Source organism: Martes martes, assembly GCF_963455335.1.
Source record: "Martes martes genome assembly, chromosome: 12".
In the NCBI taxonomy this organism is placed as follows: Eukaryota; Metazoa; Chordata; class Mammalia; order Carnivora; family Mustelidae; genus Martes; species Martes martes.
This window is the reverse complement of record NC_137900.1, coordinates 68,862,019-69,006,197: the sequence shown is the minus strand read 5'-3', so window position 1 is coordinate 69,006,197 and position 144,179 is coordinate 68,862,019. Positions and strand designations below refer to the sequence as shown.

Here is a 144,179-nt window from a genome sequence, read left to right as displayed (position 1 = left end):
TGTTGAAGAGGAGTACTTGGTCATGCACCCCTACAAGTTCATGATAATTCTTTCTTCTTACCATGTTTGTCCTGGGAAGGGATTAACATTGTAGCTGTAATTGATATTTATGTCATGGCTGGGTACGTTTGAGATAACAGGTGTATGATCCTGTATCTACTAGAGTGGTTTAGAGAAATACACTAAATATTCTCTTTCTGCTCATTTGAAAGTTCTAAAAGTAGAACTGTCTCACAGAATTATTGTGAGTACTACTGCCCAGACAACTAAGTCCTGTATTCTCTCCAATGCCTGGGAATGGTGGTGGTGGGCAGTCCAGGTTTAGACTGGATTTCATGTAAATCCTGGTTAGGAAGTTAGGGTTGCCAGGTTAACAAATGAAAATAGATAGCACCAACTTAGATTTGAATTATTTCTGATTGCCTTTGCATATGTACACTGGGATAAAATAAAAATAATTTATAAGAAATAGTTGTATGAAAAATTATTATCTGAAATAAATTATAAGTATTCTACATGCCTCTCTAGTTGTAAGTATTTGGCTCCATTTAACATTGCTTTGTATAATTTACTTAAAACTCCTTGCAGTTACAGTCTATCTTCTATTTGTATTGTAACATAGTTTTTACTGTGCTCACATCAAAACTATTTAATTCCTTTGTCCACTGAACATTAATGAGAAAACATGCTAAATATTTACTGCATGAGCCAATATACTGAAAAAATACTTGCATAAGGTTAAGAACTCTGGGAATTGCTCTTTAAATTAGTTTTGTTGAAATAGATAATACCATCTTTCATGGCACAAATTGCTTTCCATTGCTCAGGATTATGTTGCATCTTTTACTCAATGACTTTTAAAAAATGTTGTTCACTGACAAGAGTTTTGTTGTCAAATTTTATTCTCTTTTTAAAAAGACTAATCATGGGCGCCTGGATGGCTCAGTGGGTTAAGCCTCTGCCTTTGGCTCGGGTCATGATCTCAGGGTCCTGGGCTCGAGTCCCGCGTCGGGCTCTCTGCTCTGTGGAGAGCCTGCTTCCTCCTTTCTCTCTCTCTCTGCCTGCCTCTCTGCCTACTTGTGATCTCTGTCTGTCAAATAGATAAATGAAAAAATATATATTAAAAAGACTAATCACAATGATTTCAGTTGTTTCCATGCTGGAAGAGTATTTTATAACATTCACGTAAAATGAGTGAATTCTTCAAATATTTATATTGATTTCAAAAGATAGTCATAGAAAATGTCATAATAATTATCTACTTCAAGTTGGAACTTCTTTTCCTGTTCATAAGTAAAGTGTGGTTTGCTCATATAATGGAAATTGTTGATATGGTCTCTTCCATGTTGTGTCATACCAGTATAGGTATGCTGAAAAACAGATTGGTTAAGTTTGGAGTATTGTGTATGTATTTGAATAGAGAGCATGAGTGAGCAAAATTAGAATGACTGTGCCTATTATTCTGGCTATTTGGAGAGGGCAGTGAGACCAGAATAATGTTTATCAACTCTGAGCATCTAGGATTTAGAGGTGAAAATAAAGGAATTGGTAGATTATTTATTAAGAACAAAATATCATTTTAACCTAAGTATCACAGATTACTGCCACATCTCTTTATCAGATATAGTCAATTCTAACGTCCATGTCTTGACCATTTTACCTGGGTAGCAGTTCTAAATTTGCTCTCAGTGGGGCGCCTGGGTGGCTCAGTGGGTTAAAGCCTCTGCCTTCTGCTCGGGTCATGAGCCCGGGGTCCTGGGATTGAGCCCTGCATGGGCTTTCTGCTCAGCAGGGAGCCTGCTTCCCCCCCACCCTCTCTGCCTGCCTCTCTGCCTACTTGTGATCTCTGTCTGTCAAATAAATAAATGTAATCTTAAAAAAAAATAAATTTGCTCTCAGAGAGTGTAAAGACAGAAGAATTGTTTTTTTATGTGTGAGTTACACTTAAGTTTAATGGTATTAGCAACTTTGTTTTAATTGCTTCTAGGGGACTTCATCCCAAAAGGACTAGAGAGTTCCTAAATTCTAAGCAATCCACATTGCCAATTTTAAATTACTTTTGGGATTAGAAAGATCCTCAAAGCAGCAAAGACTTTAAGTTCTCCATTGGCTGGTCTTTTTTTTTTTTTTTTTTTTTAAGATTTTATTTGTTAGAGAGAGAGAGGGCCCGAGCACAAGCATGGGGAGCGGCAGCCAGAAGGAGAGGGAAAAGCAGGCTCCCCACTGAGCAGGGAGCCCAAGGCAGGACTCAGGACCCTGGGATCATGACTTGAGCTGAAGGCAGATGCTTAACCGACTGAGCCACCAGGTGCCTCTTGGCTGGTCCTTTAAAGGCTCTTCTACTAGGGAAGTGACTGTAAAGAGCCCCAATTTTTATTTTTACTGGAAGTCAGTCCTATTTTTCTACTGGTTAATTGTTTTGTTTGTTTTTTGTTTCATTTTATTTTGTTTTGTTTTTTACTGTAGCAATGACAGCTACTTGGTATTAATGAAAACTGAGAAGCATATAGTTATTTTAGTTTTATTACTGAATTTATTAAGATGGAATTTATGAGATGAACAATCTCACAAAAAAGTAGGATTTCTGTTTCTGGCATTTTAATTTAAAAACATTGTACTTCTAGTCAAGTGGGGATAAAAATAATTATAACGTATTAGTAACGCTTAAGAATATTTTGAATGACCTATGCCTCTTTATTATGGGTGTTCTGAATATGCAGTGAGAAAAAAATTGGTAGAGCATCTGTTTGAGCAGAAGCTGATTTCTGTGCAGGAAAAAAATAGTATGTATTTTCTCATGCCTGCAAGTAAAAGAGTAAATCCCCCATCGCTTGAGTTTCTTAGGTTATATCTTTATTATGATTTGTAGATTGAGACATGTGCACTGGAGTTTTTCTGAGATCTACTTATAATTCGTTATATATATATATATATATATATATATATATATATATAAAAGGTAAGACAATAGACATCCCAATTTGTACTGAAAAAGACAATAATTTTATCTAAAAATGTTTCCTTTTTCTTTTACAACCATTAGTAATGTCTACAGTTAATATTCTTAGGATATTGCAGGTATACATTTCCTCCCAGATTTAAATTAACCCAAATTTCTTTTTCTAAAAATGTATCTTTTCAGCTTGTTTTTCTAGCCTCAGGATTCTGAAACTGAGATGAAACCATTAAAGCAGGACTTACATATGCCATTTTATTTTAGTAACTGAAGAACAGTAATTTTTGTTGATGCTAACATATTAGTTGTGTTCTGGATTGTTTGGTCGAAATGCTATGGTAACATTGCATTCAAAATAATTTCAAATTCATAATGTAAATGAGATACATAATTCTAACCCAGTTGTATGTGTTCTGAATCTCTTTTCTAACAAGGACTTTTTTTTTTTTTTTTGAGCTAAAGTCTCCATGAAATCTAAAATTCTAACTGAGCTTAGAGGATCTTAACTTATTCTTATGATATCTGTGTATCCATTTACAAGTCTATATTACCCATAAGGGAAGCCACTTAAGGATACAAACAACTTTTGCAAACACTGCTGTAACAGATCCACAGGTATTCTGGATGCTACAAATTCATTTTAGTGAAAGAAAATATTAACATGGGAAAGACCAATCAGTCTTCTGTGACAGAATTTGTCCTTTTGGGATTTTCTGGCTATCCAGAACTTGAGGCCATTTATTTTGTGCTGGTCCTATGTATGTACCTAGTGATCCTTCTGGGAAATGGAGTCATTATCATTGTAAGTGTCTGTGACACCCACCTGCACACCCCCATGTACTTTTTCCTCAGTAACTTATCATTCTTGGATATTTGCTATACCAGTTCTTCTATTCCCCTATTTCTCAGCAGCTTCTTAACGTCAAAGAAAACCATTTCCTTCTCTGGATGTGGGGTGCAAATGTTTCTCTCCTTCGCTATGGGAGCCACAGAGTGTGTCCTTCTAAGTATGATGGCATTTGACCGCTACGTGGCCATCTGTAACCCTCTGAGATACTCCATTATAATGAGCAAGACTTCATATGTGCCCATGGCTGCTGGGTCCTGGATTGCAGGGAGTGTCAATTCTATGTTGCAGACCTCTCTTGCAATGCGGCTTCCTTTCTGTGGGGATAATGTCATTAATCATTTTACTTGTGAAATCTTGGCTGTCTTAAAATTGGCCTGTGCTGATATCTCCATAAATGTTATTAGTATGGCTATTGCTAATATAATTTTTCTTGTGGTCCCAGTACTTTTCATTTTTGTTTCCTATGTTTTCATTCTCTCCACCATCCTGAAGATTCCTTCTGCAGAGGGGAAGCGCAAAGCCTTCTCCACTTGCTCTGCCCACTTAACAGTGGTGATTATATTCTATGGAACCATCCTCTTCATGTATGCAAAACCCAAGGCTAAAGACTCTTCTGGTGCAGACAAAGTACAAGTCACAGACAAAATCATCTCTCTCTTCTATGGAGTTGTGACACCTATGCTCAATCCCCTCATCTATAGTTTGAGGAACAAAGATATGAAGGAAGCTATGAAGAATGTTCTGTGTCAGAAATGCTCCTCAGAGAGAATGTGAATGTTTTTTAAAGAAATTCCTTTACTCTAAATGCAGGACTAGTTCTCACCTCGAGGTTCCAAAATAAATGTAAGGGTTGGTGATACCATTAATTCCTGAAATTCTCATTTTTCTGTTCCTGATGTTTAAATGTGAGAGAAATGTAGAGCCTGCCATTTTTCTTCATGACTGGATTAAGGAGATGGGACAGCAATTTATGGGTAAAAGGTTCTCATCCAAATCATCCTCCTTCTCATGGATAACCGAATTTAGTTTAACTCTGGAATAATGAGTTCTGTAATCTTATGTGAAATGAAATGTTGTTTTACTAGCTTAACTTCTTGTCTTCTATGTGCATTGGTTTTCTAGTCTCTTGTCTTTCTTAGGAAGATAAAGTAGAACTCAACAAAAGTAATTTCTAATGGATAGTCTTTGATCATAGAAATGAAGAGTAAGCATTTTAGGATGTTAGGTACCTAGCCTGTGTATATGCCAAAGAGAGACAAGAGTAGTAAAATGAAGCTATTTTTTTAGGGCTGATTTCCTTTTAGCTGCAAACTGGCAGCCACACTTCTGTGCAGAAGTGTCTCAGGCAATGTGAGTCATTGTGCCAACACCTCAGCTGATGGGGAAATTTGGCTTATCAGAGGTTTTGATAGATGAGCAGTGGCATCTTTGAGTGAAAACCATTGTTACTGTTAAATGACTCAAAAAATTAGTTTCTAAGGAACTTGTTCGCATAATTCTCTAAGAACATGGTAATAATGGGTTTAGAGTGTCACTAATTAGGTATTTTTGCATTTATATGAATTTCCTGTAGAATATGAGCTTTCTATTCATTCATTTATTCCTTCATTCCATTACTCAAGTGACCAATATTTACTGAATAGCAATTTTGTCTCAGGCATTATGCTAACTACTGGTAATATCAAAAAACTAAACACATTGAGACAAAACCCAAAACATGATCAAGGAGTGCACAGTCCTGTGACATACAGACTGACACTTAATTTGAGGACAAAATTATTAAAGACTATTCACAGCTTATCCCTTTCCCCTACTTTCTAAGCTGGATCCTTTGTTTTTTATTCATAGTGTGTTAGATATTATTGGGCTGAACAGAATAATGAGTGGACTTGGAGTAGTTTAAATGGGATAAACTGATCTTCATATAGAAGGACTTGGACCAGCTCTAGAAAAGAAATAAGAGAGGACAATGAGAAAGAGAGGATAATGCAATGAGGAAGAAAGTAGTGCATACTAGAGATATGGAAGATAAATATAGGAATGGAAAAGTAAAGACAAACAGGCTTTGCATCTTGTTTTGAGTAGTGTTCTGCAATGGCAGAAATGGGATAAAATGAAATAAAACAAGTATACATTGTGATTAAAATATAGGATGATACTAAAAACAATAAAGTCACAGAAAAACATTTTCCAGGTGTGAATTATAAACATTTTACCTGGCTCTGAAGGATAAGCAATCTTTTCCAAGTGGAAAGTGGGGAACAGACATTCCAGGTAAAGAGCATAACAGAACATTTTCAAAGGAAGACAGGGTTTGGGTGCCTTATTTAATAAGAGGATGTATTTTTACTATGAATAAAAATAAAAGGACTAGTAAGATGGACCCAATAGAAAGATGTCATGAATTCAGAACTGGCTTCTTTCTGCTCCCACTTCTTTCTGCTCCCACATTGTTAGATCCCTTAAAGTTCTGCTAGGCTCCAACACTTATTCATAGAAGAAAGCCGCACTACTATGGCTTTCCTGTAATTTTCTTTGGAAAAAAGCTTCCTAAGATGGTATGTCCAAGTGAAGGTTCTTCTTCCCATTTCAGCTCACAGCCACGCTCCTTCTGGTTTAAAAGTGTTAAGCTGGGGCAATGGTTATGGACCAATAGGACATAATTAGCCCCTTTTCCTTTGTCATATAAAAAGACACATCATATATTCACAAATGACATAAATTATTTTTTATAGATCCATACACATTCCTGCCCTTATTAGAGAGAAAATGTAGTGGTTTCAAATGAAGACAGAAATTTCCAGATTGTCCAGCTTTTTCTAAATTGATTTACAGTGTCCTGCCTAATAAGATGCCATCTGTATGGGATGGAACTGTGTCATTTCCCCACAGACTGGAATTTATAAAATGAGCCAGATATCAGCTCTTGGGTTTCAGGCTTCTTGGTGGAACACACATGATAGAGAAAGGTTCCTTAGTCTTCTAAAACATGGACTTCAATGATATCAAGGATCAAGGATCTGAGCTAGAAGGTATATTACATCCTTTTGTGGTTAAATATGCCAGTAACACCATAAGAATGTGTTATTTTAAATTGCATTGATGACATAATATGTGCGTAATCATATAACCTGATTTGCATGCAATAGTCCAAGCTATGTCTGTTGTCCCAGTATAATTGCTAATAACACCCTGTTTCAGCTTTGAAAGTTTGCTGGTTTGGATGATAAGTGATATTGTGGCCCTTGTCACAGGGTAGTGTTCCTCAGAAATACTGTTGCTCCATTTCTATCAGGCCGGGAAATTGGTGGATTCTAAGGGTTTCTTTCTTAGTGAGGTACTAGTGTAATATTTGTATTTTCTTAAATATGCATTGCTGTGGCTAGACCTTTTCATTGCTCCATCCTCCAAAAGGTTATCTTTTGATCAAAACAAATAGAATAAAACAAATATAATATCATAAAGAGGTTTGTGGGAAAGTCAATTCCTTTTATCATAAACTTTATGATCATCTGTCAATTTCTACAGAAAAAGCTACTGGAGTTATGATTAGGATTATGTTAATTTTAAAGATAAATTTGGGGAGAATTATTTCAACAATACTAAGTAAATTCATCAACATGGTTTATCCATTTATTTTGGTTTTCTTTAATTTCTCTTAAACAGTTTTGTAGTTTTGGTATATAAGTCTTATTTCTAAATAAATTCTGTTTATTCTTTTTTTTAATAATTATGTTATGTTAGTTCCCATACAGTACATCATTAGTTTTTGATGTAGTGTTCCATGATTCATTGTTTGTGTGTAACACCTAGTGCTCCATGCAATACTGTTTATTCTTTAATATTTTTGATGATTTTTTGAAATTTTTATTTTTTTTAAAGATTTGAGAGAGAGGGAGAGCGAGCGCATGGGGAGGGGAAGAGGGAGAAAGACAGACTCTCAAGCAGATCCCATGCTGTGTGTGGAGCCCCACACAGGGCTTGATCTCATTATTCTGAGATCATGACTGGAGCCAAAATCAAGAGTCAGACACAACCAATTGAGCCACCCAGGTGCCACTGATGGTATTTTAAAGGGACTTAAAAAAAACAAAAAACAGAAACCCTTCTCAGGATTGCTCTATTTGGGGTCTTCTGTGGTTCTGTATAAGTTTTTGGTATCTTTCCCTAATTCAATGAAAAATGCCATTGGGGTTTTGGTAGGGATTGCATTGAATTTGTAGATTTGGGTAGTATGGACATTTTAACATTAGTAATTTTTCCCGTCCATGAACACAGAATATTTTTCCATTTATTTGTGTCTTTAGTTTCTTTCATTGATGTCTTATAGTTTTCAGTGTGCTGGTCTCTCACCTCCTTGGTTAAGTTTATTCCTAGGTATTTTATTCTTTTTGACGTAATTGCAAGTGGAATTATATTCTTAATTTCTCTTTCTGTTAATTCATTACTAGTGTATAGAAACACAACTGATTTTTATATATGGATTTTGCATCCTTCAACTTCATTGATATCATTTATTAGTTTTAAACTTTTTTTGGGGGGGGGAAGAGCCTTTGGGATTTTCTATATATAATACCATGTCATCTGTAAATAGAGACAGTTTACTTCTCCTTTACAAGTTAGAAGGCTTTTATTTCTTTTTCTTGCTCGTTATTCTGACTATGACTTCCAATACTATGTTAAATAAAAGTGGGGTTATTGAACATCTTTGTCTTGCTTCTGATCTTAGAAGAAAAGCTCAGCTTTTCACCATTGATTTTGATATTGTCTGTGGGCTTGACATATGTGGACTTTATTATTTTGAGGTATGTTCCCTCTATACTCACTCAGTTGAGAGTTTTTATCAGGAATCAATGTTACTTTGTCAGTTTTTTTAATGGATCTGTTGAGATGGTTACATGAATTTGTCCTTCATTCTGTCAATGTGATGTATCATATGATTGATTTGTGAGTGTTAAACTGTACTTGCATCACCGGAATAAATCCCACTTGATCATGGTATATTATTCTTTCTTTTTTATATTTAATTTTACTTTTTCAGTGTTCCGAGATTAATTCTTTATTCACCGCACCCAGTGCTCCATGCAATATGCACCCTCCTTGATACCCACCACCAGGCTCACCCAATCCCTACCCTCCCTCCCCTCCAAAACCCTCAGTTTGTTTCTCAGAGTCTACAGTCTCTCATGGTTCGTCTCCCCTCTGACTTCCCCCAACTCCCTTCTCTTCTCCTTCTGATGTCCTCTATGCTATTCCTTACACTCCACAAGTAAGTTAAACCATATGATAATTGACTCTCTCTGCTTGACTTATTTCACTCAGCATAATCTCCTCCAGTCCTGTCCATGTTGATACAAAAGTTGGGTATTCATCCTTTCTGATGGAAGCATAATATTCCATTGTATATATGGTATATTATTCTTTTAGTGTATGGTTGAACTCAGTTTGCTAATATTTTGTTAAAGATTTTGCCTGTTTGATATTTAATTGATTTATTATTTCCTTTCTTTCTTTCTTGTATACCAGTTACATGTGTGTTTTTTTCTCCAGGTGTTGATTCTTTATCACTTTTATTCTATTGTTGAAACTTTTCAGTGGATTTTAAAATTTCTGCCATTATACTTTTCAGTTCTAGAATTTCCATTTTGTTCTTCTTATAGTTTTTATTTCTTAACTGAAATTTGGAATCTTTTCTTTCCTCATGAGCATATTCTCTTTTATTTCATTTAGGCAGTTATAAGTAGTTGCTTAATCACCCTTTCTGGTAATTTCAACCTTTAGGATATCTCAGGATTAGTTTCCATTGATTGCCTTTTTATCTTTTTTTTTTTTTTTATGATTTATTTATTTATTTATTTATTTATTTGATGGAGAGAGAGAGAGAGATCACAAGTAGGCAGAGAGGCAGGCAGAGAGAGAGGAAGGGAAGCAGGCTCCCTGCTGAGCAGAGAGCCTGATGCGGGTCTTGGTCCCAGCACGCTGGGATCAGGACCTGAGCCGAAGGCAGATGCTTAACCAGCTGAGCCACCCAGACTCCCAAGATTGCCTTTTCATCTTGAGAGTGGGTCACACATTCCTGCTTCTTCATTTTTTAAAAAGATTTTATTTATTTATTTGACACAGAGAGAGATCACAAGTAGGCAGAGAGGTAGGCAGAGAGGCAGGAAGGGAAGCAGGCTCCCTGCCGAGCAGAGAGCCCAATGCAGGATTCGATCCCAGGACCCTGAGGTCATGACCTGAGCCGAAGGCAGAGGCTTAATCCACTGAGCCACCCAGGCACCCTTCCTGATTCTTTATATGTTGAATAATTCTGGATTGTAGCCTGGACATTGTAAATGTGATAATGTGGAAGCTCTGAAACCCATTAAATTCCTCTGAATAGTTTTGATTTTTTGGTTTTAAAATAAACCTGGCTTGACTTAAACTGCTAATTTAGTCTTTTTGTTAATAGTTCACATCTTAGTTCAAGATTTTTGACTTTTCTCTTAGGTTGGGCTGTGCATACAAGGCACAGGGGTCAGTCAGAGAACTGGACCAAGATTTTTACAGAGAATCTGATGTTTCCTCTTTTGTATTTTCCCCTTTCTGGAGTTCCTCCTGACTTTACACTAGCTGTGTTTTCCCTGAACTCTGAGGTTTGTCCAGAAGGACTGCCAGTTTATTATCAGAGTTTATACCACTCCATGCAGTGCCTAGTTGAGCCAGTAGGCATAAAAAATTTGAAACTTACACTAAAACATCACTTCTCCAAAGTGATTTTTTTTTTTAGATTTTTATTTATTTGACAGAGATCACAAGTAGGTAGAGAAGCAGGCAGAGAGAGAGGGAGAAGCAGGCTCCCCCCTGAGAAGAGAGCCCAATGCAGGGCTCGATCCCAGGACCCTGGGGCCATGACCTGAGCCGAAGGCAGAGGCTTTAACCCACTGAGCCACCCAGGCGCCCCTCCAAATTGATTTTTTATAAAAAATTTGTACAAAATTTATCATCTCTGAGATGCTTGAGTTTGATAGGAGCTTATTCAGCCATAGTGAAAGCAGTAGAAATCAGAAGTTCCTCCTTCACATTTTATGACTAGATTGTTCATACCTCTTGTATTCTCTGATCATATTTATGTTTCTTTTTTTCCTTAAAATTTTATTTAAATTCTAGTTCATTAATGTATAGTGTAATATTGGTTTCAGGTATAGAATTTAGTGATTCATCACTTACATTTAACACCCAGTGCTCATCACAATGCCCTCCTTAATGACCATCACCCATTGAGCCCACCCCCACCCACCTCCCTCCACCAACCCTCAGTTTGTTTTCTATCATTAAGAGTCTCATACAAACTGAGGGTTACTGAAGTGGAGGGGGGTAGGAGGGATGGGATGGCTGGGTGATGGACATTGGTGGAGGGTATATGCTATGGTGAGCACTATGAATTGTGTAAGACTGATGAATCACTGACCTGTACCCCTGAAACAAATAACACATTCTATGTTTGAAAAAAGAGTCTCATATGGTTTATTTCCCTCTCTCTCTTCTCCCCTTCCCATATGTTCATCTTTTTTGTTTCTTAAATTCCATATATGAGTAAAATCATGTAGTATTTGTCTTTCTCTGACTGACCTGTTTCACATAGCACAATACACTTTAGCTCTATCCATGTCATTGCAAATGGCAAGATTTCATTCTTTTGATGGCCAAGTAATACTCCATTTTGTGTGTGTGTGTGTGTGTGTGTGTGTGTGTGTACCACTTCTTCTTTACCCATTCATTAGCTGATATTTGGGCTGTTTCCATAATTTGGCTGTTGTTGATAATGCAGCTATAAACACTGGGTGCAGGTGCCCTTTCGAAGTATCTATGTACCCTTTGGATAAATACCTGATAGTGCAATGGTTGGATGATAGGGTAGTTCTATTTTTAACTTCTTTGAGGAATCTCCATACTGTTTTCCACATTGGCTGCACCAGTTTGCATTCCCACCAACAGTGTAAGAGGGTTCTCCTTTCTTTACATTTTTGCCAACACCTGTTGTTTCTTGTGTTGTTGATTGTAGCCATTCTGACTGGTGTGAGATTTTATCTCGTCATGGTTTTGATTTGTATTTCCTTGAGGATGAGTGATGTTGTGTATCTTTTCATGTGTCTGTTAGCCATCTGGATGTCTTCTTTGGAAAAATGTCTATTCATGTCTTCTTCTCATTTATTAATTGGATTATTTGTGTTTTGGGTCTTGAGTTTGATAAGTTCTTCATATATTTTGGATACTAACCCTTTATCACGTCATTTGCAAATATCTTCTTCCATTCCATAGTTTGCCTTTCAGTTTTGTTGATTGTTTCCTTCACTGTACAGAAGCTTTTTATTTTGATGAAGCCCCAGTAGTTCATTTTTGCTTTTGTTTCCCTTGCCTCTGGAGATATGTCTAGTAAGAAGTTGTTATGGCTGAGGTCAAAGAGGTTTCTGCCTGTGTTCTCCTCTAGGATTTTGATGGTTTTCTGTCTCACATTTAGGTCTTTCATCTGTATTGAATTTATTTGTTCATATGATGTAAAAAAGTGGTCCAGCTTTCATTCTTCTACATGTTGCTCTCCAGGTTTTTCAACACCATTTGTTAAAGAGACTGTCATTTTTCCATTGGATATTCCTGTTTTTCGAAGATTGATTGACCATATAGTTGTGGGTCCATTTCTGGGTTTTTCTGTTATGTTCCATTGACCTACATATCTGTTCCAGTGCCAGTACCATGCAGTTTTGTTGATTACAACTTTGTAATATAACTTGAAGTCTGAAATTGTGATGCCTCCTGCTCTTCTTCTTCTTCGTCTTTTTTTTTTTTTTTTTTCAGGATTGCTTTGGCTATTCAAGGTCTTTTGTGGTTCCATACAAAATTTTAGGATTGTTTCTTCTAGCTCTGTGAAAATACTATTGATATATTGATAGGGATTGGATTAAATGTGTAGATTGTTTTTGGTCGTATAGATATTTTATCAATATTTGTTCTTCCAATCCATGAGCATGGAAAATTTTACCATTTCTTTGTGTCATCTTCAGTTTCTCTCACAAGTGTTCTATAGTTACCAGAGTACAACATTGTTTCTTAATTTACCTCAGAAACAAGTAATGCTGATATTTGGAATGGAGAATATGCTACAATGAATAAGGAATTTGTAATTCTCCAAGGTGAGAGATGAGCATACCATAGGGTTAAATAATATGGAATAACTCAGTAGTCTGATTTGATATGATTATCCTATTGAGGGTTAAATAGGGCTTTGTGTGAAGGTTCATGGAAGAGATTCACTAAATTTTGTTATCTTTTTTCTATTTGACTTTTAGTCTCTTTCTACCCTTAGTATAGCCCTAGTCCATTATTTCCTTGATTAGATAAAATGAAGGCTTACTTTCAGAGTTCCCTTCCTCTAGCTACATCATCCCCTTTGATCACTTTTTGCTAATGCTCCCTCCTTTTTGTACCTTATTCAAATATAACCATTTAGGACTCCATGATTAATTACCTTATTTTCCAGAACTCAGAAAACAAATGAAGAAGGTAAGTAATGGAATGAGAAGTAATATTTAAATAATACATACATATGTAAAATGTGCTAGGTAACTAGATAATTTATATATACTATTTTTAAGTTCCTTTTCATTAATGAATACTGGTGGAAAGTACAATATATGATTGTCCCTTACTGTCTCATTCAAATATAGACACCCAGAAATTCTTTCTTAATGTCCTATTTTCAAGAAAACAGAGAGCAAATGAGGAAGACAATAGATGGATAGACAGTGTTATTTAAGAACTGCATAATATATACTATGTGGTGTGCTAGGCATCATATAATATTCTAAAATTATTTTCATTAATTAATAACAATATTATTGATGTTAATGTTGCTTTCATTTTTGTATTGATTATGTCTCTTGTTTTTCGACAGTGTATGTGCGTGGTAGGGGCTGGGGATTCAGTGCTGCCTATTACATTGTTCCTACTTTCAAGGATTAGCTTCAGATGGCTTTGTTATGTAGATAAGAAAATTTAGGCCCATACATAGTTCTTAAATGGCAGCTAAAAGTTAAGTCCATTTTCGGCCTATATTTTCCATGTTAATTTTGAAATATGTTTGAGGATTAAATTAAATATGAAGTGATAGATCAAAAGGAAACAAAGAACTGTGAGAAGTTCTTAAAAAGTGAAGAAAAGATTGTCTACTACTGATGCTGCCATTGCTCTGAAGGAGAATTACCATTTTGATTCTGAATTTTGATTTTGAATCAGTGTCTTTCCATTTGTGCTGCAAACTGTGTGTGTGTGTGTGTGTGTGTGTGTGTGTGTTTAAAAAATAAAACAAAACAAATAATCTTCATCTTCCAAGGTATTTTGAAACATTCTTTAGAAATATCATCACTCTGTATGTGCAGTTAATTTAAAATTTGTTCTTAAAAATGAAATCTGAGTTTATAGTGCAGAATTGGAGTAGAATAAAACCTGAGACAATTATATCTTACAAAACACCACTGTGTATTACAACTCAATAGTCACACAGAGGAGACATTTTTTGGACCTTTTGAGCATATTTTACTCAGTTCTACTTTTATCATCTCCTATTTTCTCTTACGTTTAAAGATTAGCTGCTGTTTTACAAAAGTATTCAGAATTGTAGTTGGGGATGAAATAATATAATTAAAGCCCATTTCTCTTATTTCCCTAACTGGTATTTCAGATATTTGGACTTGTAATTTTACATTCTTTTTCCATTTCAACAGTTAATGATTGCCCACTATTTTTAATTAACTTGGCATTGTACTTAATATGGAGAAGAGTGAGCCATAGTTCTGCCATTGGGAGCATTTCAGAAGCTAACAAATGGTTATAACATAAAAGAAAAATTGTTGTAGCAGGTAAGGGTCAGGATAGCCTAGAAGAGGTAAGAACTAACTCAATAGAGTTATTGGAAGGCTTTACAGAGGACATAACACTTGACCTATTTCTTCTGTCATTGCTAAGACTTCTCTAGAGAAGGAGAAATCCGACAATGCAGAGGACATAGCATTTGCTATTGTTCTTAGGTGAGAAAGAACATGAAAGAATTGGGTAACTGCAGTGAGTGAAGTACAGTATGTGCAAAGGGAATGGGAGCAGTATAGGCAAGAAACAAGAAGGTGAAATGTGTAGTTGGAAATGTAGTTTGGGTCAAATAAGATCTCTGGGTAAAATGAAAAAGAAACAAGCACAAACAAACATATCAAAAGTATTTAAAAAAAACTACTAAAATATATATTCTATTTGTTGAGTAGCTATATATGTTAGATTTTCTTGGAAAGGCTTAGTTAGTTAATTTTGTTTTGTTTTGTTCCTGTAAGTTGCATTTCTTAGACTACTTAGCCCTACCTTTTAATGAGATCATTGTTATTTTCAGAAAGTGATATAAGTAGACTGGTAAGTTCTGTGATTCTATATATGACCGTCTTTTATTCTCTATATGTTGAAAACCCTTGCCTCAAAATATGTGAGTTTCTTCTTTTTTTTATGTTTATGTTATCTTCTTTTGTGCCTGAACTCAAGCATATCAGTTTCTCGTCGTTTTCTCCAGAACCAGTGTCTACTCATTAATTTTCCCATAGCACCAGGCACTTCCTTATTTCTCAGGTTATAGATGATAGGATTCAGCATGGGGTTAACTACCCCATAGGAAAGGGTAATAAGTTTGTCTGAAGTCACTGTCTTTGGACTTTAGCTTCATGTACATGAAGAGGACTGACTTATAAGATATAGTCACCTCTTATGTGGAAAAGATGTTTTTTCTTCCTTTAGCTGAAATAATTTTCAGTACAACATAGATGATGAAAATAGGGTAAATAGAGGGGTGCCTGTGTGGCTCAGTTGGTTAAGCAACTAGCCTTCGGCTCAGGTCATGATCCTGGAGTCCCAGAATGGAGTCCTGCATAGGTCTCCCTGCTCAGCAAGGAGTCTACTTCTCCCTCTGACCCTTTCCCTTCTCATGCTCTCTATCTCTCACACACACTCTCTGTCTCTCAAGTAAATAAATAAAATCTTTAAAAAAAAGAAAAAAATATGGTAAATAGAAATTAGAAGGAATGAAGCAAATGAAAATATTACATTGCCCAACATTATTATACTCTTATTCAAGAAAACACTGGTTCAGGCCAGTTTTATTCAAGTCAGTATTGCACACAAAATGATTAATGACATTTTTTCCATGAAGGAAAACTCTTTTTTTTTTTTTAAAGATTTTATTCATTTATTTGACAGACAGAGGTCACAAGCAGGCAGAGAGGCAGGCACAGAGAGAGAGAGGGGGAGGAAGCAGGCTCCCCGCTGAGCAGAGAGCCCGACGTGGGGCTCGATCCCAGAGCCCTGAGATCATGACCTGAGCCGAAGGCAGAGGCCTAACCCACTGAGCCACCCAGGTGCCCCGAAGGAAAATTCTTAATGTGAGTACATTTTGTGTCATTCCATTGAAAAAGCCTAATATCCAGGAGATAGCTGCCAGCTAAACACAAAGTGCCTTGTTTATGATGATGCGCAATTTCAGAGATTTGCTGATGACCATGTAGAAGCCATATGATTTCACTGCCAGGAACACACACTCTGTGGATAGACATTTATGTAATACAACCTGTGAATGAGAGTTTTGTTTTGTTTTGTTTTGTTTTGTTTTATGGTAGCAAGTTTGTCAGCATAGAGGGCACAAAAGAGGATGCATACCAGATACTCACAAGGAAGAGGCATATGGAGGCAGGCTTCTAGGAGGGTTAAGATGACCAAAGTACTGTTCTCTGGGAGGATCGTCAAATATACTCCTAACCAAATGACAAAAAGGAATTTTTTCAGTTCATTTGTACTCATCAGTACTCATAAAGATCTCTCAGAATGTACTCAATTTCAGTTGTCCAATTGGTCCTCTCCATTTTCCTTTTTCATACCTGAAATAAGCCAGAAAAAGAAACAGCATATAAGTTAAATATGTGGTCCCATATTATATAGAGTAAAAGGTAAGTGGGGTAGGACATCCAACAAATATGTGAGCGCCACCTAGCCTAGTGGTAACAGCAGTGGGATTAGCTCATGGGATTCCTCTTCTAGTTCAAAAAGCAGCTGACTCACTTGGGCAACTTATTAAAAATGCAGGCTTCTGTGTTCTATTTTCTGAGATTGTGATGCACAAGGTCTGAGGCAGGAAAGAGTGATTTGCATTTTAACAAACATCTGCTATTTCTAATGCAGTCAATCCATAAACTCCACTTAAAAATCAATATTTTAGAGAAAACATGCTTTATTTTTCTCAACAAAGATTTATTTGATTGTACAGTACAACAGTCACTAAAAATATCATTTGTTTAGAGTTTTATAGTTTGCAAATGTGTTCAAACATATTACTTATTTTATTATCACTATAATTCTCTGAGGAAAATGAAATCCAGAGAGAAGAAATTTATGTAAAATTGTTAAGTGAATAAGCTGTTATTGAAATCTGTTTTTTTCTGATCTTAAATCTCTATGTATTTCTTAACTACACTTTATTTTCATCCAAAAATTCTTTTTTTTTTGTCTGATTGCTATGACTAGAACTTCCAGTACTATATTAAATAACAGTGGTAAGAATGGACATCCTTGTCTTGTTCCTGACTGTAGAGGAAAAACTCTCAGTTTTTTCCCCATTTGAGGATGATATTAGCTGTGGGTTTTTCCTGGCATTTCTTATGTTGAAGTATGTTCCCTCTAAACCTACTTTGTTGAGGGTTTCTATCATGAATGAATGTTGTACTTTGTCAAATGTTTTTTCTCTGTCTATTGAAATGATCATATGGTTCTATCCTTTATTAATGTGGTGTGTCATGTTGATTGATCTGCAAATATTGAACTACCCTTGCATCTCAGGAATAAATCCCACATGATTGTGGTGAATGATTTTTTAATGTATTGTTGGATTTGGTTTTCTAGTATTTTTATTGAGAATTTTTGCATCCATGTTCATCAGGGATATTGGCCCGTAGTTCTCTTTTTTTTAGTGGAATGTTTATCTGGTTTTTGCAACATGGTAATGCTGGTCTCATTGAATGAATTTGGAACTTTTCCTTCCTTTTCTAATTTTTGGAATATTTGAGAAGAGTAGGTATTAAATGTCTGGTAGTGTGGTACCTGGATGGCTCAATTGGTTAAGCATCCAACTCTTGATTTTGGCTTGAGTCATGATCTCAGAGTTGTGGGATTGAGACTTCCTCAGGCTCTGTGCTCAGTGGGGAGTCCACTTGAGACTGTCTCTCCATCTCCTTCTACCTCTCCCTCTGCTCTCTCTCTTTCTAAAACAAATAAATAAAATCTTTTTTTATTATGTTCAGATAGCCCACATATAGTGCATCATTAGTTTTTGATGTAGTGTTCAGTGATTCTTTAGTTGCATATAACACCCAGTGCTTATCACAACACATGCCCTCCTTAATACCCATCACCCAGTTATCCCATCTCCCCCTTCTGTAACCCTCAGTTTGGTTCCTGGAGTCCAGAGTCTCTCATGGTTTTTCTCCCTCTCCGATTTCTTTCCCATTCAGTTTTCCCTCCCTTCCCTATGGCTCTCCATGTTATTCCTTATGTTCCACATGTTAGTGAAATCATATGATAATTATCTTTCTCTGCTTAACTTATTTCACTTAGCATAATCCACCCCCCCCCCAGTTCCATCCATGTTGATGGATATGGTAGGTATTCATCCTTCCTGATGGCTGAGTAATATTCCATTGTATATATGAACCACATCTTCTTTATCTATTCATCTGTTGAAAGACATCTCAGCTCCAAATCTTAAAAAATGGTAGAATTCCACTGGGAAGCCATTTGGCCTTGGACTTGTTTCTTGGGAGTCTTTTGATTACTGACTCTATTTCTTTGCTGGTTATCAGTATTTTCAAATTTTCTATTTCTTCTGTTTCAACTTTGGTAGTTTATGTTTCTAGGAATTTATTCATTTCTTCTAGGTTGTCCAATTTATTCACATGCCATTTTTCATAATATTCTCTTATAATTGTTTGAATTTCTGCAGTGTTGGTTATTATTTCTTCTCTCTTATTTATCATTCCATTTATTCAGATCCTTTCTCTTTTCTTTTTTTTAAATTTTTTAATTTTTTAAAATAAACATATAATGTATTATTAGCCCCAGGGGTACAGGTCTGTGAATCGCCAGGTTTACACACTTCACAGCATTCACAATACCGCGTACCCTCCCCAATGTTCATAACCCAACCACTCTCTCCCTACCCCCCTGCCCCGGACTACCCTCAGTTTGTTTTGTGACATTAAGAGTCTCTTATGGTTTGTCTCTCTCCTGATCCCATCTTGTTTCATTTATTCTTTTCCTACCCCCCAAACCCTCCATGTTGCATCTCCACTTCCTCAATCAGGGAGATCATATGATAGTTGTCTTTCTCCGATTGACTTATTTCACTAAGCATAATACCCTCTAGTTCCATCCACATCATCACAAATGGCAAGATTTCATTTCTTTTGATGGCTGCATAGTATTCCATTGTGTATATATATGCAACATCTTCTTTATCCATTCATCTGTTGATGGACATCTAGGTTCTTTCCATAGTTTGGCTATTGTGGACATTGCTGCTATAAACATTCGGGTGCACGTGCCCCGTCAGATCACTATGTTTGTATCTTTAGGGTAAACACCCAATAGTACAATTGCTGGGTTGTAAGGTAGCTCTATTTGCAACTTCTTGAGGAACCTCCATGCTGTTTTCCAGAGTGGTTGCACCAGCTTGCATGCCCACCAACAGTGTAGGAGGGTTCCCCTTTCTCTGCATCCTTGCCAGCATCTATAATTTCCTGACTTGTTAATTTTAGCTATTCTGACTGGTATGAGGTGGTTATCTCATTGTGGTTTTGATTTGTATTTCCCTGATGCCAAATGATGTGGAGCACTTTTTCATGTGTTTGTTGGCCATCTGGATGTCTTCTTTGCAGAAATCTCTGTTCTTTCCTCTGCCCATTTCTTGATTGGATTATTTGTTCTCTGGGTGTTGAGTTTGATAAGCTCTTTATAGATTTTGGATACTAGCCCTTTATCTGACATGTCATTTGCAAATATCTTCTCCCATTCTGTTGGTTGTCTCTTGGTTTTGTTGACTGTTTCCTTTGCTGTGCAAAAGCTTTTGATCTTGATGAAGTCCCAATAGTTCATTTTTGCCCTTGCTTCCCTTGCCTTTGGCGATGTTTCTAGGAAGAAGTTGCTGCAACTGAGGTCTAAGAGGTTGCTGCCTGTGTTTTCCTTAAGGATTTTGATGGATTCCTGTCTCACATGGAGGTCGTTCATCCATTTTGAGTCTATTTTGTATGTGATGTAAGGAAATGGTCCAGGTTCATTCATCTGCATGTGGCTGTCCAATTTTTTCAACACCATTTGTTGAAGAGACTGTCCTTTTTTCATTGAACATTCTTTCCAACTTTGTCGAAGATTACTTGACCATAGAGCTGAGGGTCCATTTCTGGGCTCTGTATTCTGTTCCATTGATCTATGTGTCTGTTTTTGTGCCATTACCATACTGTCTTGATGCTTAAAGCTTTGTCATAGAGCTTGAAGTCAGGAATTGTGATGCCACCAGCTTTACTTTTCTTTTTCAACACTCCTCTGGCTCTTCAGTGTCTTTTGTGGTTCCATACATATTTTAGGATTATTTGTTCCATTTCTTTGAAAAAAGTTGATGGTATTTTGATAGAGATTGTATTAAATGTGTAGATTGCACTAGGTAGCATAGCCATCTTCACAATATATGTTCTTCCAATCCATGAGCATGGAACATTTTTCCATTTCTTTGTGTCTTCCTCAATTTCTTTCATGAGTATTCTACACTTTTCTGAGTACAGATTCTTTGCCTTTTTGGTTACATTTGTTCCTAGGTATCTTATGGTTTTGGGTGCAATTGTAAAGGTGATCGACTCCTTAATTTCTCTTTCTTCTCTCTCATTGTTAGTTTATAGAAATGCCATTGATTTCTGTGCATTGATTTTATATCCTGCCACTTTACTGAATTCTTGTATGAGTTCTAGCAGTTTTAGGGTGGAGTCTTTTGGGTTTTCCACAAAAAGCATCATATCATGTGCAAAGAGTGAGTGTTTGACTTCTTTGCTGATTTCGATACCTTTAATTTCTTTTTGTTGTCTGATTGCTGAGGCTAGGACTTCTAGTACTATGTTGAATAGCAGTGGTGATAATAGACATCCCTGCTGTGTTCCTGACCTTAGCAGAAAACCTCTCAGTTTTTCTCCATTGAGAATGATATTTACGGTGTGTTTTTCATAGATGGCTTTGATGATATTGAGGTATGTGCCCTCTATCCCTACACTTTGAGGCGTTTTGATCAGGAAAGGATGCTGTACTTTGTCAAATGCTTTTTCAGCATCTATTGAGAGTATCATATTGTTTTTGTTCTTTCTTTTATTAATGTATTGTATCACATTGATTGATTTGTGGATATTGAACCAACCTTGCAGCCCTGGAATAAATCTCACTTGGTCATGGTGAATAATCCTTTTAATGTACTGTTAGATCCTATTGGCTAGTATTTTGGTGAGAATTTTTGCATCTGTGTTCACTGAGGATATTGGTCTGTAATCCTGGTTTTGGGATCAAGGTGATGCTGGCCTCATAAAATGAGTTTGGAAGTTTTCCTTCCATTTTTATTTTTTGGAACAGTTTCAGGAGAATAAGAATTAATTATTCTTTAAATGTTTGGTAGAATTCCCTGGGAAGCCGTCTGACCCTGGGCTTTTGTTTGTTTGGAGATTTTTGATGACTGTTTCAATCTCCTTACTGGTTATGGGTCTCTTCAGGTTTTCTATTTCTTCCTGGTTCAGTTGTGGTAGTTTTTATGTCTCTAGGAATGCATCCATTTCTTCCAGATTGTCAAATTTGTTGCCGTAGAGTTGCTCATAAGATGTCCTTATAATTGTTTGTATTTCTTTGGTGTTGGTTGTGATCTCTCCTCTTTCATTCATGATTTTATTTATTTGGGTCCTTTCTCTTTTCTTTTTGATAACTCTGGCCAGGGGTTTATCAATCTTATTAATTCTTTCAAAGAACCAGCTCCTAGTTTCGTTGACTTGTTCTATTGTTCTTTTGGTTTCTACTTCATTGATTTCTGCTCTGATCTTTATTATTTCTCTTCTCCTGCTGGGTTTAGACTTTCTTTGTTCTTTCTCCAGCTCCTTTAGGTGTAGGTTTAGGTAGTGTATTTGAGACCTTTCTTGTTTTTTTGAGAAAGGCTTGTATCGCTGTATATTTTCCTCTCAGGACTGCCTTTACTGTGTCCCACAGATTTTGAACCATTGTATTTTCATTATCTTTTTTTTCCATGAGTTTTTTTTTCAATTCTTCTTTAATTTCCTGGTTGACCCATTCATTCTTTAGAAGGATGCTGTTTAGTCTCCATATATTTGGGTTCTTTCCAGCTTTCCTCTTGTGGTTGAGTTCTAGCTTCAGAGCATTGTGGTCTGAAAATATGCAGGGAATGATCCCAATCTTTTGATACCAGTTGAGACCTGATTTATGACCCAGGATGTGGTCTATTCTGGAGAATGTTCCATGTGCACTAGAGAAGAATGTGTTTTCTGTTGCTTTGGGATGGAATGTTCTGAGTATATCTGTGGTGTCCATCTGGTCCAGTGTGTCATTTAAGGCCTTTATTTCCTTGTTGATCTTTTGCTTGGATGATCTGTCCACTTTCAGTGAGGGGAGTGTTCAAGTCCCCTACTATTATTGTATTATTGTTGATGTGTTTCTTTGATTTTATTATTAATTGGTTTATATAGTTGGCTGCTCCCATGTTAGGGGAATAGATATTTAAAATTGTTAGGTCTTCTTGTTGGACAAACCCTTTGATTATGATATAGTGTCCTTCCTCATCTCTTATTGTAGTCTTTAGCTTAAAATATAATTGCTCTGATATAAGGATTGCCACCCCAGCTTTCTTTTGATGTCCATTAGCATGGTAAATTGTTTTCCACCCCCTCACTTTAAATCTGGAGGTTTCTTTGGGTCTGTAATGAGTATCTTGTAGGCATATTGATGGGTTTTGTTTTTTTATCCATTCTGATACCCTGTGTCTTTTGATTGGGGCATTTAGCCCATTTACATTCAGGGTAACTATTGAGAGATATGAATTTAGTGCCATTGTATTGTCTGTAAGGCGACTGTTACTGTATATTGTCTCTGTTTCTTTCTGATCTACTACTTTTAGGGTCTCTCTTTGCTTAGAGGACCCCTTTCAATATTTTCTGTAGAACTGGTTTGGTGTTTACAAATTCTTTCAGCTTTTGTTTGTCCTGGAAGCTTTTTATCTCTCCTTCTATTTTCAATGACTGCCTAGCTGGATATAGTATTCTTGGCTGCATGCTTTTCTCATTTAGTGCTCTGAATATATCATGCCAGTTCTTTCTGGCCTGCCAGGTCTCTGTGGATAAGTCTGCTGCCAATCTAATATTTTTACCATTGTGTGTTACAGACTTCTTTTCCCGGGCTGCTTTCAGGATTTTCTCTTTGTTGCTAAGACTTGTAAATTTACTATTAGATGACGGGGTGTTGACCTATTCTTATTGATTTTGAGGGGGATTCTCTGCACCTCCTGGATTTTGATGCTTTTTCTCTTTGCCATATTAGGGTAATTCTGTACAATAATTCTCTCCAATATACCTTCTGTTCCCTTCTTTCTTTCTTCTTCTTCTGGAATCCCAATTATTCTAATGTTGTGTCATCTTATGGTGTCACTTATCTCTCAAATTCTCTCCTCATGGTCCAGTATTTGTTTGTCTCTCTTTTGCTTGGCTTCTTTATTCTCTTCCATTTGGTCTTCTATATCACTAATTCTCTCTTCTGCCTCATTTATCCTAGCAGTGGGAGCCTCCATTTCTTATTGCACCTCATTAATAGCTTTTTTGATTTCAACTTGGTTAGATTTTAGTTCTTTTATTTCTCCAGAAAGTGCTTTTATTTCTCCAGACAGGTTTCTCTAATATCTTCCATGCCTTTTTCGAGCCCGGCTAGAACCTTGAGAATCGTCATTCTGAACTCTAGATCTGACATATTACCAATGTCCATATTGATTAGGTCCCTAGCTTTTGGTACTGCCTCTTGTTCTTTTTTTTTTGTGGTAGAGTTTTTCCGTCTTGTCATTTTGTCCAGATGAGAATATATGAAGGAGCAAATAAAATACTAAAAGGGTGGCAAAGACCCCAGGAAAATGTGCTTTAGACAAATCAGAAGAGACCCAAATCATGGCGGGGGGGAGGGGTAAAAAGAAGTTCAGAAAAAAAAAATTAAAAAAGAAAACAAATAAAGAAAAAATATACAAATGAAATATATATATATATATATATATATATATATATATATATATGTATATTTTAGACTGGTGACTAGAACAGGGTCACCCACTTAATTTTGGGAGTATTTTGGTCTCTTAGAAGAAACTACCTCCCAACATTTTAAAGAATGAAAAACATATATAAGGGTAAACACAATGAAGGGATGGAATACTATAAATACTATACTATACTATACTATAAATACTACAAATATAAATACTATACTATACTATAAATATGAAAAAACATTTTTTTTAAATTTCTAAAATTTAAAATTTAAAATCTAAAATTCTAAATTTCTAAAAAAGGCGTTGATAAAAGTTGGTTGGGAGAATAAAGCAAAAGAAAGTGGAGAGAATTTGCTCAGGCTAGAGACTAGAACAAGCCCGGTGCTAGATTTAGGGTATATTTTGTTCTATTAGAAGAAGTAGTACCCCAGATTTTTTAGAAGAAAAAACCTTATGTTTATACAAAAAAATAAAGTTAGATACAATGAAGGAGAAAATATGACTATAATAATGATTATATAATAATAATAATAATAAAAGATTTTTTTTAATGAAAGGTATTGTTAAGATACTCTAGTTTAAAACCATTAAAAAACGGAAAGGGTAAAAGTTAAAAAAAATATAGCAGAAGAAAAGAAAATAAAATTTAAAAAAATTATTTAACTTTGCAAGACTAAAGAATCATCAGGAGAATGCCATGAATTCCATGCTTTGCTTTCTCCTCCTCTGGAATTCTGCTGTTCTCCTTGGTAATTGAACTTGGTCTTGGCTGGATTTCTTGTTGATCATCTGGGGGAGAGGCCTGTTATAGTGATTCTCACGTGTCTGCCCAAAGCGAAATTGCACTGCCCTTACCAGGGGCCAGGCTAAGTATTCCACTCGGGTTCACTTTTGGGAGCTTTTGTTTCCTGAATGCTTTCCGTAGAGTTCCGGAGGATGGGAATGAAAATTGTGGCCTCCCAATCTCTGCCCTGGAGGAGCCGAGAGCTTGGGGCCCCACTCATCAGTGCGCCCTCAGAGAAAAGTGCTCAGTCACTCCTGTCTCCATGGCCTCCGGCTGTGCTCCGAGCTCTGGACACAGCTCTCTGGAGTCTCTGAACCCTGCAGATCCCTGATCTCTTCTGGGGGATTCTCCCCGGATCTTGTGGGGACCCCACTCACAGAGCAGTGGTCTGTGCCACGGATTACGGTTCAAGGTAATCCCGAGCTGAGAGCTCACTCCTCGGCTCTGTCTCTGTAGCTGGCCTCCCCACTCTAATACCTTCGAGCTCTGTGACATTCAGACACCCCTGATCCTTCTGTGACCCTGTGGGACCCGAGGCCATGCTGTCCCCGCGTGGGCTTCACCCCGGTTTAGGCTCTGGAGTGATGTCCTTCAGTGGAGCAGACTTTTAAAAGTCCTGATTTTGTGCTCCATTGCTCTGCTGCTTGCCAGGAGCCGGCCCCTCCCCCCGCATTCTGTCTTCCCATTGCTTTGGATTCACTTCTCCGCCAGTCCTACCTTTCAGAAAGTGGTCGATTTTCTGTTTCTAGAATTGTTGCTCTACTTCTCTTTGATCTCCTTTTGGATTTGTAGGTGGTCAGAATGGTTTGATAAGCTATCTAGCTGATCTCCTGCTACCTGATGTCATCTCAGCCTGCTACTTCTCCGCCATCTTGACTCCTCCTCTCTCTTTTCTTTTTGATAAATCTGGTTATGGGTTACAATTTTATTAATTTATTCAAGGAACCAGCACCTGGTTTCATTGTTCTGGTCTATTTGTTTGTTTGTTTGTTTGTTTTTATATCATTTATTTCTACTCTAATATTTATTATTTCCTTCCTTCTGGCTTTATTTTTTTTTTGTTTGTTTTCCTTTTTCTAGCTCCTTTAGGTGTAAGGTTAGGTTGTTTGAGATTTTTCTTGCTTCTTTTGTAGGCCTGTATTACTGTAAACTTCCCTTTTAGGGTGGCTTTTGCTGCATCTCAGATGTTTTGGATTATTGTGTTTTCATTTTCATTTGTTTCCATTTTTAAAAAATTTTCTCTTTGATTTCTTGGTTCACCCATTCATTGATTAGTATCATGTTATTTAACCCCCATGTATTTGTGGTCTTTTCAAATTTTTTCTTGTGGTTGAATTCTAATTTCATAGCATTTTAGTCAGAATGTGTACACGGTATGACTTCTGTTTTTATGTGTTTGTTGAGGCCTGTTTTGTGACCTAATATGTGATCTATTCTGGAGAATGTTCTATGTGTACTTGAAAAGAATGTGTATTCTGCCGTTTCAGGATGGAATGTTTTGAATATATCTGTTAAGTCCATCTGGTCCGTTGTGTTATTCAAATCCATTGTTTCCTTGTTTATTTTCTGCTTAGTTATATCCACTGATGTGAATGAGGTGTTAAATTTTCAATTATTGTGTTATTATCAATTAATTCCTTTGTGTTTGTTATTGTTTAATATATTTGGGTGCTCCTACTTTGGGTGCATAAATATTTGTAATTGTTATATATTCTTTTTGGATTATCCCTTTTATGACTATATAATCATAATTTTTTGTCCTTTTTTACATTTTTTGTTTTAAATCCTAGTTTTGCTTTCTTTCTTTCTTTTTTTTTTTTTTTTAGATTTTATTTAATTGACAGACAGAAATCACAAGTAGGCAGGGAGGCAGGCAGAGAGAGAGGGGGAGGCAGGCTCCCCACTGAGCAGAGAGCCCAGTGCGGGGCTCAATCCCAGGACCCTGGGATCACGACCCTAGCTGAAGGCAGAGGCTTTAACCCACTCAGCCACCCAGATGTCCTAGTTTTTCTGATATATGTATTGCTACTCCCGCTTTCTTTTGACATATATTTCAGTGATAAATATTTCTCCACCCCCTCTCTTCCAGTCTGCAGGTATCTTTAGATCTAAAATGAGTCTCTTGTGGGCAGCATTATAGCTGGATCTTGTTTTTTATCTATTCTGACACCCTGTGTCTTTTGATGGATATGTTTAGTCTGTTTACGTTCAAAGTGATTATTGATAGATATGCATTTATTGCCATTTTATTACTTGTTTTATCATTGTTTCTAGAGATTTTCTCTGATCCTTTCTTGCCTTTGCCACTTTTGGTCTCTCCTTTGAATTCAAAGAGTGTCCTTTAATGTTTCTTGTAGGGCTGGTTTAATGGTCACAAATTCCTTTAGTTTTTGTTTGTCTGGGAAACTCCAGGTCTTTTCATGTCCTGAATAATAGCCTTGCTGGATAGAGTATTCTATCCAGATATTTTCCATTCAACACTTTTGAGTATATCATGCCACTCTCTTCTGGTTTGCCAAGTTTCTGTTGAGAAGTCTCCAGCTAGCTTTCTGAGTTTTCCCTTGTAAGTTAAGGATTTCTTTTGTTTTGCTGCTTTTTTTCTGTATCAGTCTATTTTGCAAATTTAATTATAACATATCATGGTATTGGCCTCCTTTTGATGATTTTGGTGGGAGTTTTCTGTGCCTCCTGGATCTCCATGTCTTTTTTCTTTCCCAGATTAGGGAAGTTTTCTGCTGTTATTTCTTGAAATAACTTTCTATCCCCTTTTCTCTCTCTTATTATGAATCTCCTATTATATGAATCTTTTCATGTTTGATGGGGTCACTGAATTCTTTAAGTCTATTCTCCTGTTGCATAATTCTTCTTTCTCTCTTTTGTTCGATTTTATTAAATCCAGTATTTTATCTTCTATATCACTAATTCCTTCTTCTGCTTCTTCCAGCCTTCTGTTCATTGCATCAAGCCTGTTTCCAATGTCATTGATTGCATTCTTCATCTCCGGTTGGTTTTTTTTTTTTAACTCTTATCTCTGTGGTAAGGGTCTCTCTGATGTTTTCTGTTCTTTTCTCAAGCCCACTGAATATCTTCATGAATGTTGCTTTAAATTACCCATCAGGCATGTTGCTTATATCTGTTTTGCTTAGATCACTGGATGCAGCCTTATTATTCTTTCAGTTGAGAGAAATTCCTCTTCTTTGGCACTTTGTCTGAGTCTCTGCCTTCTTCCCTGTGTTAGAAAAGCCAATTATGTCTCCTGTTCCTCAAAGGAGTGACCTTATTAAGAACAAGTCATGTAGTGCCCAGGACTGGGCACTTTAAGAAGTGTCTGTAGCATGTGTTGTATACACTCTACTGTTGTGTTTTGGCTGCTCTATCCCTCAGGCCAGTCATCTGCTGACGCTCTACTTGCCTACTCTGGGTAGTGTTTGGCTCTTGGCTTGAATTTGGTGTGTTTTAGCTAAGTGTGCTCTTGTCTGCTTGTGATATGAGTCCCAACACCACCTCCATGAGAACTGAGGCCCTTCAAGACTCTCTAGTGGGGACATGTGGTGTAGGCAGGGGTTTGTGCTGGTCTTCTTGGAGAGAGACCCACTATGCTGGGACTGAGCTGAGTGACTAAGAAGGGCAGTCCTGCCAAAGAGAAGGGGGCTTGGTGTAAGGCAGTTAGACAGCCAATGTCAGTGCTGCACTGCTTCCTGCATGTGACTCTGTGTTTATGTTGAGGGAAAGGGAGGGAAATGGTGCCAGCCAGCTCCTTTGTTCCTAGAGAGGTATCTCTGTGAATGTTGCATCTCAGGGACATGCTCCTAGAAGAGTGAATAATCTCCCCACTGTGCGCCCCAGATGTTCTTCATATCATTATTTCCATGCCATCTTCCCCTGGGCTGTTTTTGCCTGCCTTCTCTCCAGGAGCAGTGCCATCTGGGCTCTAGCCCAGCCAAGCTCAGTGACCTTTAAAACTCTAGGCTTTAAGCCCCACTGGTTGCAAGAACTCATGAAATTCAGGCCCTCTAGTTTTTCCAGTTGATGGGTTTGGGGAAATGTTCTCCTTGTACATTTCCCTATGTGTTCCTTTCTCTCTCATTCTTCTCCATGACCAAGGCTCCTGCCCCTCTGCAGGACCCCCTTATCCTTTTCTTCCCTAAACCACATCTCTGCACTTCCTACCTTCTTCAAGTTGGCCTCTTTTCCCCTTTAGTTGTGGAGTTTTTTCTGTCAGTCTTCAAGTTGATTCTTGGGTATTTAGGAAGATTTGATAGTTACCTAGTTGTGTTTATGGGAAGAAACAAACCCAGGATCCTCCTGTTCCAGTGCCATCTTCCTACCTGTTACCTTTTGAAGTAGTTTCTCATACTTTTCTATTTTGATGGAGGGGTATTATGAAATTATCATAGTACATCCTTGATGGACTGTTTTACAACCACTGAATGATATTTTTGAAGAATTTATTATATATTAATTATTAATTAATTAATTATATATTAATTATATATAAAATTATATATTATTATATATTAATTTATTATATATTAATACAAAAATACTTTTGTTAAAACAGTTACATGAAAGAAATACAAAAACTAGGCTTCAGCATTGTTTGCAAAGCCAAAATCTAACCAGGAAAAGTTGCCATGTGTGATAGATGCTGGAAAGATATATTTAAAGAAAATTAACCATAGTATTTTTTCTGAATTGTCCAAGTTTCTTGAATAAATATAAGTACTTATGGAAAACAGAAAATGTAATTTTAAAGAGAGGAAAAATTGAGATTAGTGCCCAATTATGTTAGAAAGGTTAATTTATAGTAAAAAAATACAAAATCTAAATTTAAAAATTTAAGCAGTGTCTTTAGGTCTGGAGATTACACAGTGAGGCCGAGTTGCACTGCACGCCCATGTTTTGTACATCCTAGGTGATAACAGAAAAGGTAACTATATTTAAAAATATTTTTTTGGTGGGGGGCACTTTAATGATCCATTTGGTTTTATAAAATTATGACCTTTAATGAGATAGTTAAAAAAATAGTAACTAAAACTTTTTTGTCAAAAAATGTAAAAGAATAATTTTATTTTCTTGAAACATTATTCTGATATGATTTACTTCGGTGCTTCACTTAAGTAATGTTGGACATTGGATTTTGAGAATCCCTTATGATTTGATAAGAAAGGAAAAAATGGGTAAAGAACTCTGTTCTTGAGAAGGAAGCTTAGTCACATATTGACAGACCAGGACCTAAGATGTATAGGAAGCAATTCCTTGTGATCAGATCAGTGAACTTCAGAAACAAAGATGTTGGATATCCAGTTTTAACTTGTTTCTGTTCAGTTCTATGATTTTTCCCTATTGTCTTCAGAGCCATAGTCAAAGTCTGTTTTACCTGGGTTAGTGGTATCATGGTAAACAAATTATATTAATTGTTTGGGTGAAGCAGTTCAAGGAAGGGAGAGCACAGCCTTACGAAGTAGAAGTTGGCTGACAATACCTGGGATTTTATACATATATTCACCTTTACGTCCTATTTGTATTAGGTGGTAATTTTATGTCAGTTAAGTTGGGTGATAGGTATATATGTTTAGGTGAATTCTTTTTAAAAAAGTATTTGTTTATTTGAGAGAGAAAGAGAGAGAGGGTGTGTGCATGTGCACACGCAAACGTGAGCAGGCACGCGGCAGGGTTGACCCTAGGACCTGAGCGGTAACTAAGAGTCAGAGGCTCAATTGACTGAGCCACCTGGGTGTCCCTGTTTAGATGAATTCTTTGGAGATGCTTTCAGTATGAAGTGGGGTTGAGTTACAAATTAAGTTGTAGAGTTGCAGTAAGAAAACTGAATAGCTCAGTGGCTTCTAGGTTTCTTTGAATGGTTGCAAAATTTCTAAATTCGTGAATTTCAAAATGCCACTCATATTCACATAAGTTTAGAAAATTCTGATTTTCAACTTCAGTAATTTTTTTATTATTTTGTACAATAAAACACTTTCCCCCTTCACTCATTAATTAAAGAAGTAAGAATCAAATGACTTAATATATATATAAATCTTAAAATAATGCCTGGAGGGGTGCCTGGATGGCTCAGTGGGTTAAAGCTTCTGCCTTCAGCTCAGGTTATGATCCCAGGGTCCTGGGATTGAGCCTGTGTTGGGCTTTCTCTGCTCAGCGGGGAGCCTGCTTCCCTTCCTCTCTCTCTCTGCCTGTCTCTCTGCCTACTTGTGATCTCTGTCTATCAAATAAATAAATAAAATCTTTAAAAAAAAACAATGCCTGGAAATTTATAAGTTTTTACTCTTACTATTAATAATGAAGAGCTAATGTAGCTAAATGAAGTGTTTCTGATATATATCAATAAGACATTGTAGGATGAACAAAGGTATAGACAAAGCCACTGGAATATATTTGGGTTAAGGATTTCAGCAGTATATGATAATACAGAAGGGGTTAAGACACATCCTGATTGGTTATTTGAAATACAGTATGAATCTAATATAATTAAGTCTTTAGGGAATTCTTGAAGTTTTCAAAAGTTTTGAACATCTTTCCCCTGAAGCAATTTAAAGCTATAGCTTAGAAAAATGCACAAGTCCCTTAGAGCATGAAATATTTAAATTGCCTTCCTGAGCCCAGAGAAAATTCTTTAGAGGAATTCCTGAGTCTTCACAATAGGGCAAAGTGGGCTTGAAGGACAAATGAAATCTTCCATATTCTCGGACAAATGAAATCTTCCATATTCTCAAACACTGATTTTTATCTTACTTTTGAGCTAGCACAGCCAAAATGCACTACCTTTGTAATCAATCACGTTTGGCTGTAATGTATAGTTTTTTTAAAGCAGTTTTCAGTAGTACCCTTTCCATCAATGTTTTCCATCAATAAGGCCTGTGACATTATGATTCTCAGTTGCAGTACCTTCAGACATTCTTCAACCTCATGGAAAATTTTGACAACAGGCTGCAAAGAGAAGATCAAGGCAAAACAATCTGCTGTGTGTTACAACCTAGGTGGTTGCATTCGATCTTCCATTTAGAGGTAATTGCTGAAAACATTCTAATAAAACAAATTCAAGGGGATGTCAGTCCAATGAACTGTGTTGAAATAGCCATGTGTTTGTAAGAATATTTCTTACTATAAAGAGTCTAGAGAATAGGAATAAAAAAAAATCCAAGAGGATTTTCTTTGATATAGTGAGAAAATGGAGGCAAAATTTAAAAATACAACCAAAAGAATAATTTGAATATCAAAAACGGTAGATATTTAGGTCTAGAATTCATTTTCCTTGAAATAAGAATTCATTTACTCAGAAAATAGTTTCCGGGTCTTTGGTTCAATAGTACCTACATATCTAATGGTGTCATTTCCCACTGGTCCAGTGAGCTTGCTGTACAATAGGCAGCAGATTTGTACTCTTGCTCCTGAATGTAAATAAGCTGTGTCACCAGCGTTCAGATTCTGGAACAGTTTACCTCATAGCAGCAATTCAGTTCTCTTTGGTCCTGTTTAGCTTTGTCCAGTGCTAATCATGAACAGACAGACAGTCCCTGTCCTGGAGCCTTTCACTGGTGGTGCTATTTGGAAAACTTACTTCTTCCTGAATATATACTTTGATTTGTGTAAAAAGTAAATGAAGAGGAGCTAAAGTTCTTTAGATAACAGGGAAGAGTTTTGATTTTCATTTTTATAGGAGTATTTGGGGAATTGTTTTAAGTACTTTTAATTTTTTGTTGTTGTTGGTAATGCATTCCTGTGGTAACTTGAGACATCATATTTGTCACACACACACACAAGCTCCTTTAACTTTTTAATGAATGAATTGAAATAGCCTTTTTAAAAACATGTCAACCTGAGTTTCTTACTTTAAGTGGTGCTGGCCTTTGCTATGGGGGCATAACACTCTTCATTACAATGTGACTAGCATTTGATATAACATCCATCTGTGTCATGAAAATTTTCATTTGTGTGATGAAAATTAATAGGTTCACTTCTATTGTTTATAGAACTTTTTTTGTAGAAACATTAACTCTAGTGCACATATGCATGTCAGTAAAAGTCTCAATTTCATTAAAAAAAAGTACATGTTTGCTTCAATAGACAAAGTGAACTTGCAGAGTGAAATTGCTTCTTAGTCATCATTTACCAAGGAATTGGGATTTGGCTGGCTAGCATTAAAGAAGGTGAATCTGGGACTCAGAATAAAAGAAGCATGCATCATTAGGGTATAAAAGAATCCATAAAAGATGAAGTTGATTGAAATAAGGGCAAACATAGGATGAAAGAAGTACCCTAATAATGACCAAAGGCAAATATAAGTAGTTAGATGCCAGTTAAAATAGATCCAAAGAATTCAAACCTAAAATCCACACTAAGTTTCCGAATAGGGAAAGATCTTCTACATGTTACATGCCTTTTTGTTTGAGTGAATTAGAGCCTTTGCAATGGATTCTATGTCCACAAGAAAGGAAATTTGTATGTGCGTATGGGAGGGGTGCTATTTGTAAGGAAAATATAAAGGAAATATACTGAGACTTTGTGAGGCAGAGTCTTTGGATGCAAAACGTACTGTTTCTGATCCCTGAGTGATGGCAGTGAATATTTGCCTGAAGTATCAACCCAAGGTAATAGGTGTCAACTGCCCTTTTAGAAAATGACTTTTTGGTCACAGTCTTTCTTTCAATTGAACTTAAACAGGAACTGATTAAAGTGGCAATGAAAAGTTTTTTGCATTAAAAAAATGAGAAGACAAGTCTCAGACTTATAGACAATATATGCAAGTCATATATCCAAAATATTATTCATAGCCAGAATATATGAAGAACTCTCAAAATGCAACAAAAAGAAAATGAACACTCCAATTAAAATGGGCAAGAAATATGAATGACACTTTACTAAAGAGAATATAAGGATGGCAAAAAACCTCCCAAACGTTAGTTATTAGGGAAATGTAGATTAAAATTATGATGAAATGTGGCTATATACCTATTAGAATGGGTAAATATATGTATATGTAAAATACATGTATATTTTACCCATTCTAATAGGTATATATATATATATGTATATATATATATATATATATATGAAAAGCAACTATAACTCCCATACATTTCTGGTAGGAATGCAAAAATGATAACAGCTACTCTGGAATACTGGCAGTTTCTTATAAACTTAAATATGCACGATTCTTTATCCAATGTGCCATTCTGAAATTTACCCTAGAGAAATGAAAATTTATGTTCGGGTATAAATTTTATAACAGCTTTATTCATAATTGCCAAAAACTGGAAACAACTCAAATGTCCTTTAACAGGTGAATAAAGAAACTCCAATACATCCATACAGTGGAATGCTACTCAGCAATTAAATCCTGGATGGAGCTCAAAAGCTTTATGCTAAGGAAAAGAGGCCAGAGACCGGTGGCTCATATGGTTCCTTTAATATGATATTCTGGAAAAGGTAAAACTGTAGAATAAAAAGCACTTTAGTCTTTGCAAGATTTATGAGTAGATGAAAGGAGGGACTAACAAGGGATAGCACAAAGGAGTGTTTAGGGTGATAGACAAGTTCTGTGTTCTGATTTTGGCAATAGTTACATAAATCTATACATGTTTTAAAATTCATAGAACTATATACTAAAAGAGATAAAATCAATTTTACTATAGATTTTACTGTATGATAATTGTGATTTTGTTCTATCTCCCACCGAAAAAAGGATATTTGTTGTAACAAGAAGACTTCATATAATTGGGTTTTACAGGATTTGTACTTGTTTTTTGGGCAATCACACAGTCAATAAACACTGGTTGGGTTTATTGCTGACCATTGTCCCATCTGATTAACACACTTCTTTCCATTTTTTAATATGCAGTAGGTTATTATTGAGACTTTTTGACTAGGAGTCAGGCTATCTTTACAAGTTAGCTAACCAAATCTCTGATATAATGCATTCCTTATTGCTTTTATAGTTCATAAAACATTTCAGATAATTAGGGGTGACAAGCAGGCTTGAGTTTGGGCCTAGGCTTTGCAACATATTAATTATATAATTTTAGGATTAAACTCTCTTTGGTTAACTTAGATAAATTTCTTACTTTTGAAATGATCATAAGTGTGGGGTTTAAGTGAGCTGATGTGTGAAATCAGCCTCAAAAATTGCTGGTCCAGAATGGTGAATACAATAGATTCTTATTCATACTTCACTTCCTAGCTGTTTATTTCACTTCTTTACTTTTTCTCTCTTCTTCCCCTTTATTTTCTTTCTTCCTTTTCATTGGGTCCATGGCAAATTTTTATATGTGCATTGGTGAACTTGGACTTACTGGAATAAATAAATTATTATGCTTAAAAATTTCTTTGAATTCTTACAGGTAGGAGAAAGTAAAATGGAATGGGAAAATCAAACCATTCTGGTGGAATTCTTTTTAAAGGGGCTTTCTGGTTACCCAAGGCTGGAGCTACTCTTTTTTGTGCTAATCTTAATAATGTATGTTGTCATCCTTCTGGGCAATGGCACCCTTATTTTAATCAGCATCTTGGACTCCCACCTTCATACCCCTATGTACTTCTTCCTGGGGAACCTCTCCTTCTTGGACATCTGCTACACCACCACCTCCATTCCCTCGACGCTGGTGAGCTTCCTCTCAGAGAGAAAGACCATCTCCTTCTCTGGCTGCACGGTGCAGATGTTCCTTGGCTTGGCCATGGGGACAACAGAGTGTGTGCTCCTGGGCATGATGGCCTTTGACCGGTATGTGGCTATCTGCTACCCCCTAAGATATCCTGTCATCATGAGCAAGGATTCCTTTGTGCCCATGGCAGCTGGGTCCTGGATCACAGGAGTCATCAACTCTGCAGTACAAACTGTGTTTGTAGTACGATTGCCTTTCTGTAGGAATAACGTCATCAATCACTTCTCCTGTGAAATTCTGGCTGTCATGAAACTGGCCTGTGCTGACATCTCAGGCAATGAGTTCATCATGCTTGTGGCCACAACATTATTCACCTTGATGCCCCTGCTTTTGATTGTCATCTCTTACTCATTAATCATCTCTAGCATCCTCAAGATCCCTACTTCTGAGGGGAGAAGCAAAGCTTTCTCCACCTGCTCAGCCCACCTGACTGTGGTGATAATATTCTATGGAACCATTCTCTTCATGTACATGAAGCCCAAGTCTAAAGAGACACTTAATTCAGATGACTTGGATGCTACTGACAAACTTATATCTATGTTCTATGGGGTTATGACTCCCATGATGAATCCTATAATCTATAGTCTCAGAAACAAGGATGTGAAGGAGGCAATGAAACATCTATTTAACAGAAGGTTATTTAGCAAGTGAATGGACAAGGTCTTGGATTGTGAACACACTGGACATCGTTGAAACTTTAGAATTACGTTAGAATTTTGGTTAATTTTACTTCTTTTGCACTTTCATATATTATTTAATTTTAATTTAATTTAATTTTTTGATGACAAAGAGCTTTACAATATCATTGCATACTCATTATAGAGAATTTGCAAGATATAGGACAGTAGGGTGAGGAAAATAAAGGGATCACCTATTACTCTAACACTAGGAGATGGCTACTTTCAATCATTTTGAACAATATCTTCCGTGTTCTATATATATTCCGTTTTGGAATTGGATATTACATGTCATTTTATGTCCACTCTTTTCCATAGTCCTATTTCATAGGCATCACTTCATCAAATCTTTGAAAATAAAGAAGAAGCTCTTTTTTTGTGAAAAAAGCAAATCAGAAAAACCCCCAAATACTATACCCACATTCTCCAGTGGAGAGCCTTGTGTTGTAGTTTCACAGTAATCTCAAAATCCTCCTAAGTCTTTAGAGACTATTTTCTTGCTCAATACTTGGAATGTTTTTCCTGTATAACTAAGGGTGCCAAGCATTTGGGACCATCGAGGGAATGGATGAATGGACCTAAGGGTGGAGCCTATGCAATCAATTTGGATATCCTTGTTTCATCTCCTTTCTTTGTTTCAGCTTACATGTTAGCTCTAGCATAAAGAAAATTTTACAAAATTAAAACTGGGTTTAAAAACCAGTCTACTGGTCTAGATAATAATGTGGACAAGTGTTTGGTTGGATGGGGTCATACCCGTGCCCATTTAGAAGAAGCCACATTTCTTTGATATCCTGAGGTCATTCCAATATTTCCCAAAACTCAGAAGAAGCTCTAAGTTCTTGATTTTTGGTGTAGGCCTGTATCAGTGTCTTGTCTCTGTTACTAATAACTTTGTGACCTTAGTAATCTGAGGTCTGAGTAGAAGATTGGGGGATGTCAGACAGGATGTGACATTATCTCGATTTTCCTTGGCTTTCTTCTCACATTTTTGCTCTATTTGAAGAACATTTCTAATTTACAGGAGAGAGAGTATGTGTTCAGGAGTGAGGCACATTCTAGGAAATCCATTTGGCTGGATAAATTTTATATTGATTGAACAGTGAATTCAGAGGATGTTGGGCATTAACGTGTTTTACATAGGCAAACAAATGTTTTTGGGATTTGGGTATATATTAATGTCACTTTTCCAAATTCAGTTTTCATTTTAGTGGCAGGAATACCAGTCATAAACTGTTCTTAATTACCTCCAGCTTCAGTCATAGCTATTCCCAGATTAAATCTGATGACAAAGTCTATGACTATTGATGTATCAGTTTCACACCTTAGTGAAATACACTATAAAAACCTATTAGTTTCCATATACATGCTCATAGGACTTTTTTCTCCTTAAGAATTTCAGGTAGGTGGAAAACCTCTGGAGTCAAGCATATTGTATTTGACCTATAGGCCATCTTGGATACTCAGACTCTACTTTTGTTTTTTTCTCAGAGCCTAAAATCAACTGCTTCCATGCTTTTTGGGGTGACAGATCTAGGTTCTGGTCTTATATCAGACTTACACATTTTTTATAGAAAATTAATTAAAGCAAGTAGAAAATTAAAAAAAAATTATTTATTTGACACAGAGCAAGGGAGAGAGAAAGACAGAGAGCAAGCACAAGCAAGGAAAACAGCAGGCAGTGGAGAAGCAGGCTCCCCACTGAGCAAGGAGCCCAGGGTGGGGCTCCATCCCAGGACCCTGGGATCATGACCTGAGCCAAAGGCAGCCGCTCAACCAACTGAGCCACCCAGGCGTCCCAAGTAGAAATTCTAATATGCATATTTCTTCCCATAGGAAAAGACCAGGAGTGTTTTCTCCCTGTCAGCATTGTAGAATAGAGGTCTGAATGTCTGAAGAAAGGAAAGGCGAGTCATTTGTCTTGAGGTACCCATGTGTTTACATTTGCTGGGCAAATATGTTATCACTACATGTCCTGGAAATTGTCTCGATTCTGAGTCACTTGTCTTTTATACTTCCATAGCACACTAAACCGTCATTTTAGTTGAAGCAGTTATCCCCTTTTATTGAAATCATGTGATTACTTTTTTCTCACTACCTATTGGACAGGTAGAGACTGCGTCTTGGCATTTTTATATTCACAGATATTCTTACTATCATCTTCATTGAGTAGGTGTGCAACAAGTGTCATGTAAACAGAGGTTATCAGAAAATATAAAGCACCAAATAGAAACATGGGTAAAAGACATGAGTACAGAACACATATAAAAGAAAATATTAAAACACACACTCAAGTTAAATATCTCTAGTCATTAAAAATTTCACTTAAAGCAATGATGAGATACTATTTTTAAGTCCTTTAACCAACTGAGCCACCCAGGCGTCCCTTAAGTCCTTTAGATTAGGAAAAAAGAAACCCTAAACTATTTGTCAGTATCCAGTGATGATAAGAGCAAGAGAAAATCAGCCACACTGTAACACTGGTGGGAGCATAAATTAGTGTTACCTTTTAGATTCGTAAGAATCTTCATTTATTTTGATGAAATCAAAGACACAATTTAAATGTTCTGGAATTCTATTTTAACAAAATAATTTGAACTTATTTTGTTAAAATATTTCGTTTATGAAGGAATTTAAAGTTGTTTCCAGAAGTAAAATGAACTTATTTTGATATTTCAGTAATTTGCACTCATTTTGTTAAAAATAAATTTAAAGAGGCTCCTGGGGGGCTGCGTTGTTTAAGCATCTGACTGTTCAATTCGGTGTAGGTCGTAATCTTGAGGTCCTGGGATCAAGCCCAACGTCTGGCTCCACACTCAGTCGGGAGTCTGCTTGAGCTTCTCTCCCTCTCCTTCTGTACCCCCCAATATAGAAATAAATCTTGAAAAAAAATTTAAAAAATAAAAGAAAAAAGATCATTCAGAAGTATCTAGCTTTAAGGTGTCTCATTGGATGCTCAGAAGAGCAAATGATTTTAGCTTGAGTTACTATATTGTTTTTTAATCTTTTTTCTTTTTTTTTTTTTAAGTAGGCTCCATGCCCTGTGCAGAGCCCAGTGTGGGGCTTGAACTCATGACCCTGACATCAAGACCTGGGCTAAGATTAACCGACTGAGTCCCATAGGCCCCCCTATTACATTGTTTTAAAATGAAAATCAGGCTCCTTTCTGAACTATGGTTATCACTACGTTGTTTAAATATAATTTATTTTCAACCTTGTTTTTTAAACCTTTATATATTACCTGACTATATCTTTTCCTTCCTTGCCTAATCTTTTCCCTTCTTCCTTCCTTCAAAAAAAGAAAATTCTTCCTTCTTTTAAGAGTGTGTATTTCTTTTGGAATATTTGCAATGTAAAATATATTTATTAAAAAGTCAACTTTTACTAGAAGCTAAATTATAAAGTGAACTTTAAATTGTGTAGGACATAATCCATTCTTCCAAAATGGTTGTGTGTGAGTGTGCACATGTGTGCGTTTGTGTGTGTTTGTATGTGTGTTTGTATATGTGTAAGAGAGAGGGAGTAAGATGGAAAGTTGAGAGATAATTCAGCTGGGGAAACTTTGATGACAATACATGAGCTCCTTTATGATTTTTGTGTGAAACAAAGTAATAGGCCTCCTGTAATTAGGTCTTTAGGGCTTTATTTCTGCAGTCTCATACATTTTATACATATTTCATTTATGAAGATATTTAATGTTGTAGACAGAGGTTTAGAGCCGTCCTTAGGAACTTTTAAATTGTGTCTTAAAGCATGGAGCTGATTCTTTAGGTATTTGTGGGTCTCCACAATGGGGCAGTGTTTCCACCTAGGCTTCATGGGCAAATTGCCCCGTTCCTAAAATTAACAGCTGTTAATTTTCTTCCTTTTTTTTTTTAAATAGAGGAATCTAATGGTGCTTTATTTGATCTAGAAGAATTTATCTCCATAATCACACTTGTAACAATCATGTTTCTACAAATGTCAAATAATCAAAGAATTCCTATGACAAAATGATTACTCACCAGGAACTGCCTCTTTGGAGCCTCAGCTACTAATGAGGAGTTATAAAGATTGGCTGCAAATAGAAAAGCGATGAAATTATCTGTTGTTGCTGCAACCTGGAAAGATAGGCAGTCTCTGGTTTGAAGGTAAGTTACTGCAAAGACAGGAAACAAACTCATCATCTGTAAGCAAGAATTGGACTGATGGGTTAAAGGTGTCAAGTTTGAAAAATGGAATTTTTTCTTCACTAAGGAGAGACTATTAGAAATAGAGTTTAAGGGTTTATTCATTGAGCTGCAGTGGGGAAGAAAGAGCTTTGAGACCAAAAGAACACTTCTGCATGCAAAAGCCATTGTGCAACAACATACTGAAAGGAATTTGCCCAGCAGGTGTGAATTACTTTTTATTAATGTGTAGCTTTTTAGTGCATTACAAAGTATTTGGACACCATTACCTACTTGAGCTAATTGAGGCTCACTACAGGGTATATGGTAGACTATGTGTTCTGTACTATAAAATGAATAAAAGTCTTCCTTGGTCCCCTAGCAATACTCAGTTCCATTTGGTTCCATCAACAGATAACGAGGTGAACTATATGCCAGGTTCTGTTCTTTATACAGAGATTACATATGAGGAGGATACTATGACCAATTTGGATTTAAAAAAAAACTGAACGTTATAATTTCCTGAGACCTGAAAAAGATAATTTACCAAGACAGCGTGGAGCCAGAAAACGGCCTGCTTGGGCATTATTCTATGCAGTATTGGTGTTTGCATGCAGTATTAGTGACTATTTTGAATATGTGTTTTTCATTCATGAGGTTATAATTGTAAAAGTGAGTAATTTTCTTTTTTTTTATGTTAAGAGGCTTGCTAAAAATGTTAAAATAGTCTTAGTAAAAAAAGTTAATCATGTGTTTTAAGACAAGGAACACCCTGGTATCTTACTAGAGCCCTATTTTTTTGTGGAGTGAATTAAATTTGATATAAGATCTTCTGGATGATTTTTCCTTTTTGGTACCTAATTTGCTAGTTTCCAGAGACTGAGAGTGAGTGTGATAAAGTGTATTAGAATTTGTATGTAGGATGAAAATTATACCATTTGTTAGAATGCTGTGTGTGATCTGATTAAGCTTTTAAACTACACACACCTGATCGTAAAGAAAGAAATGATGACTATTTCAGAGATGTAAAAAGAGTCTAACAGAGGGTAGAAATTAACAAAGAGGCATGAAGGAAACAACTAACAATGGGATTCACTGTTGTACTAATTGAATTACATATACCAGCTCATTTAATCTTATCAACAAATAACAGGGTCTAGGTGTTTTTATCTTCATTCTATAGCTAGGAATGGTGATGATCAGAAACATGCCCAGGACATCTAGTTAATAGGGGGTAGAGAGGGCATTTGAGTTCAGCCTGCTTCCAAGGCCTGCGTTCTTGACAATATTATGAAATGTGCTTGATAGAATACATGGCATTCAGATAGCTAATAGAATTTACAGAGATCATTTTTGTAGGTGTGCATATAATCTCCACTCTTCAAAAATCACTCGTGTATCTAATACTCTTTGGGATCTCAAGTGGTTTGAGACTTAACCCAGAGAATCTGAAAAATTCTTTAAAATGAAAATCTTATAAAAAGTTAAAGAATTTTAAAATCTGGGGAGAAGAGGAGTTTAGAATAGGAAAATCAGATTGGGCTTTGGGCCAAGGAGGCTAATTATGTCCTGAAAAAAAAAAAAAAAAGTTAAGTAGACAAAGGCTTCTGAAAAGGGAGGACTCTTTGGTCATGAGAATGGAACAAGAATAATAGCTAGCATTTACTGAGCTGTAATTTTGTTCCAGGACTTTTACTAGCTCATCAAAGCAATAATGCATTTAATGGAAAGGAAATGACATTGGATAGAAGAATAGGCCCTTAATCAGGTCAAAGAATAGTTTAGAGCCTGATGGTAGGACTGGAGATGGTTATGGGCCTGGAAATCCTAATGATACTAGGTAAAGGGTCCTGAATACTGAGAATGCAACTCTATGTAAAGTATCTTTGAGTCTTCAATTCCCATCCAGTATATAATACTGAACAAGTTAGAACAATTTTCAAACATACAGGGTTGTGTCCTATGGCAGGAGAGAGTTTGGTGTAGTATACCACTAGAAAAGTGAATGAAAGGTGAATCTCAGAAGCTTAAATGTTGTTTATTTTATGAATATATTGCTTATTTTATGAACAAGCAATATAGTCATAAAGTGCCAAAATTTTGAGAAGTACTAAAAGAGGTATCGTATATAGCCTCCTTCCACTCCTGTTAATAAGCTATCCATTTCCTTTTCTAGAGATAACTCTTCTTGTTTATTTTTCTAAAGAGATTCTATGTGTGAGCAAAAATGTGTTTATGTATATGTATCACACATACATATATAATCTTTTTTACACAAATGTTAGTGTGTCATATATATTCTGAACATTACTTTTTCAATCGTTATTTCTTTTTTGAAAAGATTGATTGATAGATTGATTTTAGAGAGAGAGCATATGAAAGTACGTGCAGTGGGGCGGGGGTGGGGGAGGGAGAAAGAATTTGATCCAGACTCTACACTGAGTACAGAGCCCAATGCAGGGCTTGATTCCATGATTCTGAGATCACCACCTGAGCTGAAACCAAGAGTCAGACGCTTAGCTGACTGAGCCACCCAGGTGCCCCTCCACTTAATATTTCTTAAAGATCTTTCCACATCAATACACAAAAAGCCCCATGTTCTTTGTGACAGCAGAATAGTATTGCATTATTTCTATGTCCCCTTTTCCTGGGCATTTGAATTTTTTATGCATCTATTAATACAAACAGTACTTTAATGAATCAGTTTACACATAAATCACTTTATTCATGTGCCAGCATAACTGATGAGGATTACCTAGAAGTAAATCTGTGGTCAAAGTTTACATGTACGCTTTGGTGATTTTTATAAATATAGCCAAATTGTCCTCCACAGAAGATGTACCAATTTGTGCGTCCACCGAGAATGTGTAGGAGTTTCTGTCTCCTCACCCTTAGGCAGCAAGTCATTAGAGGTGAAACCATGCTTTGTCCCTATGAGATACCAGTGCATAGCCACCTAAAAGAATGGATCACAGAGATGTTAGGAAAATTCTCAGGGCTCTCTATGATTTTGGTCACTGAGTTTCTTTCTTTCTTTTTTTTTTTTTAAGGATTTTATTTATTTATTTGACAGACAGAGATCACAATTAGGCAGAGAGGCAGGCAGAGAGAGAGGAGGAAGCAGGCTCTCCACGGAGCAGAGAGCCCAATGCGGGGCTCGATCCCAGGACCCCGGGATCATGACCTGAGCCGAAGGCAGAGGCTTTAACCCACTGAGCCACCCAGGCGCCCCCCTTTTTTTTTTTTAAGATTTTATTTATTTATTTGACAGACAGATCACAAGTAGGCAGAGAGGCAGGCAGAGAGAGAAGGGAGGAAGCAGGCTCCGCTCTGAGCAGAGAGCCCGATGCGCGGCTCGATCCCAGGATCCTGGGATCATGACCTGAGCCGAAGGCAGAGGCTTTAACCCACTGAGCCACCCAGGCGCCCCGGTCACTGAGTTTCTTAAACACTTTTTTCAGAATAGAAACATATATGTATGTATACATATAATTTATATAATATGTTTATATATGTACACTTTTATATATAATTTTTATTATATGTATAAACTTTAATGTACCAACTAACACAAAGATGTCAATTAATAGGCACAATTCAAATATACATATGTATGTATATGAGTAATATATATTTTTTACTTATATACTTATTATAGGTCATACATATATTTGTTGTATGTAATATGTAACTATATACTCTATATTATATACTATTATGTATATTATATCCTTAGGATATAGTGTTAGATGTAGAATTTGGTGGAAAAGTCATGCATTATAAGAATTTATGCAATTTAAAAAAAGGAAGTTATTTGATGATCTATAAGAATTTAGATAACATATTACACTTTCATCTGAGGAAAATTCTGCAGATATACTCTAACAAAACCAAAATATAAATGAAAATATGGTCCTGAAGATTCAGAATAGAAGAGAAAGAGAAGAGAGAAGAACCAATGTGATCAATGAGTGGAGATATAGGGAGGTAAATACATTGATAAAGACTGTCCAACTATGTAATTGTAAAGGCTGATAAAGAACTCTCAAAAAGATGCATTGTGAGGAAATTATAAACAGTTCTACATTATCTCACTGACATTTGTGAATTTGAGGATACAGATGGAGGAATAAAAGTATTCTTGCAGTTCTGTCTTCATTTAGTGTTTGAGGGATAACTTAGGATATTAGACAACACTCTAGTGGAAAAAATAGTTAATTTTATGAGCAAAAGGTTGGTTCCTATAAGTCAAATTATGAGCATGGTGAAAGAGAAGGTACCTACATACAGAGTGCCAAGAGTGAGTAGAGTGTTCAAGTTAATGAAAACAAATAGTAAATGACAACTTAACCAACGAAAAGAAGGAACTGGAAAAAAAGAACGCAGTAATGCAAAATAAGTAAATAATAAAAATTAAGTGTATGAAAAGAAAGTAATGAAGTACATTAATAATTGTATTTTAATTTTTTATTTTTTTAAGATTTTATTTATTTATTTGACAGACAGAGATCACAAGTAGGCAGAGAAGCAGGCAGAGAGAGGGGGGAAGAAGGCTCCCCACTGAGCAGAGTGCCAGATGCAGTGCTCAGTCCCAGGACCCCGGGATCATGACCCGAGCTGAAGGCAGAGGCTTTAACCCACTGAGCCACCCAGGTGCCCCAATAATTTTATTTTTAAAGTGAATGGACTGGATGCTGTCATGAAAGACAGAGACTGTAAAAGGAGATTGAAAATTTTATTTTAAATTTTTATTTTTTTAAATTTCTTTTCAGTTTCCAGAATCAAATTTAAACCCAGATACATGTTACTTATGAGTAGTATACGCAACAAAGTGAGAAAGAAAAGTTGAAAATAAGGGGATGCACAAGAGCAGGCAAAAGCAAACTAAAAGAAGGCAGGAATGTAATAGCAACATCATAAAAGTGGAATTTAAAGTACAAAACATGACAAAGACAGGTCAGTTAATAATATTGACAATTTATAAAAATTATCAGCTATAAATAACACAGAAGCTAAGCATATTAAAAATATCCTAGCTATATGGGCAGAACGTGCTTACAGATATTTATATAGAATCAATTAAATATAGATGACAAAATAATAATTTACAGATTTGAATAACACATTACATAATCTTGATTATATGTATACGTGTATGCACGTATTATGTATCTATATAAAACTATATATCTTTCCCCAAGAGAATTAAAATTTTTTGTTAGTATTTGCAACATGGATCAAGTAATTGACTGCCAAAGTCTCCATAACTAGAGAATTACATGTTATGTTATCTTATAATAAAAACTGTAAAAAAGTAACAAAAATCAAACACAAATGTCCAATGACTAGGTGTGCAGAGAATACACACCTGGATAGCTGTTGGCTTGAAGAGGAAAAGGAAAGAAAAAAATTATCTGGAACCCAATGAAAAGGACATTTCATGTCAAAATCTAAGTTTTTAAGAACACTAAGTATTTTAAGGGCATTAATTAGAGCTAGAAATAGAGAAGAAAGAGGAAATATTAAGGAATTTAGTTCTTATTTCACGAAATTAGAAAATTCCAAATAACCTTTAAAAATTTACAAACAAAACTTAATAAAACAGAAAAAAAGTGGCAAGGATATATCGATCCAAAAGCCCCACTCCCCTTTTTTTGAGAAGACCTATGATATAGGAAAACCCTTTGTGAGACTAAAATAGAAAAAAAAAATCACTTAAGGATAGTAATGGAGAAGGAAATAGAACTTCTCACAAGGGAAATCACAGATTATAAGGATCAAATGCAACTCTATGACAACACATTTGTAGGAAGATAGCAAGTATCAAAACGAACTTCTCTCAAATCACTATGTTGAAGTGATTCTTTCTAACAGTCACCTTTCCTTGGTCCAATATTTCTTTTGAAACATTAGTACTGTCAATTAGATTAAAAGGTGTTGTAGTCTTTGAGCCAAGTTCTCTGCAGATTGAAAAATTAAGAATTTATACTATGCAGCCATACAGCTGGGGTTTAACTCTTAGTTCTACTGTTTATTTAGCTATATGACTTTAGGCAAATTACTTGACTTTTCTGTGCTTTATTTTCCTCCTCTATTATTAAAGATGATGAGGCTGATCACAGTAATTGCCTAATAGGTTTGCTCTTCAGACTAAATAGGTAATGCACAAAGCAAACAATTAGTAGAGGATTGACACAAGAGTGAGAAATGTTAGTCATTATTTTGTCTTTCATTTTGTTTCTTTATGCAACAAATATTTTTTTCTTCTTTTTAATTTAATTTCTTTTCAGTGTAACAGAATTCATTGTCTATGCACCACACCCAATGCTCCATGCAATACGTGCCCTCCATAATACCCACCACCAGGCTCCCCCAATCTCCCACCCCCGCCCCTTCAAAACCCCCAGATTTTTTTTCAGAGTCCATAGTTTCTCATGGTTCATCTTCCCCCTCCAATTTCCCTCAACCCCCAACAAGTATTTTTAAACTGTCTCTGATTCCACTTTATTGTAGGTACTGGGACTATCGATGTGAACAAGAAGAGTACCTACCTTTATCAAATTTACATGCTACTATGCAAGACAGATGGTAATCATAACATTATAATTTCAAGGAGTGACAAGATCATTGGTTTATTGTGTGGTGCTTTGTATTCAGTAAATATGGTTTATTGTTCAGTTACACATAATATAATGTTAATTTTTACTATAACCTCTAGTTTACGTGTGAGATGATAAATATGGCAAAAAGCCCAGGCTTTAGCAAGGAAGACTTAGTTAGGTTTGAGTCTTACTTAGCTGTGCTTTATATTTACTTTTAGTCAAGTTTATTTAATATTTACACTTTAGTTTATCTATCTGTAGACTGTGGATGATAATAGCTCTCTCTCAGCACTGTGATGGGATTAAGTAAATTACATGCCATATTGCATGTGGCTAAACACATGTAAGTTTCCTCTTCCCGCCCTCCTCTTTGTTCATATCTTACCCTCTTTGGTTCACTTTTATTTACTTCTTTTTTTGTTTTTTCTTTCACTTTTTCCTTTAAAACTTTTTTTCCTCTCTGGGAGTATGGTACTTATAAACTGGTACACATTTGAAAGTAATCGTAATAAGTCACATATTTTGTTTTAAAAAATTCTAATGTCTTACAGGTAAAACAGAAACAGTGAAATGGAATGGGAAAATCAAACCATTCTGGTGGAATTCTTTTTAAAGGGGCTTTCTGGTTACCCAAGGCTGGAGCTACTCTTTTTTGTGCTAATCTTAATAATGTATGTTGTCATCCTTCTGGGCAATGGCACCCTTATTTTAATCAGCATCTTGGATTCCCACCTTCATACCCCTATGTACTTCTTCCTGGGGAACCTCTCCTTCTTGGACATCTGCTACACCACCACCTCCATTCCCTCCACACTGGTGAGCTTCCTCTCAGAGAGAAAGACCATCTCCTTCTCTGGCTGTGCGGTGCAGATGTTCCTTGGCTTGGCCATGGGGACAACAGAGTGTGTGCTCCTGGGCATGATGGCCTTTGACCGGTATGTGGCTATCTGCAACCCCCTAAGATATCCTGTCATCATGAGCAAGGATTCCTTTGTGCCCATGGCAGCTGGGTCCTGGATCACAGGAGTCATCAACTCTGCAGTACAAACTGTGTTTGTAGTACGATTGCCTTTCTGTAGGAATAACATCATTAATCACTTCTCCTGTGAAATTCTGGCTGTCATGAAACTGGCCTGTGCTGACATCTCAGGCAATGAGTTCATCATGCTTGTGACCACAGCATTATTTGCCTTGATGCCCCTGCTTTTGATTGTCATCTCTTACTCATTAATCATCTCTAGCATCCTCAAGATCCCTACTTCGGAGGGGAGAAGCAAAGCTTTCTCTACCTGCTCAGCCCACCTGACTGTGGTGATAATATTCTATGGAACCATTCTCTTCATGTACATGAAGCCCAAGTCTAAAGAGACACTTAATTCAGATGACTTGGATGCTACTGACAAACTTATATCTATGTTCTATGGGGTTATGACTCCCATGATGAATCCTATAATCTATAGTCTCAGAAACAAGGATGTGAAGGAGGCAATGAAATATCTATTTAACGGAAGGTTATTTAGCAAGTGAATGGACAAGGTCTTGGATTGTGAACACACTGGACATCGTTGAAACTTTAGAATTACATTAGAATTTTGGTTAATTTTACTTCTTTTGCACTTTCATATATTATTTAATTTATTTTAATTTAATTTTTTGATGACATAGAGCTTTACAATATCATTGCATACTCATTATAGAGAATTTGCAAGATATAGGACAGTAAGGTGAGGAAAATAAAGAGATCACCTATTACTCTAACACCAGGAGATGGCTACTTTCAATCATTTTGAACAATATCTTCCATGTTCTATATATATTGCAGTTTTGGAATTGGATATTACATGTCATTTTATGTCCACTCTTTTCCATAGTCCTATTTCATAGGCATCACTTCATCAAATCTTTGAAAATAAAGAAGAAGCTCTTTTTTTGTGAAAAAAGCAAATCAGAAAAACCCCCAAATACTATACCCACATTCTCCAGTGGAGAGCCTTGTGTTGTAGTTTCACAGTAATCTCAAAATCCTCCTAAGTCTTTAGAGACTATTTTCTTGCTCAATACTTGGAATGTTTTTCCTGTATAACTAAGGGTGCCAAGCATTTGGGACCATCGAGGGAATGGATGAATGGACCTAAGGGTGGAGCCTATGCAATCAATTTGGATATCCTTGTTTCATCTCCTTTCTTTGTTTCAGCTTACATGTTAGCTCTAGCATAAAGAAAATTTTACAAAATTAAAACTGGGTTTAAAAACCAGTCTACTGGTCTAGATAATAATGTGGACAAGTGTTTGGTTGGATGGGGTCATACCCGTGCCCATTTAGAAGAAGCCACATTTCTTTGATATCCTGAGGTCATTCCAATATTTCCCAAAACTCAGAAGAAGCTCTAAGTTCTTGATTTTTGGTGTAGGCCTGCATCAATGTCTTGTCTCTGTTACTAATAACTTTGTGACCTTAGTAATCTGAGGTCTGAGTAGAAGATTGGGGGATGTCAGACAGGATGTGACATTATCTCGATTTTCCTTGGCTTTCTTCTCACATTTTTGCTCTATTTGAAGAACATTTCTAATTTACAGGAGAGAGAGTGTGTGTTCAGGAGTGAGGCACATTCTAGGAAATCCATTTGGCTGGATAAATTTTATATTGATTGAACAGTGAATTCAGAGGATGTTGGGCATTAACGTGTTTTACGTAGGCAAACAAATGTTTTTGGGATTTGGGTATATATTAATGTCACTTTTCCAAATTCAGTTTTCATTTTAGTGGCAGGAATACCAGTCATAAACTGTTCTTAATTACCTCCAGCTTCAGTCATAGCTATTCCCAGATTAAATCTGATGACAAAGTCTATGACTATTGATGTATCAGTTTCGCACCTTAGTGAAATACACTATAAAAACCTATTAGTTTCCATATACATGCTCATAGGACTTTTTTCTCCTTAAGAATTTCAGGTAGGTGGAAAACCTCTGGAGTCAAACATGTTGTATTTGACCTATAGGCCATCTTGGATACTCAGACTCTACTTTTGTTTTTTTCTCAGAGCCTAAAATCAACTGCTTCCATGCTTTTTGGGGTGACAGATCTAGGTTCTGGTCTTATATCAGATTTACACATTTTTTATAGAAAATTAATTAAAGCAAGTAGAAAATTAAAAAAAATTATTTATTTGACACAGAGCAAGGGAGAGAGAAAGACAGAGAGCAAGCACAAGCAAGGGGAACAGCAGGCAGTGGAGAAGCAGGCTCCCCACTGAGCAAGGAGCCCAGGGTGGGGCTCCATCCCAGGACCCTGGGATCATGACCTGAGCCAAAGGCAGCCGCTCAACCAACTGAGCCACCCAGGCGTCCCAAGTAGAAATTCTAATATGCATATTTCTTCCCATAGGAAAAGACCAGGAGTGTTTTCTCCCTGTCAGCATTGTAGAATAGAGGTCTGAATGTCTGAAGAAAGGAAAGGCGAGTCATTTGTCTTGAGGTACCCATGTGTTTACATTTGTTGGGCAAATATGTTATCACTACATGTCCTGGAAATTGTCTCGATTCTGAGTCACTTGTCTTTTATACTTCCATAGCACACTAAACCGTCATTTTAGTTGAAGCAGTTATCCCCTTTTATTGAAATCATGTGATTACGTTTTTCTCACTACCTATTGGACAGGTAGAGACTGCGTCTTGGGCATTTTTATATTCACAGATATTCTTACTATCATCTTCACTGAGTAGGTGTGCAACAAGTGTCATGTAAACAGAGGTTATCAGAAAATATAAAGCACCAAATAGAAACATGGGTAAAAGACATGAGTACAGAACACATATAAAAGAAAATATTAAAACACACACTCAAGTTAAATATCTCTAGTCATTAAAAATTTCACTTAAAGCAATGATGAGATACTATTTTTAAGTCCTTTAGATTAGAAAAAAAGAAACCCTAAACTATTTGTCAGTATCCAGTGATGATAAGAGCAAGAGAAAATCAGCCACACTGTAACACTGGTGGGAGCATAAATTAGTGTTACCTTTTAGATTCGTAAGAATCTTCATTTATTTTGATGAAATCAAAGACACAATTTAAATGTTCTGGAATTCTATTTTAACAAAATAATTTGAACTTATTTTGTTAAAATATTTCGTTTATGAAGGAATTTAAAGTTGTTTCCAGAAGTAAAATGAACTTATTTTGATATTTCAGTAATTTGCACTCATTTTGTTAAAAATAAATTTAAAGAGGCTCCTGGGGGGCTGCGTTGTTTAAGCATCTGACTGTTCAATTCGGTGTAGGTCGTAATCTTGAGGTCCTGGGATCAAGCCCAACGTCTGGCTCCACACTCAGTCGGGAGTCTGCTTGAGCTTCTCTCCCTCTCCTTCTGTACCCCCGAATATAGAAGTAAATCTTTAAAAAAAATTTAAAAAATAAAGAAAAGAAAAAAGATCATACAGAAGTATCTAGCTTTAAGGTGTCTCATTGGATGCTCAGAAGAGCAAATGATTTTAGCTTGAGTTACTATATTGTTTTTTAATCTTTTTTCTTTCTTTTTTTAAGTAGGCTCCATGCCCTGTGCAGAGCCCAATGTGGGGCTTGAACTCATGACCCTGACATCAAGACCTGGGCTAAGATTAACCAACTGAGTCCCATAGGCCCCCCTATTACATTGTTTTAAAATGAAAATCAGGCTCCTTTCTGAACTATGGTTATCACTACGTTGTTTAAATGTAATTTATTTTCAACCTTGTTTTTTAAACCTTTATATAGTACCTGACTATATCTTTTCCTTCCTTGCCTAATCTTTTCCCTTCTTCCTTCCTTCAAAAAAAGAAAATTCTTCCTTCTTTTAAGAGTGTGTATTTCTTTTGGAATATTTGCAATATAAAATATATTTATTAAAAAGTCAACTTTTACTAGAAGCTAAATTATAAAGTGAACTTTAAATTGTGTAGGACATAATCCATTCTTCCAAAATGGTTGTGTGTGAGTGTGCACATGTGTGCGTTTGTGTGTGTTTGTATGTGTGTTTGTATATGTGTAAGAGAGAGGGAGTAAGATGGAAAGTTGAGAGATAATTCAGCTGGGGAAACTTTGATGACAATACATGAGCTCCTTTATGATTTTTGTGTGAAACAAAGTAATAGGCCTCCTGTAATTAGGTCTTTAGGGCTTTATTTCTGCAGTCTCATACATTTTATACATATTTCATTTATGAAGATATTTAATGTTGTAGACAGAGGTTTAGAGCCGTCCTTAGGAACTTTTAAATTGTGTCTTAAAGCATGGAGCTGATTCTTTAGGTATTTGTGGGTCTCCACAATGGGGCAGTGTTTCCACCTAGGCTTCATGGGCAAATTGCTCCGTTCCTAAAATTAACAGCTGTTAATTTTCTTCCTTTTTTTTTTTTTTAAATAGAGGAATCTAATGGTGCTTTATTTGATCTAGAAGAATTTATCTCCATAATCACACTTGTAACAATCATGTTTCTACAAATGTCAAATAATCAAAGAATTTCTATGACAAAATGATTACTCACCAGGAACTGCCTCTTTGGAGCCTCAGCTACTAATGAGGAGTTATAAAGATTGGCTGCAAATAGAAAAGCGATGAAATTATCTGTTGTTGCTGCAACCTGGAAAGATAGGCAGTCTCTGGTTTGAAGGTAAGTTACTGCAAAGACAGGAAACAAACTCATCATCTGTAAGCAAGAATTGGACTGATGGGTTAAAGGTGTTAAGTTTGAAAATGGAATTTTTTCTTCACTAAGGAGAGACTATTAGAAATAGAGTTTAAGGGTTTATTCATTGAGCTGCAGTGGGGAAGAAAGAGCTTTGAGACCAAAAGAACACTTCTGCGTGCAAAAGCCATTGTGCAACAACATACTGAAAGGAATTTGCCCAGCAGGTGTGAATTACTTTTTATTAATGTGTAGCTTTTTAGTGCATTACAAAGTATTTGGACACCATTACCTACTTGAGCTAATTGAGGCTCACTACAGGGTATATAGTAGAGTGTGTGTTCTGTTCTATAAAATGAATAAAAGTCTTCCTTGGTCCCCTAGCAATACTCAGTTCCATTTGGTTCCATCAACAGATAACGAGGTGAACTATATGCCAGGTTCTGTTCTTTATACAGAGATTACATATGAGGAGGATACTATGACCAATTTGGATTTAAAAAAAAACTGAACATTATAATTTCCTGAGACCTGAAAAAGATAATTTACCAAAACAGCGTGGAGCCAGAAAGCGGCCTGCTTGGGCATTATTCTATACAGTATTGGTGTTTGCATGCAGTATTAGTGACTATTTTGAATATGTGTTTTTCATTCATGAGGTTATAATTGTAAAAGTGAGTAATTTTCTTTTTTTTTATGTTAAGAGGCTTGCTAAAAATGTTAAAATAGTCTTAGTAAAAAAAGTTAATCATGTGTTTTAAGACAAGGAACACCCTGGTATCTTACTAGAGCCCTATTTTTTTGTGGAGTGAATTAAATTTGATATAAGATCTTCTGGATGATTTTTCCTTTTTGGTACCTAATTTGCTGGTTTCCAGAGACTGAGAGTGAGTGTGATAAAGTGTATTAGAATTTGTATGTAGGATGAAAATTATACCATTTGTTAGAATGCTGTGTGTGATCTGATTAAGCTTTTAAGCTACACACACCTGATCTTAAAGAAAGAAATGATGACTATTTCAGAGATGTAAAAAGAGTCTAACAGAGGGTAGAAATTAACAAAGAGGCATGAAGGAAACAACTAACAATGGGATTCACTGTTGTACTAATTGAATTACATATACCAGCTCATTTAATCTTATCAACAAATAACAGGGTCTAGGTGTTTTTATCTTCATTCTATAGCTAGGAACGGTGATGATCAGAAACATGCCCAGGACATCTAGTTAATGGGGGGTAGAGAGGGCGTTTGAGTTCAGCCTGCTTCCAAGGCCTGCGTTCTTGACAATATTATGAAATGTGCTTGATAGAATACATGGCATTCAGATAGCTAATAGAATTTACAGAGATCATTTTTGTAGGTGTGCATATAATCTCCACTCTTCAAAAATCACTCGTGTATCTAATACTCTTTGGGATCTCAAGTGGTTTGAGACTTAACCCAGAAAATCTGAAAAATTCTTTAAAATGAAAATCTTATAAAAAGTTAAAGAATTTTAAAATCTGGGGAAAAGAGGAGTTTAGAATAGGAAAATCAGATTGGGCTTTGGGCTTTGGGCCAAGGAGGCTAATTATGTCCTGAAAAAAAAAAAAAAAAAGTTAAGTAGACAAAGGCTTCTGAAAAGGGAGGACTCTTTGGTCATGAGAATGGAACAAGAATAATAGCTAGCATTTACTGAGCTGTAATTTTGTTCCAGGACTTTTACTAGCTCATCAAAGCAATAATGCATTTAATGGAAAGGAAATGACATTGGATAGAAGAATAGGCCCTTAATCAGGTCAAAGAATAGTTTAGAGCCTGATGGTAGGACTGGAGATGGTTATGGGCCTGGAAATCCTAATGATACTAGGTAAAGGGTCCTGAATATTGAGAATGCAACTCTATGTAAAGTATCTTTGAGTCTTCAATTCCCATCCAGTATATAATACTGAACAAGTTAGAACAATTTTCAAACATACAGGGTTGTGTCCTATGGCAGGAGAGAGTTTGGTGTAGTATACCACTAGAAAAGTGAATGAAAGGTGAATCTCAGAAGCTTAAATGTTGTTTATTTTATGAATATATTGCTTATTTTATGAAAAAGCAATATAGTCATAAAGTGCCAAAATTTTGAGAAGTACTAAAAGAGGTATCGTATATAGCCTACCTTCCACTCCTGTTAATAAGCTATCCATTTCCTTTTCTAGAGATAACTCTTCTTGTTTATTTTTCTAAAGAGATTCTATGTGTGAGCAAAAATGTGTTTATGTATATGTATCACACATACATATATAATCTTTTTTACACAAATGTTAGTGTGTCATATATATTCTGAACATTACTTTTTCAATCGTTATTTCTTTTTTGAAAAGATTGATTGATAGATTGATTTTAGAGAGAGAGCATGCGAAAGTGAGTGGAGTGGGGCAAGGGTGGCGGGGGTGGGGGAGGGAGAAAGAATTTGATCCAGACTCTACACTGAGCACAGAGCCCAATGCAGGGCTTGATTCCATGATTCTGAGATCACCACCTGAGCTGAAACCAAGAGTCAGATGCTTAGCTGACTGAGCCACCCAGGTGCCCCTCCACTTAATATTTCTTAAAGATCTTTCCACATCAATACACAAAAAGCCCCATGTTCTTTGTGACAGCAGAATAGTATTGCATTATTTCTATGTCCCCTTTTCCTGGGCATTTGAATTTTTTATGCATCTATTAATACAAACAGTACTTTAATGAATCAGTTTACACATAAATCACTTTATTCATGTGCCAGCATAACTGATGAGGATTACCTAGAAGTAAATCTGTGGTCAAAGTTTACATGTACACTTTGGTGATTTTTATAAATATAGCCAAATTGTCCTCCACAGAAGATGTACCAATTTGTGCGTCCACCGAGAATGTGTAGGAGTTTCTGTCTCCTCACCCTTAGGCAGCAAGTCATTAGAGGTGAAACCATGCTTTGTCCCTATGAGATACCAGTGCATAGCCACCTAAAAGAATGGATTACAGAGATGTTAGGAAAATTCTCAGGGCTCTCTATGATTTTGGTCACTGAGTTTCTTTCTTTCTTTTTTTTTTTTTAAGGATTTTATTTATTTATTTGACAGACAGAGATCACAATTAGGCAGAGAGGCAGGCAGAGAGAGAGGAGGAAGCAGGCTCTCCACGGAGCAGAGAGGCCGATGCGGGGCTCCATCCCAGGACCCTGGGATCATGACCTGAGCCGAAGGCAGAGGCTTTAACCCACTGAGCCACCCAAGCGCCCCGGTCACTGAGTTTCTTAAAAACTTTTTTCAGAATAGAAACATATATGTATGTATACATATAATTTATATAATATGTTTATATATATACACTTTTATATATAATTTTTATTATATGTATAAACTTTAATGTACCAACTAACATAAAGATGTCAATTAATAGGCACAATTCAAATATACATATGTATGTATATGAGTAATATATATTTTTTACTTATATACTTATTATAGGTCATACATATATTTGTTGTATATAATATGTAACTATATACTCTATATTATATACTATTATGTATATTATATCCTTATGATATAGTGTTAGATATAGAATTTGGTGGAAAAGTCATGCATTATAAGAATTTATGCAATTTAAAAAAAGGAAGTTATTTGATGATCTATAAGAATTTAGATAACATATTACACTTTCATCTGAGGAAAATTCTGCAAATATACTCTAACAACTTTATGTTATAATGTATAAAGTATATACTTTATACATTGATAAATGTATTTATAACTTTATAATATAAATGTATTTATAACTTTATGTTATAATGTATAAAGTATATACTTTATACATTGATAAAGACTGTCCAACTATGTAATTGTAAAGGCTGATAAAGAACTCTCAAAAAGATGCATTGTGAGGAAATTATAAACAGTTCTACGTTATCTCACTGACATTTGTGAATTTGAGGATACAGATGGAGGAATAAAAGTATTCTTGCAGTTCTGTCTTCATTTAGTGTTTGAGGGATAACTTAGGATATTAGACAACACTCTAGTGGAAAAAATAGTTAATTTTATGAGCAAAAGTTTGGTTCCTATAAGTCAAATTATGAGCATGATGAAAGAGAAGGTACCTACATACAGAGTGCCAAAAGTGAGTAGAGTGTTCAAGTTAATGAAAACAAATAGTAAATGACAACTTAACCAACGAAAAGAAGGAACTGGAAAAACAGAGAACACAGTAATGCAAAATAAGTAAATAATAAAAATTAAGTGTATGGAAAGAAAGTAATGAAGTACATTAATAATTGTATTTTAATTTTTTATTATTTTTAAGATTTTATTTATTTATTTGACAGAGAGAGATCACAAGTAGGCAGAGAGGCAGGCAGAGAGAGGGGGGAAGAAGGCTCCCCGCTGAGCAGAGTGCCAGATGCGGTGCTCAGTCCCAGGACCCTGGGATCATGACCCGAGCTGAAGGCAGAGGCTTTAACCCACTGAGCCACCCAGGTGCCCCAATAATTGTATTTTTAAAGTGAATGGACTGGATGCTGTCATGAAAGACAGAGACTGTAAAAGGAGATTGAAAAAAATTTTTAAAAAAATTTTTTTTAAATTTCTTTTCAGTTTCCAGAATCAAATTTAAACCCAGATATATGTTACTTATGAGTAGTATACGCAACAAAGTGAGAAAGAAAAGTTGAAAATAAAGGGATGCACAAGAGCAGGCAAAAGCAAACTAAAAGGGGCACCTGAGTGGCTCAGTGGGTTAAGGCTCTGCCTTCCGCTCAGGTCATGATCTCAGGGTCCTGACATCGAGCCCCACATCGGGGCTTTCTGCTCAGCAGGGAGCCTGCTTTCCTCTCTCTCTGTCTCTGCCTGCCTCTCTGCCTACTTGTGATCTGTCTGTCAAATGAATAAACAAAATCTTAAAAAAAAAAAAGCAAACTAAAAGAAGGCAGGAATGTAATAGCAACATCATAAAAGTGGAATTTAAAGTACAAAACATGACAAAGACAGGTCAATTAATAATATTGACAATTTATAAAAATTATCAGCTATAAATAACACAGAAGCTAAGCATATTAAAAAAATCCTAGCTATATGGGCAGAACGTGCTTACAGATATTTATATAGAATCAATTAAATATAGATGACAAAATAATAATTTACAGATTTGAATAACACATTAAATAAACTTGATTATATGTATACATGTATGCATGTATTGTGTATCTATATAAAACTATATATCTTTCCCCAAGAGAATTAAAATTTTTTGTTAGTATTTGCAACATGGATCAAGTAATTGACTGCCAAAGTCTCCATAACTAGAGTATTACATGTTATGTTATCTTATAATAAAAACTGTAAAAAAATAACAAAAATCAAACACAAATATCCAATGACTAGGTGTGCAGAGAATACACACCTGGATAGCTGTTGGCTTGAAGAGGAAAAGGAAAGAAAAAAATTATCTAGAACCCAATGAAAAGGACATTTCATGTCAAAATCTAAGTTTTTAAGAACACTAAGTATTTTAAGGGCATTAATTAGAGCTAGAAATAGAGAAGAAAGAGGAAATATTAAGGAATTTAGTTCTTATTTCACGAAATTAGAAAATTCCAAATAACCTTTAAAAATTTACAAACAAAACTTAAGTTAATAAAACAGAAAAAAAATGGCAAGGATATATCGATCCAAAAGCCCCACTCCCCTTTTTTTTGAGAAGACCTATGATATAGGAAAACCCTTTGTGAGACTAAAATAGAAAAAAAAATCACTTAAGGATAGTAATGGAAAAGGTAATAGAACTTCTCACAAGGGAAATCACGGATTATAAGGATCAAATGCAACTCTATGACAACACATTTGTAGGAAGATAGCAAGTATCAAAACGAACTTCTCTCAAATCACTATGTTGAAGTGATTCTTTCTAACAGTCACCTTTCCTTGGTCCAATATTTCTTTTGAAACATTAGTACTGTCAATTAGATTAAAAGGTGTTGTAGTCTTTGAGCCAAGTTCTCTGCAGGTTGAAAAATTAAGAATTTATACTATGCAGCCATACAGCTGGGGTTTAACTCTTAGTTCTACTGTTTATTTAGCTATATGACTTTGGGCAAATTACTTGACTTTTCTGTGCTTTATTTTCCTCCTCTATTATTAAAGATGATGAGGCTGATCACAGTAATTGCCTAATAGGTTTGCTCTTCAGACTAAATAGGTAATGCACAAAGCAAACAATTAGTAGAGGATTGACACAGAGTGAGAAATGTTAGTCATTATTTTGTCTTTCATTTTGTTTCTTTATGCAACAAATATTTTTTTCTTCTTTTTAATTTAATTTCTTTTCAGTGTAACAGAATTCATTGTCTATGCACCACACCCAGTGCTCCATGCAATACGTGCCCTCCATAATACCCACCACCAGGCTCCCCCAATCTCCCATCCCCCGCCCCTTCAAAACCCTCAGATTGTTTTTCAGAGTCTATAGTCTCTCATGGTTCATCTCCCCCTCCAATTTCCCTCAACCCCCAACAAATATTTTTAAACTGTCTCTGATTCCACTTTATTGTAGGTACTGGGACTATCGATGTGAACAAGAAGAGTACCTACCTTTATCAAATTTACATGCTACTATGCAAGACAGATGGTAATCATAACATTATAATTTCAAGGAGTGACAAGATCATTGGTTTATTGTGTGGTGCTTTGTATTCAGTAAATATGGTTTATTGTTCAGTTACACATAATACAATGTTAATTTTTACTATAACCTCTAGTTTACGTGTGAGATGATAAATATGGCAAAAAGCCCAGGCTTTAGCAAGGAAGACTTAGTTAGGTTTGAGTCTTACTTAGCTGTGCTTTATATTTACTTTTAGTCAAGTTTATTTAATATTTACACTTTAGTTTATCTATCTGTAGACTGTGGATGATAATAGCTCTCTCTCAGCACTGTGATGGGATTAAGTAAATTACATGCCATATTGCATGTGGCTAAACACATTTAGTTTCCTCTTCCCGCCCTCCTCTTTGTTCATATCTTACCCTCTTTGGTTCACTTTTATTTACTTCTTTTTTTGTTTTTTCTTTCACTTTTTCCTTTAAAACTTTTTTTCCTCTCTGGGAGTATGGTACTTATAAACTGGTACACATTTGAAAGTAATCGTAATGAGTCACATATTTTGTTTTAAAAAATTCTAATGTCTTACAGGTAAAACAGAAACAGTGAAATGGAATGGGAAAATCAAACCATTCTGGTGGAATTCTTTTTAAAGGGGCTTTCTGGTTACCCAAGGCTGGAGCTACTCTTTTTTGTGCTAATCTTAATAATGTATGTTGTCATCCTTCTGGGCAATGGCACCCTTATTTTAATCAGCATCTTGGATTCCCACCTTCATACCCCTATGTACTTCTTCCTGGGGAACCTCTCCTTCTTGGACATCTGCTACACCACCACCTCCATTCCCTCCATGTTGGTGAGCTTCCTCTCAAAGAGAAAGACCATCTCCTTCTCTGGCTGTGTGATGCAGATGTTCCTTGGCTTGGCCATGGGGACAACAGAGTGTGTGCTCCTGGGCATGATGGCCTTTGACCGGTATGTGGCTATCTGCAACCCCCTAAGATATCCTGTCATCATGAGCAAGGATTCCTTTGTGCCCATGGCAGCTGGGTCCTGGATCACAGGAGTCATCAACTCTGCAGTACAAACTGTGTTTGTAGTACGATTGCCTTTCTGTAGGAATAATGTCATTAATCACTTCGCTTGTGAAATTCTGGCTGTCATGAAACTGGCCTGTGCTGACATCTCAGGCAATGAGTTCATCATGCTTGTGACCACAGCATTATTTGCCTTGATGCCCCTGCTTTTGATTGTCATCTCTTACTCATTAATCATCTCTAGCATCCTCAAGATCCCTACTTCGGAGGGGAGAAGCAAAGCTTTCTCTACCTGCTCAGCCCACCTGACTGTGGTGATAATATTCTATGGAACTATTATCTTCATGTACATGAAGCCCAAGTCTAAAGAGACACTTAATTCAGATGACTTGGATGCTACTGACAAACTTATATCAATGTTCTATGGGGTTATGACTCCCATGATGAATCCTATAATCTATAGTCTCAGAAACAAAGATGTAAAGGAGGCAATGAAATATCTATTTAACGGAAGGTTATTTAGCAAGTGAATGGACAAGGTCTTGGATTGTGAACACACTGGACATCATTGAAACTTTAGAATTATGTTAGAATTTTGGTTAATTTTACTTCTTTTGCACTTTCATATATTATTTAATTTTAATTTAATTTAATTTTTTGATGACATAGAGCTTTACAATATCATTGCATACTCATTATAGAGAATTTGCAAGATATAGGACAGTAGGGTGAGGAAAATAAAGGGACCACCTATTACTCTAACACTAGGAGATGGCTACTTTCAATCATTTTGAACAATATCTTCCGTGTTCTATATATATTCCGTTTTGGAATTGGATATTACATGTCATTTTATGTCCACTCTTTTCCATAGTCCTATTTCATAGGCATCACTTCATCAAATCTTTGAAAATAAAGAAGAAGCTCTTTTTTTGTGAAAAAAGCAAATCAGAAAAACCCCCAAATACTATACCCACATTCTCCAGTGGAGAGCCTTGTGTTGTAGTTTCACAGTAATCTCAAAATCCTCCTAAGTCTTTAGAGACTATTTTCTTGCTCAATACTTGGAATGTTTTTCCTGTATAACTAAGGGTGCCAAGCATTTGGGACCATCGAGGGAATGGATGAATGGACCTAAGGGTGGAGCCTATGCAATCAATTTGGATATCCTTGTTTCATCTCCTTTCTTTGTTTCAGCTTACATGTTAGCTCTAGCATAAAGAAAATTTTACAAAATTAAAACTGGGTTTAAAAACCAGTCTACTGGTCTAGATAATAATGTGGACAAGTGTTTGGTTGGATGGGGTCATACCCGTGCCCATTTAGAAGAAGCCACATTTCTTTGATATCCTGAGGTCATTCCAATATTTCCCAAAACTTAGAAGAAGCTCTAAGTTCTTGATTTTTGGTGTAGGCCTGTATCAGTGTCTTGTCTCTGTTACTAATAACTTTGTGACCTTAGTAATCTGAGGTCTGAGTAGAAGATTGGGGGATGTCAGACAGGATGTGACATTATCTCGATTTTCCTTGGCTTTCTTCTCACATTTTTGCTCTATTTGAAGAACATTTCTAATTTACAGGAGAGAGAGTGTGTGTTCAGGAGTGAGGCACATTCTAGGAAATCCATTTGGCTGGATAAATTTTATATTGATTGAACAGTGAATTCAGAGGATGTTGGGCATTAACGTGTTTTACGTAGGCAAACAAATGTTTTTGGGATTTGGGTATATATTAATGTCACTTTTCCAAATTCAGTTTTCATTTTAGTGGCAGGAATACCAGTCATAAACTGTTCTTAATTACCTCCAGCTTCAGTCATAGCTATTCCCAGATTAAATCTGATGACAAAGTCTATGACTATTGATGTAACAGTTTCGCACCTTAGTGAAATACACTATAAAAACCTATTAGTTTCCATATACATGCTCATAGGACTTTTTTCTCCTTAAGAATTTCAGGTAGGTGGAAAACCTCTGGAGTCAAGCATGTTGCATTTGACCTATAGGCCATCTTGGATACTCAGACTCTACTTTTGTTTTTTTCTCAGAGCCTAAAATCAACTGCTTCCATGCTTTTTGGGGTGACAGATCTAGGTTCTGGTCTTATATCAGACTTACACATTTTTTATAGAAAATTAATTAAAGCAAGTAGAAAATTAAAAAAAAATTATTTATTTGACACAGAGCAAGGGAGAGAGAAAGACAGAGAGCAAGCACAAGCAAGGGGAACAGCAGGCAGTGGAGAAGCAGGCTCCCCACTGAGCAAGGAGCCCAGGGTGGGGCTCCATCCCAGGACCCTGGGATCATGACCTGAGCCAAAGGCAGCCGCTCAACCAACTGAGCCACCCAGGCGTCCCAAGTAGAAATTCTAATATGCATATTTCTTCCCATAGGAAAAGACCAGGAGTGTTTTCTCCCTGTCAGCATTGTAGAATAGAGGTCTGAAGGTCTGAAGGAAAGAAAGGCGAGTCATTTGTCTTGAGGTACCCATGTGTTTACATTTGTTGGGCAAATATGTTATCACTACATGTCCTGGAAATTGTCTCGATTCTGAGTCACTTGTCTTTTATACTTCCATAGCACACTAAACCGTCATTTTAGTTGAAGCAGTTATCCCCTTTTATTGAAATCATGTGATTACGTTTTTCTCACTACCTATTGGACAGGTAGAGACTGCGTCTTGGGCATTTTTATATTCACAGATATTCTTACTATCATCTTCACTGAGTAGGTGTGCAACAAGTGTCATGTAAACAGAGGTTATCAGAAAATATAAAGCACCAAATAGAAACATGGGTAAAAGACATGAGTACAGAACACATATAAAAGAAAATATTAAAACACACACTCAAGTTAAATATCTCTAGTCATTAAAAATTTCACTTAAAGCAATGATGAGATACTATTTTTAAGTCCTTTAACCAACTGAGCCACCCAGGCGTCCCTTAAGTCCTTTAGATTAGGAAAAAAGAAACCCTAAACTATTTGTCAGTATCCAGTGATGATAAGAGCAAGAGAAAATCAGCCACACTGTAACACTGGTGGGAGCATAAATTAGTGTTACCTTTTAGATTCGTAAGAATCTTCATTTATTTTGATGAAATCAAAGACACAATTTAAATGTTCTGGAATTCTATTTTAACAAAATAATTTGAACTTATTTTGTTAAAATATTTCGTTTATGAAGGAACTTAAAGTTGTTTCCAGAAGTAAAATGAACTTATTTTGATATTTCAGTAATTTGCACTCATTTTGTTAAAAATAAATTTAAAGAGGTCCTGGGGGGCTGCGTTGTTTAAGCATCTGACTGTTCAATTCGGTGTAGGTCGTAATCTTGAGGTCCTGGGATCAAGCCCAACGTCTGGCTCCACACTCAGTCGGGAGTCTGCTTGAGCTTCTCTCCCTCTCCTTCTGTACCCCCGAATATAGAAGTAAATCTTGAAAATAATTTAAAAAATAAAGAAAAGAAGAAAGATCATTCAGAAGTATCTAGCTTTAAGGTGTCTCATTGGATGCTCAGAAGAGCAAATGATTTTAGCTTGAGTTACTATATTGTTTTTTAAACTTTTTTTCTTTTTTTTTAAGTAGGCTCCATGCCCTGTGCAGAGCCCAATGTGGGGCTTGAACTCATGACCCTGACATCAAGACCTGGGCTAAGATTAACCGACTGAGTCCCATAGGCCCCCCTATTACAATGTTTTAAAATGAAAATCAGGCTCCTTTCTGAACTATGGTTATCACTAAGTTGTTTAATTGTAATTTATTTTCAACCTTGTTTTTTAAACCTTTATATATTACCTGACTATATCTTTTCCTTCCTTGCCTAATCTTTTCCCTTCTTCCTTCCTTCAAAAAAAGAAAATTCTTCCTTCTTTTAAGAGTGTGTATTTCTTTTGGAATATTTGCAATGTAAAATATATTTATTTAAAAGTCAACTCTTACTAGAAGCTAAATTATAAAGTGAACTTAAAATTGTATAGGAAATAATCCATACTTCCAAAACGGTTGTGTGTGAGTGTGCACATATGTGTGTTTGTGTGTGTGTGTGTCTGTGTGTTTTTTAAATTTAATTTACTTTCTTTTCAGTGTAACAGAATTCATTATTTATGCACCACACCCAGTTCTCCATGCAATACGTGCCCTCCACAATACCCACCACTAGGCTCCCCCAACCTCCCACCGCCCACCCCTTCAAATTGTTTTTCAGAGTCCATAGTCTCTCATCGTTCATCTCCCCCTCCAATTTCCTGTATATGTGTAAGAGAGAGGGAGTAAGATGGAAAGATTGAGAGAGAATTCAGCTGGGGAAACTTTGATGACAATACATGAGCTCCTTTATGATTTTTGTGTGAAACAAATAGGGCTCCTGTAATTAGGTCTTTAGGGCTTTATTTCTGCAGTCTCATACATTTTATACATATTTCATTTATGAAGCAATTTAATGTCATACACAGAGGTTTAGAGAGGTCCTTAAGAACATTTAAATTGTGTCTTAAAGCATGGAGCTGATTCTTTATGTATTTGTGGGTCTCCACAATGGGACAGTATTTCCACCTAGGCTTCATGGGCAAATTGCCCCGTTCCTAAAATTAATGGCTAACTGTTAATTTTCTTCTCTTTATTTTTTTTTTTAAATAGAGGAATCTAGTGGTGCTTTGTTTGGACTAGAAGTATATATCTCCATAATCACACTTGTAACAATCATGTTTCTACAAATGTCAAATAATCAAAGAATTTCTATGACAAAATGATTACTCACCAGGAACTGCCTCTTTGGAGCCTCAGCTACTAATGAGGAGTTATAAAGATTGGCTGCAAATAGAAAAGCGATGAAATTATCTGTTGTTGCTGCAACCTGGAAAGATAGGCAGTCTCTGGTTTGAAGGTAAGTTACTGCAAAGACTGGAAACAAACTATCATCTATAAGCAAGAATTGGACTGATGGGTTAAAGGTGTCAAGTTTGAAAATGGAATTTTTTCTTCACTGAGGAGAGACTGTTAGAAACAGAGTTTAGAGGTCTGTTCACTGAGATGTAGTGGGGAAGAAAGAGCTTTGAGACCAAAAAACACTTCTGCATGCAAAAGCCATTGTGCAGCAACAAACTGAAAGGAATTTGCCCAGCAGGTGTGAATTACTTTTTATTAATGTGTAGCTTTTTAGTGCATTACAAAGTATTTGGACACCATTACCTACTTGAGCTAATTGAGGCTCACTACAGAGTTTATAATAGACTGTGTGTTCTGTACTATAAAATTAATGACAAGTCTTCCTTGGTCCCCTAGCAATACTCAGTTCCATTTGGTTCCGTCAACAAATAACGAGGTGAACTATATGCCAGGTTCTGTTCTTTATACAGAGATTACATATGAGGAGGATAGTATGGCCAATTTGGATTTTAAAAAAGTGAACATTATAATTTCCTGAGACTTGAAAAAGATAATTTACCAAAACAGCGTGGAGCCAGAAAACGGCCTGCTTGGCCATTATTCTATGCAGTATTGGTGTTTGCATGCAGTATTAGTGACTATTTTGAATATTTGTTTTTCAATCATGAGGTTATAATTGCAAAAGTGAGTAACTCTTCATTTTCTTCTTAATGTTAAGAGGCTGCTAAAAATGTTAAAATAGTCTTAGTAAAAAAAGTTAGTCATGTGTTTTAAGACAAGGAACACCCTGGTATCTTACCAAAGCCCTATTTTTTTGTGGAGTGAATTAAATTTGATATAAGATCTTCTGGATGATTTTTCCTTTTTGGTACCTAATTTGCTGGTTTCCAGAGACTGAGAGTGAGTGTGATAAAGTGTATTAGAATTTGTATGTAGGATGAAAATTATACCATTTGTTAGAATGCTGTGTGTGATCTGATTAAGCTTTTAAGCTACACACACCTGATCTTAAAGAAAGAAATGATGACTATTTCAGAGATGTAAAAAGAGTCTAACAGAGGGTAGAAATTAACAAAGAGGCATGAAGGAAACAACTAACAATGGGATTCACTGTTGTACTAATTGAATTACATATACCAGCTCATTTAATCTTATCAACAAATAACAGGGTCTAGGTGTTTTTATCTTCATTCTATAGCTAGGAACGGTGATGATCAGAAACATGCCCAGGACATCTAGTTAATAGGGGGTAGAGAGGGCGTTTGAGTTCAGCCTGCTTCCAAGGCCTGCGTTCTTGACAATATTATGAAATGTGCTTGATAGAATACATGGCATTCAGATAGCTAATAGAATTTACAGAGATCATTTTTATAGGTGTGCATATAATCTCCACTATTCAAAAATTACTCGTGTATCTAATACTCTTTGGGATCTCAAGTGGTTTGAGACTTAACCCAGAAAATCTGAAAAATTCTTTAAAATGAAAATCTTATAAAAAATTAAAGAATTTTAAAATCTGGGGAGAAGAGGAGTTTAGAATAGGAAAATCAGATTGGGCTTTGGGCTTTGGGCCAAGGAGGCTAATTATGTCCTGGAAAAAAAAAAAGTTAAGTAGACAAACGCTTCTGTAAAGGGAGGACTCTTTGGTCATGAGAATGGAACAAGAATAATAGTTAGCATTTATTGAGCTGTAACTTTGTTCCAGGACTATTACTAGCTCATCAAAGCAATAATGCATTTAATGGAAAGGAAATGACATTGGATAGAAGAATAGACCCTTAATTAGGTCAAAGAATAGTTTAGAGCCTGATGACTGGAGATGGTTATGGACCTAGAAATCCTAATGATACTAGGAAAAGGGTCCTGAATATTGAGAATGCAACTCTATGGTAAGTATCTTTGAGTCTTCAATTCCCATCCAGTATATAATACTGAACAAGTTAGAACAATTTTCAAACATACAGGGTTGTGTCCTATGGTAGGAGATAATTTGATGTAGTATACCACTAGAAAAGTGAATGAAAGGTGAATCTCAGAAGCTTAAATGTTGTTTATTTTATGAATATATTGCTTATTTTATGAATAAGCAATATAGTCATAAAGTGCCAAAATTTTGAGAAGTACTAAAAGAGGTATCGTATATAGCCTACCTTCTACTCCTGTTAATAAGCTAATAAGCTATCCATTTCCTTTTCTAGAGATAACTCTTCTTGTTTATTTTTCTAAAGAGATTCTATGTGTGAGCAAAAATGTGTTTATGTATATGTATCACACATACATATATAATCTTTTTTACATAAATGTTAGTGTGTCATATATATTCTGAACATTACTTTTTCAATCGCTATTTCTTTTTTGAAAAGATTGATTGATAGATTGATTTTAGAGAGAGAGCATGCGAAAGTGAGTGGAGTGGGGCAAGGGTGGCGGGGGTGGGGGAAGGAGAAAGAATTTGATCCAGATCCCACGATCCTGAGATCACCACCTGAGCTGAAACCAAGAGTCAGACGCTTAGCTGACTGAGCCACCCAGGTGCCCCTCCACTTAATATTTCTTAAAGATCTTTCCACATCAATACACAAAAAGCCCCATGTTCTTTGTGACAGCAGAATAGTATTGCATTATTTCTATGTCCCCTTTTCCTGGGCATTTGAATTTTTTATGCATCTATTAATACAAACAGTACTTTAATGAATCAGTTTACACATAAATCACTTTATTCATGTGCCAGCATAACTGATGAGGATTACCTAGAAGTAAATCTGTGGTCAAAGTTTACATGTACACTTTGGTGATTTTTATAAATATAGCCAAATTGTCCTCCACAGAAGATGTACCTATTTGTGCGTCCACCGAGAATGTGTAGGAGTTTCTGTCTCCTCACCCTTAGGCAGCAAGTCATTAGAGGTGAAACCATGCTTTGTCCCTATGAGATACCAGTGCATAGCCACCTAAAAGAATGGATCACAGAGATGTTAGGAAAATTCTCAGGGCTCTCTATGATTTTGGTCACTGAGTTTCTTTCTTTCTTTTTTTTTTTTTAAGGATTTTATTTATTTATTTGACAGACAGAGATCACAATTAGGCAGAGAGGCAGGCAGAGAGAGAGGAGGAAGCAGGCTCTCCACGGAGCAGAGAGCCCAATGCGGGGCTCGATCCCAGGACCCCGGGATCATGACCTGAGCCGAAGGCAGAGGCTTTAACCCACTGAGCCACCCAGGCGCCCCCCTTTTTTTTTTTTAAGATTTTATTTATTTATTTGACAGACAGATCACAAGTAGGCAGAGAGGCAGGCAGAGAGAGAAGGGAGGAAGCAGGCTCCGCTCTGAGCAGAGAGCCCGATGCGCGGCTCGATCCCAGGATCCTGGGATCATGACCTGAGCCGAAGGCAGAGGCTTTAACCCACTGAGCCACCCAGGCGCCCCGGTCACTGAGTTTCTTAAACACTTTTTTCAGAATAGAAACATATATGTATGTATACATATAATTTATATAATATGTTTATATATGTACACTTTTATATATAATTTTTATTATATGTATAAACTTTAATGTACCAACTAACACAAAGATGTCAATTAATAGGCACAATTCAAATATACATATGTATGTATATGAGTAATATATATTTTTTACTTATATACTTATTATAGGTCATACATATATTTGTTGTATGTAATATGTAACTATATACTCTATATTATATACTATTATGTATATTATATCCTTAGGATATAGTGTTAGATGTAGAATTTGGTGGAAAAGTCATGCATTATAAGAATTTATGCAATTTAAAAAAAGGAAGTTATTTGATGATCTATAAGAATTTAGATAACATATTACACTTTCATCTGAGGAAAATTCTGCAGATATACTCTAACAAAACCAAAATATAAATGAAAATATGGTCCTGAAGATTCAGAATAGAAGAGAAAGAGAAGAGAGAAGAACCAATGTGATCAATGAGTGGAGATATAGGGAGGTAAATACATTGATAAAGACTGTCCAACTATGTAATTGTAAAGGCTGATAAAGAACTCTCAAAAAGATGCATTGTGAGGAAATTATAAACAGTTCTACATTATCTCACTGACATTTGTGAATTTGAGGATACAGATGGAGGAATAAAAGTATTCTTGCAGTTCTGTCTTCATTTAGTGTTTGAGGGATAACTTAGGATATTAGACAACACTCTAGTGGAAAAAATAGTTAATTTTATGAGCAAAAGGTTGGTTCCTATAAGTCAAATTATGAGCATGGTGAAAGAGAAGGTACCTACATACAGAGTGCCAAGAGTGAGTAGAGTGTTCAAGTTAATGAAAACAAATAGTAAATGACAACTTAACCAACGAAAAGAAGGAACTGGAAAAAAAGAACGCAGTAATGCAAAATAAGTAAATAATAAAAATTAAGTGTATGAAAAGAAAGTAATGAAGTACATTAATAATTGTATTTTAATTTTTTATTTTTTTAAGATTTTATTTATTTATTTGACAGACAGAGATCACAAGTAGGCAGAGAAGCAGGCAGAGAGAGGGGGGAAGAAGGCTCCCCACTGAGCAGAGTGCCAGATGCAGTGCTCAGTCCCAGGACCCCGGGATCATGACCCGAGCTGAAGGCAGAGGCTTTAACCCACTGAGCCACCCAGGTGCCCCAATAATTTTATTTTTAAAGTGAATGGACTGGATGCTGTCATGAAAGACAGAGACTGTAAAAGGAGATTGAAAATTTTATTTTAAATTTTTATTTTTTTAAATTTCTTTTCAGTTTCCAGAATCAAATTTAAACCCAGATACATGTTACTTATGAGTAGTATACGCAACAAAGTGAGAAAGAAAAGTTGAAAATAAGGGGATGCACAAGAGCAGGCAAAAGCAAACTAAAAGAAGGCAGGAATGTAATAGCAACATCATAAAAGTGGAATTTAAAGTACAAAACATGACAAAGACAGGTCAGTTAATAATATTGACAATTTATAAAAATTATCAGCTATAAATAACACAGAAGCTAAGCATATTAAAAATATCCTAGCTATATGGGCAGAACGTGCTTACAGATATTTATATAGAATCAATTAAATATAGATGACAAAATAATAATTTACAGATTTGAATAACACATTACATAATCTTGATTATATGTATACGTGTATGCACGTATTATGTATCTATATAAAACTATATATCTTTCCCCAAGAGAATTAAAATTTTTTGTTAGTATTTGCAACATGGATCAAGTAATTGACTGCCAAAGTCTCCATAACTAGAGAATTACATGTTATGTTATCTTATAATAAAAACTGTAAAAAAGTAACAAAAATCAAACACAAATGTCCAATGACTAGGTGTGCAGAGAATACACACCTGGATAGCTGTTGGCTTGAAGAGGAAAAGGAAAGAAAAAAATTATCTGGAACCCAATGAAAAGGACATTTCATGTCAAAATCTAAGTTTTTAAGAACACTAAGTATTTTAAGGGCATTAATTAGAGCTAGAAATAGAGAAGAAAGAGGAAATATTAAGGAATTTAGTTCTTATTTCACGAAATTAGAAAATTCCAAATAACCTTTAAAAATTTACAAACAAAACTTAAGTTAATAAAACAGAAAAAAAGTGGCAAGGATATATCGATCCAAAAGCCCCACTCCCCTTTTTTTGAGAAGACCTATGATATAGGAAAACCCTTTGTGAGACTAAAATAGAAAAAAAAAATCACTTAAGGATAGTAATGGAGAAGGAAATAGAACTTCTCACAAGGGAAATCACAGATTATAAGGATCAAATGCAACTCTATGACAACACATTTGTAGGAAGATAGCAAGTATCAAAACGAACTTCTCTCAAATCACTATGTTGAAGTGATTCTTTCTAACAGTCACCTTTCCTTGGTCCAATATTTCTTTTGAAACATTAGTACTGTCAATTAGATTAAAAGGTGTTGTAGTCTTTGAGCCAAGTTCTCTGCAGATTGAAAAATTAAGAATTTATACTATGCAGCCATACAGCTGGGGTTTAACTCTTAGTTCTACTGTTTATTTAGCTATATGACTTTAGGCAAATTACTTGACTTTTCTGTGCTTTATTTTCCTCCTCTATTATTAAAGATGATGAGGCTGATCACAGTAATTGCCTAATAGGTTTGCTCTTCAGACTAAATAGGTAATGCACAAAGCAAACAATTAGTAGAGGATTGACACAAGAGTGAGAAATGTTAGTCATTATTTTGTCTTTCATTTTGTTTCTTTATGCAACAAATATTTTTTTCTTCTTTTTAATTTAATTTCTTTTCAGTGTAACAGAATTCATTGTCTATGCACCACACCCAATGCTCCATGCAATACGTGCCCTCCATAATACCCACCACCAGGCTCCCCCAATCTCCCACCCCCGCCCCTTCAAAACCCCCAGATTTTTTTTCAGAGTCCATAGTTTCTCATGGTTCATCTTCCCCCTCCAATTTCCCTCAACCCCCAACAAGTATTTTTAAACTGTCTCTGATTCCACTTTATTGTAGGTACTGGGACAATCGATGTGAACAAGAAGAGTACCTACCTTTATCAAATTTACATGCTACTATGCAAGACAGATGGTAAACATAACATTATAATTTCAAGGAGTGACAAGATCATTGGTTTATTGTGTGGTGCTTTGTATTCAGTAAATATGGTTTATTGTTCAGTTACACATAATACAATGTTAATTTTTACTATAACCTCTAGTTTACGTGTGAGATGATAAATATGGCAAAAAGCCCAGGCTTTAGCAAGGAAGACTTAGTTAGGTTTGAGTCTTACTTAGCTGTGCTTTATATTTACTTTTAGTCAAGTTTATTTAATATTTACACTTTAGTTTATCTATCTGTAGACTGTGGATGATAATAGCTCTCTCTCAGCACTGTGATGGGATTAAGTAAATTACATGCCATATTGCATGTGGCTAAACACATGTAAGTTTCCTCTTCCCGCCCTCCTCTTTGTTCATATCTTACCCTCTTTGGTTCACTTTTATTTACTTCTTTTTTTGTTTTTTCTTTCACTTTTTCCTTTAAAACTTTTTTTCCTCTCTGGGAGTATGGTACTTATAAACTGGTACACATTTGAAAGTAATCGTAATAAGTCACATATTTTGTTTTAAAAAATTCTAATGTCTTACAGGTAAAACAGAAACAGTGAAATGGAATGGGAAAATCAAACGATTCTGGTGGAATTCTTTTTAAAGGGGCTTTCTGGTTACCCAAGGCTGGAGCTACTCTTTTTTGTGCTAATCTTAATAATGTATGTTGTCATCCTTCTGGGCAATGGCACCCTTATTTTAATCAGCATCTTGGATTCCCACCTTCATACCCCTATGTACTTCTTCCTGGGGAACCTCTCCTTCTTGGACATCTGCTACACCACCACCTCCATTCCCTCCACACTGGTGAGCTTCCTCTCAGAGAGAAAGACCATCTCCTTCTCTGGCTGTGCGGTGCAGATGTTCCTTGGCTTGGCCATGGGGACAACAGAGTGTGTGCTCCTGGGCATGATGGCCTTTGACCGGTATGTGGCTATCTGCAACCCCCTAAGATATCCTGTCATCATGAGCAAGGATTCCTTTGTGCCCATGGCAGCTGGGTCCTGGATCACAGGAGTCATCAACTCTGCAGTACAAACTGTGTTTGTAGTACGATTGCCTTTCTGTAGGAATAACATCATTAATCACTTCTCCTGTGAAATTCTGGCTGTCATGAAACTGGCCTGTGCTGACATCTCAGGCAATGAGTTCATCATGCTTGTGACCACAGCATTATTTGCCTTGATGCCCCTGCTTTTGATTGTCATCTCTTACTCATTAATCATCTCTAGCATCCTCAAGATCCCTACTTCGGAGGGGAGAAGCAAAGCTTTCTCTACCTGCTCAGCCCACCTGACTGTGGTGATAATATTCTATGGAACCATTCTCTTCATGTACATGAAGCCCAAGTCTAAAGAGACACTTAATTCAGATGACTTGGATGCTACTGACAAACTTATATCTATGTTCTATGGGGTTATGACTCCCATGATGAATCCTATAATCTATAGTCTCAGAAACAAGGATGTGAAGGAGGCAATGAAATATCTATTTAACGGAAGGTTATTTAGCAAGTGAATGGACAAGGTCTTGGATTGTGAACACACTGGACATCGTTGAAACTTTAGAATTACATTAGAATTTTGGTTAATTTTACTTCTTTTGCACTTTCATATATTATTTAATTTATTTTAATTTAATTTTTTGATGACATAGAGCTTTACAATATCATTGCATACTCATTATAGAGAATTTGCAAGATATAGGACAGTAAGGTGAGGAAAATAAAGAGATCACCTATTACTCTAACACCAGGAGATGGCTACTTTCAATCATTTTGAACAATATCTTCCATGTTCTATATATATTGCAGTTTTGGAATTGGATATTACATGTCATTTTATGTCCACTCTTTTCCATAGTCCTATTTCATAGGCATCACTTCATCAAATCTTTGAAAATAAAGAAGAAGCTCTTTTTTTGTGAAAAAAGCAAATCAGAAAAACCCCCAAATACTATACCCACATTCTCCAGTGGAGAGCCTTGTGTTGTAGTTTCACAGTAATCTCAAAATCCTCCTAAGTCTTTAGAGACTATTTTCTTGCTCAATACTTGGAATGTTTTTCCTGTATAACTAAGGGTGCCAAGCATTTGGGACCATCGAGGGAATGGATGAATGGACCTAAGGGTGGAGCCTATGCAATCAATTTGGATATCCTTGTTTCATCTCCTTTCTTTGTTTCAGCTTACATGTTAGCTCTAGCATAAAGAAAATTTTACAAAATTAAAACTGGGTTTAAAAACCAGTCTACTGGTCTAGATAATAATGTGGACAAGTGTTTGGTTGGATGGGGTCATACCCGTGCCCATTTAGAAGAAGCCACATTTCTTTGATATCCTGAGGTCATTCCAATATTTCCCAAAACTCAGAAGAAGCTCTAAGTTCTTGATTTTTGGTGTAGGCCTGCATCAATGTCTTGTCTCTGTTACTAATAACTTTGTGACCTTAGTAATCTGAGGTCTGAGTAGAAGATTGGGGGATGTCAGACAGGATGTGACATTATCTCGATTTTCCTTGGCTTTCTTCTCACATTTTTGCTCTATTTGAAGAACATTTCTAATTTACAGGAGAGAGAGTGTGTGTTCAGGAGTGAGGCACATTCTAGGAAATCCATTTGGCTGGATAAATTTTATATTGATTGAACAGTGAATTCAGAGGATGTTGGGCATTAACGTGTTTTACGTAGGCAAACAAATGTTTTTGGGATTTGGGTATATATTAATGTCACTTTTCCAAATTCAGTTTTCATTTTAGTGGCAGGAATACCAGTCATAAACTGTTCTTAATTACCTCCAGCTTCAGTCATAGCTATTCCCAGATTAAATCTGATGACAAAGTCTATGACTATTGATGTATCAGTTTCGCACCTTAGTGAAATACACTATAAAAACCTATTAGTTTCCATATACATGCTCATAGGACTTTTTTCTCCTTAAGAATTTCAGGTAGGTGGAAAACCTCTGGAGTCAAACATGTTGTATTTGACCTATAGGCCATCTTGGATACTCAGACTCTACTTTTGTTTTTTTCTCAGAGCCTAAAATCAACTGCTTCCATGCTTTTTGGGGTGACAGATCTAGGTTCTGGTCTTATATCAGATTTACACATTTTTTATAGAAAATTAATTAAAGCAAGTAGAAAATTAAAAAAAATTATTTATTTGACACAGAGCAAGGGAGAGAGAAAGACAGAGAGCAAGCACAAGCAAGGGGAACAGCAGGCAGTGGAGAAGCAGGCTCCCCACTGAGCAAGGAGCCCAGGGTGGGGCTCCATCCCAGGACCCTGGGATCATGACCTGAGCCAAAGGCAGCCGCTCAACCAACTGAGCCACCCAGGCGTCCCAAGTAGAAATTCTAATATGCATATTTCTTCCCATAGGAAAAGACCAGGAGTGTTTTCTCCCTGTCAGCATTGTAGAATAGAGGTCTGAATGTCTGAAGAAAGGAAAGGCGAGTCATTTGTCTTGAGGTACCCATGTGTTTACATTTGTTGGGCAAATATGTTATCACTACATGTCCTGGAAATTGTCTCGATTCTGAGTCACTTGTCTTTTATACTTCCATAGCACACTAAACCGTCATTTTAGTTGAAGCAGTTATCCCCTTTTATTGAAATCATGTGATTACGTTTTTCTCACTACCTATTGGACAGGTAGAGACTGCGTCTTGGGCATTTTTATATTCACAGATATTCTTACTATCATCTTCACTGAGTAGGTGTGCAACAAGTGTCATGTAAACAGAGGTTATCAGAAAATATAAAGCACCAAATAGAAACATGGGTAAAAGACATGAGTACAGAACACATATAAAAGAAAATATTAAAACACACACTCAAGTTAAATATCTCTAGTCATTAAAAATTTCACTTAAAGCAATGATGAGATACTATTTTTAAGTCCTTTAGATTAGAAAAAAAGAAACCCTAAACTATTTGTCAGTATCCAGTGATGATAAGAGCAAGAGAAAATCAGCCACACTGTAACACTGGTGGGAGCATAAATTAGTGTTACCTTTTAGATTCGTAAGAATCTTCATTTATTTTGATGAAATCAAAGACACAATTTAAATGTTCTGGAATTCTATTTTAACAAAATAATTTGAACTTATTTTGTTAAAATATTTCGTTTATGAAGGAATTTAAAGTTGTTTCCAGAAGTAAAATGAACTTATTTTGATATTTCAGTAATTTGCACTCATTTTGTTAAAAATAAATTTAAAGAGGCTCCTGGGGGGCTGCGTTGTTTAAGCATCTGACTGTTCAATTCGGTGTAGGTCGTAATCTTGAGGTCCTGGGATCAAGCCCAACGTCTGGCTCCACACTCAGTCGGGAGTCTGCTTGAGCTTCTCTCCCTCTCCTTCTGTACCCCCGAATATAGAAGTAAATCTTTAAAAAAAATTTAAAAAATAAAGAAAAGAAAAAAGATCATACAGAAGTATCTAGCTTTAAGGTGTCTCATTGGATGCTCAGAAGAGCAAATGATTTTAGCTTGAGTTACTATATTGTTTTTTAATCTTTTTTCTTTCTTTTTTTAAGTAGGCTCCATGCCCTGTGCAGAGCCCAATGTGGGGCTTGAACTCATGACCCTGACATCAAGACCTGGGCTAAGATTAACCAACTGAGTCCCATAGGCCCCCCTATTACATTGTTTTAAAATGAAAATCAGGCTCCTTTCTGAACTATGGTTATCACTACGTTGTTTAAATGTAATTTATTTTCAACCTTGTTTTTTAAACCTTTATATAGTACCTGACTATATCTTTTCCTTCCTTGCCTAATCTTTTCCCTTCTTCCTTCCTTCAAAAAAAGAAAATTCTTCCTTCTTTTAAGAGTGTGTATTTCTTTTGGAATATTTGCAATATAAAATATATTTATTAAAAAGTCAACTTTTACTAGAAGCTAAATTATAAAGTGAACTTTAAATTGTGTAGGACATAATCCATTCTTCCAAAATGGTTGTGTGTGAGTGTGCACATGTGTGCGTTTGTGTGTGTTTGTATGTGTGTTTGTATATGTGTAAGAGAGAGGGAGTAAGATGGAAAGTTGAGAGATAATTCAGCTGGGGAAACTTTGATGACAATACATGAGCTCCTTTATGATTTTTGTGTGAAACAAAGTAATAGGCCTCCTGTAATTAGGTCTTTAGGGCTTTATTTCTGCAGTCTCATACATTTTATACATATTTCATTTATGAAGATATTTAATGTTGTAGACAGAGGTTTAGAGCCGTCCTTAGGAACTTTTAAATTGTGTCTTAAAGCATGGAGCTGATTCTTTAGGTATTTGTGGGTCTCCACAATGGGGCAGTGTTTCCACCTAGGCTTCATGGGCAAATTGCTCCGTTCCTAAAATTAACAGCTGTTAATTTTCTTCCTTTTTTTTTTTTTTAAATAGAGGAATCTAATGGTGCTTTATTTGATCTAGAAGAATTTATCTCCATAATCACACTTGTAACAATCATGTTTCTACAAATGTCAAATAATCAAAGAATTTCTATGACAAAATGATTACTCACCAGGAACTGCCTCTTTGGAGCCTCAGCTACTAATGAGGAGTTATAAAGATTGGCTGCAAATAGAAAAGCGATGAAATTATCTGTTGTTGCTGCAACCTGGAAAGATAGGCAGTCTCTGGTTTGAAGGTAAGTTACTGCAAAGACAGGAAACAAACTCATCATCTGTAAGCAAGAATTGGACTGATGGGTTAAAGGTGTTAAGTTTGAAAATGGAATTTTTTCTTCACTAAGGAGAGACTATTAGAAATAGAGTTTAAGGGTTTATTCATTGAGCTGCAGTGGGGAAGAAAGAGCTTTGAGACCAAAAGAACACTTCTGCGTGCAAAAGCCATTGTGCAACAACATACTGAAAGGAATTTGCCCAGCAGGTGTGAATTACTTTTTATTAATGTGTAGCTTTTTAGTGCATTACAAAGTATTTGGACACCATTACCTACTTGAGCTAATTGAGGCTCACTACAGGGTATATAGTAGAGTGTGTGTTCTGTTCTATAAAATGAATAAAAGTCTTCCTTGGTCCCCTAGCAATACTCAGTTCCATTTGGTTCCATCAACAGATAACGAGGTGAACTATATGCCAGGTTCTGTTCTTTATACAGAGATTACATATGAGGAGGATACTATGACCAATTTGGATTTAAAAAAAAACTGAACATTATAATTTCCTGAGACCTGAAAAAGATAATTTACCAAAACAGCGTGGAGCCAGAAAGCGGCCTGCTTGGGCATTATTCTATACAGTATTGGTGTTTGCATGCAGTATTAGTGACTATTTTGAATATGTGTTTTTCATTCATGAGGTTATAATTGTAAAAGTGAGTAATTTTCTTTTTTTTTATGTTAAGAGGCTTGCTAAAAATGTTAAAATAGTCTTAGTAAAAAAAGTTAATCATGTGTTTTAAGACAAGGAACACCCTGGTATCTTACTAGAGCCCTATTTTTTTGTGGAGTGAATTAAATTTGATATAAGATCTTCTGGATGATTTTTCCTTTTTGGTACCTAATTTGCTGGTTTCCAGAGACTGAGAGTGAGTGTGATAAAGTGTATTAGAATTTGTATGTAGGATGAAAATTATACCATTTGTTAGAATGCTGTGTGTGATCTGATTAAGCTTTTAAGCTACACACACCTGATCTTAAAGAAAGAAATGATGACTATTTCAGAGATGTAAAAAGAGTCTAACAGAGGGTAGAAATTAACAAAGAGGCATGAAGGAAACAACTAACAATGGGATTCACTGTTGTACTAATTGAATTACATATACCAGCTCATTTAATCTTATCAACAAATAACAGGGTCTAGGTGTTTTTATCTTCATTCTATAGCTAGGAACGGTGATGATCAGAAACATGCCCAGGACATCTAGTTAATGGGGGGTAGAGAGGGCGTTTGAGTTCAGCCTGCTTCCAAGGCCTGCGTTCTTGACAATATTATGAAATGTGCTTGATAGAATACATGGCATTCAGATAGCTAATAGAATTTACAGAGATCATTTTTGTAGGTGTGCATATAATCTCCACTCTTCAAAAATCACTCGTGTATCTAATACTCTTTGGGATCTCAAGTGGTTTGAGACTTAACCCAGAAAATCTGAAAAATTCTTTAAAATGAAAATCTTATAAAAAGTTAAAGAATTTTAAAATCTGGGGAAAAGAGGAGTTTAGAATAGGAAAATCAGATTGGGCTTTGGGCTTTGGGCCAAGGAGGCTAATTATGTCCTGAAAAAAAAAAAAAAAAAGTTAAGTAGACAAAGGCTTCTGAAAAGGGAGGACTCTTTGGTCATGAGAATGGAACAAGAATAATAGCTAGCATTTACTGAGCTGTAATTTTGTTCCAGGACTTTTACTAGCTCATCAAAGCAATAATGCATTTAATGGAAAGGAAATGACATTGGATAGAAGAATAGGCCCTTAATCAGGTCAAAGAATAGTTTAGAGCCTGATGGTAGGACTGGAGATGGTTATGGGCCTGGAAATCCTAATGATACTAGGTAAAGGGTCCTGAATATTGAGAATGCAACTCTATGTAAAGTATCTTTGAGTCTTCAATTCCCATCCAGTATATAATACTGAACAAGTTAGAACAATTTTCAAACATACAGGGTTGTGTCCTATGGCAGGAGAGAGTTTGGTGTAGTATACCACTAGAAAAGTGAATGAAAGGTGAATCTCAGAAGCTTAAATGTTGTTTATTTTATGAATATATTGCTTATTTTATGAAAAAGCAATATAGTCATAAAGTGCCAAAATTTTGAGAAGTACTAAAAGAGGTATCGTATATAGCCTACCTTCCACTCCTGTTAATAAGCTATCCATTTCCTTTTCTAGAGATAACTCTTCTTGTTTATTTTTCTAAAGAGATTCTATGTGTGAGCAAAAATGTGTTTATGTATATGTATCACACATACATATATAATCTTTTTTACACAAATGTTAGTGTGTCATATATATTCTGAACATTACTTTTTCAATCGTTATTTCTTTTTTGAAAAGATTGATTGATAGATTGATTTTAGAGAGAGAGCATGCGAAAGTGAGTGGAGTGGGGCAAGGGTGGCGGGGGTGGGGGAGGGAGAAAGAATTTGATCCAGACTCTACACTGAGCACAGAGCCCAATGCAGGGCTTGATTCCATGATTCTGAGATCACCACCTGAGCTGAAACCAAGAGTCAGATGCTTAGCTGACTGAGCCACCCAGGTGCCCCTCCACTTAATATTTCTTAAAGATCTTTCCACATCAATACACAAAAAGCCCCATGTTCTTTGTGACAGCAGAATAGTATTGCATTATTTCTATGTCCCCTTTTCCTGGGCATTTGAATTTTTTATGCATCTATTAATACAAACAGTACTTTAATGAATCAGTTTACACATAAATCACTTTATTCATGTGCCAGCATAACTGATGAGGATTACCTAGAAGTAAATCTGTGGTCAAAGTTTACATGTACACTTTGGTGATTTTTATAAATATAGCCAAATTGTCCTCCACAGAAGATGTACCAATTTGTGCGTCCACCGAGAATGTGTAGGAGTTTCTGTCTCCTCACCCTTAGGCAGCAAGTCATTAGAGGTGAAACCATGCTTTGTCCCTATGAGATACCAGTGCATAGCCACCTAAAAGAATGGATTACAGAGATGTTAGGAAAATTCTCAGGGCTCTCTATGATTTTGGTCACTGAGTTTCTTTCTTTCTTTTTTTTTTTTTAAGGATTTTATTTATTTATTTGACAGACAGAGATCACAATTAGGCAGAGAGGCAGGCAGAGAGAGAGGAGGAAGCAGGCTCTCCACGGAGCAGAGAGGCCGATGCGGGGCTCCATCCCAGGACCCTGGGATCATGACCTGAGCCGAAGGCAGAGGCTTTAACCCACTGAGCCACCCAAGCGCCCCGGTCACTGAGTTTCTTAAAAACTTTTTTCAGAATAGAAACATATATGTATGTATACATATAATTTATATAATATGTTTATATATATACACTTTTATATATAATTTTTATTATATGTATAAACTTTAATGTACCAACTAACATAAAGATGTCAATTAATAGGCACAATTCAAATATACATATGTATGTATATGAGTAATATATATTTTTTACTTATATACTTATTATAGGTCATACATATATTTGTTGTATATAATATGTAACTATATACTCTATATTATATACTATTATGTATATTATATCCTTATGATATAGTGTTAGATATAGAATTTGGTGGAAAAGTCATGCATTATAAGAATTTATGCAATTTAAAAAAAGGAAGTTATTTGATGATCTATAAGAATTTAGATAACATATTACACTTTCATCTGAGGAAAATTCTGCAAATATACTCTAACAACTTTATGTTATAATGTATAAAGTATATACTTTATACATTGATAAATGTATTTATAACTTTATAATATAAATGTATTTATAACTTTATGTTATAATGTATAAAGTATATACTTTATACATTGATAAAGACTGTCCAACTATGTAATTGTAAAGGCTGATAAAGAACTCTCAAAAAGATGCATTGTGAGGAAATTATAAACAGTTCTACGTTATCTCACTGACATTTGTGAATTTGAGGATACAGATGGAGGAATAAAAGTATTCTTGCAGTTCTGTCTTCATTTAGTGTTTGAGGGATAACTTAGGATATTAGACAACACTCTAGTGGAAAAAATAGTTAATTTTATGAGCAAAAGTTTGGTTCCTATAAGTCAAATTATGAGCATGATGAAAGAGAAGGTACCTACATACAGAGTGCCAAAAGTGAGTAGAGTGTTCAAGTTAATGAAAACAAATAGTAAATGACAACTTAACCAACGAAAAGAAGGAACTGGAAAAACAGAGAACACAGTAATGCAAAATAAGTAAATAATAAAAATTAAGTGTATGGAAAGAAAGTAATGAAGTACATTAATAATTGTATTTTAATTTTTTATTATTTTTAAGATTTTATTTATTTATTTGACAGAGAGAGATCACAAGTAGGCAGAGAGGCAGGCAGAGAGAGGGGGGAAGAAGGCTCCCCGCTGAGCAGAGTGCCAGATGCGGTGCTCAGTCCCAGGACCCTGGGATCATGACCCGAGCTGAAGGCAGAGGCTTTAACCCACTGAGCCACCCAGGTGCCCCAATAATTGTATTTTTAAAGTGAATGGACTGGATGCTGTCATGAAAGACAGAGACTGTAAAAGGAGATTGAAAAAAATTTTTAAAAAAATTTTTTTTAAATTTCTTTTCAGTTTCCAGAATCAAATTTAAACCCAGATATATGTTACTTATGAGTAGTATACGCAACAAAGTGAGAAAGAAAAGTTGAAAATAAAGGGATGCACAAGAGCAGGCAAAAGCAAACTAAAAGGGGCACCTGAGTGGCTCAGTGGGTTAAGGCTCTGCCTTCCGCTCAGGTCATGATCTCAGGGTCCTGACATCGAGCCCCACATCGGGGCTTTCTGCTCAGCAGGGAGCCTGCTTTCCTCTCTCTCTGTCTCTGCCTGCCTCTCTGCCTACTTGTGATCTGTCTGTCAAATGAATAAACAAAATCTTAAAAAAAAAAAAGCAAACTAAAAGAAGGCAGGAATGTAATAGCAACATCATAAAAGTGGAATTTAAAGTACAAAACATGACAAAGACAGGTCAATTAATAATATTGACAATTTATAAAAATTATCAGCTATAAATAACACAGAAGCTAAGCATATTAAAAAAATCCTAGCTATATGGGCAGAACGTGCTTACAGATATTTATATAGAATCAATTAAATATAGATGACAAAATAATAATTTACAGATTTGAATAACACATTAAATAAACTTGATTATATGTATACATGTATGCATGTATTGTGTATCTATATAAAACTATATATCTTTCCCCAAGAGAATTAAAATTTTTTGTTAGTATTTGCAACATGGATCAAGTAATTGACTGCCAAAGTCTCCATAACTAGAGTATTACATGTTATGTTATCTTATAATAAAAACTGTAAAAAAATAACAAAAATCAAACACAAATATCCAATGACTAGGTGTGCAGAGAATACACACCTGGATAGCTGTTGGCTTGAAGAGGAAAAGGAAAGAAAAAAATTATCTAGAACCCAATGAAAAGGACATTTCATGTCAAAATCTAAGTTTTTAAGAACACTAAGTATTTTAAGGGCATTAATTAGAGCTAGAAATAGAGAAGAAAGAGGAAATATTAAGGAATTTAGTTCTTATTTCACGAAATTAGAAAATTCCAAATAACCTTTAAAAATTTACAAACAAAACTTAAGTTAATAAAACAGAAAAAAAATGGCAAGGATATATCGATCCAAAAGCCCCACTCCCCTTTTTTTTGAGAAGACCTATGATATAGGAAAACCCTTTGTGAGACTAAAATAGAAAAAAAAATCACTTAAGGATAGTAATGGAAAAGGTAATAGAACTTCTCACAAGGGAAATCACGGATTATAAGGATCAAATGCAACTCTATGACAACACATTTGTAGGAAGATAGCAAGTATCAAAACGAACTTCTCTCAAATCACTATGTTGAAGTGATTCTTTCTAACAGTCACCTTTCCTTGGTCCAATATTTCTTTTGAAACATTAGTACTGTCAATTAGATTAAAAGGTGTTGTAGTCTTTGAGCCAAGTTCTCTGCAGGTTGAAAAATTAAGAATTTATACTATGCAGCCATACAGCTGGGGTTTAACTCTTAGTTCTACTGTTTATTTAGCTATATGACTTTGGGCAAATTACTTGACTTTTCTGTGCTTTATTTTCCTCCTCTATTATTAAAGATGATGAGGCTGATCACAGTAATTGCCTAATAGGTTTGCTCTTCAGACTAAATAGGTAATGCACAAAGCAAACAATTAGTAGAGGATTGACACAGAGTGAGAAATGTTAGTCATTATTTTGTCTTTCATTTTGTTTCTTTATGCAACAAATATTTTTTTCTTCTTTTTAATTTAATTTCTTTTCAGTGTAACAGAATTCATTGTCTATGCACCACACCCAGTGCTCCATGCAATACGTGCCCTCCATAATACCCACCACCAGGCTCCCCCAATCTCCCATCCCCCGCCCCTTCAAAACCCTCAGATTGTTTTTCAGAGTCTATAGTCTCTCATGGTTCATCTCCCCCTCCAATTTCCCTCAACCCCCAACAAATATTTTTAAACTGTCTCTGATTCCACTTTATTGTAGGTACTGGGACTATCGATGTGAACAAGAAGAGTACCTACCTTTATCAAATTTACATGCTACTATGCAAGACAGATGGTAATCATAACATTATAATTTCAAGGAGTGACAAGATCATTGGTTTATTGTGTGGTGCTTTGTATTCAGTAAATATGGTTTATTGTTCAGTTACACATAATACAATGTTAATTTTTACTATAACCTCTAGTTTACGTGTGAGATGATAAATATGGCAAAAAGCCCAGGCTTTAGCAAGGAAGACTTAGTTAGGTTTGAGTCTTACTTAGCTGTGCTTTATATTTACTTTTAGTCAAGTTTATTTAATATTTACACTTTAGTTTATCTATCTGTAGACTGTGGATGATAATAGCTCTCTCTCAGCACTGTGATGGGATTAAGTAAATTACATGCCATATTGCATGTGGCTAAACACATTTAGTTTCCTCTTCCCGCCCTCCTCTTTGTTCATATCTTACCCTCTTTGGTTCACTTTTATTTACTTCTTTTTTTGTTTTTTCTTTCACTTTTTCCTTTAAAACTTTTTTTCCTCTCTGGGAGTATGGTACTTATAAACTGGTACACATTTGAAAGTAATCGTAATGAGTCACATATTTTGTTTTAAAAAATTCTAATGTCTTACAGGTAAAACAGAAACAGTGAAATGGAATGGGAAAATCAAACCATTCTGGTGGAATTCTTTTTAAAGGGGCTTTCTGGTTACCCAAGGCTGGAGCTACTCTTTTTTGTGCTAATCTTAATAATGTATGTTGTCATCCTTCTGGGCAATGGCACCCTTATTTTAATCAGCATCTTGGATTCCCACCTTCATACCCCTATGTACTTCTTCCTGGGGAACCTCTCCTTCTTGGACATCTGCTACACCACCACCTCCATTCCCTCCATGTTGGTGAGCTTCCTCTCAAAGAGAAAGACCATCTCCTTCTCTGGCTGTGTGATGCAGATGTTCCTTGGCTTGGCCATGGGGACAACAGAGTGTGTGCTCCTGGGCATGATGGCCTTTGACCGGTATGTGGCTATCTGCAACCCCCTAAGATATCCTGTCATCATGAGCAAGGATTCCTTTGTGCCCATGGCAGCTGGGTCCTGGATCACAGGAGTCATCAACTCTGCAGTACAAACTGTGTTTGTAGTACGATTGCCTTTCTGTAGGAATAATGTCATTAATCACTTCGCTTGTGAAATTCTGGCTGTCATGAAACTGGCCTGTGCTGACATCTCAGGCAATGAGTTCATCATGCTTGTGACCACAGCATTATTTGCCTTGATGCCCCTGCTTTTGATTGTCATCTCTTACTCATTAATCATCTCTAGCATCCTCAAGATCCCTACTTCGGAGGGGAGAAGCAAAGCTTTCTCTACCTGCTCAGCCCACCTGACTGTGGTGATAATATTCTATGGAACTATTATCTTCATGTACATGAAGCCCAAGTCTAAAGAGACACTTAATTCAGATGACTTGGATGCTACTGACAAACTTATATCAATGTTCTATGGGGTTATGACTCCCATGATGAATCCTATAATCTATAGTCTCAGAAACAAAGATGTAAAGGAGGCAATGAAATATCTATTTAACGGAAGGTTATTTAGCAAGTGAATGGACAAGGTCTTGGATTGTGAACACACTGGACATCATTGAAACTTTAGAATTATGTTAGAATTTTGGTTAATTTTACTTCTTTTGCACTTTCATATATTATTTAATTTTAATTTAATTTAATTTTTTGATGACATAGAGCTTTACAATATCATTGCATACTCATTATAGAGAATTTGCAAGATATAGGACAGTAGGGTGAGGAAAATAAAGGGACCACCTATTACTCTAACACTAGGAGATGGCTACTTTCAATCATTTTGAACAATATCTTCCGTGTTCTATATATATTCCGTTTTGGAATTGGATATTACATGTCATTTTATGTCCACTCTTTTCCATAGTCCTATTTCATAGGCATCACTTCATCAAATCTTTGAAAATAAAGAAGAAGCTCTTTTTTTGTGAAAAAAGCAAATCAGAAAAACCCCCAAATACTATACCCACATTCTCCAGTGGAGAGCCTTGTGTTGTAGTTTCACAGTAATCTCAAAATCCTCCTAAGTCTTTAGAGACTATTTTCTTGCTCAATACTTGGAATGTTTTTCCTGTATAACTAAGGGTGCCAAGCATTTGGGACCATCGAGGGAATGGATGAATGGACCTAAGGGTGGAGCCTATGCAATCAATTTGGATATCCTTGTTTCATCTCCTTTCTTTGTTTCAGCTTACATGTTAGCTCTAGCATAAAGAAAATTTTACAAAATTAAAACTGGGTTTAAAAACCAGTCTACTGGTCTAGATAATAATGTGGACAAGTGTTTGGTTGGATGGGGTCATACCCGTGCCCATTTAGAAGAAGCCACATTTCTTTGATATCCTGAGGTCATTCCAATATTTCCCAAAACTTAGAAGAAGCTCTAAGTTCTTGATTTTTGGTGTAGGCCTGTATCAGTGTCTTGTCTCTGTTACTAATAACTTTGTGACCTTAGTAATCTGAGGTCTGAGTAGAAGATTGGGGGATGTCAGACAGGATGTGACATTATCTCGATTTTCCTTGGCTTTCTTCTCACATTTTTGCTCTATTTGAAGAACATTTCTAATTTACAGGAGAGAGAGTGTGTGTTCAGGAGTGAGGCACATTCTAGGAAATCCATTTGGCTGGATAAATTTTATATTGATTGAACAGTGAATTCAGAGGATGTTGGGCATTAACGTGTTTTACGTAGGCAAACAAATGTTTTTGGGATTTGGGTATATATTAATGTCACTTTTCCAAATTCAGTTTTCATTTTAGTGGCAGGAATACCAGTCATAAACTGTTCTTAATTACCTCCAGCTTCAGTCATAGCTATTCCCAGATTAAATCTGATGACAAAGTCTATGACTATTGATGTAACAGTTTCGCACCTTAGTGAAATACACTATAAAAACCTATTAGTTTCCATATACATGCTCATAGGACTTTTTTCTCCTTAAGAATTTCAGGTAGGTGGAAAACCTCTGGAGTCAAGCATGTTGCATTTGACCTATAGGCCATCTTGGATACTCAGACTCTACTTTTGTTTTTTTCTCAGAGCCTAAAATCAACTGCTTCCATGCTTTTTGGGGTGACAGATCTAGGTTCTGGTCTTATATCAGACTTACACATTTTTTATAGAAAATTAATTAAAGCAAGTAGAAAATTAAAAAAAAATTATTTATTTGACACAGAGCAAGGGAGAGAGAAAGACAGAGAGCAAGCACAAGCAAGGGGAACAGCAGGCAGTGGAGAAGCAGGCTCCCCACTGAGCAAGGAGCCCAGGGTGGGGCTCCATCCCAGGACCCTGGGATCATGACCTGAGCCAAAGGCAGCCGCTCAACCAACTGAGCCACCCAGGCGTCCCAAGTAGAAATTCTAATATGCATATTTCTTCCCATAGGAAAAGACCAGGAGTGTTTTCTCCCTGTCAGCATTGTAGAATAGAGGTCTGAAGGTCTGAAGGAAAGAAAGGCGAGTCATTTGTCTTGAGGTACCCATGTGTTTACATTTGTTGGGCAAATATGTTATCACTACATGTCCTGGAAATTGTCTCGATTCTGAGTCACTTGTCTTTTATACTTCCATAGCACACTAAACCGTCATTTTAGTTGAAGCAGTTATCCCCTTTTATTGAAATCATGTGATTACGTTTTTCTCACTACCTATTGGACAGGTAGAGACTGCGTCTTGGGCATTTTTATATTCACAGATATTCTTACTATCATCTTCACTGAGTAGGTGTGCAACAAGTGTCATGTAAACAGAGGTTATCAGAAAATATAAAGCACCAAATAGAAACATGGGTAAAAGACATGAGTACAGAACACATATAAAAGAAAATATTAAAACACACACTCAAGTTAAATATCTCTAGTCATTAAAAATTTCACTTAAAGCAATGATGAGATACTATTTTTAAGTCCTTTAACCAACTGAGCCACCCAGGCGTCCCTTAAGTCCTTTAGATTAGGAAAAAAGAAACCCTAAACTATTTGTCAGTATCCAGTGATGATAAGAGCAAGAGAAAATCAGCCACACTGTAACACTGGTGGGAGCATAAATTAGTGTTACCTTTTAGATTCGTAAGAATCTTCATTTATTTTGATGAAATCAAAGACACAATTTAAATGTTCTGGAATTCTATTTTAACAAAATAATTTGAACTTATTTTGTTAAAATATTTCGTTTATGAAGGAACTTAAAGTTGTTTCCAGAAGTAAAATGAACTTATTTTGATATTTCAGTAATTTGCACTCATTTTGTTAAAAATAAATTTAAAGAGGTCCTGGGGGGCTGCGTTGTTTAAGCATCTGACTGTTCAATTCGGTGTAGGTCGTAATCTTGAGGTCCTGGGATCAAGCCCAACGTCTGGCTCCACACTCAGTCGGGAGTCTGCTTGAGCTTCTCTCCCTCTCCTTCTGTACCCCCGAATATAGAAGTAAATCTTGAAAATAATTTAAAAAATAAAGAAAAGAAGAAAGATCATTCAGAAGTATCTAGCTTTAAGGTGTCTCATTGGATGCTCAGAAGAGCAAATGATTTTAGCTTGAGTTACTATATTGTTTTTTAAACTTTTTTTCTTTTTTTTTAAGTAGGCTCCATGCCCTGTGCAGAGCCCAATGTGGGGCTTGAACTCATGACCCTGACATCAAGACCTGGGCTAAGATTAACCGACTGAGTCCCATAGGCCCCCCTATTACAATGTTTTAAAATGAAAATCAGGCTCCTTTCTGAACTATGGTTATCACTAAGTTGTTTAATTGTAATTTATTTTCAACCTTGTTTTTTAAACCTTTATATATTACCTGACTATATCTTTTCCTTCCTTGCCTAATCTTTTCCCTTCTTCCTTCCTTCAAAAAAAGAAAATTCTTCCTTCTTTTAAGAGTGTGTATTTCTTTTGGAATATTTGCAATGTAAAATATATTTATTTAAAAGTCAACTCTTACTAGAAGCTAAATTATAAAGTGAACTTAAAATTGTATAGGAAATAATCCATACTTCCAAAACGGTTGTGTGTGAGTGTGCACATATGTGTGTTTGTGTGTGTGTGTGTCTGTGTGTTTTTTAAATTTAATTTACTTTCTTTTCAGTGTAACAGAATTCATTATTTATGCACCACACCCAGTTCTCCATGCAATACGTGCCCTCCACAATACCCACCACTAGGCTCCCCCAACCTCCCACCGCCCACCCCTTCAAATTGTTTTTCAGAGTCCATAGTCTCTCATCGTTCATCTCCCCCTCCAATTTCCTGTATATGTGTAAGAGAGAGGGAGTAAGATGGAAAGATTGAGAGAGAATTCAGCTGGGGAAACTTTGATGACAATACATGAGCTCCTTTATGATTTTTGTGTGAAACAAATAGGGCTCCTGTAATTAGGTCTTTAGGGCTTTATTTCTGCAGTCTCATACATTTTATACATATTTCATTTATGAAGCAATTTAATGTCATACACAGAGGTTTAGAGAGGTCCTTAAGAACATTTAAATTGTGTCTTAAAGCATGGAGCTGATTCTTTATGTATTTGTGGGTCTCCACAATGGGACAGTATTTCCACCTAGGCTTCATGGGCAAATTGCCCCGTTCCTAAAATTAATGGCTAACTGTTAATTTTCTTCTCTTTATTTTTTTTTTTAAATAGAGGAATCTAGTGGTGCTTTGTTTGGACTAGAAGTATATATCTCCATAATCACACTTGTAACAATCATGTTTCTACAAATGTCAAATAATCAAAGAATTTCTATGACAAAATGATTACTCACCAGGAACTGCCTCTTTGGAGCCTCAGCTACTAATGAGGAGTTATAAAGATTGGCTGCAAATAGAAAAGCGATGAAATTATCTGTTGTTGCTGCAACCTGGAAAGATAGGCAGTCTCTGGTTTGAAGGTAAGTTACTGCAAAGACTGGAAACAAACTATCATCTATAAGCAAGAATTGGACTGATGGGTTAAAGGTGTCAAGTTTGAAAATGGAATTTTTTCTTCACTGAGGAGAGACTGTTAGAAACAGAGTTTAGAGGTCTGTTCACTGAGATGTAGTGGGGAAGAAAGAGCTTTGAGACCAAAAAACACTTCTGCATGCAAAAGCCATTGTGCAGCAACAAACTGAAAGGAATTTGCCCAGCAGGTGTGAATTACTTTTTATTAATGTGTAGCTTTTTAGTGCATTACAAAGTATTTGGACACCATTACCTACTTGAGCTAATTGAGGCTCACTACAGAGTTTATAATAGACTGTGTGTTCTGTACTATAAAATTAATGACAAGTCTTCCTTGGTCCCCTAGCAATACTCAGTTCCATTTGGTTCCGTCAACAAATAACGAGGTGAACTATATGCCAGGTTCTGTTCTTTATACAGAGATTACATATGAGGAGGATAGTATGGCCAATTTGGATTTTAAAAAAGTGAACATTATAATTTCCTGAGACTTGAAAAAGATAATTTACCAAAACAGCGTGGAGCCAGAAAACGGCCTGCTTGGCCATTATTCTATGCAGTATTGGTGTTTGCATGCAGTATTAGTGACTATTTTGAATATTTGTTTTTCAATCATGAGGTTATAATTGCAAAAGTGAGTAACTCTTCATTTTCTTCTTAATGTTAAGAGGCTGCTAAAAATGTTAAAATAGTCTTAGTAAAAAAAGTTAGTCATGTGTTTTAAGACAAGGAACACCCTGGTATCTTACCAAAGCCCTATTTTTTTGTGGAGTGAATTAAATTTGATATAAGATCTTCTGGATGATTTTTCCTTTTTGGTACCTAATTTGCTGGTTTCCAGAGACTGAGAGTGAGTGTGATAAAGTGTATTAGAATTTGTATGTAGGATGAAAATTATACCATTTGTTAGAATGCTGTGTGTGATCTGATTAAGCTTTTAAGCTACACACACCTGATCTTAAAGAAAGAAATGATGACTATTTCAGAGATGTAAAAAGAGTCTAACAGAGGGTAGAAATTAACAAAGAGGCATGAAGGAAACAACTAACAATGGGATTCACTGTTGTACTAATTGAATTACATATACCAGCTCATTTAATCTTATCAACAAATAACAGGGTCTAGGTGTTTTTATCTTCATTCTATAGCTAGGAACGGTGATGATCAGAAACATGCCCAGGACATCTAGTTAATAGGGGGTAGAGAGGGCGTTTGAGTTCAGCCTGCTTCCAAGGCCTGCGTTCTTGACAATATTATGAAATGTGCTTGATAGAATACATGGCATTCAGATAGCTAATAGAATTTACAGAGATCATTTTTATAGGTGTGCATATAATCTCCACTATTCAAAAATTACTCGTGTATCTAATACTCTTTGGGATCTCAAGTGGTTTGAGACTTAACCCAGAAAATCTGAAAAATTCTTTAAAATGAAAATCTTATAAAAAATTAAAGAATTTTAAAATCTGGGGAGAAGAGGAGTTTAGAATAGGAAAATCAGATTGGGCTTTGGGCTTTGGGCCAAGGAGGCTAATTATGTCCTGGAAAAAAAAAAAGTTAAGTAGACAAACGCTTCTGTAAAGGGAGGACTCTTTGGTCATGAGAATGGAACAAGAATAATAGTTAGCATTTATTGAGCTGTAACTTTGTTCCAGGACTATTACTAGCTCATCAAAGCAATAATGCATTTAATGGAAAGGAAATGACATTGGATAGAAGAATAGACCCTTAATTAGGTCAAAGAATAGTTTAGAGCCTGATGACTGGAGATGGTTATGGACCTAGAAATCCTAATGATACTAGGAAAAGGGTCCTGAATATTGAGAATGCAACTCTATGGTAAGTATCTTTGAGTCTTCAATTCCCATCCAGTATATAATACTGAACAAGTTAGAACAATTTTCAAACATACAGGGTTGTGTCCTATGGTAGGAGATAATTTGATGTAGTATACCACTAGAAAAGTGAATGAAAGGTGAATCTCAGAAGCTTAAATGTTGTTTATTTTATGAATATATTGCTTATTTTATGAATAAGCAATATAGTCATAAAGTGCCAAAATTTTGAGAAGTACTAAAAGAGGTATCGTATATAGCCTACCTTCTACTCCTGTTAATAAGCTAATAAGCTATCCATTTCCTTTTCTAGAGATAACTCTTCTTGTTTATTTTTCTAAAGAGATTCTATGTGTGAGCAAAAATGTGTTTATGTATATGTATCACACATACATATATAATCTTTTTTACATAAATGTTAGTGTGTCATATATATTCTGAACATTACTTTTTCAATCGCTATTTCTTTTTTGAAAAGATTGATTGATAGATTGATTTTAGAGAGAGAGCATGCGAAAGTGAGTGGAGTGGGGCAAGGGTGGCGGGGGTGGGGGAAGGAGAAAGAATTTGATCCAGATCCCACGATCCTGAGATCACCACCTGAGCTGAAACCAAGAGTCAGACGCTTAGCTGACTGAGCCACCCAGGTGCCCCTCCACTTAATATTTCTTAAAGATCTTTCCACATCAATACACAAAAAGCCCCATGTTCTTTGTGACAGCAGAATAGTATTGCATTATTTCTATGTCCCCTTTTCCTGGGCATTTGAATTTTTTATGCATCTATTAATACAAACAGTACTTTAATGAATCAGTTTACACATAAATCACTTTATTCATGTGCCAGCATAACTGATGAGGATTACCTAGAAGTAAATCTGTGGTCAAAGTTTACATGTACACTTTGGTGATTTTTATAAATATAGCCAAATTGTCCTCCACAGAAGATGTACCTATTTGTGCGTCCACCGAGAATGTGTAGGAGTTTCTGTCTCCTCACCCTTAGGCAGCAAGTCATTAGAGGTGAAACCATGCTTTGTCCCTATGAGATACCAGTGCATAGCCACCTAAAAGAATGGATCACAGAGATGTTAGGAAAATTCTCAGGGCTCTCTATGATTTTGGTCACTGAGTTTCTTTCTTTCTTTTTTTTTTTTTAAGGATTTTATTTATTTATTTGACAGACAGAGATCACAATTAGGCAGAGAGGCAGGCAGAGAGAGAGGAGGAAGCAGGCTCTCCACGGAGCAGAGAGCCCAATGCGGGGCTCGATCCCAGGACCCCGGGATCATGACCTGAGCCGAAGGCAGAGGCTTTAACCCACTGAGCCACCCAGGCGCCCCCTTTTTTTTTTTTTAAGATTTTATTTATTTATTTGACAGACAGATCACAAGTAGGCAGAGAGGCAGGCAGAGAGAGAAGGGAGGAAGCAGGCTCCGCTCTGAGCAGAGAGCCCGATGCGCGGCTCGATCCCAGGATCCTGGGATCATGACCTGAGCCGAAGGCAGAGGCTTTAACCCACTGAGCCACCCAGGCGCCCCGGTCACTGAGTTTCTTAAACACTTTTTTCAGAATAGAAACATATATGTATGTATACATATAATTTATATAATATGTTTATATATGTACACTTTTATATATAATTTTTATTATATGTATAAACTTTAATGTACCAACTAACACAAAGATGTCAATTAATAGGCACAATTCAAATATACATATGTATGTATATGAGTAATATATATTTTTTACTTATATACTTATTATAGGTCATACATATATTTGTTGTATGTAATATGTAACTATATACTCTATATTATATACTATTATGTATATTATATCCTTAGGATATAGTGTTAGATGTAGAATTTGGTGGAAAAGTCATGCATTATAAGAATTTATGCAATTTAAAAAAAGGAAGTTATTTGATGATCTATAAGAATTTAGATAACATATTACACTTTCATCTGAGGAAAATTCTGCAGATATACTCTAACAAAACCAAAATATAAATGAAAATATGGTCCTGAAGATTCAGAATAGAAGAGAAAGAGAAGAGAGAAGAACCAATGTGATCAATGAGTGGAGATATAGGGAGGTAAATACATTGATAAAGACTGTCCAACTATGTAATTGTAAAGGCTGATAAAGAACTCTCAAAAAGATGCATTGTGAGGAAATTATAAACAGTTCTACATTATCTCACTGACATTTGTGAATTTGAGGATACAGATGGAGGAATAAAAGTATTCTTGCAGTTCTGTCTTCATTTAGTGTTTGAGGGATAACTTAGGATATTAGACAACACTCTAGTGGAAAAAATAGTTAATTTTATGAGCAAAAGGTTGGTTCCTATAAGTCAAATTATGAGCATGGTGAAAGAGAAGGTACCTACATACAGAGTGCCAAGAGTGAGTAGAGTGTTCAAGTTAATGAAAACAAATAGTAAATGACAACTTAACCAACGAAAAGAAGGAACTGGAAAAAAAGAACGCAGTAATGCAAAATAAGTAAATAATAAAAATTAAGTGTATGAAAAGAAAGTAATGAAGTACATTAATAATTGTATTTTAATTTTTTATTTTTTTAAGATTTTATTTATTTATTTGACAGACAGAGATCACAAGTAGGCAGAGAAGCAGGCAGAGAGAGGGGGGAAGAAGGCTCCCCACTGAGCAGAGTGCCAGATGCAGTGCTCAGTCCCAGGACCCCGGGATCATGACCCGAGCTGAAGGCAGAGGCTTTAACCCACTGAGCCACCCAGGTGCCCCAATAATTTTATTTTTAAAGTGAATGGACTGGATGCTGTCATGAAAGACAGAGACTGTAAAAGGAGATTGAAAATTTTATTTTAAATTTTTATTTTTTTAAATTTCTTTTCAGTTTCCAGAATCAAATTTAAACCCAGATACATGTTACTTATGAGTAGTATACGCAACAAAGTGAGAAAGAAAAGTTGAAAATAAGGGGATGCACAAGAGCAGGCAAAAGCAAACTAAAAGAAGGCAGGAATGTAATAGCAACATCATAAAAGTGGAATTTAAAGTACAAAACATGACAAAGACAGGTCAGTTAATAATATTGACAATTTATAAAAATTATCAGCTATAAATAACACAGAAGCTAAGCATATTAAAAATATCCTAGCTATATGGGCAGAACGTGCTTACAGATATTTATATAGAATCAATTAAATATAGATGACAAAATAATAATTTACAGATTTGAATAACACATTACATAATCTTGATTATATGTATACGTGTATGCACGTATTATGTATCTATATAAAACTATATATCTTTCCCCAAGAGAATTAAAATTTTTTGTTAGTATTTGCAACATGGATCAAGTAATTGACTGCCAAAGTCTCCATAACTAGAGAATTACATGTTATGTTATCTTATAATAAAAACTGTAAAAAAGTAACAAAAATCAAACACAAATGTCCAATGACTAGGTGTGCAGAGAATACACACCTGGATAGCTGTTGGCTTGAAGAGGAAAAGGAAAGAAAAAAATTATCTGGAACCCAATGAAAAGGACATTTCATGTCAAAATCTAAGTTTTTAAGAACACTAAGTATTTTAAGGGCATTAATTAGAGCTAGAAATAGAGAAGAAAGAGGAAATATTAAGGAATTTAGTTCTTATTTCACGAAATTAGAAAATTCCAAATAACCTTTAAAAATTTACAAACAAAACTTAAGTTAATAAAACAGAAAAAAAGTGGCAAGGATATATCGATCCAAAAGCCCCACTCCCCTTTTTTTGAGAAGACCTATGATATAGGAAAACCCTTTGTGAGACTAAAATAGAAAAAAAAAATCACTTAAGGATAGTAATGGAGAAGGAAATAGAACTTCTCACAAGGGAAATCACAGATTATAAGGATCAAATGCAACTCTATGACAACACATTTGTAGGAAGATAGCAAGTATCAAAACGAACTTCTCTCAAATCACTATGTTGAAGTGATTCTTTCTAACAGTCACCTTTCCTTGGTCCAATATTTCTTTTGAAACATTAGTACTGTCAATTAGATTAAAAGGTGTTGTAGTCTTTGAGCCAAGTTCTCTGCAGATTGAAAAATTAAGAATTTATACTATGCAGCCATACAGCTGGGGTTTAACTCTTAGTTCTACTGTTTATTTAGCTATATGACTTTAGGCAAATTACTTGACTTTTCTGTGCTTTATTTTCCTCCTCTATTATTAAAGATGATGAGGCTGATCACAGTAATTGCCTAATAGGTTTGCTCTTCAGACTAAATAGGTAATGCACAAAGCAAACAATTAGTAGAGGATTGACACAAGAGTGAGAAATGTTAGTCATTATTTTGTCTTTCATTTTGTTTCTTTATGCAACAAATATTTTTTTCTTCTTTTTAATTTAATTTCTTTTCAGTGTAACAGAATTCATTGTCTATGCACCACACCCAATGCTCCATGCAATACGTGCCCTCCATAATACCCACCACCAGGCTCCCCCAATCTCCCACCCCCGCCCCTTCAAAACCCCCAGATTTTTTTTCAGAGTCCATAGTTTCTCATGGTTCATCTTCCCCCTCCAATTTCCCTCAACCCCCAACAAGTATTTTTAAACTGTCTCTGATTCCACTTTATTGTAGGTACTGGGACAATCGATGTGAACAAGAAGAGTACCTACCTTTATCAAATTTACATGCTACTATGCAAGACAGATGGTAAACATAACATTATAATTTCAAGGAGTGACAAGATCATTGGTTTATTGTGTGGTGCTTTGTATTCAGTAAATATGGTTTATTGTTCAGTTACACATAATACAATGTTAATTTTTACTATAACCTCTAGTTTACGTGTGAGATGATAAATATGGCAAAAAGCCCAGGCTTTAGCAAGGAAGACTTAGTTAGGTTTGAGTCTTACTTAGCTGTGCTTTATATTTACTTTTAGTCAAGTTTATTTAATATTTACACTTTAGTTTATCTATCTGTAGACTGTGGATGATAATAGCTCTCTCTCAGCACTGTGATGGGATTAAGTAAATTACATGCCATATTGCATGTGGCTAAACACATGTAAGTTTCCTCTTCCCGCCCTCCTCTTTGTTCATATCTTACCCTCTTTGGTTCACTTTTATTTACTTCTTTTTTTGTTTTTTCTTTCACTTTTTCCTTTAAAACTTTTTTTCCTCTCTGGGAGTATGGTACTTATAAACTGGTACACATTTGAAAGTAATCGTAATAAGTCACATATTTTGTTTTAAAAAATTCTAATGTCTTACAGGTAAAACAGAAACAGTGAAATGGAATGGGAAAATCAAACGATTCTGGTGGAATTCTTTTTAAAGGGGCTTTCTGGTTACCCAAGGCTGGAGCTACTCTTTTTTGTGCTAATCTTAATAATGTATGTTGTCATCCTTCTGGGCAATGGCACCCTTATTTTAATCAGCATCTTGGATTCCCACCTTCATACCCCTATGTACTTCTTCCTGGGGAACCTCTCCTTCTTGGACATCTGCTACACCACCACCTCCATTCCCTCCACACTGGTGAGCTTCCTCTCAGAGAGAAAGACCATCTCCTTCTCTGGCTGTGCGGTGCAGATGTTCCTTGGCTTGGCCATGGGGACAACAGAGTGTGTGCTCCTGGGCATGATGGCCTTTGACCGGTATGTGGCTATCTGCAACCCCCTAAGATATCCTGTCATCATGAGCAAGGATTCCTTTGTGCCCATGGCAGCTGGGTCCTGGATCACAGGAGTCATCAACTCTGCAGTACAAACTGTGTTTGTAGTACGATTGCCTTTCTGTAGGAATAACATCATTAATCACTTCTCCTGTGAAATTCTGGCTGTCATGAAACTGGCCTGTGCTGACATCTCAGGCAATGAGTTCATCATGCTTGTGACCACAGCATTATTTGCCTTGATGCCCCTGCTTTTGATTGTCATCTCTTACTCATTAATCATCTCTAGCATCCTCAAGATCCCTACTTCGGAGGGGAGAAGCAAAGCTTTCTCTACCTGCTCAGCCCACCTGACTGTGGTGATAATATTCTATGGAACCATTCTCTTCATGTACATGAAGCCCAAGTCTAAAGAGACACTTAATTCAGATGACTTGGATGCTACTGACAAACTTATATCTATGTTCTATGGGGTTATGACTCCCATGATGAATCCTATAATCTATAGTCTCAGAAACAAGGATGTGAAGGAGGCAATGAAATATCTATTTAACGGAAGGTTATTTAGCAAGTGAATGGACAAGGTCTTGGATTGTGAACACACTGGACATCGTTGAAACTTTAGAATTACATTAGAATTTTGGTTAATTTTACTTCTTTTGCACTTTCATATATTATTTAATTTATTTTAATTTAATTTTTTGATGACATAGAGCTTTACAATATCATTGCATACTCATTATAGAGAATTTGCAAGATATAGGACAGTAAGGTGAGGAAAATAAAGAGATCACCTATTACTCTAACACCAGGAGATGGCTACTTTCAATCATTTTGAACAATATCTTCCATGTTCTATATATATTGCAGTTTTGGAATTGGATATTACATGTCATTTTATGTCCACTCTTTTCCATAGTCCTATTTCATAGGCATCACTTCATCAAATCTTTGAAAATAAAGAAGAAGCTCTTTTTTTGTGAAAAAAGCAAATCAGAAAAACCCCCAAATACTATACCCACATTCTCCAGTGGAGAGCCTTGTGTTGTAGTTTCACAGTAATCTCAAAATCCTCCTAAGTCTTTAGAGACTATTTTCTTGCTCAATACTTGGAATGTTTTTCCTGTATAACTAAGGGTGCCAAGCATTTGGGACCATCGAGGGAATGGATGAATGGACCTAAGGGTGGAGCCTATGCAATCAATTTGGATATCCTTGTTTCATCTCCTTTCTTTGTTTCAGCTTACATGTTAGCTCTAGCATAAAGAAAATTTTACAAAATTAAAACTGGGTTTAAAAACCAGTCTACTGGTCTAGATAATAATGTGGACAAGTGTTTGGTTGGATGGGGTCATACCCGTGCCCATTTAGAAGAAGCCACATTTCTTTGATATCCTGAGGTCATTCCAATATTTCCCAAAACTCAGAAGAAGCTCTAAGTTCTTGATTTTTGGTGTAGGCCTGCATCAATGTCTTGTCTCTGTTACTAATAACTTTGTGACCTTAGTAATCTGAGGTCTGAGTAGAAGATTGGGGGATGTCAGACAGGATGTGACATTATCTCGATTTTCCTTGGCTTTCTTCTCACATTTTTGCTCTATTTGAAGAACATTTCTAATTTACAGGAGAGAGAGTGTGTGTTCAGGAGTGAGGCACATTCTAGGAAATCCATTTGGCTGGATAAATTTTATATTGATTGAACAGTGAATTCAGAGGATGTTGGGCATTAACGTGTTTTACGTAGGCAAACAAATGTTTTTGGGATTTGGGTATATATTAATGTCACTTTTCCAAATTCAGTTTTCATTTTAGTGGCAGGAATACCAGTCATAAACTGTTCTTAATTACCTCCAGCTTCAGTCATAGCTATTCCCAGATTAAATCTGATGACAAAGTCTATGACTATTGATGTATCAGTTTCGCACCTTAGTGAAATACACTATAAAAACCTATTAGTTTCCATATACATGCTCATAGGACTTTTTTCTCCTTAAGAATTTCAGGTAGGTGGAAAACCTCTGGAGTCAAACATGTTGTATTTGACCTATAGGCCATCTTGGATACTCAGACTCTACTTTTGTTTTTTTCTCAGAGCCTAAAATCAACTGCTTCCATGCTTTTTGGGGTGACAGATCTAGGTTCTGGTCTTATATCAGATTTACACATTTTTTATAGAAAATTAATTAAAGCAAGTAGAAAATTAAAAAAAATTATTTATTTGACACAGAGCAAGGGAGAGAGAAAGACAGAGAGCAAGCACAAGCAAGGGGAACAGCAGGCAGTGGAGAAGCAGGCTCCCCACTGAGCAAGGAGCCCAGGGTGGGGCTCCATCCCAGGACCCTGGGATCATGACCTGAGCCAAAGGCAGCCGCTCAACCAACTGAGCCACCCAGGCGTCCCAAGTAGAAATTCTAATATGCATATTTCTTCCCATAGGAAAAGGCCAGGAGTGTTTTCTCCCTGTCAGCATTGTAGAATAGAGGTCTGAATGTCTGAAGAAAGGAAAGGCGAGTCATTTGTCTTGAGGTACCCATGTGTTTACATTTGTTGGGCAAATATGTTATCACTACATGTCCTGGAAATTGTCTCGATTCTGAGTCACTTGTCTTTTATACTTCCATAGCACACTAAACCGTCATTTTAGTTGAAGCAGTTATCCCCTTTTATTGAAATCATGTGATTACGTTTTTCTCACTACCTATTGGACAGGTAGAGACTGCGTCTTGGGCATTTTTATATTCACAGATATTCTTACTATCATCTTCACTGAGTAGGTGTGCAACAAGTGTCATGTAAACAGAGGTTATCAGAAAATATAAAGCACCAAATAGAAACATGGGTAAAAGACATGAGTACAGAACACTTATAAAAGAAAATATTAAAACACACACTCAAGTTAAATATCTCTAGTAATTAAAAATTTCACTTAAAGCAATGATGAGATACTATTTTTAAGTCCTTTAGATTAGAAAAAAAGAAACCCTAAACTATTTGTCAGTATCCAGTGATGATAAGAGCAAGAGAAAATCAGCCACACTGTAACACTGGTGGGAGCATAAATTAGTGTTACCTTTTAGATTCGTAAGAATCTTCATTTATTTTGATGAAATCAAAGACACAATTTAAATGTTCTGGAATTCTATTTTAACAAAATAATTTGAACTTATTTTGTTAAAATATTTCGTTTATGAAGGAATTTAAAGTTGTTTCCAGAAGTAAAATGAACTTATTTTGATATTTCAGTAATTTGCACTCATTTTGTTAAAAATAAATTTAAAGAGGCTCCTGGGGGGCTGCGTTGTTTAAGCATCTGACTGTTCAATTCGGTGTAGGTCGTAATCTTGAGGTCCTGGGATCAAGCCCAACGTCTGGCTCCACACTCAGTCGGGAGTCTGCTTGAGCTTCTCTCCCTCTCCTTCTGTACCCCCGAATATAGAAGTAAATCTTGAAAAAAAATTTAAAAAATAAAGAAAAGAAAAAAGATCATACAGAAGTATCTAGCTTTAAGGTGTCTCATTGGATGCTCAGAAGAGCAAATGATTTTAGCTTGAGTTACTATATTGTTTTTTAATCTTTTTTCTTTCTTTTTTTAAGTAGGCTCCATGCCCTGTGCAGAGCCCAATGTGGGGCTTGAACTCATGACCCTGACATCAAGACCTGGGCTAAGATTAACCAACTGAGTCCCATAGGCCCCCCTATTACATTGTTTTAAAATGAAAATCAGGCTCCTTTCTGAACTATGGTTATCACTACGTTGTTTAAATGTAATTTATTTTCAACCTTGTTTTTTAAACCTTTATATATTACCTGACTATATCTTTTCCTTCCTTGCCTAATCTTTTCCCTTCTTCCTTCCTTCAAAAAAAGAAAATTCTTCCTTCTTTTAAGAGTGTGTATTTCTTTTGGAATATTTGCAATATAAAATATATTTATTAAAAAGTCAACTTTTACTAGAAGCTAAATTATAAAGTGAACTTTAAGTTGTGTAGGACATAATCCATTCTTCCAAAATGGTTGTGTGTGAGTGTGCACATGTGTGCGTTTGTGTGTGTTTGTATGTGTGTTTGTATATGTGTAAGAGAGAGGGAGTAAGATGGAAAGTTGAGAGATAATTCAGCTGGGGAAACTTTGATGACAATACATGAGCTCCTTTATGATTTTTGTGTGAAACAAAGTAATAGGCCTCCTGTAATTAGGTCTTTAGGGCTTTATTTCTGCAGTCTCATACATTTTATACATATTTCATTTATGAAGATATTTAATGTTGTAGACAGAGGTTTAGAGCCGTCCTTAGGAACTTTTAAATTGTGTCTTAAAGCATGGAGCTGATTCTTTAGGTATTTGTGGGTCTCCACAATGGGGCAGTGTTTCCACCTAGGCTTCATGGGCAAATTGCTCCGTTCCTAAAATTAACAGCTGTTAATTTTCTTCCTTTTTTTTTTTTTTAAATAGAGGAATCTAATGGTGCTTTATTTGATCTAGAAGAATTTATCTCCATAATCACACTTGTAACAATCATGTTTCTACAAATGTCAAATAATCAAAGAATTTCTATGACAAAATGATTACTCACCAGGAACTGCCTCTTTGGAGCCTCAGCTACTAATGAGGAGTTATAAAGATTGGCTGCAAATAGAAAAGCGATGAAATTATCTGTTGTTGCTGCAACCTGGAAAGATAGGCAGTCTCTGGTTTGAAGGTAAGTTACTGCAAAGACAGGAAACAAACTCATCATCTGTAAGCAAGAATTGGACTGATGGGTTAAAGGTGTTAAGTTTGAAAATGGAATTTTTTCTTCACTAAGGAGAGACTATTAGAAATAGAGTTTAAGGGTTTATTCATTGAGCTGCAGTGGGGAAGAAAGAGCTTTGAGACCAAAAGAACACTTCTGCGTGCAAAAGCCATTGTGCAACAACATACTGAAAGGAATTTGCCCAGCAGGTGTGAATTACTTTTTATTAATGTGTAGCTTTTTAGTGCATTACAAAGTATTTGGACACCATTACCTACTTGAGCTAATTGAGGCTCACTACAGGGTATATAGTAGAGTGTGTGTTCTGTTCTATAAAATGAATAAAAGTCTTCCTTGGTCCCCTAGCAATACTCAGTTCCATTTGGTTCCGTCAACAGATAACGAGGTGAACTATATGCCAGGTTCTGTTCTTTATACAGAGATTACATATGAGGAGGATACTATGACCAATTTGGATTTAAAAAAAAACTGAACATTATAATTTCCTGAGACCTGAAAAAGATAATTTACCAAAACAGCGTGGAGCCAGAAAGCGGCCTGCTTGGGCATTATTCTATACAGTATTGGTGTTTGCATGCAGTATTAGTGACTATTTTGAATATGTGTTTTTCATTCATGAGGTTATAATTGTAAAAGTGAGTAATTTTCTTTTTTTTTATGTTAAGAGGCTTGCTAAAAATGTTAAAATAGTCTTAGTAAAAAAAGTTAATCATGTGTTTTAAGACAAGGAACACCCTGGTATCTTACTAGAGCCCTATTTTTTTGTGGAGTGAATTAAATTTGATATAAGATCTTCTGGATGATTTTTCCTTTTTGGTACCTAATTTGCTGGTTTCCAGAGACTGAGAGTGAGTGTGATAAAGTGTATTAGAATTTGTATGTAGGATGAAAATTATACCATTTGTTAGAATGCTGTGTGTGATCTGATTAAGCTTTTAAGCTACACACACCTGATCTTAAAGAAAGAAATGATGACTATTTCAGAGATGTAAAAAGAGTCTAACAGAGGGTAGAAATTAACAAAGAGGCATGAAGGAAACAACTAACAATGGGATTCACTGTTGTACTAATTGAATTACATATACCAGCTCATTTAATCTTATCAACAAATAACAGGGTCTAGGTGTTTTTATCTTCATTCTATAGCTAGGAACGGTGATGATCAGAAACATGCCCAGGACATCTAGTTAATGGGGGGTAGAGAGGGCGTTTGAGTTCAGCCTGCTTCCAAGGCCTGCGTTCTTGACAATATTATGAAATGTGCTTGATAGAATACATGGCATTCAGATAGCTAATAGAATTTACAGAGATCATTTTTGTAGGTGTGCATATAATCTCCACTCTTCAAAAATCACTCGTGTATCTAATACTCTTTGGGATCTCAAGTGGTTTGAGACTTAACCCAGAGAATCTGAAAAATTCTTTAAAATGAAAATCTTATAAAAAGTTAAAGAATTTTAAAATCTGGGGAAAAGAGGAGTTTAGAATAGGAAAATCAGATTGGGCTTTGGGCTTTGGGCCAAGGAGGCTAATTATGTCCTGAAAAAAAAAAAAAAAAAAAGTTAAGTAGACAAAGGCTTCTGAAAAGGGAGGACTCTTTGGTCATGAGAATGGAACAAGAATAATAGCTAGCATTTACTGAGCTGTAATTTTGTTCCAGGACTTTTACTAGCTCATCAAAGCAATAATGCATTTAATGGAAAGGAAATGACATTGGATAGAAGAATAGGCCCTTAATCAGGTCAAAGAATAGTTTAGAGCCTGATGGTAGGACTGGAGATGGTTATGGGCCTGGAAATCCTAATGATACTAGGTAAAGGGTCCTGAATATTGAGAATGCAACTCTATGTAAAGTATCTTTGAGTCTTCAATTCCCATCCAGTATATAATACTGAACAAGTTAGAACAATTTTCAAACATACAGGGTTGTGTCCTATGGCAGGAGAGAGTTTGGTGTAGTATACCACTAGAAAAGTGAATGAAAGGTGAATCTCAGAAGCTTAAATGTTGTTTATTTTATGAATATATTGCTTATTTTATGAAAAAGCAATATAGTCATAAAGTGCCAAAATTTTGAGAAGTACTAAAAGAGGTATCGTATATAGCCTACCTTCCACTCCTGTTAATAAGCTATCCATTTCCTTTTCTAGAGATAACTCTTCTTGTTTATTTTTCTAAAGAGATTCTATGTGTGAGCAAAAATGTGTTTATGTATATGTATCACACATACATATATAATCTTTTTTACACAAATGTTAGTGTGTCATATATATTCTGAACATTACTTTTTCAATCGTTATTTCTTTTTTGAAAAGATTGATTGATAGATTGATTTTAGAGAGAGAGCATGCGAAAGTGAGTGGAGTGGGGCAAGGGTGGCGGGGGTGGGGGAGGGAGAAAGAATTTGATCCAGACTCTACACTGAGCACAGAGCCCAATGCAGGGCTTGATTCCATGATTCTGAGATCACCACCTGAGCTGAAACCAAGAGTCAGACGCTTAGCTGACTGAGCCACCCAGGTGCCCCTCCACTTAATATTTCTTAAAGATCTTTCCACATCAATACACAAAAAGCCCCATGTTCTTTGTGACAGCAGAATAGTATTGCATTATTTCTATGTCCCCTTTTCCTGGGCATTTGAATTTTTTATGCATCTATTAATACAAACAGTACTTTAATGAATCAGTTTACACATAAATCACTTTATTCATGTGCCAGCATAACTGATGAGGATTACCTAGAAGTAAATCTGTGGTCAAAGTTTACATGTACACTTTGGTGATTTTTATAAATATAGCCAAATTGTCCTCCACAGAAGATGTACCAATTTGTGCGTCCACCGAGAATGTGTAGGAGTTTCTGTCTCCTCACCCTTAGGCAGCAAGTCATTAGAGGTGAAACCATGCTTTGTCCCTATGAGATACCAGTGCATAGCCACCTAAAAGAATGGATTACAGAGATGTTAGGAAAATTCTCAGGGCTCTCTATGATTTTGGTCACTGAGTTTCTTTCTTTCTTTTTTTTTTTTTAAGGATTTTATTTATTTATTTGGCAGACAGAGATCACAATTAGGCAGAGAGGCAGGCAGAGAGAGAGGAGGAAGCAGGCTCTCCACGGAGCAGAGAGGCCGATGCGGGGCTCCATCCCAGGACCCTGGGATCATGACCTGAGCCGAAGGCAGAGGCTTTAACCCACTGAGCCACCCAAGCGCCCCGGTCACTGAGTTTCTTAAAAACTTTTTTCAGAATAGAAACATATATGTATGTATACATATAATTTATATAATATGTTTATATATATACACTTTTATATATAATTTTTATTATATGTATAAACTTTAATGTACCAACTAACATAAAGATGTCAATTAATAGGCACAATTCAAATATACATATGTATGTATATGAGTAATATATATTTTTTACTTATATACTTATTATAGGTCATACATATATTTGTTGTATATAATATGTAACTATATACTCTATATTATATACTATTATGTATATTATATCCTTATGATATAGTGTTAGATGTAGAATTTGGTGGAAAAGTCATGCATTATAAGAATTTATGCAATTTAAAAAAAGGAAGTTATTTGATGATCTATAAGAATTTAGATAACATATTACACTTTCATCTGAGGAAAATTCTGCAAATATACTCTAACAACTTTATGTTATAATGTATAAAGTATATACTTTATACATTGATAAATGTATTTATAACTTTATAATATAAATGTATTTATAACTTTATGTTATAATGTATAAAGTATATACTTTATACATTGATAAAGACTGTCCAACTATGTAATTGTAAAGGCTGATAAAGAACTCTCAAAAAGATGCATTGTGAGGAAATTATAAACAGTTCTACGTTATCTCACTGACATTTGTGAATTTGAGGATATAGATGGAGGAATAAAAGTATTCTTGCAGTTCTGTCTTCATTTAGTGTTTGAGGGATAACTTAGGATATTAGACAACACTCTAGTGGAAAAAATAGTTAATTTTATGAGCAAAAGTTTGGTTCCTATAAGTCAAATTATGAGCATGATGAAAGAGAAGGTACCTACATACAGAGTGCCAAAAGTGAGTAGAGTGTTCAAGTTAATGAAAACAAATAGTAAATGACAACTTAACCAACGAAAAGAAGGAACTGGAAAAACAGAGAACACAGTAATGCAAAATAAGTAAATAATAAAAATTAAGTGTATGGAAAGAAAGTAATGAAGTACATTAATAATTGTATTTTAATTTTTTATTATTTTTAAGATTTTATTTATTTATTTGACAGAGAGAGATCACAAGTAGGCAGAGAGGCAGGCAGAGAGAGGGGGGAAGAAGGCTCCCCGCTGAGCAGAGTGCCAGATGCGGTGCTCAGTCCCAGGACCCTGGGATCATGACCCGAGCTGAAGGCAGAGGCTTTAACCCACTGAGCCACCCAGGTGCCCCAATAATTGTATTTTTAAAGTGAATGGACTGGATGCTGTCATGAAAGACAGAGACTGTAAAAGGAGATTGAAAAAAATTTTTAAAAAAATTTTTTTTAAATTTCTTTTCAGTTTCCAGAATCAAATTTAAACCCAGATATATGTTACTTATGAGTAGTATACGCAACAAAGTGAGAAAGAAAAGTTGAAAATAAAGGGATGCACAAGAGCAGGCAAAAGCAAACTAAAAGGGGCACCTGAGTGGCTCAGTGGGTTAAGGCTCTGCCTTCCGCTCAGGTCATGATCTCAGGGTCCTGACATCGAGCCCCACATCGGGGCTTTCTGCTCAGCAGGGAGCCTGCTTTCCTCTCTCTCTGTCTCTGCCTGCCTCTCTGCCTACTTGTGATCTCTGTCTGTCAAATGAATAAACAAAATCTTAAAAAAAAAAAAGCAAACTAAAAGAAGGCAGGAATGTAATAGCAACATCATAAAAGTGGAATTTAAAGTACAAAACATGACAAAGACAGGTCAATTAATAATATTGACAATTTATAAAAATTATCAGCTATAAATAACACAGAAGCTAAGCATATTAAAAAAATCCTAGCTATATGGGCAGAACGTGCTTACAGATATTTATATAGAATCAATTAAATATAGATGACAAAATAATAATTTACAGATTTGAATAACACATTAAATAAACTTGATTATATGTATACATGTATGCATGTATTGTGTATCTATATAAAACTATATATCTTTCCCCAAGAGAATTAAAATTTTTTGTTAGTATTTGCAACATGGATCAAGTAATTGACTGCCAAAGTCTCCATAACTAGAGAATTACATGTTATGTTATCTTATAATAAAAACTGTAAAAAAATAACAAAAATCAAACACAAATATCCAATGACTAGGTGTGCAGAGAATACACACCTGGATAGCTGTTGGCTTGAAGAGGAAAAGGAAAGAAAAAAATTATCTAGAACCCAATGAAAAGGACATTTCATGTCAAAATCTAAGTTTTTAAGAACACTAAGTATTTTAAGGGCATTAATTAGAGCTAGAAATAGAGAAGAAAGAGGAAATATTAAGGAATTTAGTTCTTATTTCACGAAATTAGAAAATTCCAAATAACCTTTAAAAATTTACAAACAAAACTTAAGTTAATAAAACAGAAAAAAAGTGGCAAGGATATATCGATCCAAAAGCCCCACTCCCCTTTTTTTTGAGAAGACCTATGATATAGGAAAACCCTTTGTGAGACTAAAATAGAAAAAAAAATCACTTAAGGATAGTAATGGAAAAGGTAATAGAACTTCTCACAAGGGAAATCACGGATTATAAGGATCAAATGCAACTCTATGACAACACATTTGTAGGAAGATAGCAAGTATCAAAACGAACTTCTCTCAAATCACTATGTTGAAGTGATTCTTTCTAACAGTCACCTTTCCTTGGTCCAATATTTCTTTTGAAACATTAGTACTGTCAATTAGATTAAAAGGTGTTGTAGTCTTTGAGCCAAGTTCTCTGCAGGTTGAAAAATTAAGAATTTATACTATGCAGCCATACAGCTGGGGTTTAACTCTTAGTTCTACTGTTTATTTAGCTATATGACTTTGGGCAAATTACTTGACTTTTCTGTGCTTTATTTTCCTCCTCTATTATTAAAGATGATGAGGCTGATCACAGTAATTGCCTAATAGGTTTGCTCTTCAGACTAAATAGGTAATGCACAAAGCAAACAATTAGTAGAGGATTGACACAGAGTGAGAAATGTTAGTCATTATTTTGTCTTTCATTTTGTTTCTTTATGCAACAAATATTTTTTTCTTCTTTTTAATTTAATTTCTTTTCAGTGTAACAGAATTCATTGTCTATGCACCACACCCAGTGCTCCATGCAATACGTGCCCTCCATAATACCCACCACCAGGCTCCCCCAATCTCCCACCCCCGCCCCTTCAAAACCCCCAGATTTTTTTTCAGAGTCCATAGTTTCTCATGGTTCATCTTCCCCCTCCAATTTCCCTCAACCCCCAACAAGTATTTTTAAACTGTCTCTGATTCCACTTTATTGTAGGTACTGGGACAATCGATGTGAACAAGAAGAGTACCTACCTTTATCAAATTTACATGCTACTATGCAAGACAGATGGTAATCATAACATTATAATTTCAAGGAGTGACAAGATCATTGGTTTATTGTGTGGTGCTTTGTATTCAGTAAATATGGTTTATTGTTCAGTTACACATAATACAATGTTAATTTTTACTATAACCTCTAGTTTACGTGTGAGATGATAAATATGGCAAAAAGCCCAGGCTTTAGCAAGGAAGACTTAGTTAGGTTTGAGTCTTACTTAGCTGTGCTTTATATTTACTTTTAGTCAAGTTTATTTAATATTTACACTTTAGTTTATCTATCTGTAGACTGTGGATGATAATAGCTCTCTCTCAGCACTGTGATGGGATTAAGTAAATTACATGCCATATTGCGTGTGGCTAAAAACATGTAAGTTTCCTCTTCCCGCCCTCCTCTTTGTTCATATCTTACCCTCTTTGGTTCACTTTTATTTACTTCTTTTTTTGTTTTTTCTTTCACTTTTTCCTTTAAAACTTTTTTTCCTCTCTGGGAGTATGGTACTTATAAACTGGTACACATTTGAAAGTAATCGTAATAAGTCACATATTTTGTTTTAAAAAATTCTAATGTCTTACAGGTAAAACAGAAACAGTGAAATGGAATGGGAAAATCAAACGATTCTGGTGGAATTCTTTTTAAAGGGGCTTTCTGGTTACCCAAGGCTGGAGCTACTCTTTTTTGTGCTAATCTTAATAATGTATGTTGTCATCCTTCTGGGCAATGGCACCCTTATTTTAATCAGCATCTTGGATTCCCACCTTCATACCCCTATGTACTTCTTCCTGGGGAACCTCTCCTTCTTGGACATCTGCTACACCACCACCTCCATTCCCTCCACACTGGTGAGCTTCCTCTCAGAGAGAAAGACCATCTCCTTCTCTGGCTGTGCGGTGCAGATGTTCCTTGGCTTGGCCATGGGGACAACAGAGTGTGTGCTCCTGGGCATGATGGCCTTTGACCGGTATGTGGCTATCTGCAACCCCCTAAGATATCCTGTCATCATGAGCAAGGATTCCTTTGTGCCCATGGCAGCTGGGTCCTGGATCACAGGAGTCATCAACTCTGCAGTACAAACTGTGTTTGTAGTACGATTGCCTTTCTGTAGGAATAACATCATTAATCACTTCTCCTGTGAAATTCTGGCTGTCATGAAACTGGCCTGTGCTGACATCTCAGGCAATGAGTTCATCATGCTTGTGGCCACAACATTGTTTATATTGACACCACTCTTATTAATCATTATCTCTTATACATTAATCATTGTCAGCATCCTCAAAATTCGCTCTTCTGAAGGGAGAAGCAAAGTCTTCTCCACCTGTTCAGCCCACCTGACTGTGGTGATAATATTCTATGGAACCATTCTCTTCATGTACATGAAGCCCAAGTCTAAAGAGACACTTAATTCAGATGACTTGGATGCTACTGACAAACTTATATCAATGTTCTATGGGGTTATGACTCCCATGATGAATCCTTTAATCTACAGTCTTAGGAACAAGGATGTGAAGGAGGCTGTTAAACACCTACTGAGAAGAAATGTGTTTAACAAGTAAATGGGAAAGGGACCAGTAATTTTTATAATCGCAATGTGGAAATCAATTAGAGAAACCGAGGAGCCGGACAGATAGGTTCTTGCTGCTATGTCCAATTCATCTCTCAAAGCTCTCAAGCTCTCAAGTATTCCTTGGGTGCAGTCATAATGAAAATAAGTAAATAAATGTCCATGTTTTAGGAGTCAATGATTGTAGTTTGTTCTTGTTCTTGTTGTTGAAGAGCTGGATTTTAAGGGCAAGTAGAGGGGTTGAGTAATAATGAGAGAGATTTCCAGACAGGAAAAAGTTAAGCTTGTATTAAAATCTTTAAAATGTTTTTTTAAATAACATTATTTCCAAAACCAATTTCATACTTTATTACTTTCTTTATAAGACAAAATGAAAATTGGTTTCAGGTTTTTAAAACTCAGTTAAAATTAAGAATTTACAGTACTGTGATTACTAGAAGAATCTGATTTACTTGGAGTCTATTCGGATATGTAATGCTGATTCTCCTCTATGGAGCTGTATAATATTAAACCTTTTGGTTCTAGAATAGTATTATATTTTTAAAAAATTTTGTTCCCTCCACCTATGAGGCATTAAGTTATTATCATTTTCTGCTTTCAACATATCTACTTTGACAAACTTTTTCCCAAAGATCTTCTGATACATGGACTTTACTGCTTTGGACTTGGAACCTAATATCTAATTTTTGAAGCCACTTGAAAATTAAAAAGTAAATAACTTCTGAGTGAACTATCCACAGATGAAAGTAGAGCTGTATCTTTTCCTTTGTCCCATTGGCTCTCTAACCATGAAGTATGTTGCTGATCCAAAAGGAATTCTGTTAACTAGGGAATAGTGGGTCTACCTTTAGATGGTTTTTACATATGATTTTTATCTGGGGTTTGTATTTCTTTGTTCTGTTATGGTAACCTTCAGCTTTAAAAAATATTTACTTTTTATCATTTTATTTTTCCTAATCTGAATTGCACACTTTAAATATTGTGTTAGATTTTACTATTCAATATTTCATCTTTTTTCTTTCCTGCTATCGTATTATCCTCAGAATTTTTTTATTTAAAAATTTAAGTAATTTAGTTTATGTGTCTTTTATAATTTCAGAACACTTTAAGGTATTAAGTTAATTAGTTTTATTCTTTTGTTTAATTGCTTTAGTTTTTAAATGCTGCTTAAAACCCCACATTATTTAAGTATTAATTTTTATTTAGATTTTAAAATATTCTTGGTTTTCTATTTTATCCTTTAATGTTTTTAAGTCTTGTGTTTATTTTTTTTTTTTTTTTTTTTTCAGTAAAAAGTTTATTTTATTTTGGATATTATACATTTCAGTTCTAGAATATCCATTTATTCTTCTTTTATAGTATCCTGTACTTTTCTTTTTTTTTTTTTATTTTTTTTTTAATTTTTTTATTTTAATAAACATATAATGTATTTTTATCCCCAGGGGTACAGGTCTGTGAATCGTCTGGTTTACACATTTCACAGCACTCATCATAGCACATACCCTCCCCAATGTCCATTTCCCCACCACCCTCTCCCATCCCCCTTCCCCCCCGCAACCCTCAGTCTGTTTCTTGAGATTGAGTCTTTTATGGTTTGTCTCCCTCCCAATCCCATCTTTTCATTTTTTCTTTTCCTACCTCCCCCCAAACCCCCCCACCTTGCATCTCCACTTCCTCATATCAAAGAGATCATATGATAGTTATATTTCTCCGATTGACTTATTTCGCTAAGCATGATACCCTCTAGTTCCATCCACGTCGTCGCAAATGGCAAGATTTCATGTCTTTTGATGGCTGCATAGTATTCCATTGTGTATATATACCACATCTTCTTTATCCATTCATCTGTTGATGGACATCTAGGCTCTTTCCACAGTTTGGCTATTGTGGACATTGCTGCTATAAACATTCGGGTGCACGTGCCCCTTCGGAGCACCACGTTTGTATCTTTAGGATATATACCCAGGAGTGCAATTGCTGGGTCGTAGGGTAGCTCTATTTTCAGTTTTTTGAGGAACCTCCACACTGTTTTCCAGAGTGGTTGCACCAGCTTGCATTCCCACCAACAGTGTAGGAGGGTTCCCCTCTCTCCGCATCCTCGCCAGCATCTGTCATTTCTTGACTTGTTAATTTTAGCCATTCTGACTGGTGTGAGGTGGTATCTCATTGTGGTTTTGATTTGTATTTCCCTGATGCCGAGTGATGTGGAGCATTTTTTCATGTGTCTGTTGGCCATCTGGATGTCTTCCTTGCAGAAATGTCTGTTCATGTCCTCTGCCCATTTCTTGACTGGATTATTTGTTCTTTGGGTATTGAGTTTGATAAGCTCTTTATAGATTTTGGATACGAGCCCTTTATCTGATATGTCGTTTGCAAATATCTTCTCCCATTCTGTCAGTTGTCTTTTGGTTTTGTTAACTGTTTCCTTTGCTGTGCAAAAGCTTTTGATCTTGATGAAATCCCAATAGTTCATTTTTGCCCTTGCTTCTGTTGCCTTTGGCGATGTTCCTAGGAAGAAGTTGCTGTGGTGGAGGTCAAAGAGGTTGCTGCCTGCATTGTCCTCAAGGATTTTGATAGATTCCTTTCGCACATTGAGGTCCTTCATCCACTTTGAGTCTATTTTCGTGTGTGGTGTAAGGAAATAGTCCAATTTCATTTTTCTGCATGTGGCTGTCCAATTTTCCCAGCACCATTTGTTGAAGAGGCTGTCTTTTTTCCATTGGATATTCTTTCCTGCTTTGTCGAAGATTAGTTGACCATAGAGTTGAGGGTCTATTTCTGGGCTCTCTATTCTGTTCCATTGGTCTATATGTCTGTTTTTGTGCCAGTACCATACTGTCTTGATGATGACAGCTTTGTAATAGAGCTTGAAGTCTGGAATTGTGATACCACCGACTTTGGCTTTCTTTTTCAATATTCCTTTGGCTATTCGAGGTCTTTTCTGGTTCCATATAAATTTTAGGATTATTTGTTCTATTTCTTTAAAAAAAATGGATGGGATTTTGATAGGGATTGCATTAAATGTGTAGATTGCTTTAGGTAAAATAGACATTTTCACAATATTTGTTCTTCCAATCCATGAGCATGGAATATTTTTCCATTTCTTTGTGTCTTCCTCAATTTCTTTCATGAGTACTTTATAGTTTTCTGAGTATAGATTCTTTGCCTCTTTGGTTAGATTTATTCCTAGGTATCTTATGGTTTTGGGTACGATTGTAAATGGGACTGACTCCTCAATTTCTCTTTCTTCTGTCTTGTTGTTAGTGTAAAGAAATGCGACTGATTTCTGTGCATTGACTTTATATCCTGACACTTTACTGAATTCCTGTATAAGTTCTAGCAGTTTTGGAGTGGAGCCTTTTGGGTTTTCCACATATAGTATCATATCATCTGCAAAGAGTGATAGTTTGACTTCTTCTTTGCCGATTTGGATGCCTTTAATTTCTTTTTGTTGTCTGATTGCTGAGGCTAGGACTTCTAGTACTATGTTGAACAGCAGTGGTGATAACGGACATCCCTGCCGTGTTCCTGACCTTAGCGGAAAAGCTTTCAGTTTTTCTCCATTGAGAATGATATTTGCGGTGGGTTTTTCATAGATGGCTTTGATAATGTTGAGGTATGTGCCTTCTATCCCTACACTTTGAAGAGTTTTAATCAGGAAGGGATGCTGCACTTTGTCAAACGCTTTTTCAGCATCTATTGAGAGTATCATATGGTTCTTACTCTTTCTTTTATTAATGTATTGTATCACATTGATGGATTTGTGGATGTTGAACCAACCTTGCAGCCCTGGAATAAATCCCACTTGGTCGTGGTGAATAATCCTTTTAATGTACTGTTGGATCCTATTGGCCAGTATTTTGGTGAGAATTTTCGCATCTGTGTTCATCAAGGATATTGGTCTGTAATTCTCTTTTTTGGTGGGATCCTTGTCTGGTTTTGGGATCAAGGTGATGCTGGCCTCATAGAATGAGTTTGGAAGTTTTCCTTCCATTTCTATTTTTTGGAACAGTTTCAGGAGAATAGGAATTAATTCTTCTTTAAATGTTTGGTAGAATTCCCCTGGGAAGCCGTCTGGTCCTGGACTTTTGTTTGTTTGGAGATTTTTGATGACTGTTTCAATCTCCTTACTGGTTATGGGTCTGTTCAGGTTATCTATTTCTTCCTGGTTCAGTTGTGGTAGTTTATACATCTCTAGAAATGTATCCATTTCTTCCAGGTTGTCAAATTTGTTGCCATAGAGTTGCTCGTAGTATGTTCTTATAATTGTTTGTATTTCTTTGGTGTTGGTTGTGATCTCTCCTCTTTCATTCATGATTTTATTTATTTGGGTCCTTTCTCTTTTCTTTTTGAGAAGTCTGGCCAGGGGCTTATCAATCTTATTAATTCTTTCAAAGAACCAGCTCCTAGTTTTGTTGATTTGTTCTATTGTTTTTTTAGTTTCTATTTCATTGATTTCTGCTCTGATCTTTATGATTTCTCTTCTCCTGCTGGGTTTAGGCTTTCTTTGTTGTTCTCTCTCCAGCTCCTTTAGGTGTAGGGTTAGGTTGTGTATTTGAGACCTTTCTTGTTTCTTGAGAAAGGCTTGCACTGCTATATATTTTCCTCTCAGGACTGCCTTTGTTGTGTCCCACAGATTTTGAACTGTTGTGTTTTCATTATCATTTGTTTCCATGAATTTTTTCAATTCTTCTTTAATTTCCTGGTTGACCCATTCATTTTTTAGAAGGATGCTGTTTAGTCTCCATGTATTTGCGTTCTTTCCAAATTTCCTCTTGTGATTGAATTCGAGCTTCAGAGCATTGTGGTCTGAAAATATGCAGGGAATGATCTCGATCTTTTGGTACCGATTGAGACCTGATTTATGACCCAGGATGTGGTCTATTCTGGAGAATGTTCCATGTGCACTAGAGAAGAATGTATATTCTGTTGCTTTGGGATGGAATGTTCTGAATATATCTGTGATGTCCATCTGGTCCAGTGTGTCATTTAAGGCCTTTATTTCCTTGTTGATCTTTTGCTTAGATGATCTGTCCATTTCAGTGAGGGGAGTGTTAAAGTCCCCTGCTATTATTGTATTACTGTCGATGTATTTCTTTGATTTTGTTATTAATTGGTTTATATAGTTGGCTGCTCCCATGTTAGGGGCATAGATATTTAAGATTGTTAGATCTTCTTGTTGGACAGACCCTTTGAGTATGATATAGTGTCCTTCCTCATCTCTTATTATAGTCTTTGGCTTAAAATCTAATTGATCTGATATAAGGATTGCCACCCCAGCTTTCTTCTGATGTCCATTAGCATGGTACATTGTTTTCCACCCCCTCACTTTAAATCTGGAGGTGTCTTCGGGTCTAAAATGAGTTTCTTGTAGGCAGCATATGGATGGGTTTTGTTTTTTTATCCATTCTGATACCCTGTGTCTTTTGATTGGGGCATTTAGCCCATTAACATTCAGGGTAACTATTGAGAGATATGAATTTAGTGCCATTGTATTGCCTGTAAGATGATTGTTACTGTATATTGTTTCTGTTTCTTTCTGATCTACTACTTTTAGGGTCTCTCTTTGCTTAGAGGACCCCTTTCAATATTTCCTGTAGAGCTGGTTTGGTGTTTGCAAATTCTTTCAGCTTTTGTTTGTCCTGGAAGCTCTTTATCTCTCCTTCTATTTTCAATGATAGCCTAGCCAGATATAGTATTCTTGGCTGCATGTTTTTCTCGTTTAGTGCTCTGAATATATCATGCCAGTTCTTTCTGGCCTGCCAGGTCTCTGTGGATAGGTCCGCTGCCAATCTAATGTTTTTACCCTTGTATGTTACAGACTTCTTTTCCCGGGCTGCTTTCAGGATTTTCTCTTTGTCGCTAAGACTTGTAAATTTTACTATCAGGTGACGAGGTGTGGACCTATTTTTATTGATTTTGAGGGGCGTTCTTAGCATCTCCTGGATTTTGATGTTTGTTCCCTTTGCCATATTAGGGAAATTCTCTCCAATAATTGTCTCCAATATACCTTCTGCTCCCCTCTCTCTTTCTTCTTCTTCTGGAATCCCAATTATTCTAATGTTGTGTCGTCTTATGGTGTCACTTATCTCTCGAATCCTCTCCTCGTGTTCCAGTAGTTGTTTGTCTCTCTTTTGCTCAGCTTCTTTATTCTCTGTCATTTGGTCTTCTATGTCACTAATTCTTTCTTCTGCCTCATTTATCCTGGCAGTGAGAGCTTCCATTTTTGATTGCACCTCATGAATAGCTTTTTTGATTTCAACTTGGTTAGATTTTAGTTCTTTTATTTCTCCAGAAAGGGCTTTTATCTCTCCGGAGAGGGTTTCTCTAATATCTTCTATGCCTTTTTCGAGCCCGGCTAGAACCTTGAGAATTGTCATTCTGAACTCTAGATCTGTCATGCTACCTATGTCTGTATTGATTAGGTCTCCAGCCTTCGGTACGGCCTCTTGTTCTTTTTTTTGAGGTGAGTTTTTCCGCCTTGTCATTTTGTCCAGGTAGGATTTGCTTTCTCCTGCTGTGGAATTCCGCTGTTCTTGGTGACTGAAGTTGGTTTTGGATGGTTTCTTGTTGATCTTCTGGGGGAGGGGCCTGTTGTAGTGATTCTCAAGTGTCTTTGCCGCAGGCGGAATTGCACCGCCCTTGCCAGGGGCCGGGCTAAGTAATCCGCTCGGGTTCGCTTTCGGGAGCTTTTGTTCCCTGAGCGCTTTCCGTAGAGTTCCGGAGGACGGGAATGAAGATGGCGGCCTCCCAATCTCTCGGCCCAGAGGAGCCGAGAGCTTGGGGTTCCGCTCCTCAGTGCGCTCTCAGAGCAAAGCGCCCAATAGCCCCGCCTCCCTGGCTTGCGGTCGCGCCTCGAGGAAAGCAGTCAATTGTTGGAGCTGGAGAAAAGCGCCGGGTCGCTTTTGTCTCCGTGGCCTCCGGCCGCGCTCCGAGCCCACCCAGCCTGCGACCGGCACAAGGTAACCCCGGGCTTAGAGCTCACTCCTCGGCTCTGTCGCTATAGCCGGCTTCCCCGCTCTAATACCTGCGAGCTCTGCGGCACTCAGACACCCCCAGTCCTTCTGTGACCCCGCGGGTCCTGGGGTTATGCTGACCCCGCCTGGGTTTCCCCCCAGTTTAGCCTCTGGAGCGATGTCTCCCAGTGGAGCCGACTTTTAAAAGTCCCGATTTTGTGCTCCGTCGCTCCGCCGCTTGCCGGGTGCCGGCCCCTCCCCCCGGGGTCTATCTTCCCGTCGCTTTGGATTCACTTCTCCGCAGGTCCTACCTTTCAGAAAGTGATCGATTTTCTGTTTCTGGGATTGTTGCTCTTCTTCTCTTCGATTTCCCGTTGGATTTATAGGTGTTCACAATGGTTAGATAAGCTATCTAGCTGATCTCCTGCTACCCGATGTCGTCTCAGCCTGCTACTTCTCCGCCATCTTGACTCCTCCCCCTCTTGTGTTTATTTTTAATTGTAAGGTAGAGATTTGTTTTCCCCTTACAGTTCAGAAAGAGGCAGCAGTGAGCACTATATAGGACACCACACCACAAAGAGAAATGACTCCTTTGTTTCATTGTCATGCTACTTCTTCTTAAAAAAAAAAAATTATTTATTTGACAGACATAGATCACAAGTAGGCAGAGAGGCAGGCAGAGAGGGAGAGAGGAGGAAGCAGGCTCGCTGCCGAGCAGAGAGCCCGATGTGGAGCTTGATCCCAGGACCCTGAGATCATGACTTGAGCCAAAGGCAGAGGCTTTAACCCACTGAGCCACCCAGATGCCCCGTCATGCTACTTCTATCTCTGTCTCCTTGAATCTTTTAGTTCTTTACCTAATTATTTTCTGAGAATAGTTACCAAGAAATATGAGAGAACCACAAGTTCTAGATCCTTCCTACACCCTATATCTAACTAACAATTACAAAAAGACCTAAGACTTAAGTGACTTCTTGGACTTGTGTACTTTCTGAAACTATATGGGGGATAAAATGTTTTCAATTTCTCCAGTACATAAAGCCAACAGCATTTTTCTCAAACCACAAGCTGTCAGCATTTCCGAGGAGGTCGTGAATATTTGATTGACAAACTACAGTAGAGGGTTTTATGTAACAGGTTCACAGTCTGATACACATCAAATATATTTATTCCTAAGGTGGAGTTCTTGGGAATTTCTTTCCAGAAAGGTCATATATATTATTTTTTGTGTCACTCCTTTGCATTACTTTCTTTCATCATGATGCTCAATAAGAAGCTAGCTAGAACCCGGTTTATCCAAGTAAGACTTAAAAAAATGGAATCAGAGGGGCGCCTGGGTGGCTCAGTGGGTTGGGGCCTCAGCTTTCGGCTCGGGTCATGGTCCCGGGGTGCTGGGATCGAGCCCCGCATCGGGCTCTCTGCTCGGCGGGGAGCCTGCTTCCTCCTCTCTCTCTGCCTGCCTCGCTGCCTACTTGTGATCTCTCTCTCTCTGTCAAATGAAATGGAATCTTTAAAAAAAAAAAATGGAATCAGAGATTTTAAAAAATGGGGTCAAGGTTGTTTCACTGATTCGTGGTTGGATTGTTGAATTTTGACCTGGTCATTCTGAAGCTGCCCAGAAAGTGGAACCACCATATTGCAGATCAACCCTTCTTTGAAAAGAGGAGACTAGCAATTTTTTAACTTTAGCTGACTTTCTTAGAAGAGAATAATGTGCCATTCGGAGGGAGATAGAATAGCTAAAAGGTGACTGAATGAGAGTGTTTAGAGACTACTGCTCGTGGCTGATCTCTTGTTCCACACCACTATTTGGGTTTCAGGGCCAGTCATTTCTGCCTGTTCTTCGTTGTCATCAATGTTGATGCAGTTCTTTGTCCAGTTTGTTTCTTCCCACACATGGATGTATATTCCCTTCATTCACTGAACTATAGCTAGCTCTGGGCTTCTTTTTACTAACTGAAAGTTTGAGGAAGATATAAAGGAATGACACTGTAGAAAAGGAAAAAAGAAAAACCCTAATTAGACTTCAGATTTCACTGTTCCTACCCTCCACCATGAGCTTTCATAAAGATTCCGTATCACCCAACTCTTTCCTTAGTCCCTTGTCTCCTGTTATGTTAATAGGGTTTACTGTGTCTCAGATTAGAATTATATCTTTAATTTATTATCACCCCGAGTCCCAGAAAAACATGATATCTGCCCAGAGATTGTTTCTGCAGCCTAATACCATGAATTTAGATTTGGACTTTGGAAGACATCAAGTTCAGACCAAAGCTTAAGTAGTTGCTGTAGGCCAGGGCACAAACAGAACATAATGCCTGCTGTCCTGCCTTTTTCGCCCCCATGAAACATCTTGTGTCTTGGAGCATGATGGCCCTAATAAAACCAACCTTGAAATGATGATCAGATATCTCTATTTGCTCAGAACTAGTCTACTTAACACCAGTTTCCCTGGTGTAGTTAGTAATAATTCCCCCTTTCATTGCCAAGTAGCCTCGTTTAGATGACCTAATATATGAACACTCTAAAAGTAGGGCTTATTAGAAGCAGCAGGACCATCAGATTCCAGGGAAGTGATAGGAATAGTAGATTATAACATTGTGATGGCTGTGTCCTGAGGTAGACAAGGTGAACACAAAATAGCACATGGGAGATAACTCCCAAGGACTCTTCAAATTAAATGGGTGGTTCTTTCATCAAATTTGGAAATACACCATTAGACTTCAGTTGTCACTGAAAAATTGCTTAATATCCACCCATACAACTTTATCTGGATTCTGGACTTCCTTTCAGACAATAATTCACTAGAATGATTATTATTTCGGTAACTCCTTGTTAGGATAATAAAACTCTTATCATGTATTTATAAAAAAATGTTTGCCCTTTTCATTTTTATTATGGAGGGACTGGCAACCAATTCATCTAAGATGATATGTGACCACTGAATAACAAAAAAATGAGTGTCCAAAACAAAGCAACTTTGTGTTTTCCCACTGGAACATTAGCTTTTTCATCAGAAGATCACTCTTACTGGCTTTGCCTCTTATGAGGTTAGAAATGTGTGGGAAATCTTCTAAACCTTTTAAACTTTGCACTGTTACTCATCTTTAGCATTAAGTATTAAAATATAATGGAGTAATATCTACAGGAAAATAGGAAAAATTTCATATACTTCCCTATTCACCATCATTGCTAAAGATTCAATAGTTCTTTTAACATAAAATTGCTTGATGGTCATACATCTACACATGGGTTTTCATTTGTTCTATTTGTACCTCTCATTGCTTAGAGACATTTCTTTTTTTTTTAATTAAAAAAATTTTTTTATAAACATATAATGTATTATTAGCTCCAGGGGTAAGGTCTGTGAATCGCCAGGTTTACACACTTCACAGCACTCACCATAGCACATACCCTCCCCAATGTCCATAACCCAACCACCCTCTCCCTACCTGCCTCCCCCCCGGCCACCCTCAGTTTGTTTTGTGACATTAAGAGTCTCTTATGTCAGACTCTTATGGTTTGTCTCCCTCCCGATTCCATCTTGTTTCATTTATTCTTTTCCTAGCCCCCCCCTCCCCCGCTGTTGCATCCCCACTTCCTCATATCAGGGAGATCATATGATAGTTGAGACATTTCTTTTTTGAGATTTTATTTGTTTGACAGAGAGCAAGAGCACAAGCAGGGAGAGTGGCAGTCGAGGGAGAGGAAGAGGAAGGAGCAGGCTCCCCGTGTGAAGCAAGGAGCCCTGTTCAACCCTGGGTCCTGGGATCATGACCTGAGCTGAAGACAGATGCTTAACCTACTGAGCCACCCAGGCACCCCTAGAGACTTTTTTTTTTTTTTTGTAAGACATCCTTGATATTCCTCTTGCTAATGGCCTTTAAGTCCTTGAGAGGATTTTCCTGTTATTTTTAAAGGAAAATAACTTGGAATCTTCAAAAATGAGATGTCATTTGTGATTCTATAAATTCAGAGGTAGCTTGAAAATGTCAAGGTGTGTTTGCCATGACTCTGAAAAGACTGACATTAAAAGCCATACTTTCTGCTTACCATTAGATTGGGGAAAATGAATTTCTGGGATTTTTATAAGCCAGGGAAAATGTACTTATTTAATATAATCTTGAGTTATTGCATCCATGAAATATCTTGACTTCAGAAGAATAAGAAGTTTCTCACGTTTCTGTGAATGGGATATTAATTGTCTTTTTTAGGTTACCTTGAGACTTGGGGAAACCATGTCCTGTACATGAAATGAATGCTGAGGGAAGATCAACTAAAGCTATAAGTAAACAAATTTTTTTCTGGCCAAATTTCCCCATGTGTCAAAAAAGAAGATTACTTTGGACAGATGTAGATTTGTGTCTATAGCTTGCTTGATACTCATATTGGTCTAAAACATAAATATGTTAAGCATTTAGATGTTGTTGCAGTTGAGAATTGCAATTGCAAATTGCTACTGCAATTTTGGTAGAATGTTTAATAATTTAATATCCATACTTATTGAGAAGTATAGGTGTGCTCATTTTTAGATGTTTGGATTCAGGTAGAAGGCATGCCAGTCTATCATTAACAACAGTGTCTCAACAAGTACAGATCAGAGCAGTTTCTCATCTTCTCTGGAAATAGCTTTATCCTCAGGTATATATTTTTTTTACCTTAAGTTTTTAAATAAGCACTGTGTGAGGGCCCATTAACTGGACCCCAGGCAGAAAGTAGCTTGGCATATAGAATCATCAGGACAATTGACCCTGGTCTGAGGTAAAATATGTGGAGCTTTCTAGTAAATTCCTGCATTTCTATCACCTGGACACAAGTAATTCTGTCCCAGAATCTGTTCATATTGCAGGTCTACTGGCTAGATAAGATCTACACAGATACTCTATTATAATGATATTTTCCACAATTTACTTTGAAATTTGTTTATTTGTTTTACATCTATTAGACATCACAGAGTGACAGTTTTTTTTTTTTTTAAAGATTATACTTATTTATTTGACACAGAGAGAGATCACTAGTAGGCAGAGAAGCAGGCAGAGAGAGAGTGGGGGAAGCAGGCTCCCTGCTGAGCAGAGAGCCCAATGTGGGACTCGATCCCAGGACCCTGAGATCATGACCTGAGCCGAAGGCAGAGGCTTAGCCTTCTGAGCCACCCAGGCGCCCCTAAAGGTTTTTTTTTTTTTTTTTTTTTAAGATTTTATTTATTATTTGACAGAGAGAGAGATCACAAGTAGCCAGAGAGAGGGGGAAGCAGGCTCCCTGATGAGCAGAGAGCCCGGTGTAGGGCTCGATCCCAGGACCCTGAAATCATGACCTGAGCTGAAGGCAGAGACTTAACCCACTGAGACACCCAGCTGCCCCGACAGTTGTTTTTTTTTTTTTAACTTACTTTTATTCTCTTTTGTTCTGTCTCACTAAAATCATTAGAAATACATTTCACAGGATTCCTGGGAGCTCATTGATACCCTGTAGTAAGAAAATGAACTTTATATTTGTTATAGTATTTAGAACTAGAAATATTTTATGTCTTATGTAATCTGTGTTACAGGAGGAATCTTAATTTTCCAGTAATCAAAACCTAGTTTTAAACAGTCCACAGCCATTTTTAAGTACCAATACATTTTTCAAATAAAATTCTCTCATTCTGCCTTATTTTTCTCAGCTCCTGAATGTGACATTGTAATAGTACTAGAATTCATAATCGGTACTAAAAGTAATGATAAATGATATGAATAATGAAAACAAATCTACCATTATTTATGAATGACACTATATGTATATAGAATACTCAAATGGTCTACAAACTATTGGAATTAGTAATACTTAAATACTTAAAAAATTAAATACTTAAAAAATATTAAATACTTAATATTAATACTTAATATTAATATTAATTCATTAAATACTTAAAAAATTAAATACTTAAAAAATTATAGAAAAGTGAATTTACCAATATTCCTAAATATAAATTTAGGATAAAGAAATCATTACATAGCAATAACAAGAAAGTAAAAAAAAAAGAGTTTAAAGCACAATTTATAATAGCATCAATAATATAAAAATACATGAATAAATCTAATATACTATGTATAAGAGACTTATACAGGAAGAATCAATACATTATTGAGAGAAATTTAAAAAGATCTAAATTAATGGATTAGAAGGATGGATTAGTATAAAGATGTCAATTCTCTCTAAATTGAAATGTAGGTTCAAGGCAATCCCAATCAAAACTCCAGCAGGTATATTGTGAAAATTGTAAAGCAGATGCTAAAATACATGGTGCCAACACCAGCCAATCCATCCATAAAGAAGAAATCATTTAGAGGGCCAAAATCAAGTCTTACTATAGAGCTAATAAGACAATGCAATATTGGTGCAAGGATAGGAAAAACAGACTAATGGAACAAAACAAGAAGCTCAAAACAGATCCAAACATATATGGTCAATTAGTTTATGTCAAAAATGACACTGCAGTAAGACAGGGAGCTTTTCAATAAAATTATGTTGAGTCAAATAGTGTGCACATAGTAAAAAATAAATCTTGCCCTTGTCTCATACTATACACAAAGATTAACTCTAGATGTATTGTGTATCTCAGTATGAAAGGTAAAAATGTAAAGCTTCTAGAAAGTAAGGTAGGAGGCTTGGGCTTACCAAGATATTTTCCTATTGGATAAAAATGGGGTAGACAAATGAATAAAATTATGATTCTTTCAAGAAAGATAAAGACCAGGTGTGTTGGTCTTGGATAGGCAATGACATCATTCATTGCTCCATCAGTCTCACATTGCTACAATGATATAGCATAATAAACAATCATAAAATCTCAGTGACATAGCAAAGTAAGCATTTACTAAAGTCTATGAGACACTTGGAGCCAGGTGATCTCAACTAGATTATCTTAATATCTCAAATCAGCTGTGAGTTGGTTTATTGATTGTTTTTGGACTCACTCATTTGTTGGAGATTAAGTGACTGCTGGCTCACACAGGCAGCCTTGGCTGTTTGCAACTGAAGCAACTCAGTTCTGTTTAATGTTCGTTTTATCCTCCAGTTGGCTAATTTGGACATATTTTCATGATAGTAGCAGAGACGGAAAAGAGAAGACTAACCTAATTATGCAAGTGCTTTACAAGTGTCTGCTTGCATTATATTTGCTAATGCTCTATGATCAAATCAAGTCACATGTGTAGGGCTAAAATCAGAGTGAAGAATTGGGGTCATTAATGCAGTTAATATACCACAATTGTCTAAGATTACTTAACTAATCAATAGTTGAGCTGAGGTTTAATACCCAACTCTTTAAGTCTAGTATTCTTTCCAATGCACTATTCTTTCAAAGATTACTATATAATCTTTATAAAATCATAAACACTGTGCTAGAAACTTTGCCTATTTAAGGGTATTTGATAGTAATAAGTTATTTGATCAGTGCTCTCTCTTTGTGGCCATGTAAAAGCTCAGTAAGGATGTTTTACCTTCTGTTTCTCAGATAACTGAAATATTTGGGAGAGATTTCTGAAAATTAATCCATCACTTTACAAGCTGAGGCCATATAGGCAGGCATTTCTAAGCTTCTTATTTGCAATGTTTGCTGTGTAATTCAAGGGCAGTCTGCAGAAGGAATAGGCAAATAGTCTCCTCCAATTTTGCTTGCATGAATGCTGCTCAACCCAATATTATTTCAATAACTTGAAATAATTTAAATTTTTTTTACCTTTTTTTTTGGTTCCCAATTAGTTAATGGAACTTGGAGAGGCATACCCTAGAGAACCAGGAAGTTTCTTAACTTCTTTATGTTTCAGAATCACAACACTAAATTGTTAAGGGAGTTGGTAAGTCCCTAATAGCAATGGAAGCTTTAATAGTCTTAGATCCAGGGGTAACCCTTTGGAAGTTTTGGGGAGCAGATCATAGGTGGTGATTTTTGCAGAACAAATCTTTATGTTGTTATTTTTCTTAAGAAATTGTTTTGATATTTTTAATTAACAGAAGCTCGTATGTTGAGAACTTGTGAATCAGGCAAGATTTGGATTGATTTTTTGCAAACCAAGACCATCCATATCCTTTTTCATTGCGATTGTCTGAATAAAAATACCTCTGTACAACTCACTCTAATATAGTTTATCATGGAATATTTCCTAATTACAAAAATCAGATTCTTTTACTTTTTTGAGCACTGCACCCAAGATTCATAAGAAAGACCATGCTGGAGATCAACCTTAAATATTGAAGCATGCATTAATCAAAAAGGAAGATGTTTATCACATGTGCTAAGGTATATGAGCGTAGACATTACCCATCTCTTTCTGTATCCTCAGATTTATAAAATGTATTAATGGGTCTCAGCCAGGCCAGGAAACCAGAACAGCGATATTTACTGTAAAAAGAAGTACTAGTTGGTAGGAAAAATAGAGTTGAAATGAGTCCTGAATATGGGATAGGACTTTTGGCTTTATGCTTTCAATTTTCTCATTTACCTCAGATAAGTCATTAAATGGCTTCAAGCATCCATCAACTTTAAAATAAGAGGATTGGATTAGAACTCTTGAGTCTGTTCTGGCTCTGACATTTAGAAAGAAAGAGAGGAGTTTGTTAGAAATCATTTAATTATCTTAGCACTGGGATTGGAAATCATTTTAAAGAAAGTATCTCAATAAAATGACAAGATAGGTGAGACTTTTAAAAGGATATGAGACAAGGGAATGAGTGCAGACTCAATCTGCATGAGAAAAAGAGACGTCCTTGTTTTATTTATGAGAGAGAGGGCAAGAGAGTGGTAAAGAAAGAAAAGAAAGGCAAGAGGAGCCAGGGCTAGATCAAGAAAATTGGGTGGGGTTGGGGAAAAACAATCGAGAAAGCCTCAGTGGAAGTGGTGGTGTGTGTTGACCAAAGTGGACAAAACAGCAGAAATGTCTAACACTAACCTTTCTGGAAATACTCAGTAAAGTGTTTCAGATTAGTCCATGGTTGGGGGTTGAAATTCCAATAGATTATAAAGAAGGCACTAATTTTTTTTATATCTGAGGCAGTGTGAACCAGCACTCGGCCAGCATACAGGCAATTGTGGTGGAAAGCAGGGAGACTGTGAAATGATAAACTCTTTGTGATTCTCATGAAATTGGGGTAGTGGAGGGAGAGTTTAAAACAAGTTAATTTGGAATTATCATCCTCCTGGTATAGATTAGACAACTGAGCTTCAAAGAAGCCAAGTGATTTATCTAATTGTGTGTGCTTATAAGAAGCATGGTTAGATTTAGAGTCCAAGTCTCATACTTAGAGACAGTGCTCTAAAACCCTGCAGAGGATGATTGTTTGGGAAGCATTACAAGCTCTTCTAAGAGTACAAGTGGTCATCCCCTTCCCCACCTCCCTCACTCTGCATCAAATATTTAAAGCTAAGAGCTCATCATTTTTGTTTCTTAAATTAACAAGTTTCTTTAATGTTACAGATAAGAGTCTAGGTATAAATGACAAGTTGAGAAATCTTTAGGCTTTTACGTTGACATGGAGAACTGTTGGAAAATGTACTTATTTGAATATGTATCAAAAACTTTCCAAGTTCAAGACAGTGGTGTGTTATTAAAAATCTTAAATGTGAGTTATTACCTTGCTAGTATTATGGGGGAACAAGCTCTTGAGAATTCCCTCCTAGCAGTGGTGGGAGCAACTGGGATATGCCTATCTGGCTACAGTTTGCTGTAATATACTTGAGTACTGTAAGTATGTACAAAGAAGGAAGCTGTACTTGAGACAGTGGCATACAGTTTTGGTGACTGGATAAATGCTCATAGAAGACAAGACTGGAGCTGAGGAGAAAGGCCACTCCATGGAGATAAACTGTTGATTAAAGACATAAAAATTAAAAAACGGCATGTAAGTATGAGGAGCTACATGCTGGTTGTTGTTTCAGACCAAAGTGTGGAGGGAGTGTTGGGAGATGAGAAATGGGGAGAAGTAGATAATGATGAGGATATGAGGCTTGAATACTTGATTGATTTCCTTTGAACGTCACTTGTAGGACAGTGGTTTTTAAACACAACTCCATATGTGACCAGTTGTGAGACATATCACAAGTAATTTGAATTGCAATATAAAATACTCAACTTTGAAAATTATTCTGTTTCTAAGTTTGGGTTCAGGATTATTCCATGCTTTCATGAAGGTGGAACTCAGGTGGTACTATAGTGGTCGGATGCATGTTTATCTTCTATTCATATTCCTTAGTTACAGCATATTCATCTGTTATATTTTACAATTAGCAGGTTTATGAAATGCAACTAAATCCTTCCTCAGTGTAGCTTTTACAAAAATTTTTTGTTTCCCCAGCACATCTCCTGTGGTCCTTACCTCAATTAAACCTAATGCATTTTTTAATTAATCTAAGTATCAAAATAGGTCACTGAGCAGCATCCCCAACATAGAGTTAGGATTCTTACTCTCTGTGTTCTCTAGTACCCTAGGGAATACTTACATCATGTTCTTGTAATTATTTATTTACTTGAATATGTGATACTCTATTGTGACTTGCCCGAGAACAGCTTTTGTGTAATTCAACTCTAGATCTTCAGTGACTTGTAGTATACTCAATAAAGGTTGAATGAATGAATGAATGAATAACTAATGTGGTATTGCCAGAATAGTGATCCTTTTAAAGTACCCCTACCAAACAACCCTGGAAAGTTGGTAGAATGTAATTTTTATAATGTATACAATGTGTATTTTTATTCACTACTGCAGATAAACAAAGAGGAATAAAATGGTCAAGGCAAACTTGACAGTCATTTCAAATTTTATTTTTCTGGGATTTTCCCACTACCCCAAAGTTGAGGTCATTGTATTTGTGCTGTGCTTGCTGATGTACCTGATCACCCTGCTGGGTAATGTAATTCTGATCTCCATCACTGCCCTGGATTCCCACCTACACAAACCCATGTACTTTTTCCTCAGCAACCTCTCCTTTTTAGACATCTGGTACACCTCTTCTGCTCTCACTCCAATGCTAGCAAACTTTGTTTCAGGAAAAAACACTATCTCATTCTCAGGATGTGCCATTCAGATGTACTTTTCTCTTGCCATGGGCTCCACTGAGTGTGTGCTCCTGTCCATGATGGCGTATGACCGGTATGTGGCCATCTGCAACCCTCTGAGGTACCCCATCATCATGAACAAGAGTGTCTGTGTGCAGATTGCCGCTGGCTCCTGGGTGACAGGCTGCCTCACTGCCCTGGTGGAAACAATGTCTGTGCTGCATCAGTCTCTCTGTGGAAAGAGCATCATCAATCATTTCACTTGTGAAATTCTGGCTGTGTTGAAACTAGTTTGTGTAGACACTTCCAGCGTGCAGTTAATCATGCTGGTGATCAGTGTACTCCTTCTTCCTATGCCGATGCTCCTCATTTGTGTATCTTATATATTCATTCTCTCCAACATCCTAAGAATCAGCTCAGTGGATGGTCGAAGCAAAGCCTTTTCAACATGTGCAGCCCACTTGACTGTGGTGGTTTTGTTCTATGGGACAGCTCTCTCCATGTACCTGAAGCCCTCAGCTGTAGATTCACAAGAAATAGATAAATTTATAGCTTTGGTATATGCTGGATTAACCCCCATGTTGAATCCCATCATCTATAGTCTACGGAACAAAGAGGTAAAAGCAGCTGTGAAAAAATTGCTGATTAGGAACTCTCTTTGTGCTTTTTTAATCCCCAGTAGCAGATAATATCAATAAACATTAACCTGAAGTGTATTTTAGTGGTTAATACACAATAGAACATTGGGATAATGGGGGAAGACACTGATTTTTAAAAAAATTTATTTATTTTAGAGAGAGAGCATGAGTGGGAGGGACAGAGGGAAAGAGAATCTTAAGCAGAGTCCATACAGTACAGAACCCAACATGGGGCTCGAAATCATGACCTTAAGATCATGATCTGCGCTGAAACCAAAAGTTAGATGCTCAACTGACTGTACCACCCAGGAAGACACTCATTTTAAATGAGATGTGTGATTTCCTAAGTTTTCTCCTTGACTGACTACTGAAACTAAAATAATTTAGGTACCTCTTACATAAGCATATCTGAAATCTTACGCAAATAGGTCTCATGATGACAAACTTCAATTTTTATTTTAGGTTACAGAGTGTAAATGTAACTTTAAACATTAAGTTAGTGTATTGTTAGTATTCAAAATTATGTACATATAATATATGAATGTAATACCTATAGTAGACTTTTTAGCTAATTTATGATTAACCTCTGTTTTAGGTTGATTTGTGTCCCTCCAAAACTTATTTTGAAGCTCTAACACCCAGTACCTCAGAATGTATCTATATTTGAAGGTATGGCCTTTCAAAAGGTGATAACGTTAAAATGAGGCTGTCAGTGTGGGGCCTCATACAAGCTGAATTGTGTCATTGTAAGAAGAAATTTAGACACACATGGGTTCAGCAGGGATACTCACATACAGAGGAAAGGACATAGCAAGAAGGTGGCTATTTGCAAGCCAAGAAGAGGCTTCAGAAGAAATCAAATCTGCCAACATTTTACTCTTGGATTTCTAGCCTCCAGAAGTATGAGCGAGTAAATTTCTGTTGTTTAAGCAACCCAATCTGTGGTATTTTGTTATGGAAGCCTTAGAAATCTAGTATAACCTCTTTTCAGCATAGCTAAATTTAATGGAAGTAATTGCATATTCCACAAAGTGTAACTATGTTTTATATATGTGGATATATTTGTGCATGCAGATAGATGTGTGTGATGTGAATGTCTATGTACAGATGGAAAAGGTCTGCACAAATATATCCTGAATAGAAATGGGGTAGGAGTGCCAGTATGGAGAAAAAATATCAGAGAGTTTAGTAGTTTGTTATTGGTCTTAGAATGCTGACATTATTTTGTAAATTCAAAGAAGCTATGGGACGTTTCATTGAAATTACTAGTACCCTTCCTTTTTTTATTGTGCTTTCCCCTGACACCTAGTTTCTTAAATCCAAGGATATAAATGAACCCATCAGCACCTAGAAAATACATGATATGCATATTACAAGATATACAATACCCCCAAACCCACTAAAATGGTGTGAAATATTGAAGTACATGAATATATCTTATTATATAAACCACAACATACAAAGAATTAAAAACGGTACACTCAGCAGCATTTGTAGCATTTTTATATACTTTCTGGACCAGATAAATAAACGTGAGTTCAGTGGGCAAGACTTATTGCTCATCATGAAGTTGTTGCCAGAGTCAATAAAATTGTTGGATGGCTTGGATCCAGAAAGCAATGGGATGAACAAAATAGGATGAATATGGGCATTACAGGGTTGTAGGGCATATTTGATTTCTCAGATATGAATAAACAGTCATCAAAGATGATAGGTCCATTGGTCTAAGTAAAGATTTCAGATGCAGCCATTGATTGGATGAGAGGAGAAGCTTAAGGATAATGACTTCATGAAGATAGGGATGTAAGTTGGTTGACTAGTTCACTGTGCACTGGTGGTCAGACTTCTAGGTGAAGACAGATTAGTGAAGTCAGGGCAAGAAATCAGGACTAAAGCTGTACATACATTGGGAAATCTTTTGCACAGAGATGGAAATTGAGCCCTAGGTGTAGATGATGTCATCTAGGGAGAAATTTAGGACAATTGTCTGTAAAATGGTTGGCTTTGTTTTCCTATGATTGGCCAGAGTTGTGATAAAGGTGAAAGAATAAAACACTTAGGATCTAGAGTAAAGAATTAGAATTTTTTTGGTTTCTACACAAGCTTAGAGATCTTAGGTAATTTATTGAACATTCTAATCTAATTTCCTCTTCTATGAAATGGGAATAATTATTTAACTGTATTTATAATAATTATTTAAAAGTTAATATTTGCTAATTCCAAAAGACCACCTGTCAATCAGCTAGATTATAGGTGGTCAGATAGGGTGATACCACTTTGATACAGTCAGTTTTTGATCATCTTTTTCTGGCTAGACTCTAGCTTCAGTTAGTTTGAATTTACCTGTGATTTCAAATGTATTGAGCAACATTTTGTTAGTGTGTTACAAATCTAGGCCTATCACTGTGGTAGTACTTAGGGATATAGGCATAAAATACCCCATTATCTCTTTCTCTCTCTCTGTCTCTCTCTGACAATCTTAGCTAAGTCATTCCCTGTGTGGATGTCCTTTTGATTCTGCTTGGGTTCTGACAACCTGAATTGGGCCTCCCTTTCGTGTTGCTATTACACTTACTCAATCAGGCTCCAAAACATCATGCTGGGCAGAACAAGCAAAGGTGCCCTCCTGAACACTATTTCATTCCTGAAACCTTTGCTGGGTGGCCCTTGAGCATAGATGCTCTCCTTATCAGGCTGTGACACTGTACCAGGCAGCTCAACTATACATCATGTAGACATATGATATGATATCACATAAAAAATGAAACTGCATACTATTATTCACTAGCAATTTCAAGGGGACTTTTTTAAAGGAAAATATTCAAAATGAAACTTGCTGCTGAAAAAGTGAAATTGTCAATATTCTTTAAGAAAGATTTATACAATTGATATGTGTTTTTCTCAGCAACTTTTTATTAGAGAATAATTATACACTGATATGATTTTGTCTTACCCAGCCCACACGACCTCTTCAGTTTATTTATCAATGTTTTATCTACTCTTATATTTCCATACATTTAAAATTAGCTGATACTTAAAAAAATTTTTTTTTTAATTTATTTATTTGTTAGAGAGAGCGAGCGAGCACAGGCAGACAGAGTGGCAGGCAGAGGCAGAGGGAGAAGCAGGCTCCCTGCCGAGCAAGGAGCCCGATGTGGGACTCGATCCCAGGACACTAGGATCATGACCTGAGCCGAAGGCAGCCACTTAACCAACTGAGCCACCCAGGCGTCCCAAATTAGCTGATACTTTATCAGAAACTTGAATTTGTTGTTTAGTCAATGAAGTAATGCATAAATTCAAGTTCTTTTATCTCACTGTATTTTATCAAGTATTTGGACTATATTTTACTATTCTTTAAAAATGTTAATTAATCCAGTACTTAATTATTACCTACTGTTTTGAATTTATTTGACATTAGACTTCATACAGAGAACAGTGAATTCTGCCATTGGGGAGATTTCAGAATCTAACAAATGATTTAGTATAAAAGGAAAATTACCATAGCAGAGAGGTAAAGTTCAAGGTAGCATAGAGGAGGGAATAACTAACTGAGAAAGTTTTGGAAGGATTTGCGGAAGATCAAACACTTGAATTGTCTTTAATGAGACTGCTAGGTTGAGAAAGAGAAATGTGATGATGGGGAAGAAGTGGCATATGCTGTTGTCTTTAGGTAGGGAAAGAACATGATTTGATTGGAGAACTAATAGCGAATGGAGCATAGCATTGTGCAAAGGGGACGGGACAAACAGGAGGAGGGAAAGAAGAAAGGTAAATAGGTACCTGAAAAATTAGGTTGGGGTCAGATCCAGTCCTTGGGTAAAAAAAAATCAGTAATAAACACACAGACAAACAGAAAAACTCAAGTAGTTCTCTCAAAAAGGAGCTGAAAAATGTGTTTTACTTATTCAGTAGACAAATGTACAGTAGAGTTAACATGGTTTGATTTGGGATTTTTCAACTTTATGATGATATGAAAGTGATAATACATTCAGCAGAAACTGTACTTCGAAATTTGAATTTTTATCTTTTCCTGGGCTAGCAACACGAGAACTCTTTGATACTCTCTTGTTACACTAGGCAGCGGCCACAGCTTCCAGTCTGAGCCACATGATCACAGGGGTAAACGACTGATATACTCACAACCATTCTGAACCCATACAACCATTCTGTTTTTCAATTTCAGTATAGTACTCATATAATTTATTATTATAGGAAATAGTCAATATTTTATCATAAATAGGCTTTGTGTGAGATGATTTTGAACAACTGTGTTCTGAATGCATTTAAGGTAGGCTAGGCTAAGCTATGATGTTCAGTAGATTATGTATATTAAATGCATTTTTAAAAAAAGATTTCATTTATTTATTTGACAGACAGATCACAAGTAGGCAGAGAGGCAGGCAGAGAGAGAGAGGAGGAAACAGGCTCCCTGATGACCAGAGAGCTCAATGCGGGACTCAATCCCAGGACCTTGGGACCATGACCTGAGCCGAAGGCAGAGGCTTTAACGCACTGAGCCACCCAGGTGCCCCTAAATGCATTTTTTACTTATCATATTTTCAACTTTCAATGGATTTATTTGGGCATAACCTCATCAGTTGAAGAAGATCTGTACTGGGTTTTTTTTTTTTGGAAAAGCTTATTTCTTAAAGCTTACTGTCACTTCTTATACCAGTTGTCTCTACATTTTTATAACAGTCATTTTCAGAAAAAGGTGAAGTTAGATTATTATCTTGAAATTTCTTTCCAACTCCTAAATTCTGTGATTCTACATAAAATCTTTATTTCTCTTGTTCTGTTTATATTAAAAACCTTTGCCTCGAAGCTGTGAGATTATTTTGTGCATGAACTCAAGGAGGTAAGTTTCTTATCCTTTCCTCCAGAACCAGTGTCTAGTCATCAATTTTCTCATAGCTCCATGCACCTCTGTATTCCTTAGGCTATAGATGATAGGATTGAGCATGGGAGTGACTACTCCATAGAACAGAGCAATCAATTTGTTAAAAGCAGAGTCTTTGGACTTTGGCTTCATATACATCAAGAGGATTGTCCCATAAAACATGGTCACTACTGTTAAGTGGGCTGAGCAAGTAGAAAAGGCCTTTTTTCTTCCTTCTGCCGAATTGATTCTTAGTACAGTAGAAAGGATGAAAACATAGGAGATACAAATTAACAGTAATGGAGAAAACAAAAATATTACATTGCCCAACATTATCGTAATCTCATTCAAGGAAATATCTGTACAAGCCAGCTTGACAAACGCCAGTATTTCACAAACAAAGTGATTAATGACATTTTTTCCACAGAAGGGCAACCGTATTGCAAGAATAGTTTCTGTCAGTGAATTGAGAAAGCCCAACCCCCAGGAGAGAGCTGCCATCTGAATACAAAGTGCCTTACTGATGATGATGGAGTATCTCAGTGGGTTACAGATGGCCACGTAACGGTCATATGCCATCACTGTGAGGAGCACACACTCTGCGGACCCCATAGTGTAGGAAACAGACATCTGAACCACACATCTAGTGAAGGAGATGGTTTTTTTCTGTGATAGGAAGTGTATCAACATGGAGGGGATAAAGGTGGATGTGTACCAAATGTCTAGGAAGGAAAGATTACCAAGGAGGAAGTACATGGGCATATGGAGGCGGGGATCCAGAAGAGTTAGGATGATCAAGGTGCTGTTTCCCAGCAGGATCACCAGGTACATCAGCAAGCATATCACAAAAAGGAGTTTTTCTACTCTTGGGTACTCAGAAAGTCCCTGTAGAATGAATTCAATCTCAGTCCAATTCATCCTGTCCATTTTACTTTTTTATACCTGGAGTAATCCAGAAGAGAAAATTGCGTGTGAGTTTAACAAGTCTGTACATATTACTGTACGCAGTAAGAGATCGCTGGATGAGGGCCAACAAGCGTGTCGGCACTAGTGGAGTGGCGGTAGTAGCTGTGAATTTAGCTTTTTGAATTTATCTCAAGTTCGTGAGGGAGAGGATTCAAGATGTGTAATAATTACCTTGATAGCTTATTAAAAATATAAGTTTTTGTATTCCATTTCCTGAGATTGTGATATACAGTTCTGAGGCAGAAAAGAGCTATTTCCATTTTTAACAAACATCCCCTTATTTCTAATTCATTGGACCCACAGACCCCACTTTGAATATTATCATTTGGAGATCATTGATCTCGAGATCATTGATCTCCAAATCATCAATGAATAACATCATTGGAGAAAGTGTGCCTAAATCTATTAAAAACACCTATATATTTGATTTTATTTCATGGCAATCCTTAACAATGCCATTGGTTTAAGGCTTTATAATTTATAAATATGTTCACACATATGACTCATTTATCATTACTATAATTATCTGGGGAAAATGAAATTCACAGAGGTAGAATGTATATAAAAACACAGTGGGTGAGCCCCTATTCAAATCTGCATTTTCTGACTTTACATCACCTGCTCTTTTTAAACAATAGGCTATTGTCCTCTCCAAATTATGTAAATTGTCTAAGGAGTGGGAATCAGACATCTGTTCCAATAATGTTCTCCAGAGGGGCGCCTGGGTGGCTCAGTTGGTTAAGTGTCTGCCTTCAGCAGAGGTCATGATCCCAGAGTCCTGGGATGGAGCACCTCTTCGGGCTCCTTGTTCAGCAGGGAGCCTGATTTTCCCTCTCTCTCTCTCTGTGCCACACCCCCTGCTTGTGTGCGCTTTCTCTCTCTCTCAATCTCTCTCTCTCTCTCTCATGCTCTCTCAAGTAAATAAATAAAATCTTAAAAAAATAATGTTCTCCAGATGATTCCAATGTGCAATGTGGAAGTAAACCACCTGTCTAGTGGAGTGCCTCTAAATTTAGTATACAGATGAATCACATGGGGAATCTTTGTAAAGGATTCTGAATCAGTGGGTCTGAAGCAGACTTTGAAATCTGAATTTATTAACGTGTTCCCAGATGCTGCTGCTGCTGCTGCTGCTGCTGCTGCTGCTGCTGCTGCTGCTGCTGCTGTTGACTACGGAACTCACACAAATAGCAATGCTTTTTAGAACATCTCTCTCCAATACTATTGCAGACTGCCCCTAGTGCTTCCATTGTATATAAGACCATAACTGAATAGTAGAAAATGAAAAACTGAACACTTTCTGAGATTTGGAGTTGAGATATCTGTGTGTGTTTTGCAGGCAGTTTTGTGTTCTTTAGATTTTAGATATACAAGCAACTAGGTTGCATACAAAAGAGGCTGCTTTTTATTTCTGTTCATGATAAAGTCATTTCTCTTCCATTTGTTGAGTTTGCAATTAGGGTCAGTATTTTCCAAAAAAGGGTTTTGAGGTCAGCTCAAGCATCTGAGTTATGCATCATAGAGCATGGAGCAAATAAATGTAATTTGAAAAAAATTTAAGGAGTAGATATTACTAGATGCCCTTTTTTATAGTAAATAAATCAAAGAACATAATTTTGAAAATACCTTTTCATTCCCAAGGTATTCTACCAAACTTTAAAATATCCCTGGAGTGTGGCACCTGGGTGGCTCAGATGACTATGTGTCAGACTCTTGATTTCGGCTTGGGTCATGATCTTAGGGTTGTGGGATCGAGCCCCACATCATCAGCTGTTTGTTCTGCAGGAAATCTGCTTAAGATTATCTCCTTCTCCCTTTGTCCCTCCCCACCCATGTTCTCTCTCTTTTCTCTCAAATAAATAAATCTGTAAAAAAAGTATCCCTCAAGGGGAAGAAAAGAATTGATCCAGATGTTTCTACTTAGTGTTTCTAAATAAGGCTGGTATTTCTGGTATAGGGTTTGTGGTATAGGGTTTGCCATTTTTCTCTGTGATAGTGCTTTGCCAACAGGTTTTGCTGCTTTCTATGATAACTCTAGTTTATAATGGTGAGGCATATTAATCAGCAAATACTATGTTTATATGTCTATTGACTATGGAAAGGAGTGCTCTCCTCCAGTTCAAGATGTACCATACTTTGTAGGCATACATTACAAAGAGGGTAGGAAGTGTTGAGTTGGGCAGGATACTTATATTTGGTATTAAGTTTGGAATTTGATTGACTGTAGATGTATACATTAACCTACTTTGAATGTGAGAATGAAATTCTGATAAGAGGCTTTGAAGGACCGTCAGTTGTCTGGGTCTGTTCTTTCAGGAAAGTTGTGAATCATGTCAAATATTCTCTTTTCTTTTCTAGGGACAAGTTGATTCCTATTTAGAAATTACTGGCAGGGGTGCCTGGGTGGCTCAGTGGGTTAAAGCCTCTGCCTTTGGCTCAGGTCATGATCCCAGAGTCCTGGGATCGAGCCCCACATGGGGCTCTCTGCTCAGCAGGGAGCCTGCTTCCTCCTCTCTCTATGCCTGCTTCTCTGCCTACTTGTGATCTCTGTCTGTCAAATAAATAAAATCTTTAAAAAAATTACTGGCAGGAAGTAATGATGGTGTGTATTTAGTATCTTGACAGTTCAAAGATAGTTGCTATTAAAAAAAAATTCACTCACAAACATTTATAAGAGAAACTACCAATCTGCTTTAAGCTTTCAAATCAGGGTGGGAGAAAGGATAATGGATAACAGAGAGGAAATTACTTTCATTACTCTTGCAATGTTAGTCTGATATTTTAGAAACAATCAACAAACGCTCTTGTTTAATAGCATTGTGACTGAAATTCTTTCTTCATTTTAGCTTACTTCACTAAATGGGTTCCTGGGAATAAGGGAATGAAGATTTTTAAGATTATTGATAGTTTCTTTCCATGGAAAATATATATTGGATAATTCCATTTTTACTAAATCGTTGCCATCATTGGATATTACCTTTTGAAACATTTTTCATTCTTGGTTATTGCCGTGGGAATTGTTAAATAATCATAGCATACTAATTTGATGGGCCATTATGTACTTACTGATATGACATTTGTGAGGAATTTGTATTAAAACAAAAATGATGTTTAAATTATGTTAAAATGATTAAGTGAAACAGAAACAAAACAACAGCAGTTTTTGCAAAACTGAAACCTAAACCAAGATAACCTAGACAGAATAGAAAGGCCAGAAAGAAATACCCAAAACATTAATGGTTATCTTAGAGGCCTTTTTTCTACTTTGCTGAATTATCCAAAATTCTAAAATAGAAATATATAAAGAAAAAAATTATTATTACTTTTTTAAAGATTTTATTTATTTAGTTGACAGAGAGAGAGAGAGATCACAAGGAGGCAGAGAGGCAGGCAGAGAGAGGGGGGGAAGGAGGCTCCCTGATTCGGGCCCTGATCCCAGAACGCCGAGATCATGACCTGAGCCAAAGGCAGAGGCTTAACCCACTGAGCCACCCAGGCGCCCAAGAAAAAATATTATTAAAAAAGAGAAAAACACTGAAGCGGGTTCCAGTTATGTTAGGAAAATTAACTCAGAATAAAAAAAAAATAAAGCAATTTAAGTAGTACAGTGATTATTTTAAATGTCTAGCAACTACACTTTGAGGCTGACCTGTAGAGGTGTCCCCTAGGCAGTTATTGGTAAGAACCTACTATTTCTGGTGGAAGAGAACATTTATAATCCCTACTCTCAAAATCATGCAAGTAATAACGTTTTTGTTTTTAGGAGGTACCAAATAAGGAACTTGAATTCTTGACCTAATCATATGTTATCGAAAGAGATTGCAGACTACTGATGCCTAGAACAGAATTATTTGTAAAGGATCTGAACTGGCCTGGATCCTAGCCAACCTCTTATCCCCCTCTCCCAACCTGGTGTTTTACAAGAATTAACCACTCTGTGTTTCAATGCCCTGAGACTTCATCTTGGTACTGTTTTAGTGGTGTAATAGACCTAAGGAAAGTTTGTACTTTTTATCCAAGCCTGAAGTCAAGCTCTCTAACTTTCTAGAAGGAAACTCTCTAACTTTATATAAATTTTTCATTTTCTTTTATTGACTTAGATAATCGAAGATCTAATATTTAAAGTACTAAGATTTTTCAATGAAAAACACGTATGTCTGCACTCTAGATTCTCAGTAGAAGAAATAATCCTGTTATTCTCTCCAACTCTTCTAAAAATATCAGTTAAGACAACTGATACTTTATAAATAAATCAGTAGATTTGCTGACTCTCGATTAATAGATTTTATAAACTCTAATCTTCAGTTAATATACCACAAGGAAAGATGTATTATTTTAGGTTGCAAAGGGAAGAGAAAATGTCATGTGAGGTCCTAGTATGAGGCACTTTATAAAATTTTTATCATTTAATCTTCAAAACAATCCAAATATTATTATAAATTTTGTTATTGAAGGAATAAGTTTGAAGTTCCAAAGCTTAAGTACATTTTCCAGCATCTTTTTGTAAGTTTTTACTTAAATTCCAGTTAGTTAACATACAGTGTAATACTAGTGTCAGGTGTACAATGTAGTAGTGATTCAACATTTCCATCTAACACCTGGTTTTCAGTATCTTATAGGTGGTAAATGCCAGAACTATGGTTTAAACTCTTATCTGTATGATTCCCAGGCCTGCTTTAGCACTATACTACATTTACTTATTTATAAAATTTCTTCTTATAAAACCACAATTTAGTATTATGCACTTAACTTTCAATGATCCATATGATAAATACACACATAAAATATATTGGAATCTTTTGAAAGCATTGAAGGCATTTATTGTCTTCCACTTATGAAGACATTATACACAATAATGAATTAAAATGAAAAAAAATCCAAAAATTCCTTTCAAGTCTAGCATGAACAGTTAAGATCTAGAGTGGTAGAATTGATTTGTTTCATAAATGGGAACTCAAAAAGATTAATATTTCTTCTTTTGGCTTGGACACCTGCAGTTCTAAAGTAACAATTACAACTACTTCAGCCTTCTACTACATATTTTTGTTTCTAATCCTATTTTTTAAAAGATTTTATTTATTTATTTGTCAGAGAGAAAGAGAGAGAGCACAGACAGGCAGAGTGGCAGCAGAGGCAGAGGGAGAAGCAGGCTCCCTGCCGAACAAGGAGCCTGATGTGGGACTCAATCCCAGGACGCTGGGATCATGACCTGAGCCAAAGGCAGCCCCTTAACCAACTGAGCCACCCAGGCGTCCCTCTAATCCTGTTTTTACCATAAACATCTTCAATTACATGTTTCCTTCAATCCTTATTGAACATAGCTTATGTGTGAATAATACATAAATTATTGTGGGCTCTTTCTCTAGATAATTTTTACTTAAGATTTTACTGAACTAGATACTTGAATACAGTAGCTATTCACCTGTTACTTATAAGGGTCTGTTGCATTGCAGGCAACTTTCTCTTCCTCACTAGTCTCTTTTTTGTGTGTACTATTTTGGTATTTTTAAAGGAATTTAAATAATATTCTGCTGCTGATAATGACGCCTGGATTTTTATAATATATGCCTTCAAAATCCCACCAGCAATGATCACCTCAACAAAAATATCTTTATTATTTATTGATAGGATGTTTTCCTTTGGAAATAATTTTAATAAAAATTTTCTCTTTTATCTTACCTCCTGATTAGGTTTTAAAGTCATCCATGCCATTCCATTCTATTAAGTAATATTCCAGGAATTTGAATTTCATTTGCATTTTTCAGATGAGACCAGAAGATTCTCACTTTGAAAGACAGTTGTTCACTTCCTAAAAGAGAAATGTGAGAAAAATAGCTACAAGCAGGCAATTTGTCTGTACATGAACTTTCAATAAGAGCGTATCAAGGAAATAAAATATATTAAAAATAAAGGTCCATGATGCAACTCTGGTTTCTCATGACTTGTCCTAAAGTTGATGTTTACTCAAGAGATTTGGCTTCTTTTGGAAGTCAAATTAGCACTTATTTTTTACAAACTTCTTCAATCCCTAAGGTTATGAGTCAGAAACTTAGGATTCTCTAGAGGTAAAGTCCCTGACTTCTGCACATTCTAAAAACCCAATTACCGTTACTTAAAGAAAATCTTTCCCAGTTATACATTTCTTAGGAGTATTCATTGAATATAGATGTATTTGATGGCCTCTACATAATTTGGGACTGGAATCAGAATATGTCCAAAAGTTCTCAGAAAAGTTAACCTTTTCCTGAGAATTTGTTTTTCTTTTTATTTCAGAAATGATACTAGGTCAATCCTAATAAAGTCCTAAATAGTCATTCCACCTCTTTAAACTCTTTTTTTAAAAAACTCTTTTTATCTTTAATAATTTTTAATTCTAGGCCACACATCACAAATTTTTCTTTGTACTGTATAATCACAGCATACATTTTAATTAGAATTTGCCATTTTATAGCAACATGTTTTGATTTTTTCATAGTATTTTTAATATTCCTTTTTAACATTTGAAGAATATGTCATTAAGTGGAATAACTATAATCTAGCCTAGAATTTTAATACTACTGGATATTTTAATTTGTCTCGAGTTTTTTTTTGAGATTTTAATATAATGACTATCGATATCTATGTATCAGGTTATCTAATCTGCTTTTTCTTCTACTGAAAATTCAGAATTTAAGACAAATCTCTACAGAGATTAAGACTATAGAACGAAAGTATGTGATTTAAAAGAATTCTTAGTTCATATGCAAAATTATTTTTCCAATCTAAAACTTAACACTTTACACTGCTGCTGAAGTATTTGCACAGACAATTTTTTGTGTATTTTCTGGAACCAGAGAAGATGTTTATTCTCTTTTGTTTGTATAAAACATTACTTTTAGCTTTTCATTTCTGTGATTCCAGTTAGACTGAACATTCCCTCTATGTTTATTTGTTGCTTATATTTTCTCTTTTGTTCTCCATCCACATCCTTTGCTTAACTATCTGTTGGTATTTTGATAGTTTACCTCTTAATTAGTGTGAACTCTTTTTTAAAAATTTTTTATTTATTTTTAAATTTATTTTCAGTGTTCCAGAATTCATTGTTTATGTACCACACCCAGTGTTCCATGCAATATGTGCCCTCCATAACACCCACCACTAGGCTCACCCAACCTCCCACTCCCCGCCCCTCCAAAACCCTCAGATTGTTTTTCAGAGTCCATAGTCTCTCATGGTTCATCTCCCCTTCCAATTTCCCCCAACTCCCTTCTCCTCTCCATCTCCCCATGTCCTCTGTGTTATTTCTTATGCTTCACAAATAAGTGAAACCATATGATAATTGACTCTCTCTGCTTGACGTATTTCACTCAGCATAATTTCTTCCAGTCCTGCCCATGTTGATACAAAAGTTGGGTATTCATCCTTTCTGATGGAGGCATAATACTCCATAGTGTATATGCACCATATCTTCCTTATCCATTCGTCTGTTGAAGGGCATCTTGGTTCTTTCCACAGTTTGGCGACTGTGGCCATTGCTGCTATGAACATTGGGATACAGATGGCCCTTCTTTTCACTACATCTGTATCTTTGGGGTAAATGCCCAGTAGTGCAATTGCAGGTTATGGGGAAGCTCTATTTTTAACTTCTTAAGGAATCTTCACACTGTTTTCCAAAGTGGCTGCACCAACTTGCATTCCCACCAACAGTGTAAGAGGGTTGCCCTTTCTCCACATCCTCTCCAACACATGTTGTTTACTGTCTTGTTAATTTTGGCTTTTCTATCTATGAAAGACCCACAGCAAATATCATCCTCAATGGGAAAGAGCTTGCAGCCTTCCCGCTGAGATCAGGAACACGACAAGGATGCCCACTCTCACCACTCTTGTTCAACATAGTATTAGAAGTCCTAGCAACAGCAATCAGACAACAAAGAGAAATAAAAGGTATCCAAATTGGCAAGGAAGAAGTCAAACTCTCTCTCTTTGCAGATGACATGATTCTTTATATGGAAAACCCAAAAGACTCCACCCCCAAACTACTAGAACCCATACAGCAATTCAGTAACGTGGCAGGATACCAAGTCAATGTACAGAAATCAGTGACTTTCTTATACACTAACAATGAAAATACAGAAAGGGAAATTAGAGAATCGATTCCATTTACTATAGCACCAAGAACCCTAAGATACCTGGGAATAAACCTAACCAAAGAGGTAAAGGATCTGTTCTCGAGGAACTACAGAACACTCATGAAAGAAATTGAAGAAGACACAAAAAGATGGAAGACCATTCCATGCTCTTGGATCAGAAGAATAAACATTGTCAAAATGTCTATACTGCCTAGAGCAATCTATACTTTTAATGCCATTCTGATCAAAATTCCACCGGTATTTTTCAAAGAGCTGGAGCAAATTTTGGCTATTCTAACTGGTGTAAGGTGGTATCTCAATGTGGTTTTGATTTGAATCTGCCTGATGGCTAGTGATGATGAGCATTTTTTCATGTGTCTGTTAGCCATTTGTATGTCTTCATTGGAGAAGTGTCTGTTCATGTCTTCTGCCCATTTTTTGGGTGTGTTGAGTTTTGTGCATGTTGAGTTTGAGGAGTTCTTTATAGATCCTGGATATCAGCCCTTTGTCTGTATTGTCATTTGTGAATATCTTCTCTCATTCCATGGATTGCCTCTTTGTTTTGTTGACTGTTTCCTTTGCTGTGCAGAAGCTTTTGATCTTGATGAAGTCCCAAAAATTCATTGTCACTTTTGTTTCCTTTGCTTTTGGAGACACATCTTGAAAGAAGTTGCTGTGGCCAATGTCGAAGAGGTTACTGCCTATGTTCTTCTCTAGGGTTCTGATGGATTCCTGCCTCACGTTGAGGTGTGAACTCTTAATAGATTAACACTTCGTTCTTCAAATTTTTTGGTAAATACTTTTCCAACTTGTGATTTTCCTTCTTAATTTTAACTTGTTATTTTAATTTTCATTGAGGTAAGATTTTCATATGATCCCTGAAAAAATATGAATGAAATTTTCTTTTGACTTGATTTTTTAAAAACATTTTTATTAACATATAATGTATTATTAGCCCCAGGAGTACAGGTCTGTGAATCGTCAGGATTACACACTTCATAGCACTCACCATAGCACATACCTTCCCCAATGTCCATAACACAACCACCCACTCCCTATCCC

General features: G+C 36.1%; 10 protein-coding genes across 10 annotated transcripts; 9 read left to right on the top strand and 1 right to left on the bottom strand.

The window, feature by feature from the left end:
- Positions 1-3,617: 3,617 nt before the first annotated feature.
- LOC308352987 (olfactory receptor 13C7-like) lies at positions 3,618-4,580 on the top strand (the record flags this gene model as incomplete). Its single annotated transcript, XM_080819521.1, has 1 exon — positions 3,618-4,580. One exon carries the CDS (start codon positions 3,618-3,620, stop codon positions 4,578-4,580), a length of 963 nt encoding a protein of 320 aa, XP_080675647.1.
- A 30,772-nt stretch (positions 4,581-35,352) lies between these two features.
- LOC308352995 (olfactory receptor 13C9) lies at positions 35,353-36,309 on the top strand (the record flags this gene model as incomplete). The annotated part of the gene is made up of 1 exon (XM_080819529.1): positions 35,353-36,309. The coding sequence occupies one exon, from the start codon at positions 35,353-35,355 to the stop codon at positions 36,307-36,309; it is 957 nt and encodes a 318-aa protein (XP_080675655.1).
- An 11,346-nt stretch (positions 36,310-47,655) lies between these two features.
- Positions 47,656-48,612, top strand: LOC308352993 (olfactory receptor 13C9-like; the record flags this gene model as incomplete). The annotated part of the gene is made up of 1 exon (XM_080819527.1): positions 47,656-48,612. One exon carries the CDS (start codon positions 47,656-47,658, stop codon positions 48,610-48,612), a length of 957 nt encoding a protein of 318 aa, XP_080675653.1.
- An 11,356-nt stretch (positions 48,613-59,968) lies between these two features.
- On the top strand, positions 59,969-60,925 carry LOC308352994 (olfactory receptor 13C9-like; the record flags this gene model as incomplete). The annotated part of the gene is made up of 1 exon (XM_080819528.1): positions 59,969-60,925. One exon carries the CDS (start codon positions 59,969-59,971, stop codon positions 60,923-60,925), a length of 957 nt encoding a protein of 318 aa, XP_080675654.1.
- Positions 60,926-72,453: 11,528 nt separating this feature from the next.
- Positions 72,454-73,410, top strand: LOC308352992 (olfactory receptor 13C9-like; the record flags this gene model as incomplete). The annotated part of the gene is made up of 1 exon (XM_080819526.1): positions 72,454-73,410. One exon carries the CDS (start codon positions 72,454-72,456, stop codon positions 73,408-73,410), a length of 957 nt encoding a protein of 318 aa, XP_080675652.1.
- Positions 73,411-84,766: 11,356 nt separating this feature from the next.
- LOC308352991 (olfactory receptor 13C9-like) lies at positions 84,767-85,723 on the top strand (the record flags this gene model as incomplete). Its single annotated transcript, XM_080819525.1, has 1 exon — positions 84,767-85,723. One exon carries the CDS (start codon positions 84,767-84,769, stop codon positions 85,721-85,723), a length of 957 nt encoding a protein of 318 aa, XP_080675651.1.
- An 11,528-nt stretch (positions 85,724-97,251) lies between these two features.
- Positions 97,252-98,208, top strand: LOC308352990 (olfactory receptor 13C9-like; the record flags this gene model as incomplete). Its single annotated transcript, XM_080819524.1, has 1 exon — positions 97,252-98,208. One exon carries the CDS (start codon positions 97,252-97,254, stop codon positions 98,206-98,208), a length of 957 nt encoding a protein of 318 aa, XP_080675650.1.
- An 11,361-nt stretch (positions 98,209-109,569) lies between these two features.
- LOC308352989 (olfactory receptor 13C2) lies at positions 109,570-110,526 on the top strand (the record flags this gene model as incomplete). The annotated part of the gene is made up of 1 exon (XM_080819523.1): positions 109,570-110,526. The coding sequence occupies one exon, from the start codon at positions 109,570-109,572 to the stop codon at positions 110,524-110,526; it is 957 nt and encodes a 318-aa protein (XP_080675649.1).
- Positions 110,527-128,207: 17,681 nt separating this feature from the next.
- LOC308353384 (olfactory receptor 13F1-like) lies at positions 128,208-129,212 on the top strand (the record flags this gene model as incomplete). The annotated part of the gene is given in 2 exon segments (XM_080820223.1): positions 128,208-128,234; positions 128,238-129,212. Coding segments are annotated over 2 exon segments (1,002 nt in total).
- Positions 129,213-134,031: 4,819 nt separating this feature from the next.
- LOC308352996 (olfactory receptor 13D1-like) lies at positions 134,032-134,970 on the bottom strand (the record flags this gene model as incomplete). Its single annotated transcript, XM_080819530.1, has 1 exon — positions 134,032-134,970. One exon carries the CDS (start codon positions 134,968-134,970, stop codon positions 134,032-134,034), a length of 939 nt encoding a protein of 312 aa, XP_080675656.1.
- Between the last annotated feature and the right edge of the window lie 9,209 nt (positions 134,971-144,179).